This window comes from Artibeus jamaicensis, unplaced genomic scaffold (assembly GCF_021234435.1).
Source record: "Artibeus jamaicensis isolate MK-2021 breed Jamaican fruit bat unplaced genomic scaffold, CSHL_Jam_final contig_387, whole genome shotgun sequence".
Lineage (NCBI taxonomy): Eukaryota > Metazoa > Chordata > Mammalia > Chiroptera > Phyllostomidae > Artibeus > Artibeus jamaicensis.
In genome coordinates this window covers 25,773,634-25,917,812 of record NW_026521812.1, presented here as the reverse complement: position 1 = coordinate 25,917,812, position 144,179 = coordinate 25,773,634, and the positions used below count along the sequence as shown (strand labels likewise).

Genomic DNA, 144,179 nt, shown 5'->3' with positions numbered 1-144,179 from the left:
TTCAAAGTCACTCAAAGGCAAGGACCTATATCCAAGATTACTCTATCCAGCAAAGCTATCATTTAAAATGGAAGGGCAGATAAAGCGCTTCCCAGATAAGGTCAAGTTAAAGGAGTTCATCATCACCCAGCTCTTATATATGAAATGTTAAAGGGACTTACCTAAGAAAAAGAAGATAAAAAATATGAACAGTGAAATGACAACAAACTCATAGCTATTAACAACCAAACCTAAAACAAAAACAAACTAAGTGAACAACTAGAACAGGAACAGAATCACAGAAATGGAGATCACCTGGAGGGTTATCAGGGGGAGTGAGAGAGGAAGAGAGTGGGAAAAAAGTACTGAGAATAAGTAGCATAGATGGTAGATACAAAATAGATGGGGGGAGCATTAAGAATAGTATAGGAAATGTAGAAGCCAAAGAACTTATATGTATGATCCATGGACATGAACTAAAAAGGGGAAATGCAGGTGGGAGGGGATGTGCATGGTGGAGAGGAGTGAAGAGGGGGAAATGGCACAACTGTAATAGCATAATCAATAAACTATATTAAAAAAATAAAATCTGAACCCCCTAAAATTTTCTATCTACATGACAATTCAAAATATAAATACCTTGTGCAAATAATTACAATGATAATTATACATTAAACTATTAGTGTGCATTGATAGAAAGTTAAAGAGTTGGATAAAATACAGAGAATCAGAAAAGAAAATACTGTTTTCTTTCTGTTTTGTTGTGTGGATACAACCTTTTGTTGTATTTTCTTCTAAGCCATGATCTTTGGTTTTAAGCATCTTTTGGTCAAATGAAAATAAAATCAGGTGGAAGATACAAGCCCAGTTGACTATTTTAGTTCCTCTCTATAGCATCTTCCTGGAGGTGCTTCAAATTTAAAAATAGTATTTATGTCCAATGCATGACAGAGTGAAACTCAGAGGCCAAGACCATGAATTAGTCTGGAGAGCAAGGTGGAGTGTAACCACAGGGGTTTCAGAACTATGGGGTTTCAGGACCACGGACAGCAATGTGCCAGCGCACCTCCCTTATTATACCCACAGTGGACAGTTTCCTCCTACAGAAAGGCATCTGTTACTGTGTAGCGAGAGTGGCGCTAGAGTGAATACACAGACATGGTTCAGAGGCCAACAGCAGAGTCCAATCTAGCATGCTCAGGCAGAGGGATGGTAGACGTCTTCAAATCCAAACACAGATAACCAGGAATTGCTCTCAGAGGAAGGAAAAGTCAAATCTGAGGACAAAAGGGAAGGACTGACCTGAATAAAACAGACAACGAAAGACTTTCAGACATGAGAACCAGAAACAGCATTTTCACGTACAGAAGCAAGGCAAGCAGGTCCATACAACAGTGCAACTAGAGTAAGTTCTTCCTGCCCTTTTACCTGAATTCAGTTCAATTTGATTCAAATCCACAAGCACTTAAGGCATGCCAATAAAAGTGAGATAATAGTTTTAAGCAGTAACCCTGGTGTGGACAGATAAGAGCTAACAGATTTGCACTCCTCATAGGCATGAACAAGATTGAATGGTTGTTATTGATTACTACTGTGACCTAGGTAAGTCTTCCCAAGTCCTCATGGTCTTTACATTTGGAAGCAGATACCTTAATTCACTTACAATTATTTCGCACTAATGGAGGGAAGATAAAATAGAATGAAAGAAAAATGAGGTTGGGGAAGGGAAAGTTGATGAGTAGAGGCATGATTATTTCCACCCTCATTTTAGGTGCTTTATTTTAACATTATTTTAATCTCTCAAAAATTACTTTATATAGACCTCTTTTAGGAAGAAAACCACAAGGGTGTGTGTATGTAATACACATGTGCATATAAGTCATATAAGTTGAGGATAACTTTTGTCTTGGCTTTATTCAAAATAGATAAAAAGGTGTCAATACAATTAGGAGAAATCAACAAGTAAGCACAGTATATAAAGACAAGGTTTTTTTTTCTTTGATTCAAGAAGAAAACTGTCTCTTACTTAAAAGTAAAAGACTACTTACACTCTGTTTTTAACTATTTTAAATAAAGGACAGTTTCATTAGAGTAAACAAACCAAGAATACAATGTACAATGGGTAAGATTCTTAATGTCAGAAGCTTCTTTCTCAGAGATTGACGATGTTGCCAACTTAGTAGGAAAAAAAAACTGTGAGCAGAAGTTCAATAGTTTGGCAAATAAGCCAGGAAAAGTAGTAGAGGACGATGTGCCCACTTCATTTTGCTGCATCACTGTCGTAACTATTGTGGTGCAAATGTTGTCCAGCCCTAACGTAAGTCTCTTCACTAACCTCTGCAATGAGTGTGGTAGGATGTGACTGACTACACGCATGTCCTCTGTGTGCCCTTTTCCCAGATTTGTGCTTTTTTGGTTATGGGACACCTTCCTATACAAAACATTCATTCTCTGTTCAAAGATACAGAGGAAACTACAGGGTGGGAGCAAAAGTAGGTTTATAGATGTTCATTTGGAAAATAATACAATAATTAATAAACAACACAAGAATAAACTCTGTGTTTTGTGTATTCACAATTGTAAACTCACTCTTGCCCTACCCTGTATACTTCTGCTCAAATCATGTCCAGGTCTTGCCTAATATCTAGCAATATCAAGGGCCAAGCCTGGACCATAACAATTTTTCCTCAGCAAATGCTATGATTGGGGACTTTGAGTCGATTCCTAGAAGAGGGGTCAGCAATTTGTTTTCTGCAAAGGACCAGATTTTTAGGTCTTTGTGGGCCAGAAAATATTTACCATCACATATTTTTGTTTTTTTTTATTTTAAAGTAACGATTTAAAAATGTAAAAAAAAACATTCTTAGTTTAAACAAACCATGAGTCATACTTGACCCCTAAGATATAGTTTGCCAACTCCTTCAAGGAAAAGGTTGGAAAAAGATTAGAGTTGCTTGGCCTAAAGAAAGTAATGAAATGAGGGCACATCAATAAAATCAGGGAAATACACATATAAGTAACCTTTTAAAGGAGTAATAGTCTTTTTTCCCCAAAGGAATAATATGGCCATGCACTCTGTTTTGGGTTTTTTTTTGACAACTAAAATTAATTTGTCCCTTGGAAAAGGATATGAGTTATCCATTCCACATGAACAGTAATGTTTACAGGAGTAAACAGATGAGGAAGACTGTTTATACACTGAAGTGGGGTATTCACTACCATTCTTGATTTTTTCCACTAAATCAGAGCTGTTTAAACAAGTAGAGAGAAACTTTCCTTCTATATTGTGTGGAGGGAATCTGTATGTGTATGTCTCTGTATATTTGTACATAGGAAATAGACAAAATATATGTGTGTTTACATATGTGATAATGAATAATACATATGTTTTTTACATAAGGGAGCTAGTGGAGTATAATTGCATGAGTAGGAATGGTTATTACACAGCCAGCCTGTTAGCTAGCTTTGTTCAATCATGTCCTTCTACCCCCATAAGGTCCTGGACATACCCACTCATGGAGCAAAGAGGTCTCTAGCGTCACTTTGTAGAGCAGCCCTCGCGTCAGGAGTGAAGAGGGCCCTGTGCTGCCTGACGGTGACTCTGCCGAGGTACAGAAACCCACTTCCATTTAATCAGTTGGTTGCTCCTCTCAGGAGGAAGTTTTTCATAAACACATATATTTCTATTAAGCTTATTGTCAAGGAGGTGACAGAGCCTGCTACAAATGAATCCCGTATGTGCTAATTACCTTACAGAGCACAGAAGATATAGAGATTAGGGTAATGACTTGGATAGATGAACAAATAGGTCAACTAGAGATGAGTGAACTGATTTGTCTAATATTAGAACTGAGCCCTACAAACCCCCTGTCTGAACTAAATCATTCAATTGCTTCTGTAGCTTTAGAATTTGAAGTATGGTTTTAAGCCTTTACAGTTTTAAATTTTCATGTATTTGCTAGGTTTCTGCTTGTGGAAAATTATGAGTTTATAAAAACACACACTTTAACAAAACTAGTGCTTTATGATTTGTCAAAATATTCTCTACCATCCTGCAAAGCTCTCATAATTTACCTAATATCTGTGATAGAAAGGCTCTGAATGAGAAGATCCTCAGCACTGGGATGGGCTACAGTCATGCACATATATCAAAATGTAACATAAAGATATTCCTTCATAACATTTATCAGCAGATTGGACTTTAAAATTTGATTATTTAAAATAAGGTGATAAGTTAGGAAGCCAACACAGAGGCTTTGCTGATCCAGGAGTCACGAGACACAAACCCTTAGTTCATTCCTGCCTTTAGGGGGCTTTGTGAAGTTAAGATATTAAGCCTTCAGTGCCTTATTTTTCCTTTTTTTACAAAACTGATTTCACATGCAAGTGTCCATGCTTTGGTTAATGTTAAGGTTGTGAGGAAGACGGAGAAGGAAAGGTTACTTTATTTTGCACTTCTTCCTGCCTTTCAAATACATTCTTCTCAATGTTCATCCCACAAAAATAAAAACAGTAGATTCAGTGATATAGTAGATTCAGTAGAAGCATGAGAAGGATGCTTAGTCCAATTAAAAAAGAAAAGAAAAAAGGCTCAGCTATTGGGTAATGTGTTCTGATTTAACACTTATTTTAATTTCCTTAGGCATTCAAGAACTGTTTCTATATGTTCTAACCAGACATTTCATTTCTGTGATGACAACTCGGTCAGAGAGTTTAAATAACACCAGTTTTACCGCCATAGGAAAAACTGCAGATTACTCATGTGATTGGATGTAGTGAGCCCCTACTGAGTCAAAACCAGCATTTAGACATAACTAGACTGACTTCTAACTATTTTATCTTCCTTTCTCCCCTGCCATCTCCCACCCTTCACACCCTTCCCAACCACTTACCCGAGGCCAAAGATGGAAAAAAACAGTATGTTCTGTGGCTGAACTCCACTGATTCCTGTTGGGACCCTCTATAAAGAGAAGTTCCAAAATGAATTCCAAGGAACACTTTAAGTGGCTTTTGGAAGCTGAAGGGACACAGCTCGATGTAAATGAGAAAAAGGGGCATTCCCCATAGGTCTCATAGCACAGCATGACTTGGCATCACCAACAGTAGCTTCAGAAAATGCATTGCTGCTTCAGCACCTCCAGATTGGGCAACTTTGAAAGCCATAAAAAATGGTACCTTCAGCCCTGGCTGGTGTAGTTCAGTGGACTGAGCATTGGCTGCCAACCAAAGGGTCGCCGGTTCAATTCCCAGTCAGGGCACATGCCTGGATTGTTGGCCAGGTCCCCAGTGAGGGCCACATGAGAGGCAACCATACATTAATGTTTCTCTCCCTCTCTTTCTCCCTCCCTCCCCTCTCTCTAAAAATAAATAAAATCTTTAAAAAATACACATCTAAAAATAGTACCTTCAGTAGGTTCAGTCAGATGAGGACAGCAAAGGCAGCTACCATTTTCAGGGGCTTCCCTTCTCAGGCAGCACCTTAACTCAGTGACCAGATTTAGGAGCTCAAGAGGCCTTCCTTGCAAGACATGCCCTGGGAATTTAGAGGGAGATTGGAGGTCCTGTGATAGTAGATGAGGGCAGAGATATTAAAATTTGATTGCTCGCTTATTTAACTCCATTTGTATCCACAGACTGGTGAATACTGACAAATTCAGCTTATATGGAATTTCTGGTAAAATCCAGATTCCAAATATTCTCTCCACCATGTTCATAAACCATGGAAATGCATAAATTTGATTTTCAAACTATATGCCTGATTTGGGGCAGAAATATAGTTACCACATTCATGTATTATAATGAGAGAGTTGGTAGAAAGAAGCCTCACTAAGAGAAAAAAAGCATTTCTGCTGATTGCTGAAATTTCACCCAAAATAATGTATTCTTTTTTGTTGGGAAATGCTCTTTGAGATCTGTTCCTTTATCAGGTGAAAAGGGATGGAAAGGGGGTAGTAAAGAAGTGAAAATAAGAAACAATGGGGAAAAGGTCTCACAGTCTTAACTAATGTTGTTCCTTTGGCTGGAAGGCAGGAGGAGATGGTCCTTTCAGTCTCTGCTTCAGTCTCCCCCACCCCAGTGTCCCTCTGAGCAGTTTCTAGTTATACTGGTGTGTCAGGTGGCAGGATTTGGAGAAAGGATCACTGGATGTAGGAATAGGACACCTAGTTTTAGACCCATCTCTCTAACTAGCTAACAAAGGCTCTGGGCAGGGGGTAGGAAATGGCCATGATTTACATAGTATTTGCCAATTTCTGTGATGTAAATATTCGCATAATGACCAACTTCACACTACAAGCATGATGTCAGTGAATGTGGGATTCTAAAGAGATTCAAAATGGTACACTATTGTATAATATGGCCACCATATAAACACAAATAGATGTAAATAACCTCAAGGTCACAGATGATAATAAAATGTAGTAAAATAATTAGGAAATGAGTTCTATCTGACCTTTGTGTGTGTTTGTGTGTGTGTTTTAACAGCTAAATCTTATTTAATTATCACCGTGGGTCAGAATTTGCTTTTTTTTTCCAATTGAGGTAAAACTGACACACAATAAACAACACATATTTAAAGTGTACAACTTTTGACACATGTATTCACCCATGAAACCATCACTAAAATCACAAAGGTGAACCTATCCATCACTGCAGAAAGTTTCCCTATGCTCTTTTGTAATCCCCCCTCCTGCCCATCCACCCCCATCCTCATTCTGTCACCCAGGCAACTACTGATCTGCTTTCTGTCACTAGATTAATTTGGATTCTCTAGGACTTTGTATAAAGAGAATCATACTGTATGTATGCTTCTGTTATCTTACTTCTTTAACAGCCTATTATTTTGAGATTCATTCATGTTGTTGTATATATATGTCTATTCCTTTTTATTACTGAGTATATTCCATCTCATGAATATACCATAATTTGTTTATCCACTTGCCTATTAATTTATATTTGGATTATTTCTCAAAGTTTACTGATGCTCTTTTTACTTTTTGTTTTGTTTTGTTTTTTTAATTCTTTTTATTCTTTGGGTGTCACTGTACATAGTTTCTATTGCTATGTATTCATAAATTCACCAATCTGTTCTACTGCTATGTCTAGTTCTGTTGTTAATCCATTCTAGCATTTTTTCATCTCATTGTAGTTGTCATCTCTGGAAATTCTATATGGGTTTTTAAAACATCTTCCATGTTTCTGTTGTACGTAGATGTTGAACACATGGAATATAATTAACCAGTTTATTACTGTCTTTTTCTGCTAATTATAACTTCTGTATCTGTTCTAAGCTGGTTTTAATTTATTAATTTTTCTTCCTATAGTTCCTGTTTTCCTGCTTCTTTGCATTCTTGTTATCTTGGATTGGATATTGTGAATTTTACTTTGTTGAGTACTGCATATTTTTGTACTCCTATAAGTTTTCTTGGGCCTTTTCTGTGATGTAGTTAAATTACTTGAAAAGTTTGTTCCTTTTGGTTCTCATTTTTAAGAATATTTAAGGTCGACGCAAGCAATATTTAGTCCAGGCTAATTATTCCCCACTATTGAGGCGAGACCCTTCTCAGTATTTTACCCAAGTTGTATGTTTTTCCAGTTAGTGGGAACAGGCACTGTTTCAGATCACGTGTGAGCACAGAGTAGTATTTCCTCTAATCCTTTCAACAGTTCTTTTGCTGGTCTCAAGTGATTTCCTTACATGCACGTGCTGATCAGTACTTTGCAGAATACTCCAGGGAGACCCTATACAGAATTTTGAATTGTTTTATCTCTATAGCTCTCTCCTCTCTGGTACTTTGTCCTGAGAATGCTGGCTGCCTTTCTGGACTCTTACCACTATCTCCACATTTCAGGGAGTCCTTAGCTCTGCCTACATTCTCTCTGTTCAATGGCTAAGAGCTTTTCTCAAGGCAGTAAACTGGGGGCAACTACAGCGTCTCATCTCTCAGGGATCACTCTTTTGTTACCAAATGACCAGTGTCTAGAAAATTGTTGTTTAGTATACTTTACCTGAGTATTATAATGTTTTTCAGGTGGAAAAATAAATTCAGTCCCTCTTACTTTATCTTGGCTGGAAGGAGAATTACTTTTACTTTTAGCATAATTTATTTCATCATAAGTTTACATGATTAAATTCTTAACAATGGCTGCATAAATCAACTCACAAAATTCCTGAAAATTTTACAAGTAACACAAAAACCAGTAAAAGCTGCCTCTAGCACCCCTCTGCTTGAGCTTCATTTTCTGTATCTATTGAACAAAGAGACCCTTCAAAGCAATGTAAGATTACTCCCAGTTTATCAAGTCCAAATTCCATGGCTTTCGGAAGAACTGCTTTGACCAGATTTACTCAATAATTTCTAAAAATGAAGCAAATTAAACAAATAAATCCCTCAAGATTCAGACTCACAATTCAACCTATTGTACTACTCTCTCCTCTTTATTTAATAAAGTCTCCTGTCTCTGTGCAGGCCAGTGCAGGCCTTTGTTATCTCTAGACTAAGACATTACTGCCACTGGTATTTCTGCTTTTAGTCTTGCTCCTCTTCAAGTCTACTCTCCATGCATCAGGAGAACCATCTTCATAAAAACACAGATTTGATCAGCTATTTCCATTATCCGCAGGATAAAGTCTAAACTCCTTAGGATAATATATAAGGCCTTTGCAATAAGTGAAATAAATTATTCCCAGAATCTTGGTAGTAAGACATATCCACACCCATACTGTCACTCATGGAGTCACAGGATGCTTTCTCACCTTTTGACTTTCAACTTGGCCATCCCATTGGCCAACTTTGACCAATGGGATGTTAGGAATGTGACATTCCTAGACATTTCAACCCTAGAGGGTTGAAAGGAATGTGATTGGTTAGGCTTATACTTCTGCCATCACTAAGACCATACCCTGGTAGCCTAAGTCCTTATAGCCAAAACTCAAAATGAGCTATGTGGGTTTCACCCACAGCCTGAAACAAAGTTCCCTAGCCACCCCAGCCTAGACCAGCCCAACTGTAGTCTACCCGAGGACCAACAAGTATGAAAATAAATACTAGTTGTTGTAGGCCACAGAGATTTCTGTGGTTCTTTATTGGGCAGCAAAAGCTGATGGCTACAATTAACCTTTTACTTAAGCTTGCTTTCACAATAACCCACGAGATAGCTTTACTTGTATGGATGGCATAAATGATATTTAGTGAGCTTATGTTGCTTGCTTAAAGTTTACATAGTGTGTGTAGTGGATGTAATTTTTGAGTTCAGATTTTTTCTTCCCTTCTATATACCTTGCTTTCATATTGCTCCCTCAATTTCTCCTAGTTCTTGCTTTAGCAATAAGAGATCTAAAATACCATTCATATCTCTAGCCTTTGCACATACTGTACTGCACTAGGCGTATGATAGCTCTCCTATAGATATTTATTGAATGGTTAACAAATAAATGTCTACAGTGTCTTTCTTTTGTCACCTGGATAATTCATGAGTATTCTTCAAAACCTGGTTTAGAGATCACTCCTAAGTGAAGTTTTTCTTCCTCTCTCCAATAATTTTCTTTAAGTCTTTCAATCTCCCATAGTTCCAACATTACACCTATCATACTAAATTGCTATTATTTCATGATATATTTGTTTTTCTTACCTTAAAATTTCTCAATAATTCATTTTGTGTTCCTAGGATTAGTCTGGGAATACTAAATGCCTAATAAGTGTATGTTTTCATTTTAAGCATTTTTGTGATTACCAAAATTGTACTAGAGACCTAATTCCCAGGAAATCCCAATGCATGTATGTAATCGTCATTACAACTCAATGACATTATCCACACTTTAAGCAGACACTAAAGAAAAACTTAAAATTAGCAAGTTTTGCTCTGGCTAGTGTGGTTCAGTTGGTTGGAGCATAGTCTCATAACAGAAAGTTTGTGGGTTTCTCAGTCAGGGCACATGCCTAGGTTGTGGGTTAAATCCCCAGACTGAGCATGTATGATGCCCAGTCTGAGTGTATATGGTAGGCAACCAATCTATGTTTCTCGCATCAACATTTCTCCCTCTCCCCCCCCTTTCTGACTGCATTCCTTTCTCTCTCTCTAAAAGCAAAAAAAGAAATGTCCTTGGGTGAAGAAAGTATTTTTTTTAATTAGTAAGTTTCAAGGGAGTTAGGAAACTCCTTACCTGTACCCTAGGACCTCATACCCTTCTTCTGCACACCTCTGAAAATTATTACATATAGCAGGATGTTATGATGGGAAAGCACTGCGCTTATGACTGACATAATGGCAGAGAAAAGAGAATATCCTGGGTTTAATATCAAGGTTCAGAATGATTTTTATTAATCAAAGTAACAAATTTTTTCTCTTTTTAAAAAGATTTTATTTATTTATTTTTAGATGGTGGAAGGGAGGGAGAAAGATAGGGAAACATCGATGTGTGGTTGCCTCTCGTGTACCCCCTACTGGGCCCCTGGGCTGCAACCCAGCCATGTGCCCTAGACTGGGGATTGAACTGGTGACCCTTTGGTTCACAGGCCTTTACTCAATCCACTGAGCTACACCAGCCAGGGCCTAAAGTAACAGAGTTTGATAAGGAGAAATAAAATTACTCTAAATTTCAAAGTCAGTACTTTTTTGTAATTTAACCTTTATTGTATTTTTTTACATTACCTTTTAGTACCCTTATACCCCCTCCCCTCAGCAATCACCACACTGTGAAGTGAGTATTTTTTATATTTTTTACATTTTAAAAACTTTTATTTTATTGATTATATTATTACAGTTATCCTGATTTTTTCCCCTTTCCCCCCTTCATCCAGCACTCCCAATTCCTTCAGGCAATCCCCCACCATGGGTCATGTGTAAAGTTCATGTCTATGGGCCATGTGTATAAGTTCTTTGGCTACTCCATTTCTTATATGTAATTTACAGCCCCATGGCTATTCAGCAACTAACTATTGGTATTTCTTAATCCCCTTACCTTCTCATCCATTCCCCCACACTACCTTCCCATCTGGTAAACATCAAAACACTCTCTGTAGCCATGATTCTGTCTTTGTTCTTCTTATTTGCTTAGTTTGTTTTTCAGATTCAATTGTTGATAGATATGTATCTTTTGCCATTTTATTGTTCATAGTTTTATCTTCTTTTTCTTAAATAAGTCCATTTGACATTTCATATAACAATGGCTTAGTGATGACAAACTTCTTTAGTTTTTTTCCTGTCTGGGAAACTCTTTATCTGCCCTTTGATTCTGAGTGATACCTTTGCTGGATAAGGAGAGCTTGACTCTAAGTCCCTGCTCTTCATGACTTTGAATATTTCTTGCCAATTCCTGCTAGCCTGCAAAGTTTCTTTTGAGAAATCAGCTCATAGTCTTATGGGAACTCCCCTATAGGTAACTAACTTCTTTTCTTTTGCTGCTTTTAAGATTCTCTCTTTACCTTCAACCACTGACATTTTAATTATGATGTGTCTTGTAGTGGGCCTCTTTGTGTCCATCTTGTTTGGGACTCTCTCTGTTTCCTGGACTTGCATGTCTATTTCCTTCACTAAATTAGGGAAGTTTTCTTTCATTATTTTTTCAAACAGATTTCCAATTTCTTGCTCTTTCTCTTCTTCTGGCACCCTGATGATGCAGATGTTGGGCATCTTGAAGTTGTCCCACAGGCTGTTTATATTTCCCTTACATTTGGGGGTTCTTTTTTCTTCTTGTTGTTCTCATTAGTTGTTTTTTGGTTCATTTTCCAAATCATTGATTTGATCCTCAGCTTCATCCACTTTACTGTTGTTTCCCTGTAAATTGTTCTTTATATTAATTAGTGCATCCTTCATTTCTGACTAGATCTTTTGTATACTTTTGAGGTCTTCACTAAGTTCCTTGAGCATCCTTATAACCAGTGTTTCCAGCTCTGCATCTGATATATTGCTAAACTATTTTGTTTAGTTCTTTTGGGGGAGTTTTGATCTGTTCTTTCATTTGGGTCACATTTCTTTGTCTCCTCATTTTGGCAGTCTCCCTGTGTTTGTGTGTATTAGGTAGAACTGCTTTGACTCTGTGTCTTGGTAGTGTGGCCTAATGTCCCTTGGGGTCCAGTGGCACTGCCTCCCCTATCACCCAAGCTGGATACTTGAGATGTGCTCTCACAAGAGTACAGCCTCCTCTTGTAGTTGGGTCTTGGTTGCTGATGGCAGAACAATGGGATGGATTTACCCAGGCCAGTCAGCTGCAAGGATTGGCTTTGACCACTTTTCATCAACCTCCACCCTCCATGGAGGATTGCTGTGCATGGGTAGTGTGGTAGTGCTCTGATGTGGTCTGCAGCTGTCCACTGAGTCCACTAGGATTTCCCAGCTGGTACAAGTCCAGGTTAGCCCCAACCTGTGTTTTGCCTGGGGCCACCCTGCCTGAGCTATAAAGCAATCTGAGAGGGCTGCTACTTGTGCTGGGCTTGGAAGATTCCCAGGTGAAGCCAAGCTGTGAATCTAGGCTGGATGCTGCTAGTGCCATGTCTGGGGCTCACTGAGGCCAGCTACTGCTTGTTTGATAGGATTTAGTAAATTGTGAAGCATGAGTTAAGATTAGCCATTGACTTCCGCCAAGATGGAGGTATAGGTGGATGTGCCCTGCCTTCTCACACAACCAAGTTTAGGGACAACTAAATATTAGCAACACAAAACACAGCCAGAACACGAAAAATTGAACTTTTCGGAAGTCTGTTAACAACAAATTCTGCAGCCTGACCGGTAAGGGGCGAAACCAGTGCCTGGTGGAGTGGGATTGCACAGGAGGACTCGGTCAGACGGCCTCAGGCGCGGAATCCAGGCCCAGGGCTGGACCTAGTGAGCGACCGAGCGAGTGACCAGGCCAGCGACCGCGGAGGAGACAGCGGGGAAGCGGTGCTGCGTGTTGACTGGGGTCGCCTATTTGTGCGAGAGCGGACAGGCCAGGGAGTGGGCGGTTCGACCGGGGCAGCGTCCCCGAGGCAAGCAGCAGTAGAGGGCGCCGCCTTTTCCCGCTCTGACCACACCCCCACATACAGCGACCTGGGAGTCCAAGGCGCCGCTTCTCACACTTAAAGGGCCAGAACAGACCAAAAATGTCGCAAATTCTCAAAATCCCTGAGCCCATAGACCTAAGCGATGAAGAAATAGCAAAACTCTCAGACGCACAGTTTAAAACACTGGTCATCAGGATCCTCACAGAACTGGTTGATTATAGCCAAAAGTAAAGAAACACATGAAGGCGAAACTAATTGAAATGAACGGAACTGCACAGGACACCAATAGCGATGAAAAGGAAACTGGGACTCAAATCAATGGAGTGGACCAGAAGAACGCAAATAATGGCCAAACAGAAAAGAGCGAAGAAGCAAGAATTCAAAGAAATGAGGAGAGTCTTAGGAACCTCCAGGACATCTTTAAATGCTCCAATATCCGAATTATAGGGGTACCAGAAAGGGGAAAGGCACAGCCACCAGTGGAAAACTTATTTGCACAAATAATAAAGGAGAATTTCCCCAATTTGGCAAAGGAAATAGACTTCCAGGAAATCCAGGAAGCTCAGAGAGTACCAAAGAAGTTGGACCCAAGAAGGAACACACCAAGGCACATCATAATTACATTAGCCAAAATTAAAATGAAGGAGAGAATCCTAGAAGCAGCAAGAGCTAAGGGGACAGTCACCTACAAAGGAGTCCCCATCAGACTGTCAGCAGATTTCTCAAAAGAGACCTTACAGGCAAGAAGGGGCTGGAAAGAGGTATTCCAAGTCATGAAATCCAAAGACCTACAACCAAGATTGCTCTATCCAGCAAAGCTTTCATTTAGAATGGAAGGACAGATAAGGTGCTTCTCAGATAAGATCAAATTCAAGGAGTTCATCATCACCAAGCCCTTATTATATGAAATGTTAAAGGGACTTATCTAAGAAAAAGAAGTTAAAGAAACATGAACCGTGAAAGGACAACAAACTCACAGTTATTAACAACCACACCTAAAACAAAAGCAAACTAAAAGGACAGCTAGATCAGGAGTGGAAACATAGAAATGAAGATCTCAAGGAGGGTTAGCAACAGGGGAGTGGGAGGAGGAGAATGGGGGGAGAAGGTACAGAAAATAAGTAGCATAGACAGTAGAAAGAAAATAGATGGGGGGGGCAAGAATAGCATGGGAAATATAGAATCTAAAGGACTGGAGACACATGGTCATAAACTAAAGGGGGGGTAATGGTGGGGATGGGGGGGTAGGGTGGAGGGGAATGAAGGGGGGAATAGAACAACTGTAACAGCATAATCAATTAAAAAATAAAAATTTAAAAAAAAGAAGAAAAAAAAAAGATTAGCCATTCATATGGAAAAGTAGCTTGGGTGGGTCTGTAAACTGGGTGGAGAAGAGTCTTTGGGGATCTCCCTGTCTGATCAAATGGTGTTAGCTAGGTTGACGGAGTCTCAGACATGGCACCAACTTGCCAGCTCTCCTTTCTAAACCTTGGGAAGGTTTAGAAAGGGACAATGGCCTCTGCTCACCTTGATGCCAAACACTTCAGGTCCTCCCTGTATGCAACTAGTACCTTTCAAGCTGCTACCCTGGTGCTGGAACACAGAGGCAGTGAGTCTGAGAAGGTGAGATCATATGTGGGTTCTTTAAGAGGAACTCTTTGGGGCTCCACAAGTTTCTTCCTCCCACTTAATCCTCACTAAATTTTGCTGCCAAAAGTTTTGGGGGCTTATCTTCCTGGCACTGAAACCTGGGCTGGGGGGCTTGGTGTGGGTCTGGAACTCCTTGCTCCTGAGATATCCCACCCAAATTTTTATCCACCACAGGTAGGTGTGGGACCAGCCTGTTCTACATTTGTGCCTCTCCTTCCAGTCTGGATGAATGTGGTTTCTTTAATTCCATAGTTCTCAAACTTCCATTCAACTCGATTTCTGATGCTTCTGAGTTATGGTTGTTTTATATCTTAGTTGTAATTTTGATGTGGTTGTGCGAAGAGATGAGCCATGTTTGTGTATAGCCACCATCTTCACTGGAAATCTGAAGTAAGTACTTTTTAAACCTCAAAATGGAGCTCGCAGAAAAGACTACCTGGCTTAGTCTTTATCGAAGAACAGCAAGAGCCACTAGATGTCAGCACTTAATGAACTGTAGCTCTGATGTTGGTTTTCTTATTTTTAAGGTTATGATCTACAGCGAAACAAATTAGAAACCATATAAGATGTTTGCGTGAAATATATAAAATAATCTATCTAGAAAATAATAAACTGAACCATGGTGATGATTCTTGTAACAAGAATAAAAATCTCATTTTAAATGACCACTTTACAAGCCCTAGAGATCCATGAACTAGAATTTTGCCAAATCAGGACTAGGACAAAAATTTTACACGTATGGATTCTCCATGGGCAACACCCTATTATCTCGAGAACCAAATAAGCGGACTTTAAATTTATGTATTTGGGATTTTCTTCAGGTCACGAGAGCAAGATGTTCTTCACAAAAGAACCACACATTGTAGTTCTACACATGTGCCTTCCTATGTAGCTTCTTGCCATGTACCCAACTACTGTCTTCAATTTGTCCTTTTATATATATGCCATAAAATCACTAAATTCCCTACTGCTTCTCTTCTGAAGTATATTAAACAAAACAAATCAAAGTCAGTACACTAATAGGCTTCATAAAAATACAGAACTTTTTTTTCCTTTTCTTTTTCCTAGAACACAAAACTCCCTCTTGGGCTGCTTCTAAATAGCAACACAAAGATGCTCCAAGAGCAAGGAGCATGCCAAAGGTGTGTCCACTGGGCAGAATCTGTGAGCTTCTGAGAATAATGCAAGTCTAATTGGCTGCCTAATGAATCATTATTAAGCTCTCCGGAGTTGAAGGAGGAATGTACCCATTTGCCTCAGCTAACTGTCATCATTGGATCAGTCTGAAATAAAATAATAGAATTTATTAGGCCATTAGATAGATATTTTCATAGGTAGCCTCAGAGATCCCTTCCATATCTGAGGTTCTATAATGAAGCTAGTTAAATAGCCCTTATTTCTTGTACCACCAGGACTTAGTTTTAAGAAAATGCAAATGGTCTTTATTCTTTTTCAAAAATAAAAGCATAGTTAACTCACACCACAGAATTAACATTTCTATTGAGCATGGCATATGACAGAGAAGTAAGGCACAAATATTGCTTCCCATTTTCCTCAACTTTGAATTTTTGTTTGCATGCTCTGAGAATTTTGTCCCAAACTATTATAGTCAAATTATTATTATACACTAAGATTCTCTTTAAAGAAATGAGATTTATATTGTGCTCTCTAACCACAATTGCCAGTTATTTAATGTAATTTGTTTAAATTTGTTCACTGTGCATATGGCTCATCTTTCCTACATAATTTAATCGTTTATTTTTACTTATGTTTTTAAAATGAGAAAAAATTCTCTAAGTGCTTTTGTTTATTTGTTTTACTAAAGATTACATGGCGGGTTAAATGAAAAGTTTGGGTTACTTGACACTGTCTTTTTTTGTTTTATGGAGTTCATATTTTCTTTAATCTTGAGAATCAAAGCAATTATGTAAAATTTTGTTCTTCTGAAGTGTGTTCTTCATCTATAATTTACATTCTTTGTTCCATTTTGTTTTTGTTCCAGCATTTTTGTAGAAGTCCCATTTGGGTGTTTATTACAATTTGTCAAAAAAAATAGTGTGGTGGAATCAACCAATGCTTTATTCATTTGGGGAACATTTGAATCCTCACCTTAGAATATGGACTGGAGGTTTCATTTTAGTGTTTTTTATTCTATTGTATAGTAAGTCCTCTACTTGCCTAAGGGGAGGGACCAAACCCGTTGCCGTAGGTAGTAGCCACACTGTTAGGCTTTGTATTATCAAAGGCCCACCTCTGTCTAATTATGCAAAATTATGAAAAAATTGTTACTGTCCTATTCAGTGGGATGTCCTAAAGTGTTGCTTTATTCTTTAAAGTGAGTCCCACAATTTTGTGAAAAATCAGGTTACCGTGACACCCATAGTTTAACTGGTTTTTTTAAAAATTTTCTTTCCTTCCCTTCTTTTCTTCTTCCCTTCCTTCCTCCCTCCTTCCCTTCTTCCTTCCTCTCTCTTTCTGAGTGGGTCAACTTAACTATTTCCCTTTCTAGTCATCTTTGTTCCTCTGCTGAAAATTTGATTCTTAGCATAGATTCCCCATTCCCTTACCATCCAGAGCTCTCTCACCCTGATTAAGGAGCAAGAATAGAAAATTTCTTAATTGATAGCTGGTAGCCACAGGATCTACTATAGATGACCATGTACATTGGGGAAATGGGCTCCAGAACACTTGGTCTTTGCCTTTCTTGCTGCTTCTCCATTCTTTTAGCCTTGCATCTTCAAAATGGAAGTACAGTGGGCACTTGATTACCTTGACTTCCAATAACACTACAAATGACCTCTGGTAGGGGAAAGCTTTGGACAATCATATACCAAACTCTTAACTCTGAGAATTTGGCTTGTTACATTATGTATTCTATCATGTTTTAATTTTTTTCAGTAAGCTCATTTCATTTCAGTAATTTTTAAGAATAAAGTATTTAAAAATTGCTTTTTAATATTGTGGCAAATAAAATTTTAGTACACTGAAAATTTAAAAGTGGAATAATAAGAAAATCCTTTGTAGAAAAAAATGAATGCAATTTTAATTAAAGTTGCAGAAATGAAAATTTTTCTAAATAAATATGAATATACTAGTACAAGTACATAGACTGAGGAAGGGCATAATTATATTGAAATGCAATAAAAATTATATTCAATGTAATCTAAATATCAAATTGGAAAAAATTAGGAAAGAGGGTCTACAGCTTCTTATTGAATTTGCTGACCTCAGAAATGTTAACATACTTGATGATGCTAGAAGTGCTCTTGCTTTTATAGACAGGTTCTAACAGATTTTCCCAATTATCATGGAAACTATTCCAGTTCAGTAGACAAGAGGCAGTAGTCATAAGCCTTGGAAATAACCTCCCAGGTATTTCTATGAGATGGTGATTATATTATAGATGCTCTCATGCACACACATAGATACTATAACTTTAACCAAATAATTTCCTCATGATGAACTAATTGTTATTCAAACCTCTTCCAAGTCATCTGTTCAGCTAAGTAGGGGTGCCTGTGTTCCAAGTCCTTGAGGAACCCTGAAGAAAACTGAGTCTAAGAAATTGAAGCATCACACACCACTCTGAGTTAACTCTTTACGGCTGCCTCAAGTTTGTTCTTACAGATACAGCATCACTACAGCAAAATGTGTTGTTAGATAAATCAGTTCTATGAATCAATATCACAGACAATATTTTAGTCCCAATCTTGATTTTTATTGGTTATGTGAAACCCATCCCATTGTCTCATGTTCATGTATCCTGTTATTGTCCAAACAACCCCTGGGAATCATACCATTCCCTACCTCTATGTCCCATGTGGTTCTGTGAAATGAGACCTGGCTTGAGCCCCTGCTCACTGTCAGTACCAGGACTCCTGAGTCCATTCCCTTGGCTAGTTCATATGGCTCATGCTCTTCCCTGGCAAACATTGCAGGATTCTGTTCCTTGGCAATGCTTTCTGGGATGCTGCTTTCACTGTCGTTCTGTGCTGGTACATTTCTTTGCATCTGCAGCCACAATGTGTTTCTGGCCTTTGTTGTACTGACCCCACAGTGGAAGAGATAGATGTGATAAACTGTTATTTTTTAAATTCCCTTTTGGCCTCCGGTATAACAGTAGAAAATGATTTCTTATGCTACTGAAAAGTCCTCTTTTTGAGGGCAGGCACCACATGTATCTGGGAAATCCCACAATTGTTTTAGTATGGTGTTGTCAAATACACCAGGAATCTGCTGAGATGTCCCTGGCTCTGTTTTTCTAAAAACCTTAATTCAGAATCACAGAGGCCTGGCATTGAGGCCTGGACATCTGCATTTCTAACAGTTACTTTGTGACTTCTTGAACCATCTATTAATTCCCATCAGATAATTTAACACAATTAGAACACATAGTTAATCATGACTTATTGAATCTCTTCAAGCAAGGTGAACCTGGTAAGAATCTGCATGGCATCATTTTATTTATGTTAACTGTATATTATCACTGGGAAAGAAGGCATAGAATCACTTCGGGCAGTTGTCAGAAAGAAGTGCTTCTTCCACAATTATTCTACCAGGCCTAAAGCCTGGCTCCTGGGACTGAGGCTTACTAAATTTTACTTGGTCCCCATTTTGTAGACAGGCTCCTGCAGAAGTAAGGCCTGCTTGAGTGTGGTTGGTAGGGTAATAATAGGGTGTAATAATTTATAGTTTTAATTTAAACATTTCACCTAAAATGTCATATGGTATGCTTGAGTGTGATATTGTTGTGTTACAGAATAACATGCTTATGATTTTGTAATAAAAGATTTTGTAATAAAAATGAGGCGTTATTTGTGCCAGACCTGTAGTTATATACATACACAGATATTTAGTGTATATATATTCTAAACATGTCCCCATACATGTGTACCAATCCCTATACCCAAATTAAAACTATCTTCTATAAACATGGCTGGAAGCTACTACTTGGCTCTGTTACCACTCCCTGGGCTTGATGTTTGAAGCAGTGATTCCAGGTAAGTGGGTGAGTCCAAGGTTTAGATTTGGTAAGGAGTATTAGGAAGTTTGAGTGGTTGTTGATACATGCCCTACTCTTCAATCTAGCTTTCTTGCTTTAATATCCATCTGTCTTGCTTCTCTCTATATACCTTAGTTGGTTCAGAACTGGGAAAAGTAAAAGGGAGTATTATTCAGTGTCACATCAAGCCACCAGATATTAGTAACAACCCCAAGAAACAGCAAGAGAAGAAGAAAAATTGGTATATAATATGAAAGTAGAAAAGAGGCTAAAATAAAGAAACAAAATAAAAAGGATATATATTTAAAATAACTACAGTGATAAGAATGGCTTTAACAATTGCTTTTGGTTCTATTCTGAACAATTAATGAAGGAAGAAACTAGGTAGGTACTAAGGTATAGAATGTTGACCTCTTTCCTTAAGTGAAGAAGATGGGCACGAAGAAGACTAGCAAAGTGTTCTCTGTGCTCCCTAAATACCAATTCCCTACTCCCCAACTATGTGAATGACTCAGAACAAATTTGCCTGTCTTGGAAATTCTTTCCCAAGAGTCCTGGTTAGAAAGCAAAGTGAAAAATTATTTTAAAAAAAGTTCAGTCCAGGTACACACATAATTAGCTAAGTGGGTATGTACCTGTATATCTGTAGCACACTATCCCAGAAGAGGGATTACTGGCCATAGAGTATATTTATACTTTTAATGTTTCACCAAATTGCCCTCTCTAAACCTTGTGCTCCTTTTGTACCCCCAAAGGAATATATGAAAGTAGCAATTTACCCACAGCCTTGCCAACAGAATATGTCATCAAACTTTAGGATTTTTGCCAATTTCATAGGTGAGCACAAGTTTGTCATTTTTATGAATGTTAAACTTTCTACCCATTTTTCATTTTCCTCTTCTATATGTTAGAGAGAGTTCAACAGATAACTTATAATTTGGATGACAGGGCTTGCTTCATATTAATTTCAATAAGCATACAGTAGTCTAAAGCAAGCATTTGTGACTGGAGGTTTTTTTTTACTATAATAAATGGAAAAGAACACCTATATGGATCTATTCAGTTCTCTGCAATCACTTCATTTTTAAGTTCTAAACAACAGATTATGAGTTGAATTGTGCCCCTCCCAAGGATGTTAGAGTCCTAACCTCCAGTGAATGTGACCTTATTTGGAAATAGGGTCTTTATAGATGATCAAATTTATATGAAGTCTTTAGGGTGAACTTTAGAAAACAAATACTATTACTTCCTTATTTTAAACTCTTTTAAAAATGGTTTAATGTCAGGAGAATAAATGTAATATGTAAAGACTTTGTTTTTCAATATTATAACACTCAGTAATTCTAATTCATAAGTAAAATGACAGGATGTCTGGAATTTACTTTCATATACAAGGTCTGTCTGGGAAAAGTCCAGCCATTGTTAATGAGAACTGTTTGTGTTGCATTGATGTATCCTGGCAGTAAAGGAGAACAGACTGGAATGTGCATGTGTGAACAATGATGACTTCACTGTACTAGCCAGTGGGGGCAATAGACGCCATTGAGTGAGCATGTGTACTGTGTGGCCATCACATTCAAAATGACTGTGCAGGTATAGCAACAAATCTGCATCAAATTGCACATGAAGCTTGAACATTCATTCCTCCATAGGAACTATCTGGATGATTCAGAAGGGCACAGCTATGGGCAATTGATGATTGGCAGCTTCAACAGAACAACATGCCTGCTCATGTACCATGTCTCATGAGTTTTTTTGCAAAACATCAAATTACCCAGGTTGCTGAGATTCTCTCTGCAGCCCAGATTTGGCATGCTGTGAATTCTAGCTTTCCCCCAAACTCAAATCATCTTTGAAAGGGAAGAGATTTCAGACTGTCGATGAGATTCATGAAAATCTGATGGGGCAACTGATGGCAATTGGGAGAACTATCTGAGATCTCAAGATGCCTACTTTGAATGAGGACTGAGGAGTCACTGTCCTATGTACTATGTTTTTGTATCTTCTTCAATAAATGTTTCTATTTTTCATATTATATGTCTGGATACCTTCTGGACAGACATTGTACTTTGGTCAAAAAAGGGTGGGAGATAACACACTGCATGCTATATTTTCCAAATGTCTTGTTATTTACTTGCTTAAAAAAATAATCATGGTGCATTCTCATGCACTAATTAAAAGGCAAAATTTCTTTCACACACACTATGTGCCCAGCACTGTTATGGGAACTGGAGGCACTGAGAAGAACAAGATAGATCTTGTCTTTCAGGGAGTAATTATCAGACATAATCTTAAGAGTAAATTATCATCATGGTCCCAGATAGAAAGATACCTTTTTAGAAAGACATTGCTAAGAGCCATATATAAATGATAGATTCATTTGCCTTTAACTTTCTCTTGTGGCTTTTCATCCGCTTTTAATTATGCCAATTTTATTCTTTAGTAACTGCTTAGTCTATTAAGGTTCATTCTCTCCCCATCCTGGCACCTAATATAAAATAATACAGTAAATATTACAATACCCCGTTTTTCATTTTTCTGACAGCAGCATGATGCCATGATGATAATTAGTTTGAAATCAAAAAGAAAAATGACCTCTTGATTATTTGGGATACTAACTCTAGGTTATATTTTAATCTGTTTTAATTATTTTCTGTTTATAATACTAAAGGCTTTACACAAGTATTATATCAATATATCATAAGTCTTATAAAGTACCTAACATAGTTGTTAAAAAACCCACAAATTTCATTCTGTAAGACCATCGATTATAAACTCTACTCATAAATAAAATATTACTATCATGCTTTTAAGACAAAGCATATCATATTTCCGATGGTGATATATAATTAATTGCTGTTTTTCATTTCTTTTGATCAATGTCTGTATCCTTTTCCATTAAATTATATATGGTATCATAACATAAAGTATGTAGCATTATAACAAATCAATTGCAATTGATTGATACATTGGCTATAACCAAGAATTTCATTTGAACAAATTCTCTGTACTACTCAATGAGTAATATAAGGAATACTTTACCAATGAAAAGACATCTTTAAAGTCAGTCACACTCTACACAGGCTCAATGGGAAGTCCGGCAATCATCTAGAAATGGGCCAAAGGCAGCCAATGGGGAAAGTTCTTACCAGGTCATAGTGGGATTTTGCTTCTGATAAATTTGGCTCCACTCATCTCCCGCCCAGACCAGAAGTATTTTTTTCTAGACCATGGTTATCCCTAACAGATGAACTGGTTTCCTAATCTAATCTAGGAATTGGAAAGAAGCATATGGTCATCATCACACAGCAATGATTTAGAGATTTGTCTTTTAGTTAACTTATCCAGCTAACTGGCCTATATTAGTAATGTTCAAAGTTTTCCACTTTAATTTGTTGTTATACCATATATAAGGTGTATACATATATTAAACATATTTATTTTGAATATAACTGGTTTTTATTTTGCTGAAATATTTAATCCCTTAATCAGTTCCACCAAATAGTCCATATTTGTTTGATCAAATCATATCACAGATTACAAGGCTGTTTGATTTTGTTACTAGTCACACGATAGTTGACCAGGACTATTTGGTTATGAGTGAATAAAGAGAAACTTTGAGTGACAAGAATAAACTACAAAGGCATTAGGAGAGAAGGCAGTGACAATCTGGCAAGATATACTAAAACAAGAGAGTTAGGTATGCACATATCACAGTATTTTTGGCCACAGATATTTTGGCACTTTTGAGGGGTAATGTATGTGTTCATTTTGAGGTTGAGTATTTTATTGTTTAGGAAAGTACAACGTAGAATACAGCTGACAATAGTTCCCCAAATTTCTGATACTATCTACGATGCTCACCGTATTCTGAGATACATTACTAATTATAAATTTGAATTGAACAATTAGGAATTTACTATCCGTGGGTACCACTAGAGCGTTTATAGTTAATGCGAAAAAGAGCCAGTACCTTCTTACAGTTTAGCTCCTGCCTCCCTTAAGGTGCATCCCGGGGACCGCCAAATGAGATTTTTCCAGGATCCTGTGCTGCATGGGCGCTGCAGGACTAAGCAACAGGCCCTGACATTCGCAGCCTCCGCGAGAACAGCCCCATTCTGCGCGAGAACGCGCCTTCAGGTCAGAGGAAGGCAGCGCGCGTCCTGTCCCCAGAGCTGGCGGGGAAAGCTCCGCCACAGCCGTGCGCGTCCACAGAGCCCGAGAATGAATGGAAAGTTCAATCTCGCGCGCTCCGCTTGAGCAGCCAATAACTGGGCCCGGAGCGGCGGCGGGCAGGTGTGCGCGTGCCTGACGCAAGGCTCGAGTCGAGCAGCCTTGTGCCACCGCGGCTTCCCGAGGACCACTGCCGGCCTGGCCCGCTCCTCCCTATTCCCCGCCACCGGTCAGGCAGCTGCGGTGGAGCTGCGGCCACAGCGGATTCTGCGTCCTGCAGCGGAGCCCCGCCCTCCCTCCCCGACCCCTCCGCGCCGGGACCCCTTGCGGGCTCACGATGTGCTGACCCTCCCAGCCCCGCCGGGCGCACTTTGGGTCTCGCCGCTCCCTCAGGACGTGACAGACTTCAGGCCCTTTTCTCCGCCCGGTCCCCCGGACTGAACGCCACACGCGTAGTCACACGCTGTCCCCCGTCTTACACCCGGGCTGGCAACGCGACCATGAGGCCCCGGAGGTAAGCCGCGCGCTCCACGGCTGTGCGTGCGAGTGCGGCCAGGTGTGCGTGCTGGTGCGGACGCGTCTCGCTGCCCCTGTTCTGGCACGTGAGCAACGTCGAGCGCAGCTCGGTGCCAAGGGGCAGGAAGAAAGGAGGAGGTGCGAGCGCCGGTGAGGGAGAAGGACAGGGCAAGCTAGGGAAGTGACTTGTCTCGCAGCAAGTTGCCGTTGGGGAGCAGGACCCCGCGTCCTTCCTTCACCAACCCTTATTTAATGCCCTCTTGTTGTCAGTGAGATGCCGGCGGTCGATGTACTTCCGGGTTCACACCTTTCTCAACCCCGCTCCTAGCTGCTAGGTTGGCGCTCGTTGCAAGCGAGGTGTTGCTCGTTGCCCAGCTGCCCAGTGTCCCTGCTGCGGTCTCCGCTGGTCGCCGGATTGGGCTGTGAGCTGTAGTGCTGGGCGGGGAGGGGTGCAGGCTACTCGGGGCGCAATGGTGAGGCACAGGGTCTCGGCGGCGGGTCTGCACCGCCGGTGCGGGCGCCTAGCACAGGCGGGGCCGCGTCGCCAGGGGGCGTCCGCACCTGCCCTTCGCATATTCCGCAAACGGAGCTGCTTTGTAGCCTGCAGGCATCGGAGATCGTTTTTTTTTTTTTTGGCTTCGGTGCGGGTGATGTAAATTCATGTATTAAAGTTAAGGATTTGTGGAGGACGGAGAGAAATGCACTTGGATTTAGGTTGCTTTTGAAAACAACCAAAGAAGAAATGATACATTTGCAGAAGCATTAACTACTGACTGGAACACTGGATGCGGGTGCATTACGAGGATTTGTACTACAAAAACTTTTTTTTTCATTGCACGTTGGTAGACATTGAGTGTTTTCGAGTAACATCTTGCAGTATGTATATAATGTCCTCATTGCGGAAATTTCTTAAATGTAAGTAATAGTAAGTCCGCCATTTTGAATTGGTTCATGTAACACAGACTGGAAATCTTAGGTTCCTGTGTTTCCTGGAGTTCCTTTTTGTTCTCTTTGTAAATTTGTTTTCATCCATAGGTTTTTTAGGTTACCAGGTTTTGTTACTGTTCATAGAACTAAATTATCCAGTGACGATTATTATACCTACAATTGCTAATGCAAGGGAAAAATCAATTATGCTCGTGTTTATTGATTTTATTTCTTGGTCATAAATACTGCGAAAGTTAAAAGTACCCATAACTAATATTAGAAAATGTAAAACGCTTTACATTTCTAATGTAAATGTTTATAAAACATTGTTGGCAAAGTGTGACATTAAGTGATTTTTACCCTGATTAAAAAATTCTTGTGTCATTTTTGTGTAGGTTATTACTATATTTGGCCAGGTGGTAATACAAATGCATCTTTTGGTAAAGCAGATTTTTAAGTTCAAGAATCACTTAAAAGCATCACAATTTAATTTTATAAAGATTTCAGGCAAACTCTGACATTTAAAATTGAATTATTCAACATTTGAAAATATAAATCTGTTATGAATGACACGTTTTTCATGTAAATCTGTTATTTGACATATTTTTTCTGCTGTGGTTTTGTACAGTTTGATAGGAGTCATAAATTAACAACAGAATATGTAATAATCAGTGCTCGGTTTTGAATTATAATTAGACCCTTGGCCATATGGGGACAATTCTTGCTTCCTACACTCTTTATCTCTGAATGTATAAGATAGGACAATCCAGTGTGTCTAAATTTCCTAAAGAGCTTTAGCAATTAAACTGACACAGGCCTCTTTCTAGTGCTTGAAGGGGAGGTGAAGATACTTCAAAGAATAAAATACTTTATTTGACTTTGCCATTTTATAAATAGGATCAACTAATCATTGCTTGTTAATAAAATGTCAAATAAATGTTAATAAGAATTTAAGGATCTGAATCAATTTGTAATGCAAACTAATTATTAGAACTGTTTATAGGTACTTTGCTATAATAGATCTGGAGACAAATGATTCAAAGATAAATTCTCATCCTTGTTAAACTTTAGTGTCTTATTGTATGTCTGTGCCAAACTTCTTTCAGAAACAATGAAAAATTTGTTGTGAAATTAAATCGGGATTTAAATACATCCAGGTTATAGGGGGGAAAGACTGTCAACTACACTTCTTTGTAAGTGAAGGAAGTTGAATTTTAATATAGCAGTACTCAAAGTCAGTCCAGAATGACTTAAAGTGTGTTGCACATGTAAATTCTAAAAAAACACCAGAATTTTAGTGAACATAGTGGACTTAAGGGTTTTTTCCCCATTTACTCAGAAGAAAGAGAAGATTAAACAGATCTTACCTGCCATCGTTTGATAATGATTGATATCTGATCATGTCTCTTTTTTCAATATTTGTAACACTGATATAATTTATAAGCCATGATTAAGGGAAAAATAAGTTATTAAGTAAAACATGCATAGCAGCTGTTAGGTATAGCATCAATGTTTCTTTAAAATGATCAGTTATTCAGAAGTATCAAATTTGTGGACTGTAAATGATCTTTAAACATTTAAGCTATAGTTCAGTTGATTAAAAAATGGAAGCAGAGATTCATAGATGAATTAGTTTAGAAGTAATAAAGGCTATTGAGTATAAAAGGGACATTACAAATTTTGGGTGAGTTAAAGATTTTTCTTATTTGGCAATTTTTAGTAGAATCTGATTTTCTTTTAAAATTGTATAGCCCATAAGTGCCCATGTTTTTTATTTAAATGCTTGAGAACATGTGCCTGATTTTTTTTGCCTTTAAAGGGACATTTTCTTTACAAATAAGTACTGTTTTCTGTGACCCACAAGGTAAAGAAGAATTTCTAGCTTTCCAAGCAGAACAATGAAAATCTTTTTCATTAAAAAATTAAGATTGATTTACATAAACATATCTAGGGATATATGAAATGTAAAATTACATTGATTTGAGAAACTTGCTCACTGTATACATGTATACTGATTTGAATTTATCTGACAGTGACTCTGTGAAGTCGCTGACCATAGTGCTGAACCAGGACAGCCATATTGGTCATTGCTAAATCTGACTGAAAACCACACAGAAATTGCACAGAGGTTCAAGTAATATCCTCACTGTAAGAAAAATGCACATATATTTTATATATACCTTTTAATGTAATCTTTTTACCCAGCTTCATTGGAACCAACCAGAAATTGTCATAGAGAAATTTTACCATTTACTGTATAACATTAATTTTGAATAATGTCAGTATGATCAGTGAGATCAATGCTGGAGGTTTTCTCTTTCTTTGAAAGCTGCCACTTGCAAAGGAAGACAAGATTATAAAACCAATTTAAGCAACTAATGAGTTCTCAAAAAAGTACAATTTTTAGTTGATACTGCAGTAAAGTTGTGTATGAATTTGATACTTGGAATTTTTTATTCAAGTTTATAGTCTGGCACTATCCAAACCGTCATCAAAACGTGTTATCAAAATTAATCAATTTAGAAATAAGTCATGAAATAAATTCTACTTGGAAACAATAATATGTAAGCAAGTTTATAAATAGAAAAACATACATTTTTACATTATAATGGTCTTGAGTTAGTTCTTTGGGGAAATTTTCTATTGTTTGAACCAGGACAAACACTAGGCTGTCACTGCTTATGATATTACTGTGTTCTATATTGTATGAACTGAACACTGATATGAAATCCCTGTAGAAATTACTTGAAAAGGAGTGTGTAATGCATTTAATATTTCAGTAAAAAGTATTGTTTGTACTATTTTAGATATAGAACTTGACAATTTTTCTAAAAATAGAATGGGTTGATACACAGGATCATCAAATTAAGGGTCAGAGGTGACCAACCAGGACAAAGGGCATGCAGCTCATTTTCAAGCAATCAGTTTCCAGTTTTTTCATGGCTGAACAAAAGCTTAATTATATAGAAAAAAGGACATAGTGTTGTATGACCAGTTGTAATGGTGGAAAAACATGTTTTAAATTTTCTAAATACTTTCAAATATGTGTTTCTCTTACAAACTGCAAATGCAAGAGTTAAAATGGTACTTTTATATTTTTCAGATATTTCTTTTAGATAACATTTTTTCAGATTCTACAAAAATATTTCAACTAAAATATTCTATACTACATAGGTATAAAACAGACATACTTTTTTGTAGATTAAACATTTTAGAAAAACTAATTGTTTTATTTTTGTTTGCATTAATCTCTTGGTATAATCTCCTCTGCTGGTGAAATTCCTATTGTTTTTATTTAATATTATGCTTATTACATGATTAGATCACTGGCCATAGCATAAAGATGAGCAGCCTCTAAAACATCTTTTGAAGTTTATTATATTAAATAGAGGTATTCAGGTTTACATAAAATCTCTTGTTTTTGTTACCATACCAAGAAGCTGTGATAAAGTTTTTAGCTTAAAGTTGTGGAGGGTATTAAAAATATATGTGATTAGCTTTTTAAACAGGAATTTTGCCATTTTGATTCTCTAATTTAAAACCACTTTTTTTTCTTTAACTTTATGTGACCTTAACAATGAATCAGTTGTGGACTTTATTGTATAAAACTGTTGTTTTATATGGTAGGAAATACAAACCATTTGCATGAACAAAACCAATTGTGCTGTTTCTCAGTTGTGCTACAACTTTCACATTTAAGTTAAAGAATTGTGTTTACAGTTAAGAATTGTGCCATACTCAGTGCCTTCATCAGTCTAGACAGTATGTCAGTCGACTTAAATTAATATTCATTGAAGTTTATTTTCTAGAATAAATTATTTTTACTACGCCTTTTTGAAGAGAATGCTAGAGCTGCCTATATCTTATATGAAACCAGTAAAATTTCAATTTCACAGTGGTAGAGAAAGTTACCATCTCTGTGGTTTACTAGTACTAGAAATATTAGCCTCTAATTTAAAGTGTTTATATGGTATAAGTAGTGAAAAGTTAATGTATTAAAATGTAATTCATAAACATAAAAATGCAATATTTATGTAAATAATATAAATGTCTTTCTTCTCTCAAGAAAATGTTCAAAATATTTAACCAAATACAAAGTTTTCTGTCTTAACACTCCAGTACTTACTATTTTTCATCTGTATGAAGTTACAGTAAATACTTACTTTTAAAGATAGTTTTAAAAAAATTGAACCTGTATAAACTTGAGGGGACAGGATTTCCACTTATAAGGGGGAGACCCAAAAAACCCGGAATTTATTAATAAAAATTGTGCATTTATTCTTACACGTTTAAACTTCAGTCACCTTCAAAGTACTCTCCATTTGGTGCAATAGGCCTATCAAGACATTTTCCCCACTGCTCAAAACAGTTTCTGAGGGCATCAATTTTGATGCCTTTTAGTGCTTCTACCATTTTTTTGTTTTACCTCTTTCACATTGGCAAAATGTTTACCTTTGAGGGTGTTTTTCATTGCAGGGGTGTCACTTGGGGAGAGATTGGGTGAATAGGGAGGGTGAGGCATGGGGGGTCATGCGGTTTTTGTTCAAAAACTGCTAAACACTCAGTGCAGGGTGGGCAGGTGTGCTTTAAATCATCTATCATGAAATGGGCAAATGCACTAAAAAAGCTTTAAAAAAAAACTAAAGCCAAATGCATCCTCTCACAACAACTCCAGCTGGTATACTGATACAGATGGGTTCCTAGAACACTCACCTAGCAGGGAAAGCCTGTACTACAAGGGGCCTGCCCTCCAGAAGATAATTCTGGGGTTTGGGGGGTCCCCCTTCATATATCTGAAATTACAGGAGAATGTTCAGTTGAGTTGCAAAATAATTCATCCCAGTTTTGCTTCTGTAGCATTTGATTTGTGAATTGACTAATTTGCAAAAAATAATTACAGTGAAGGGCTCTTTTAAAAGATTTTATTTATTTATTTTTAGAAAGGGGGAAAAGAGAGAGAAACATCAATGTGTGATTGCCTCTTGCACACCCCCCACTGGGGACATGGCCCGCAACCCAGGCATGTGCCCTGACTGGGAACCAAACTGGCGATCCTTTGGTTCACAGGCCAGCACTCAATCTACTGATACATAGTAAATATGTCTTCAGAGGACAGTGTTAGAAAACATTCAATATTAAAAACTTCAACATTTAATATTTTATTTGATATATGTTTATGTTATATTTTGTATAGTAAATCTAAATAAGTATTATCGTTTAGGTTTTAGTCTGGTATTTGTGTAGGATGTTCACTAAATGATTTTAGGTGGTCATTTAAAAACTTTTCCCCAACTATTTTTCTAGTAAAGTCACATTGCTGTCTACCTCACTTATCAAAAAGAATATTTATTTCAATGATAGTTGAGTCATATTGTAAATAGACTATAATTTTTGTTATAAACCATAAAGTAAATATTTTTGTAAACTATAATGTTTTATACTTACATTATTTTTAGAGAATATTAGTAATAAGATACAAAAATTGTTTTCTTAAGTATTTTTTATATGTTGAGAAATTATAGAGATGAGAATAAATAATGAAATAATTTTCCTTTTATTTTGGCAAATATTCTTAATTGCTAAATCATTTTTGAGAACTAAAAGTAACTTGAAAAACAATAAACATTAAATCAATACAAATAAAATTCTTATGGCTTAAAAACGTAACTTGCATACTATTAATTTTAGGAGGGAAAACTAACATGATGCAAATTGAATTGAAATAAACTTCTGAGTGATATGTTACGGTAGTATTGTTATTACTCAACTTTCTGGGCTTAATAGCTTAATTGGCAATTTTTAAAAGTGAGTGTATAATGTGCAATAATAATAATTTTCCTTTACATTGCATAGTTACAATAGTGGATTAACACCAATATGTAAAGCACTTGAGAAGAATATTGTTGTATGTTTCAATAGGAGGAAGTATGAAGTCTAAGAGCATTTGTCGCAGGTAGTGTTTATAAGCTAGGTAATTTTTTAGCAGTAGGTACATGTGTTTTAGCTAAAACTCTTGGAATCATTTTGTATGCACATATTTTATATTTGCAATAGTCAAAGGACTAATTTTCTATCATACTCTCTTTATGAGAAGATGGTTGTTAAGGAAAATTTTTTAAAATATTTATTTATTTTAGAGAGAGAGGAAAGGAGAGACACTGATATGTTGTTCCACTTATTTATACACTCATTGATTGATTCTTGTGTGTTCCTGACCAGGGATCAAACCTGCATCCTGATGTGTCAGGATGATGCTCTAACTGACTGAGCTTCTCTGCCAGGGCTGAAGAAGATGTTGTATACAGATTCATGTAATTCATAAAAGCATTCTAGAGATGGTCAAGCTAGGTTGAGACATTCATTAAGTCGTTGATTTGTTTAAAAACTGTGTATTAAACACTAAAGAATACCAAGATTAAAATGATGAGCTGAGTGTATACAATTCCTGCCACCATGCAGCATAGAGTGAAGTTGGGAAAGAGAACATCATCTTGGGCTATTACAGTCAATTACAGTCCAGTGTCACCTGATGGAAGCATTGGTACTCAGTGGGCAAAAATAAGAAAAAGAGATCAAAGTGGAGATTTAAATGATGAACAGGTGTTATTCTAGTGAAGGATCAGAGAAGTATATTCTAGCATAATGCAATTTTAATTAGTTTTTAATATTTATCCCAAAGTATAGTATTAAATGAGCATGCCTGTGTATAAAATTACAAATAGCTGTTTTTTATTATTTATGCATTTAAGGAATAATATTAATTCCTTATTATTTCATTTCAAATAGTCACCTCTATTAAGAATATGAACATTTAATATTGTCAGTATTTTATACAGCATTTACCTACTTCATTCCTATATTTTTCTACATCTTTAGGATATGTTGGTTTGAACTTTTTTTGTAAATATAAGCAGAGAAGATTAAGCATGGGCTGTGGGCTATTAGAATAGTAAAATGAGCTAGGGTTTTGCTAAAATGTGTAATACTTAAATAAAGACTAACATAAACCAAATGTGCAAAATAAAACAATGTAGTCTTATTGTAAAGGAAAGCTCTATTTAATAAGTTTTAATAATGAATTTTGGTAACATTAGGATCTGTCATCATCTTGTCTTTTGGTGGTCAACACAGGATAACTGGAGAATTTAATGTACAGAGTTTCACATACCCTTTGTTCACATTCTTCCTCTAGTCTTTTCAAATGTTACTCAATGGGACTGTCATCCTTTATAAGAAGAATCTTGGGTCAACATTCATTAGAACTCTGCGCTTGGAAAACCATCTGTTTAGTTTTGAGAAGACAATTAGATTGCAACCTAAAGAATCTGCACATAATGGCTTATTTTGTGTGCGTTGATATAGTAGATATAGCGTGTAAAACTTAGTTAAGGAACAAAGGTAACCCTGGGTGGTAGTGTGACTGGATGTATGTTCAAACAAATTATTTTCCAAGCCTTAATAACTCTTACCTAAGGATAAAAATGATCATTCCATGGCCATCAGAAGTTTCTCTTCCAATTACTATACTTCACTACTGGGTGACCTCTTCATTACAAATTTTATTGTGTTGTGACATCTGCCAGCAGATCTATTAGAAAAGTCAGTGTTTACTTGTGTTGTAAACAAGAACTGTTTTTCCTTTTAAAAATCAGGGTTAATGCATAATAAGAACCTTTAATTAAATATACTTAATGATTAAATGACCATTAAATTTTTTTGCAAAGAGTATATGAATGTAACAGAGAGCTCTAATATTAATGATGTAAGTATCACAATTAGATTCTCATGATTTATCTTTTAAAATCTATTTGAAGAGAATAGTCCAGTAAGTTCATCAAGAACCACAATATTGTGGATTGATTCTTAACTGTGTTTTTAAAATAGAATGGAATTCTTGAATTACAGTATAATAAGTGTTTTTTTTATTTCATTGCTCATGAAATCAGGATCTTGGACTACATCGTAATGATCTTGTTTAAAAGGCTTTTTTAAATCAGTGTCCTTTAATAGGAATGAAAGACAAGTTTATGGCAATTGGTTATCTAATTTTGCTAGGTGAGTGTTAAATTTGACTTCACAGAGTCAAAACCTAGGTAGGCATTTTATTGCTTTCTAATGATCCACTAAGCTGAAGAAGAGGTAATTAAAAAGGCTATTAATGTAGTACTAACGTGAACTTTCTGGTTCTAGGTTCTTCAGAAGATGATGAGGTCATTCAACCAGGTTTCATCAGCCCCAGGTTAGTCTTTTTTTATACACTAAATATTTTACTTAATAAATGTCTGAACAGATCACTTTTCAAAGGAAAGTTGATCTTCCGTTTGAGGAAACTTGGCAGCCTTCAGGAATTCACTTTGGCAAGATGGGTACCGTATCCTATTGGATTCCAGATCATTCTGTCTATAAACTGCTCCCACCAGAATACGTAGATGAAATCTTCTAATTAACTCCTTTTCCTCCTAATTTTAGTAGTATTGGGGTTTTTATTCTTTTTCTGTAACTCAAGGAAAATATATGTATTTTCTTTTATGTAGATGTACTATAAAACCTAGATTTTTGATAAATATTTTCTTAAGTTACTGACATTCACTTAAAACTTACAACACTATTGTCAGTAGCAGTTTTATTTGTTGAATTTAATACGTTGGCTCTACTCTTGACTGATACTACTATGAAAACATTTAAAAGCTGTGATACCACAAGGTTTATGAACATTAAATACAAGTAAAAGATATTCTGTCATGAAGCTTATCAAATTTAGTATTATAGGTAGCAACATGAAAATAATAGGATTCAAAAAGTTGAATTAGGAAACCATTGATAGGCATTGCCATTTGACAAACACTTTCCTTTTTTCTAGAGTGAATCCTTTAACATGGAAATGATGCTCTAATAAGTATCATGAAAAAGAAGATACTGAAAAGATGCTACAGTATTTTAATTTACTAACTAGTTTTTGATTACTGTTAGATTGTGGTTTTTTTGTGGGGACAAACTAGAGACAGTCCAGATACCTTCTTCTTTTCTGTTGGGAAATAATGTTAACACCAATGTGTTAAGTGAGTGCAATAAAGTTTCATGTCTGTGTTTCCTTGTGATTAAAAAGGGGTTGTTCAGGAGAGGCTCCACTTTCACCAAAAAGAAATGTTATTTCCAGGGATTACATTTAAGCTGAAATACTTGAACTTCAACTGGTCCAGTCTCCTCCTTTATAGATGAGGTCACTATGGCCCAGGGAAGCTTAGTGATTAATAAGGTCAGCAAGCGGGACTAGAACTCTGCCTACTAGTTTCTAGCTGGATGCTCTTTCTTCACAAATTTGCTTCTCACACAGGCATCTTTAAAGCCTGAAGATTTCTTTCCACTTTCCCTCAGCTTTTACTTCCCCACTGTTCTTTTTCTTTCCATTTTCCATCCACCTGCCCCCTTCTCCCAAATAAACCCAAAGTGAAAATACTAAAATAAATACCTTGGAAACAGCCCACATTCTTATTTCATTTTGATGAGATTAAGTTATTAAGATTTCTTTTGATGAGATTAAGTTATAAAGAACCAGCTATCATTGCTTTGGAGGGGAATTACATGTTTTTTTGCTTTACAGTACCATTTCCATAGGTTTAACATTTACTACAAAAAGATCTTCAAATTGTGAAGCATACATATTTGACTCATGCAGGAGAAAAATACTCATTTTTCAAATAAAATGAAGTTTTGTGTAATTTTGGGCAAAATAATGTGCTTGTTAGAAAATTATTTTTCTAACCCATTTCTGTTCTGATTAAAATCATTTAAGGAAGTATTTGTTGAACACAGTTCAGAAGATACTTGGGAATTACAATAAAAATTTTTATTTTTCCTTTTCATTGGGGGAGCATGGTAATAAAACAGGATTTTTTTGTTATTTTAGTTTTTTAAAGAAACTTTCTACAAAATGGTGCTCCTAAAATAGTCTCTTTTCTGATTTAATTTTTGTTGCTCTAATTACTTTGCTGAAACAACTGATCCAAAAGAAGGAAATGTTTGCAAATCTTTGTTATTTTTTAAGTATGAAAGTAGTTTGGAAAATCTAAAATATATGCTAATCAGTTCCTGTATTTTCATAATTTAATTAAACCTGGGGAAATGTGTTAAGAAGATATTTAAGGAAAAAAATTTAAAGTGATTTACAAACGGTGTAAAGATTCTCAAATTGGAACAATTGTGTTAATCCAAAGCATTTTGTTTCTAGATAAGGAAATTAAATGAGAACGGAATTTTGCTTTTTTAAAACAAAAACAAAATGCCCCCGTATTCTCAAGTGCCTTTATTATAAGACCAAGACACCCAGCAGAGTACTCCTTTCATGTGATTCCGTATTGTAAGAATTTCAAGAAAGTTATTTGCCAAGTAGTTTGCTGAAACCGCAGTGGGGGGGATCGGGAACAGTTTTCCCGAGGTGCCGCTTTGGGGTTGGAAACTTCATTCAGGGAGGCCAGAGTGGGTTCCCTAAAATCCAGCCGCCCCCCATCCCTCCCCCTTTCCCTGAGGGGTGCTTTTTCTGACCCTCCGAAGGCGCACAGCGATGTTTTCGCGGCTGCCCTAAAGTGCCGGCGCCAGCGGTCTGAAGACCTCTCCATTTTAGGCAAGGCCTGGTGGGGGGAAGGGGGTAGTGGTCATTTTTTCCAGGTTCTCCCAATTCTTTCCCCCTTGACTTCACTTATCGTAGATTTCCAAGACTCTGACATCTCACAGATAAAGAGGTCAAATTATAAATGGTATGTCTGGAGATGCAGCAAAAGTAGTGGACCGCGCCAAGTGTTGTCTAACGTAGTGGTGAAGGAAAGGGTTTTTTCCTTTGTTTGGTTTTCTGGGGTGGGAGTGGTAGGGAGGACAAACGTAAAAATGCATTAATTAGTGAGAAATCACTAGCCGCCTTCGGAATGGCTCCACTTCTAGAGAGGAGGTGGTGATGTGCTGAATAAGGGAAAGGTGACTGGAGTAGGGAGAGGAAGTGCGGGGCTGGAGGTGGAGGGAAAGGGGAGATCCGCTGGCTGGGGGTCTCGGCGACCCTGGGGCTCGGACTGCGCGTGAAATTACAGGGCTGAGAAGGCAGCGCTGGGGCTGCAGACCCCGGCCTTATTTGCCAGGAGGAGAGCCCGGGTGGAGTCGCTGGCCGCAGTGGCTCAGCCCCTCCTCCTAGTTTTAAGAAGAACCAAAGCATTGTTTCTGCTTTGATAGAAGTCACTCATTGCTTATAGAAAAAGAAGGACGGTGGGCTCTGGCATCTCTTTCGGCTGCTTGCATTGTACTGTTGGAATTAAAAACAAATCGGCCGAGAGTCCGTGCACTTTGCTTCTTTTCATGGAGAAATCTTAGATTGTGATAACCAGTGGGCATATATGATCAGTTGTTTCCTTGATTTTTACCCCCAGTGCGTTAACGATCTTTGTAGCTACTTGAACTCATTTTATAGATATTTTGAAAGAACTATGATAAATTAACCTACTGAAATATTTGGCTTTCACAAGCATAAAACATGCGTTTTGAGTCAAGCACAGGTCTTTCTGGCACTAAAAACAAGTAGGAAATGAGAAAAAAATTAAAACCAGGAGACTTTGGGAAGGTGACAAATTGGAAAGCATTCTAGGAGATTCATAGGGCCATTTTATGTGAAAGAAGCACTCCGTGAGCTTAAAGAGATTATGTTCAGTTTTATAAAAGGGTTTTGGACTCAAAAGGTGGGGATTGGAGGACAGAAAAGATGAATCTACGTGAAAGACAGTGCCGTATCCCTAAAATGGTGATATTTTGTTTTTCATGTCTCCTTCCCTCACTTTTCTCCTCGATTTTCTTCCCTCCTCTTCCTTCTCTTGCCTTTTCTCCCCAGTTCTTTGACCTCCCCCCAGGTATGTGAATGCAGTTGCCTTAAATTCTTTGTGAATGAATGTTAGAGGATTGCTCAGAGTTCCCGGTTGGAAAAAGCCCTCTACACAACTTGAAAGGCTGATGTCCCCTCAGGAAATGAATGAGTCGATAACCTCTGACACCAGTGACCAGTCCAGTGAACCTTACCTTAATTCCACTAATACTGGAGGCCTCCAATCAGGCAAGACTGAATCTCATAACCATACCATTTTATGCAGTTCAGTTATGGCATTTCACAGCTTTAATCTGTGTTACAGGTTTGAATTTCATAAAATTCAACAATAAACAAGGAATCAGAATCTATCTGTATATTATTTCTGATTTTATTGTTAAACTATTTTGTAAGTAAAACAACTTACAGACAATATCATTCACTATAAATGTGTGTCACTGACAAAACTAAACTGGTCTGTGAATTTTATGACAGTTTTACACAAATAATAGCTTTCTCCTTCAATTTACATGAATACTTTCCTAGATTTTTCTGTTAACCACATGTTGAGGTTTAAAGTAATTCTTTCACTTAAAATATTTTAAGAAGTCACGTAACTTTAGTATTTTTCATTTTGTATTCTGTGAAAAGTTTAACATGGAATGCCATTGTTAATGTTACTTCATTATAGGTCAGTAATCAATTGATTTCTATTAAAATAATGCTTAGTAAATATTTTGTTAGCAAGTAATTTTTTTGAGAGGTTTGAGCTTGTGGGTACTCTTTCAAAATGATTTTGATTTTCAGTTTTTCTTTTCTCTCCAGCATGCTTATTCCCTCCAAACTAAATGAGAAAACTTTGCCCCCTTGCCTGAGAAACAACAAAATACAGACAAAAAAAATTTCTAAATTCATCAATTTTGTTTGAAGCCTTTTACCACAAGCAGCTGAAAGTAGCACATATTTATCTACATCCATTTATTTCAGATCTGAACCAAGTAGTATAAATTTATATTTAGTTGTTTAGTATGGGGAGAAGGTATACATAGGTGCTGTGTGTGGATGTTCAAAAGCTCTTGAATTCAGGATCCCTACATTTTAGTTTGTGTGCTAGTGTTAGGAGTGCTAAGAGTTAGTGTGGACCTGTTTGGAGACACCGGAGGGGATCGCGGGTTTGGTGGGGGAGGGTTCGCTCAACTCAGTAGCCCTGCCTAAGGGAAGTGGTATCTGTACAGTTTCCCAGTAAACTGCTTGTTTAAGAAAATGGGGGTGGGGTGGGGAGAGGAGTGGTGGTGCATTTATGTGTTCCCAAAACTGGTGATGTATTTTAAAGGAACTAAGGCATTTCTAGTTGATCTGTAATATTTAGTGTAGAATTCGATGAGGGTGGTGATATTGGCGTCTCTATCTAGTAGTCTGCAATCATTTGAACTGATCTGAAAGGTAAAGGGAAAGCATTTTAAAACAGGGTGGGTCAGGGACGGCGGTAGGAGCCTAATCCGTTAATAAATTTTCGTTTATTCTACTCTTCTACCCACTGGTAGTTGACTTTTAAAATGTAGGGGTCCAGTCGACATTATATGAATTCACCTTTTTCCCTCCCACTTGCTTCTCTTTCTTCACCCCTCCCCCCACCAGCGCCAGCTTTTTTCTCCCCCACCTCTTTCTCTGGCTCTGCAGCCGCCTCTGCTGGCGGCTCCTCTTCACCTCCCCTGCCCGGCGTACCCCTCCCCCTCCCTGCCCTACGTTGTCTTGCTCTTGGGGAACAATTGCCACTGATTGAGGTTCACTCTATGTTAGGCTGAAAAACTGGGCTGCTATTTAGGAAGTCATTAATCACATCTCCTCCCCCGGAAAAGAGGTGGTGGAGAAACCTGTGAAGTCCGGTTTCTTATCAACCTCTTCCAAAATGTTCCGAAATTATAATGCTAAATACAATTTGACTACATGAAGGTGATAGAGATTCTTTCCAGTAGGATTTATTTTAAATTTGAGAAATTTTAGGGTAGAATCAGGTAATCGTGTGCTTTCGTCTTACTGTAGGTGTATAACATTATCATTATCTAAACTTTCATGGAGATTTAATTAGGTTTAATTAGATATTCTGTAAATTATATATATTTTCCTCTTAAAACTGAATAAATATGACATTTGCGCCCAAAGCAGGTTTACTGCTATCGAGTAGATGAATTCTTACGGGAAAAAAACCATAACCTCAGTTGCTTTCTTTAAATAGCTTTTTTTCCCTAAATGAGATTATTTGGACTGGCTTGTGTGTAAGGCACCCGTGTGCACACTTATGACTGCCGTTTTTCTAAACGATTCACAAGAACCCTCCATTGTGTTTAAGTAAAAGCACAAAGTCAGCATTCTGATTTATCGTAAAGAAGCGTCCCAAATTGTCTTTAAGATAACATGTTTGAGTTTTTCGTGTTCATTCATAAATTATTTTGATGTCAGCCTAGATGAAATGGCGATTGGTTATCTCTTCCTCTTGCCGGCCCCTTAAGGATCCGAGGTGAAATTAGTAGCAAGAAAGCATGTAATTGACAAAGTCACGTGTGCTCAGGGAGCCAGAAACTGGAGAGAGAAGAGAAAAAAATCAAAAGAGGGAAAGCACATTAGACCATGCGAGCTAAATTTGTGATCGCACAAAATCAAGATGTTAGATTGATGCAGAAGATCACTCCGTTGCAAAGGGAAAGTTTTCATCTCACGAGTTTGGAGCAGAGAGCCCGTGGGGCAACATGGCCGAAGGTTAATTTTCTTTTCTATTGTTTTACTGTGATTTTCTCTCTTCCTTTCTCTTCCCCCTCCCCCTCTCCCACCCTTCTTTGCCGGTCCCCCCCTTCCTGGTTTTACCCCAATACTGGGCATTACCCGCACCCCCCATCGCACAAGGGGGCTTTCGGCAACCTATTGTTACAGATCTCCAAAAATGTTTTGTACCGCCCACACTGATTCACAACTTGAAAAGCTTTCAGGGGGCTATTGTTTGAATTGTTTGAGTGTGATTAAGCGCAGTTTCAGTTAGAGAACCCAAGAAAACTTTTATACACCTGCCCCCTCCCCCATCCCAACTTTAATCTAAAGTTATGGGGGGCGGGGAATGCACAGTGCAGACAACCCTGGGTTCGCTGCGGCATGTGCGTTAAAGTGGTTCTAACCTCCTTCGCGATTTCTTTCCTCCTCGTGCCTGCCAGAGAGAAGAGTTTTGAGGAAAAATTCTTTTTGTAAATGGGATCAGTGTTAAATCAGCAATATGCAAGTAAAGTATCTCATGCTGTACTGTAATGTGCGAGTGAAAATATGGAGTTAAATGAAAAGTACACGTGTATACGGAACCGTGGAAGTGGATGTGATCGATAGAACAGTGTGGCTCCCCTCCCCCTCTTTCCCTTTAACCCTTTCTATTTTAAATATTTTCTGTAGAAGAAAAGGACTCGACTGTTTAATCGCGTTTTAGTATTTCCTTCTCTCCCCGACTCCCCTACCCCCACTCCCACTCCCTCAGCTCTCAAGCAGTTTTTACCCCCTCTTCCCATGAACTGTATGGCAGTACAGACTAACTGACTTTTTTTTTTTTTTGTCCTTTTCTACTCAGGCGGGGCGAGCAAAGGTGGTGGAGAAGAGCCCGGGAAGCTGCCGGAACAGGCAGAGGAGGAATCCCAGGTTCTGCACGGAACTGGCCACTGTAAGTGGTTCAATGTGCGAATGGGATTCGGATTCATCTCCATGATAAACCGAGAGGGAAGCCCCTTGGATATTCCAGTCGATGTATTCGTACACCAAGTAAGCCAGACTTTTTCCGCCCTCTTCACTTTTTTCCATGTGGAGGAGTTGATCAGTAGTTTTGTCAATGACTGTAAAATAATGTGTCCTTAGGTATATTGAAAGACAGAAGTCTTTCTTATTTATAGTCAGGAGTTAAATCAGTTTTTAGGGTATGTGGGTGGGCCCCTTCCTGGGTATTTTTCTTAAATAGAAAATGAAAACTTTGAAATTTTACTGCTTTGGTGCTGGTTGGCGTTATTAGCAAGTTCCCTCCTTTCATTCCACAGCGAAATTGCAGTGGTGTAGCTTCCGGTGTTATCAGTTACAATGTATTCTGTCGCTGACGCCTAGTGAATGAGTAGATAAATGAATGAAGAAACGGTGATCGTTTTAGTTAAAAAAAAAAACGCAACACAACGGTTTGCTGTTAAATCTATAGATTCCTGTGTTTTAGCCATCTCTAGTCAGTAGCTTTCCCTGTTACTTCATCTCTGCCAGCCCAGTAGTCATTTGTAGATTTAAGTCAAAATAATTTGATTTTACAGTAAAATAAAGCAGAACTCTGTTGGCCTAGTATGGATTTGAAGAAATGCAAGAGTGGATGCTTAGTAATCAAACTTTTTAGAAATGTGCGTCCTGTAGGGCATACGTCCATGAATACTGTCTCTTTAAGAGACTGAACTCAAAAAAACATGTGGCCAGAGGCGGCTCTAGCTTGTATGTTTAAAATGTGCTAGTCTGCTACTTGGGGGTAAATTTCCACCATTGCTTATAGTGTGTTGTAATTTTTTAAGATGCTTAATACCAAACAGAATGTTATTGGTTCTCATTTTTAAAGTTTTACACAGAAATAAATTAATACTTCATCCCCTTTCAATCCACTCCTCTATTGCTTGATCTCTTTATAGTAAAAAAAGATATTTAGAGTTTGCAAGTTTGATCTTTTCATCAAAGAAGCTAAAGAACTATACATTCTCTGTAATTAACTCTGAGATAGAAGTAAAGGGATTTAAGAGTAAAGGGGTTTACTTTGTCCTGACATCTAAGTTAAAAAGAATTGAATGGCTATCAACGCTGCAGGTTGACTGACATGGATACATACAGGAAATACATAGCCTGTGTGAAAATTATGTCTTATATTTGATACGATGTTGCATGTTCCTGGTAATATTTACAACCTCCTTTTCCCCTAAGGAATATCATCTCCAAATTAACTATATAAACAATAGAAACATATGAAACCATTCTGTTTTGATCTGTTGTCCTGTGGTGCTTGGAAGCTTCCTGACCTTGCTGTGTGGTGTGTGTTTTCCTTTCCTAAAGGCCTGGCCATCATTATTGGCTGTTTATATGTGGAAGGATCAGTATAATCTGTGAATTGAAACAGTTTAAATATATAACTAGACATCGACAGACAGGCTACTGAATTTTATGCCTCCTACTTTATATTGCAAAATGAAGCCATATTTTCTCCTTTTTTTCTCCCTAGACTGAATGACTGAAATCATTGACAGATTCAGTCCTGTCAGGCTCTGGCTTTCCCCCCTTTGAACCTTCTTTGGGCTGTTAAATTGTCCTTTACGATCTCATAAATTTGTTTTATAGATGAATGAAAAAAATAGCTCTTTTCTCCTTTGATCACACCTTGTTATAATTTTGTTTTCTATTTTACCCTTAATATATTCAAATTTTAGACATCTTATTACTTAGTGTTTAAAACCACAAGATACTGCAAAATTAAGCTGTATAATGCTTATATGTTGATCATTCCTATATCTACTAAATTCAGAAATTATATTGCTGAAAAACTTTTATAGATAGCAGTTTCTAGTGTACAGTAATTGATTAAGACTTGCTTTAATCTTCTGTTACACATTATGTGTTTACTAAAGAACAATATTAAAATGACATGTGATAAAAATGCTCTTTAAATATGTGTATTTGTATTCTTCCTAGATACATTCTTAGGAAGAAGTATGTAAAAAGTCAATAAAACTTAAGTATTAGTATTTTGTGATGTAAAAAAACAGGCAGTGGTAATCTTTAACTTTAAAATTAGAAAGTGATATTTTAGGGGATTTTTTATGGTTACAGTATTTGTTTTTTTCAGTATATCTGTCTTTTTTTAGGGAAAAATCACTTAGGTATTATCACTCGCTTTATTTATTTATTTATTTGCTTCTTGACTTTGATACCTGAGTTTTTGTTATATTGGGGCTTAAGATAAATTATATGTAAATTATATGAGTGATTGTTTGGAAGGAGGCAGGAATCCTACTGATTTTAACCAAGCAACTACAAGTAACAGTCAGACGCTCATAAACAATGTGTGTAGGTATCATGTGAGCATCCTTTTTGCTTATACAATCAGGTTGCAGCTCAGGACAATTTTATAAATGCCTTATAAGTGTTCTTAATTATTTTTGGTACTATATTTACTGTCTGAGCACTTTTTAAAGCATATTAGGTTTTATGTATAATTATACATTAGATTTCCCCCCTCCATTATGTCTGTACTCTTTTGTTATAAAAACTGGGCATGGCTATTTAGGAATTTTATATGTTCTCCTGGACTAATATCTACCCATTATTTTAAATACATGGCATAAGTGTTTTCTGAGTATTCAGAAATATATGTGTCACTGGATTTTTTTAAGTATTCGGAAACATGTTTTTTATGGCATATAGTTGGGAAATAAAAATAAATTATTTTAGTTTCTTAAAAACAACATTTAAAAGTTTATGCCAAGTCACCCAGAATGTACTTTTTCTTTTGAAAATATTGATTGCAAAGAACTGTACCTCAAAACAAGTTCAGCTGATGGAAATTTATATGTATTTTTTAAAGTAGATATGTATATTGTTATATGAAACTATTTAAAATTTGTTGGCAATAAAAAATCAAACTTCTAGTTTTTCTAATGTCACCAGCTCATGAGAAAGAAATGCATGACTTAGGTGCTGTGCTTTACCTATCTTTAGACTGTTTGGTAAATGCAGTGAGATTCTGTTCTTTGAAGATAGTGTGTGACCAGTGGTGGTTTAAAATAACAGTCTCATTTGACCTGTGATTTAAATGATCTTATTTTTATGGACTCTTAATGAATATATATGTATTCTGAAACATGTCAATACTGAAACATTGATAGCGTTCAATAATGAATGTTTTATTTTTGCAAACTTAACAGAAATATAATTTGTTAATTTTGTCATAGTGCACAGTCTTAAAATATTTAATATTTGACAATTTTAATGATTAAGTTTGTCAGTGAGATAAATTTGTGGGAATTTCTTACCTAAGAATTCAGTGGGAAACATTTGTTTCAATTGCAGGACAGGTATACACGGTTAATACAGATTTGTAAGTCTAGGTTAGGTTCCTGCTAAGGTAATTTAATCAATTAGAATACAGTTATTTGTAAGTGCTAATAATACTCCTGTCAGTTTATTGTTACTAATAAATTTTTAAAAATTGTGCTCACAGTTAAATTGTGGGCTAACATGTTTAAATGACCTGGAAAGATCTCTGGCAACTTTCTGAAATATTATAAGGTTTCAATGGTACTTAAATATTTGATGGCATTTTAGATCAATTTCATGGTAATTAAATATGAGGTCTTTTCTGGAGAAGGGCATTATTCCTCAATAACTACCTGTTGATATTTGTTATCCTATAAGGTTTTCTTACATATATTTTGACAGTTATTTCCAGTCATTATCTCACCTCATAAGATGAAAGGGTCATTTGAAATTTATTTTGTTTAGGGGAGGAGTGGAATCCATTCTTCCTATTGCCTTCTCTTAAGCTTATTTGCATAGCAATATTTCTTCACTTGTTGGCTTATATTTGGAATTCTTGGATTTTTAACATACAGTACTTTTTTCACAATTTATGTAAGAATTTATTTCAAAGACAGAAAATTCATAATGATTGTAATTTAGCTACATTACTCAATAGACTTAAATGCATTTTTACTAATTAGGTTTTTGAACTCTTCATTTATCTTTATAGTACTGATGTTTTCTCTTTATGCTCTGTATTTCAGACTTGTAGTTTGATCTTTATGGAGGCTACAAATGTCCATATTATGAAAATTTTTATATATTTTATGTTCCTTCTTATTACTTTGCTTAGAAAACATCTCGAAGAGTAATGGAAATAGAAGAGATAATAATTATTGTAACTGAGATCAATTTAACGCATTTTATTGATAGTATAAGATATGAATATATTTGAAGATGACATATATGAAAGTTTTAAGTATTACACATACTTCAGTTGACATATCATAAAGTTCATATCAATATTTTAACATTAATTACACAATTTATGGAGACATTTAAAGATTTACTTAAGTTTATTCAAGTTTAAGGACTTTTCATAGTATCTCATCACTAATTTATTAGCTATATCTAATTTTGTCATAAACATTAGATATACACTTAATGTATATCTAATGAAAACATTTTCACATGCACAGTAGATGTGATTATTATTATTTAAACAAAGAAAAATCTTAGAAACTTTAAAATATAATCATATAATAGTTAAAGTTTATTTGTTAGTAAATTATACATTTTAATATTTTGAAAATAGTTCTTAAACCTACCAAGAATCCCTAATGAAATACCTTAAATTTAATCACACTTACAGGCATTTAAATAAAAGTTTTATACAACTTTGTTTTATAAAAGAGACTAGATGCCTTCCATCTGATTTTCAAATGCTGGTCTATTTACCCTTTTTGTGTACTTCTAAATAGATGTTGTTATTCTCACTCAATTTAAACATTAAATGGGAATTGGGTGCATATTTAAGACAGCCTTCCTCCTCCTGAAGATTATTGATATAACTCTTAAATACTTTCCTCTTTTTTATTTTTCAATATTTTTTATTCTTATGAGATCATTCACAGTAAATGAAGGCAATTCGGCGTAACATTTCTAAGGTTAAAGATGTATCTTTGGCTCATTTCAGAGTTCCTGTGTTTCATAAGGAGTTAAAAACTCTGTAACCTGCACTTAGTATGGTAGATTGAAAAGTGTGTCCTTCACTGTAAATTTTGTTACTTTGGTGTAGCATGGAACCCTTATTATATGAATGTGGTTGGATTCTTCTTGTTGATTAATTATGTAAAATTGAGGATAGTTTTGTGTGTTTTAACTGAGTAGTTCTTTTCATAGTGTGATTGATATAAAAGTTACTAGTTGAAAATACGGGGTATTGCATTTTTATTTCTGAAGGTATAACCTAAACAAAGTGATATTTGTAATTAATTAAACTGAAAATTTAGACTTGATATGTAGTTAAATGTGAAATAAGTTATTTTATTCCTCATACTTTGAGGTATTTCTGAATAAGTTTTAAGTGGTTAGGAGTTAGCTTGTTCAATATATAGTTGCTATAGGTTATAGCATTGTTAATGAGAAACTTAAATGATTTTTATCTTTCTCTAAAATAATTTGATTACTGTAACATCTTCTAATATCAGAAGAGTTGATAACAATAACATATTCAAGAAAATAAATTACAAAACAGTGGGATACATTTAGAAATGATCTTTTTAGTGAGCTGTCAAACAATACATCATGATTAATCTTATCTTTTATCTAGCAACAAATAGAAGATAATCTGATGATTGCTCCTCCACTTCAACCCTCAATATCTAAGTAATTTGGAAATGACATCTAAAATAAGATTTATAAATAACTGATAGATTTAGTCTATTTCTTTCTACAATCAGTTGTAAATAGGAGTAATCATACCTCACTTTTAAGTTTGTTGTAAAGATGTTACACAAACTGCCTAGCAAGTATGTGTTGGATAAATGAACTAAAATGTAAACTAGTCTTTGTCACAATAAAATCATGTTATCTTCAATATATTCATCATCAGAAATTAATTGGTATCTTTTATGTGCTCTCCTTAGAAAGAGCAAAATATGTTATATACTATTAATAGCTTAATTTCTATTTTGGTGAACTACAAAACTTTTTATTATGATTGTATGGTATTTGATATTGTTTAATGTATCAGAATATAAAATGAGGCTTAGAGATATTTTTAATAGTTTGCTGTACCATAAGATTTTACCTGTGTATTCAGGTGTACATGTCCAGTTTGTTTATTTTTCAGTATAAGTTAAGGAAATATTGTTTTAAATAGACCTGCTATGATAATTTAATGTCTATTCCTGAATTAATAATTAATTAATCCTAGTGAAATAATATATAATGGCATAGGATCTGGTCAAATAGATCAATATTCAAATCCTAGTTTATTATATGTCTGGAGGGGAAATAAGTTACTTTGTCGGTGTCTCAGCATGCTATATATGAAGGGACAAAAATGTTTCAAAGAGGGTTATTATGAGGATTAAATGTTATTACACACATAAAGCCTTCAACACAGAGCTTGGAAGATAGTAAAGGCACACTCATGTTGGACATAGTTGTTACAAAGCAGAGGTGGTGTGGTGGAGTGAAGAAAACAAAGATTGGAAATGAAGATTTGGGTTGGCTCTGGGGCTTGCTTGGTTCCTTACTATTGGCTGTTCACTTCCTCAGAATTTCACTGTGCTTATGGGTAAAATCTTGTCAATAATATTTTTCCTCCCTATTTTTACAGGTTAGGATATGGATCAATTGATGTAATATACATAAAAATAACTTTGAAATTATAATAACCCTGGGTTTTAGTTTTAATTTTATTTGGGGTGCTATATTTTTATTAATACTTTTATCATGTAAAAGTCATTGTCAGAATTTTTAAAAGGTACTAAATAAGCCCATGTCATTTATTTTCTTTTTTGCCTTAGCTTTATTGAGATATATTGATATATCTCAATATATATCTCAATATATAATCAAGATATAATGTTGAGATATATTAGTATAAAATTCACAAAACTTAAGTATTCAGTTAGGTGAGTTTGACATATTGTATAGCTATTACCATAATCATGATATAGAACATTAAGTCATCCCAGAAAGTTCTCATTTGTAGTCAGCTTTAAAGAGAAGAGGCTCAGTTGTCCTATACGATTATTGGTGTGATATATTACTGGTTAACTGACCTGGTTCCTTTGAACTTTGTCTTGTTAGATATAGGCTACAATCTAGTACCCTTTATCAAATGCAATTCACATTTATTTTCATGTGTTTTGCTGGTTTCTATTTAGTTACTTCTGCTTGGAAATCATCTTTACATGAGTAGTTTCTGTGTTTGTGAAAGTGAGATTAATTAGTATGGGTTTCACTAATCTTCAGTCTTAATTTCATTTATCCTTATGTTGCTCTCCATAGAGTATAAACTCACTGCTTACCTAAAGGGAGGATTTCAGTTTGCTTGTTTGTTTATTTCATCACTAGATGTTATGCTTACTGATTTTAGAGAGAGGGAAAGGTGGGAACAGAGAGAGAGAGAGAAAGAGAGAGAGAAACACTGATCAGTTGCCTCCCATATAAACATCTAGTTAGAGACTGAACCTGCAATCTAGGGGTATGCCCTCACCTGTAATCAAACCCAAGACTTTTCAGTCTACCAGGACGACTCTGACCAACTAAGCCACACCAGCCAGGGCAGATTTCGTTGTATTGATATTTATGTTTCTTTGGGGAAATATAATGACTTTCTGTCTTAAATAAATTTTTGTATAAACATTCTTAGAGGTATAAATCAACAAGATGGTTTATTGTCATATAAAAGTATTACCTTTTTATTTATTCAACTCCTTTTTATGAATCACATACTAAGTGTAAAATGTTATATGATAGATTTAAGAGTTCTGTTCTCCAGTTTGCTATATATTTCTGTTTTGTTCCTTATAGCAAACTTTTTAATAAAAATTTTCCAATTTTCATTCTTTTCACACAGGGTATAAAAGTACATTTTTCCCATGTACTATTTATTTCTTTTGAGAAAGTCTAATTATATAACCTCTATACATTTAGTTTGGGGATAACTATGAACTTTTTTAATGTTTTTAAAATTTGAGCTAAATATAGTGATTTCTCATCAGTCTTAACATAGTTTTCAGATTCTGTGCATAGAAACTATTATTACCAGTGCTTAGAATCATATCTTTTATTGTGTTATTAGTAAAATACTTAATTTTTACCAGCTGCTTTAACCTTTTGTTATGAGTCCACTTTTAAAAATCAAAACCCACTTATATTTATTACTTTTGTCAACCTTAAAGTTGGCCTCTATTTCAAAATCTTGTACGTTTAATTTGATGATAATTGTAATATTTCTGTTCAGTTTTATTGTGCTGTATTATTTAAAGACTATGTCAAATTTAAAATTACATTTATTTTGCCCATGTTTGTTCATGATTATTTCTTTCCTTAAGCTTTGCAAGCAATTCCCTAGGCCGTTACTGATATGGTCTCAGACATTAGAATGCCAGAAATTATTTTAACAGTTTTTCATTCAAAGGAATTATTTTTATCCTTAGTTGAGTCTGTAACAGAAGGCTGATAACACTCACAATATGTATCTCATAAATGCTTAATATATTATTGATGTCTTTTAAAGCTTGGAATGAATTCTATCTACTTTTTCCTGAAGGTTTGATTTTAATAATACATAATTTTCCTTACAGTATGGAGACACTGTGCTTGGAAACTAATTCCACTTTTTAACAACTCCTCTAAATAGATTAAATGATATTAGAGACACACACCTAACACAATTCAGTATGTTATATTTAAAAAGATAAATGAACAAATCTTTCTTAAATTTTACCAAGAAAAATAGCTTCCCTCTTTAGGATTGGTTAAACTATGAACCAGAAATTTAATCACAGTATTGACTTCATTTTATTTTTAGCTCTCCCAATTCAAATTTTTAGTTCGATGCTAAATCTAAGGACAGTTGGATTTGCATGTTTGCCCCTTTCACTGTTTCTTCCCCCATGCCATTGAGGATATTTGAATGGTGAGGAATTTGCGCCCTTTGGCTCAGGTTGCAGACCCACTTGATCAAGCCAGAGAAGCTGAGGTCAGAACTATTCATTGCTTATCTTTTCCTTGGGCCACTTGTAAATCCTGCCTTTCTGCTCTGGGAAAAAAAAACAAAACTCTTTATATTAGGTTTATATGTAATGAAGCCTGGAGTATTAAAAAAATGGTACTTGATTATGACTTCATATGGGTTAATTTCACTATTTTTAGATGTTTTTCATTGCATTGAGCTTATTTGATGTGTACAATTTTATTTCACTATATGTTATTTCATTAGATATTGTAAAAGAATCCTGTTAGTAATGAAAATATCTCAGATTGAGATTTTACATCTTTGAGATGCGGTGGTTACTTTAAGTAAATTGAATTAGTTAATTTGAATCAGGTCTATAAAAAAACCACAAAGTATTTTGTTTTGATGTGCTTAATTTCCAACATTTATGCTGACACTAAAAACTTGTCTGAATCAATTATAGCACAAGTTTACGAATTGTATCAATAATGGTATAAAGAGTTTAAATATAAACCCAGGTTTAAACAAACACAAAACACTTTGTTCTTATCGCAGCATCCTTTAAAAGTATACAGCTCCAGCTCTGGTTCAGGACCTCAGGACCACCCATCACCCTGGTCATTGGATACTATTTATTCAAGAAGCTTGTGAAGTGTCTGTGTGCCAGTGGGGGGATGGTGTGTGTATCTGTGTAGGATATCATAGTTAGGTGATTTTACCCCAACAAAAGCAGTAACATTGCTTATGAACTGAATTGTGGCCTAGTAGCATTTTCTAGTTCTAAAATCTAACTTCAATTAAATAGTTGTTACTTTTTGTAAGCACTGGTTGCAGTTTTCACATTTCTGATGCTTTCAGAAAACTAAAGTGGACCCCCATTAAGATTAACCTCAATCCATTACAGCTTTTGGCTTGCAGGCCCCACCCATTGGCCTTGGATAGCTAATACCGAGCTTTTGTTTCTTCCTGTAGAAAGGAAAGAAAACTGTTCTTTCTCTTTCATTGTGTTAGTCACGTGACTTCCCTTTTAGTTACAGATAGTGCTGAAATGAATCTCAAAATGAATAAGCTATCGAAGTTTTATTTTTATATGAAATATTTATTGAAATCTGCCTCAATTCATGCTTTTTTATGCATTAAAATAATTTGTTTTGAACCACTATGCCTTATTTTACATCCATACTGTTGTTTTTATAGGAAGCCAACAAAAGGTTACTTAAATAGGTTCTTTAAATAATACTGATCTTTTTATCTACATCACGAGAGTTTCTGAGTGTACTTATTTTTCTATCAGTTATCTTTTAGCATCATTCGAGGTTTCTGAATCACAGCTTATTTCTCAGAACTCTCAGTGTAAAGAAAGTAGGGGTAGAGGTTGGGATGATTTTAGCAAGAAAAATTGCTGGTAGGGAGAAAAGAAAAATGTTTTATAAAACTGCATACAAATATGGGAAGGAATTAATTGAATATATATGTCTTCTGCTCTTTTGTGTCACCTTTCTGTAATAAGCAGTGTAGCTAGTTACAAGGAAAAAACTGGTCTCCAGCTCTTAGTATATTTATATCAGACTAATAGTTTGTTATGATATTAGATACCATGAGGATAAATGATATTTAGTCCTAATTTGGTGATGTAAACATAATATAATTTACTGTCACATATTTAATCTTTAAACTTACTATACTTTTCGTTAGCTGTTTTTCTGAACATTTGAATTTTCTTTTAATTAACAGTATACCTATCCCCATATAATAAGTGAAATATTTGAAACAACAGTAGTTTTAAAAGACGTACTTTCTCAGTGATTTTTCTGTTTTTAGGAGGCACATTTTCATGCAAATACGTTTAAAAGACTTCTAAGAATAATACTACTTTTAAATTTAGTATGCATTTTTTTAGGGGAGAGCGTCAATACAGTATGCATTTTTATTTAAAATACTATATTTCAATAAAATGTCCCGGACAGCATAAAAAAGCTTTGTTCCTTACATTTCCATAGTCTTATAGATCTTAAAGGGCAATGATATTTAATCCTATGATTTTGCTTGTATCAATCCAAAATGGCTTGGTTAATTTGATTTGTAAATATAAAAATACTTATTGAGATATATAGAAAAGCTACTTAAGTTTCTGCTAATAACAGTGGGTTATCAGCTTTTCAATAATTAGGATTTGGTGATGAAACTTGTAATATAGTGGTTCATGTTTTCATTGACATTAAAATTTATAGTGAGTGATTTACTTTACATGTGCTTTACAGTTGAACATATCACCTTCAGTTTCATTAATGAATTAACTTAAATATTTAATTGACATTTTATTTAATGTTTATTTTTGTCACTAAAATTTTGCTCTGGGGAAAGGTTTAGGATACTAAACCTTTGAAATATGTGATACTCCATTTACCATTTGGACAGCAAGGTATTTAGTAATGACAATTATTGTTGAAATAATCCATTTAGAATCTTAGTGTTATTGTAAGTTTAAAATAAAAAGATTAAGAAACATAAACCTAATTTTTACAAATTGGTACCAGGTGTTTTTATGTATCACATCATTTTTCCTGTAAGAAAATTTGATATTAAAAATGAAGAGTTGAGATTTTTTCTTTTATAACTCTTCCTGCAAAGGATTTCTTTAATTTACATGCATAAAAGTAGTTTTTAAAATGAATTTATATGGCTTTAAGTATCTTCACATTTAGTCAAACATACAAGCCTCATTTGTGGGAGTAACACCATTTGGGATATTGCTACTTGTTTTCATGTGATTTATTTGTACGTATATAGTTAATGAATGGTTTGTTTTCTGGGTTTTCTTTCTCCTAAAATAAACTTCATAAAAATGGGAGATAAATTTTCAAGTCTTAGAAATAATGGAAGGGCCAAGTAAATGTGGATATTTATTTCAGTACATATTCTTTAGTTTCAGGTTGGGTGTTTATTTTTTTAAGATATCATGATATTAAAACATTTAACCAATGATGTTTGAGAAATTGTCTTATTGGGTACTGACCACAGTGCTCACTATTAAACCATTAATATTTCTGAAGATAGCCAGAATTTCCAATGAGATACAGTGTTCAACATACATTTCACTAGCCAAATTTTCAGAATTCAGTTTTTGGAAAAATCTCAGAAGACAAGGAATAATGTTGTCTGTGTGAGAGCTTAATAGAATGGAGTTCATTATTTCTGTTTATATTTTTCACTTTTTAACTGTAAATTGAAAAAAAGAAATTACCCAAGTTATTAAAGCTTTAAGCTGTTCCCAAATTATTCCCTGCCCTAATATTATTGTTTGATCTGCCACCAGGAATCATTAGGAACCCTAAGAGGTCTCTCTGTTTAGTCTCCTCCTCCCTGTCTTTCCCCCTCCCCCACCCCCATTCGGAAGGAAGCCTGAGGCCCTAGCTTCAGAGATACCGGGGAAAAAGCAGTCATTCAGCAGAAAGTGTCTGTCTTCAGCAGAAGTGAGTCATCCGTCAGAGAAGAATGTAGCTTAGAAGAGGTTAATATATATGAAGATATCAGAGTTTTTTTTCCAAATTTATTCTTAATTAATTTAGAATATTTTTGTAAACCTGGATATTGTTGTCATTGTGAAAAAAGAATTCTACTTTGTTTAGATGTTAGCAAAGTCAAATCCACTCTTTCACTTTTCTCTCTTAGCTTAGCTTTGGTTAAATCTTTCATACTTTTTCTAAAGGTTGTTGTCAGTGATTTTTCTACTACTGAAGAACAACAGAGTGTGTTCTGAACAAAAGTAATGGGACAAGTTAGGCAGTTTTAACATTTCTAAACAATGACTGATATTTGTAGTACTTACCTAAACTTCCAAAGAAAGTATATATGGAATATTTTACTCTACATCATTTGTCATTTTTATAAAGATAATCTTTTTGTATCTAACATTTTTGCATAGAGGCTTTTAAAACTGTAAACTGACTCATATAAAATAGGCTAACAGTAAAAATAAGTTGATATTGTTGGGTCCAAAAATGTTTTAATAATTTACTTCCTTAGAGAGACTGTCATGAAATCATTTTTATTTGTTTACTTGCTTGGTTGGTTTCAGGGTGAGTAAGAAAATGCAGATTCCTTAGAAAGATCATCATGAAATCATTTTCGATTGGTTGGTTGGTTGGTTGGTTGGTTTCAGGATGAGTAAGAACATGGGGCAAACACTATAAACTGAAGGACCCAAGTTACTTCCATTGTGCTCTGGCTATTTTTGGTAGCATTTCTTCTTCTTAAAGGGCAGTCTCTTCCCTTAGCTCCACATGCATTTGTCCAAGTCTCTTACATGGTTGACCCTAATTTGAAAAACTAGGATAGAATGGTCATGGAATCTTACAATTAGCTTTAAGAGGGTTTTAGAAGTCATAATTTATATCTGCAAAATAATAACATGAATATAATATAATCCTTATATTTTATGGATTGAACCAAAGATATTTTGAAATTTTTAATGTTACTTAAATAAAGGGCAAATATAAAAACGTAACAAGTATATTTAAGAGAATATAAGAATGGTAAGTGTAAGTAATCTTTTGATAGAATAGGTTTAAAAATAGTTATATCGTAATCACATACCCTATTTCTTTCTGTTGGTCCAGTGCCTCGCCAGATCAAGGAACATTTACATTTGTTTTAACTGCATACTGATACTTAGGTTGTCACTATTACCATTCCCTGGGTAGAGACCACGGTTTGCCACCATTTGATCCTATCTCCCAGTCACCTCAAGACTGTAGGGTAAACTCTTTTCTACCAAGCCTTCTTTCTGCACTCAAATTCACTTTCAGAAATCCTTGCCATCTTTCAGAATCTGTCCCTGAATTCAAGTCCTTCATTCCCTAAATCCTTTCCTCATTATTCTAGTTAGAATTGCTTAATTCCTTTTTATAAGCTCCCAAACTATAAATGGATCACTTGAGTTTTATATTCTCTGCAATATAGGCACAAGCTTTTCATATAATTTCTACTCAAAAACACTTTCAAAACAATGATACAAGTATAACACATTAGAACATTTTTTTCTATCTGCCGTTACATTAAACATATGGATTATAGGAAACTGGCCAGATTTATATTGTTGAAGAGAGCATTTGTGAACTCTTCTTGCTCTTGTTTATAAAACCCTAGTGTTCAACTTATATTTAGTTTCTTTTTAATATTACTATTATGTGTTCATTATGCATCAAGTATTATTCGATAGACTGTTTGTGGTCCCAGAACACTTTTAGGTTTCTGTAAGGGTTTTTTGTTATTTGTTTTTACAGCAGAAAAGATGTTGGATTCTGTACTATGTTTATTACCACAGTTTACTGTTAAGTCTAAAGTAAACTGCAGTTTATTAGAAGGGAAGGGCTTATCTCTCTAATTCTCTTTTAAGGACAGAGAACATTGACATGAATGTTCAATAAATGTTTTAAGTGGCAATATCATTAAGGATATGAGATGGCAGTAAATGTAACTAGTGGAGACTGTGGCGTGACATGGACCTGGGTTTGCATCTCAGCTCCACCGTTTGAATTTTGCCACATTACCTTAGGTAACAATACTGATTTTCTAAAGTTGTATTTGCATTACAACTCTAGTGCCTGAAAAGGGAATAAAGGGTACCCTTACTGTCATTTTCTGTTTGTTTTTTAAATTTTTTAAAAATGTAGATGTGCTACAGTTAGTATAATGCAGAGAAGGATATCTGGTATAAGGGTGACAGGGGTAAGATTTAGCAGATAAAGGGGACCCACCACACAATATGAAACTTAATGGGGAAAAAGGTAGATACGTGCATCTTAGTTAATTAACAAAAGTCAAGAGCATAATAGTTCCACAAGTATAGGATGAAGGTAGTCTTTCTTGCTGTCTGCTTGGGTGAAAAAGGTCTGAGGTTTTTGTAGTAGATACTGGTGGTTGCATACCCAGCATTCATTTCTTCCTTCCTTCTTATCAAAACCCCAGTTCTTCCCTTCATGTATCCGTCCACCTCTGTCTCCCTATGTCCCTGGGAAAGATGACTTTGTCTCTGACATAAGGAGTAGTTCCTCTCAGTCTAGGGCAGCGATTTCCAACCTTTTTCATCTCATGGCACACAAACTAATTACTAAAATTCTTCAAAACACGAAAAAATATATTTTTTTGCCAAAAAATAGGTATAGTTTTAATTCATTTACACTGGACAGCTATTGTGTTGGCTGTTTTCATTTTCTTTTTATCTGAAAATCTAAGGGGACAGAGGTCAGTGCTTCTGACTAAATAGTCAGGTACTGCGTGTTTTAAAAATCCTTGTGGCACGCCAGTGTACCTGCTGTGGCACAGCGGCTGAGAGTTGCTGGTCTGAGCACCTGGCATTATCTGTGCAACTATTATAAGTTGGGTATTGAGTCTTGAGGGAGCATTTATTTACATTTTAGTGTTAATAGACTCCCTGTTCTTCTGCATCTGTGATTCTTACCTTCTCTCTGCCTTTGTTTTTTTCCCCTTGTGTGGAACTTCCAGAAATAAGCATTCCTTTTTTATATGTTCTGATTTCCAGTTGGGAAGACCTGCCACTTACCTTTCCCATCTCAGGCTTTTTCTACTAAATTAGCTTACTCAGTGTCATTTCTGACTCATGGCTTGTCTCCATCCTTCATGTACAATCAATAATTAAGTTTATATATAACCTCAAAATGCCACATATATTCCTATCATCTGTATTTGAGATCTTAATGATCAGAACAGAGTCTTGATTGGCTCCCCTAGAGTCTCTACGTAGGCCAACTGGGACCTGAAATTTAGGCAATCAGATAAAAAAGCTTTGTAATTAAAGATCGGCATATGATAATAATTGATGTTAGGGCCTTCGAGGGGTGAGCTTCTGCAGACAGATCACCTTCTAAAGGGAATCTGGTGGTAGGCAGTCTCCATGGAGACTTAGCTCCATCAGTTTATTCAAATAATTAGATAATTATTGAACACCTAGCACATCAGATAATTATTGAACACCTAGTACATGAAATACAGCAGCGGGCAAAACAAAACGAATGAAAATACTTGCCCTCATGCACCAACTCCCACCTCTTCATCTCTTTTGTCTATCTTCTGTCTCCATTGTAAAAAAATGGGAACACAGACTAACAATATTCAGTGTAAAATAAAACATCTGTAATTTTTAAATCTCATGGGAATATTGGAACTCTTGAAATCAGTCTTAGAAGAATTTGAACATAAGCATAAAAGAAGATACTTTAATTGAGGGGAATGGGAAAAAGTAAAAATAATATTTATGAGATGATGACTCTAAGTCTCAATCCTAGAACATTTTAAAAATTATACTTTCAGGTACATGTAGCTAATAAGGACAAGAAGTCATTAATGAGCCACAGAATTTTGAACCTGAGCACTTTGGGTCAGGTTAGACTTTTTAGGCCAGACAATTCTTTGCCGTGAGGGATTATACTCTGCTCTGTGGAACGTGTAGCAATATTCCTCATCTCTGTCCCCCACGTTCCAGTAGCACACCTCCCCATCGTGACAGCCAGAACTGTCTCCCAGCAGTGCTGAATGTCCCCTCCAGGGACAGATGCCCCCATTTCAGAACCTTTTTTAATGACTCTGATGACTCTGGTAAGTGTCTACCAAATATGTAATACTTTATGGTTATTATTTATAATCCTTTGTTTAGACAGAAGTATAGTCTAACATTATTTTAGATGGCCTGAACATTTCAGATAAGAAATTACCAATTCATATTTTAAGTAACAATATGAACTGAAAGCTAAATGTGAAACATCTTAACATTTTTATTTTTAGAATCATATATTTTATTATTCAGATTGTAATACATGTTGCTTATAGGAAATGTAGACAAGGAAGAATGTAAAGACAGTAAGTAGTAAAAAGTCATCCATTATACCCCCTCCCAGAGATAACCACTGCTTACCTTTTAGAATATTTTCTTTATAACTTAAAAACAAAAGCTGTTTTTGAATCATTTAATTTTTATGCTGTTTGCCTAAATGTTTTCCACAAATGGGGAAAATAACTTTCAATTCAAATTATTGCCAATCATTAATTAGAGGAGTTTTAAATTAATTAAATTATAATAGGAGAAATAGCATTTTATAAGTTAATTTTGAAGTTGGGAAAAGAAAGTACATACATACTGTGCACTTGGGTGACAGATTTTAAATAATGTTTGTTAAAGTGTACATTTTTTGAAATAAGAATAAACCTAACATCCTGTATTATTTCTTATTTTAATCTCAATTTCACAAGTGTGAATATGTGACATATTTTTAAAATTTAAATCCTTTGGGAAATTTTGTCATCTAGGAAACTTGGAAGAAACCTAAATATATATGTCTTTATTTTCACATGCAAATATTAAAAAATTGCTATGTGTATTTGTTTTGTATAAAAATTTAGGAGGTCATTAAATCTTTAGCTGGCTCTTTAGTTTTATAGGCAAGTTAATTTTTTTTTTTGTTTAGCTGAAATGGAATTCAGTTCTAATTATATAGAGGTGACCTTCACTTCTAAAATATATTTAAATTCTGTAATACAGTTGTCTTCAAATCAAATGTCATGGAGTATTAAAGTTTATGAGTTTATACAAGTTTTGATGAATATATATAACTAAAGCATATTAAGTAACTTGTCAGTGTCATTTATAATTAACAGAAGGTGAATTTTTATTTCTTTGAGAAAGGAAGATCTTTGGCCACAGAGCAAAGAGGAAAAGCATTCTGAGCAGGGAAATGATACAGGTATTAAAAGGCAGAAATAGTACTTTGCACTTGAAAATTTTACGGACATTGGGAATTTCCAGGACTCCCTTTCAACTTTAAAGTCCCAAATTGTGTTCAGAGTTGCACAAATGTATATAATCCTTTTTATGTCCAGATCTTATTCTGACCTAAATTTAAGTGACATAATATACTTCAGGTTCTTTCTTACATTATAGCAATTAAAAATCTCTATTAAAGGAACAGCTCTTATTTAATATGAAAAGAAACTCTTTAAATGCCCCTATCTCAACAGTGATTAATTCATTACCTGCTCACCTAATGTTTATTAGTTGTCACCCAGGTATCGTCTCTATTCACTGAGATTCTGTCTGCACTCAGACTGAATTAACCTTTTCATACCATGTCCACTTAACATTGTTGGCTATCCTACTCATATACTCAACACAAAGAGGAGGGACAGCTTATCTCTAATCTGCTACTAATTTTATTCCTACCATACATTGAAAAGTATGCCTATTGCTATCATTTTCTGCTATATATTTCATGCTATAAGTTTTCTCTTGTCTCCTGATTGCCCAATTCTTAATATAATACTAACAAGAGCTGAGGTTGGAAACCACAATAGATTCTGGAACATCTTATTTAACTAGCAAAAATATAGCATCACAAAGGATGCAGGACATATCCTTCAACACTATAAAATCACCTTAGCCTTTGTTTCCTTTGTGCAGTTATCTTCCATATTTCTAAAACACTGCTATTTTAAAATTTTTACTCATTTTTCTCCCCTCACCACTTTGTGTATGTTTTTCTCCTCTTTCTCAGCTTCTACTCCCCACTCCCTCTTCCTGGTGTAAAGAGTTTCTGTAGGAAATTGATAATGGGTGTCTTTCTGCTTCAAAGTCTTTAACACATGGAGCTGGCTGCTAAGAGAAATTGACCAGGTTCCTGTGATCTTGTCAGTTTCTCTGATTAATCAATTTTCCTTTACTGGAGAAGCTGCTTTTAACAAAAGAAAACTAGCTTGAAATTTCAATCATTTACCCATTGCTGCCAAGCTTGTATCTGTTCTTCAGTTGCTATCACTTCACCTTTTTATGACAAACTTTTAATTCTTCACTTTCATTTATCTCATTTTGTACCATAGAGTGAAGAGCCAATTTAATGAACTTATATCTCCTCAATGATACCAGTTAATTCTAACACTTGTGCAATTTAATTTATAAATCTGCTTCCTATTCAGACGGCAAGGACTGCAGATCAAAATGAGTGCATTTCTTTCCTCATTCTTGTTGACTTTTCTATAAAAACCAAGGCAAAGCAATTACAAAGCCCTTAGGAGGAAATCATGCTGCCATAGAAACTAATGCAATGAGATCTGGAAAGACGAGGGAGAGTTACTGTATTGCTTTTTTTAAAAAATAGGGATATATCTTTAAACATGTCATCTACTGTTATGCTTAGATACAAAGTTAAAAGAATTTGTCTTTAGGTCATGGACAAGTTTGATCAGTCAAGTTAGTCCACAATAAGGGTGTAAGATCTGATGAGAAAATTTACAAAATGGCCAAAATGTGTTGGAATATACCTTAGGCATTAATACATAAAAGTGCTTGCACATGGAGATATTATATATAGACAGGATTATCATAGGAAGGAGTTAATTTGATGACCTTAGGCTCAGTAGTGAAACTGAATGATAGCTAATGCTTATAAGCATGTTTTGCCAACAGGTGCTACTCCTGACATATTAGTAAGTGTTCCTTGAGAGGAAAAAAGTCCCTTTTTTAATAAGTTTGAGAACTTCGTGATTATACAAAACTCAATCTGTTTCTTCATTTAGTATATGACTTCTCATTGCTATATTATACTGTAGTATGCTATCAGTCTCCATGACAGGGATATAGTATGTAGTATTTTCCATAAAGTACTGGCTCGTGGGACATAATTCCATGGTAGCAAGCACTGAGAAGTTCTTAGTTGATGGCCAGTAATCTGTGTATTAATCAATTTTAACGTCTTAACTCTTTAGCTCATAATTTATCATTAAGTTAAAGGTCTTTAATTTTTTTAACTTTAATTCAAAACATATTCTAAACATTTTTAGTAATATATTTTTATTTTACAAAGCCAGAGACACTAATGAACTTCAAGACATATAGAAAGGCCGGGAGCAGGGTTGTTCATCATATAAAATACCCTAACAGAAGAACTAAAATCATGTGAGTATTTAGAAAATATCAACCATGCACATGGGCATCCTAAAAGGAGATTAAGAGCCCAAGATTGGTAAATGGTGGTAGTGCTGGTGATGGTCGTGGTATAGTATAGGGAAGCTGAAATTTCCCCAGGGTAGTTTCTGTGTCAGGTTAAAAAAAAGGATAAATGATACACATTTGTCTTCACTAGCAGCTTCTGAGAATGGCCTATAGCTTGTAGCACCTGGCCGACTTTTTCCTTTACTTCCCCTTTCTTTTTCCCTTCCCCCTTCCCCCTTCCCCTTCCCCCTTCCCCCTTCCCCCTTCCCCCTTCCCCCTTCCCCCTCCATCTTTTTCTCTTTTCTCCCCTCCCCCTTCCTGCTTTCCTCTACCCTTCCCTTTCTGTAGGGAAATTTGCTTGAAGGCAGCTACCCCAGCTACTCAGCAGGACAATATGAGCCCAGCAAATTATGGTGTCCTGGAGCATTGATTCCAAGCACTTTTTTAATTTGTAAAATTTCTGATTTGTCACAGACGGAATATATTTGTACAGATGCTTTCCTCAGTTTATGTACGTGTCATGGTCCAGTAATGAGTAGCACTGGTTCTCAGACCAGCCAGCATTATTACTAGAGAAGGTATCACCACCTCTCTGCTGCTCCAAACTTGGAAATGTCTCATCACTTACAACTGTCCAGAATTCTTCTTACTGAGAACTAAACTTTTATTCCACAAGGAGAGAAAAATTATTTAAAGATATAAAAGCTGTATCACATTATAATTCTGGTAATTTGAAGATCAGTAAACATTTAAAAACTGGGATGATTTGGTAAATGCTTAATAATTGGCTATCTAAAAAGCAAGTGTGTTACAAATTTCACTTTTATAAAGAGCGTGGATCACAATCTACAAATAATAATACATATATAATACTCTACTATAAATTCCATGTAACAAATTGATTCCCACAGATTGTATTTGTTGGTTTTTTTCTGAGTTCTTATATCTGTAGCTAAACTGTGCTTGTAATTAATGAACAAGTGTAGTTCTTATGTGAATGTTAAATGATTCTTTAAATACTAATGAGTACCACAAAAGTAAAACAAGAAAGGCAAAGTTGTACATCTTTATTTTGACTTCCGTGCTGAATTGGATAATAGAATTTGAATTCTGTAAGACTATTTCCTCAATTTTTGTGCTATTTACAATGTAACAGCTACAGACAGGATGCACTGTTAAATTTATCCACGTTATTAACATTTTAACCATGACTTCCATCAGTGTCTAGGCACTCAACAAAAGAATAAATAAAGCCTTATAGCACTTGCCAGTTTCCTTGGGGTAGATACTTGGACTAGGGCCAGTTTCAAATGATCAGTGTCATAGAGGTGAGTGTGGATTTCAGGAGCAATAGACTGTGACATGCCATCATGTAGTCATTCCAATGTGTAGATTCAGCAGCTGTAACCTCAAGAACATAGGTAATAGTGAAATGTAGTAAAATAACTAAGAAGTAATGACTTGACTTATTTTTTTACCATTTTTTATTTTTCTGTATTTCTTTGTATCATTTTATAATTTAATTTTTAATCATAGCTGTGTTTAACAACTATCTCATGTATTACAATGATAAATTTAGAAGTCATCATATTTAGATATTAGTAGAAGTAAGGTAGAGAGCATCATAAAAAAAGAAAATGAGGAGTGGAAAGGATCCAGGAACAAAATTTTAGAAAGTACCCTCAACTGAAAGAGATTCATGATATACCTACAGCTGTCTTGTAGTGCTTTAAAGATATAAATATTTAGATCCACAAGAGCTTATTTTTTTAATGGGATTAACGAGCAAATGTATATGTGCTTGTAATAGAAAAAAAGAAGAACATGTAAGTAAATGCATGAATGTGATGTGAACAGTAAAAATACATACTGAAACTAAAAATAGCTTGGTTTTAGATAATAGAGACTTTTTAGATGTTTTGGACAAGATTAAAATAAATAAAAGTATTATATAAATATATGACATCTGTCCAAAAGGTATCCAGCCATGTAATGTGAAAAATAGAGACACTTACTGAAGAAGATACAAGAAACATTGTGTATAGGACAATGACACCTCAGTTGCCTTCAAAGTAGGCACCTTGGGACCTTACACAGTTCTCCCAGTCTCCATCAGCTGCCCTGTTGTGTTTTCCTGAATCTCATTGATCACCTGAAATCTATTCCTCTTCAAAGGTGATTTGAGTTTTGGAAAAAGCTGAAAGTCACAGGGTGCCAAATCTGGGCTTTAGAGGGACTGAGTCACCTGGGTGATTTGATGTTTTGCCAAAAAACTCTGCAGGAGATGTGATGCAAGAGCAGGTGTTTTCTGATGAAGCTGCCAATCACTAGTTGCCCATGGCTGCTGCCTTCTGAAATATCTGAATAGTCTAGGGATGAATGTTCAAGCTTAACACAAAATTTCATGCAGATTCATTGCTGTACTCACTCAATAATTTTGAGTGTATCAGCCACACAGTGGTTGGTCAGCCAAACACATATGGTCACTCAGTGGCATCTACTGCCTCCATTGACGAGTACAGTGAAGTTGTCATTGTTCTTTCATGTACATTCCAGTTCACTCTCCTTGGCTGCCAGCTTATATAGCTGTGTGCAAAACATTCTCATTATATTGACAATGGCTGGGTTTTTTCCGGACAGACCTTGTATATACTGTATATAGTGTGTGTATATGTAATACATGTATAAATAAATACCATCAGGAACACACCTGAATCAAACAAAATTGGATTTACTAATGTGTGACAGTGAGGCACAGGGCACATCATGTGGAACCTTCCAGTGTATCAGTGAGAGGGTGTTAAAAATTATTTATAGGATTTAGGTTGATGTTAGATAAACCTAACCTGTAAGGGGGAGATCAAAGAAGCAGGGTTTTTCCCTGGATTGGATGCTGTCAAGAAGGAATAATTCTGTGATTGGGTGTCTCCTGTGTAGAAGGCAGAAAGAACATAGTAGTGACAAACTGGAATTGGTAAGGAAGCACATGTATTAGCCAGAAAAGGGGAGTGTTTGGCCACTTTTTGGTTTGGACAATGTTCTTGTTTTTGTTTGTTAAGATACAGTCACACAGTGGGCCTTGTCTAATGTTGGTATTCTCTAAAATTGTTTATATTCAAAATAAAATGCTACGTTCTGAACACTCTGGCATAGCTCTGAGTGCCAAGTCTCACTGATTGTGACAAGCTAGACCCTGGCTGCAGTGGCCACCATTCTCTTCCTCTGTTTCTAACACTGATAGGGAAGAGGTTTGGCAGAGATGGCAGAAACGAGTGTTGAGTGTCCTTAGGAGGTGCTCTAGTATGTCTGTAGTTGGAATATAGTAATAAGAGTATTTAAAGGAGGTGGAAAGCTAAGTAGAGACCAGATGGTGAATGGTTTTAAATGATCATCTTTGAATATACTTCAGGTAGAGTCTGGGTTTTTTGTTATTTTTTACAATTGATTTGAGAGAGAGAGAGAGAGAAACATCAGTTTGTTATTCCATTTATTTATGTGTTGAATGGTTGCTTCTTGATTAGGTATGTCCTGACCAGAGATTGAACCCACAACCTTGGTGTATTGGAATGACCAAACTGAGCTACCCAGCCAGGGTCTCAGGTAGATTCTTGAACCAGTTTATGATATGGTAAAATTAGTGCTTGTGGATAATACAACTACCTTTTTAAAATTATTAAAATATAAAACTGATTTTAATGAGCATTACCTTGCCTATAACTCAAAATAACTATTTTTCTTAATGTATTTGTTCACATATTTTTTTCATTATTATTTTATATTTTGAACTTCAAAAATTTTTGCTTAATGTGTACCATACACTTTGTTCTGTGTTTTTACCTTGTTTTAAGAGGATCATTCTGATTTTCTCAGGAAGAAAAAAGCATTAAAGGCAGTAATATAAAGGAAATGGGAAACTTGGAGGAGGAAGAATTTACAAGTCTCTACTAGTTGTAAGATGGTATCAAGGGCATGGCTGGGTAGCTCAGTTAGTGAAAGCATCGTCCTGATGCACCACATTGTGGGTTTGATCTCTCTGGTCCAGGCCCATACAAGAATCAACCAATGAGTGAACCAACCAATAAATAAGTGAAGCAACAAGTCAATGTTTCTCTCTCTTTCATAATCAAGAAATTAAAACTTAATAAATTTATTTAATCAATAAATTAAAATGACAATGGTAGAAAATAATGATGAGAGTAGAATTTTCTAGGGCTAAGAAGCTTAGATTCATATTGAAATCAGAATTTATAATTTGCATTTGGCTGAGTTCACAACTCAAAAAAATTATTTTGAGAGCATTAGTGAAGGCTGACACTTTAACATGCCTAATTACTGGCATAATTTTAAGTATTAAATGTTACAAAATTCCATAAGGAAAAAACTAGAACTGGTTCAAGGTCATTGCAATAGAATTTAACTATCATATAATTGAAGTCCTGAGTCTATATTTCATTCATAAAGCATAAAGTTCAACTAAAAAGATGTAAAATTTATTAATATTTTATGATTTCATTTAGATTTTGTAGTATTTAACAGGGAGCATATTTAACAATGACCATACCCCTACATAATTCAGGATTAGATGATTTACTTCATCTAACTTTTTACTCTTAGTGCAGTGGTTTAATTTATTGGTTAAATATAGACAATAGTGATGAAATTATTATTTGTGATTTAAATTTTTTGACCTTCACCATTTATATTTAACTGCCGTTTTTATCCCCAGATGCCAGCTATGTCATGTTACACCAGCACATATAAAAAATTAATTTCTTCTTGCTAATGCATTTCCTCTTAGAATTTAACATCATTAATCATTCACTAATGTTGACATTTAAAGTCAATTTTATATTTAGATAACCTATTGTTTACAAAAGTAAAGATGGCTGTTCAATGACCAAAATTTTTTATTTCAGATATAGCTTAGTTTCATAAAGTAGGGTTTTCTTTATACATTGAAGTCTTGTACATGTAAGCAAAGTGAGTAAATTATGTATAAAATAAATGTGTATGTATCTGTAAAAGAGTAAACCAGAATTTTTAATATTGTGTATGAACATGGATCTTTTACCTGTTTACTATATTTTTATTATTAATTGGATATAAATAGCTTATAGAAACTTTGTAGGAATTTGAAAGGCAAAATTTAAAGAAAATTGTTTATAACACATACAAAAGGGTTAATATCCTTTCAGTGTAAAGCAGTCTTGTGAATTAGTAAGAAAAAAGTAGAGACTTCCGCCAAGATGGAGACGTAGGTGGAACCACCTTGCCTCTGTGCACAACCGAATCTAAGAACAACTATTTTTAACAACAATAAACACAACCAAGCCACACAAAAAATCGACAATACGGAGTCCAAAGGACAACTAAATGCTCAGCTAAACCGGTAAGAGGAGCAAAGCCAGCAGCGGAGCAGGTTGGCAAGAAAAAATCCCCGAACGGGTGGTGCGGCGCAGATCTTGGGCTAGCTATGGGAGCACACAGGGAAGAGACAGGGCTGGCTGTCTGCCGGTCAGTCACGCATCTGCCTGCGGATAAACCAGTGAGGAGGGAAGCCTGTGCGGGGCAGCAGGCTCTCACAATTCCAATCGGATAAACAGGCCCGGGGCGAGTGGTGTGACTGGACGGACTGGGCTAGTGGAGAGGACCGCCATTGCTCCCTCTCTGACCACGCCCCCACATACAGTGTCACAAACCAGCGACCTGGGTCGCCCCGTCCTGGTAAACAACTAAGGCTTCGCTCTGCTTACTTAACGGCCCGAATTGACCAAAAATGGCTCTAGGACAACTCAGAGCCCCAGAACCGATAGATCTAAGCGATGAAGAAATAGCCAGTCTTTCAGATGCACAGTTCAAAACACTGGTTATCAGGATCCTTATAGAACTGGTTGATTTTAGTCACAAATTAGAGAAACATATGGAAGCTAAACTAATTGAAATGAATGGTAATACAAAGGAAACCAAAAGTAATGGAAAGGAGATTAGGACTCAAATCAAGGGAGTGGACCAGAAGGAAGAAAAAAATGATCAAACAGAAAAGAATGAAGAAATAAGAATTCAGAAAAATGAGGAGAAGATTAGGAACCTCCAGGACATCTTTAAACGTTCCAACATCCGAATTATAGGGGTACCAGAAGGGGAAGACTCACGAGTGGAAACCATATTTGAACAAATAATAACAGAGAACTTCCCCATTCTGGCAGAGGAAATAGACTTCCAGGAAATCCAGGAAGCTCAGAGAGTCCCAAAGAAGTTGGACCCAAGAAGGAACACACCAAGACACATCATCATTATATTAGCCAAGATTAAAATGAAGGAGAGAATCCTAGAAGCAGCAAGAGCTAAGGGGACAGTCACCTACAAAGGAGTTCCCATCAGACTGTCAGCTGATTTCTCAAAAGAGACCTTACAGGCAAAAAGGGGCTGGAAAGAGGTATTCCAAGTCATGAAATCCAAAGACCTACAACCAAGATTGCTCTACCCAGCAAAGTTTTCATTTAGAATGGAAGGACAGATAAAGTGCTTCTCAGATAAGACCAAATTCAAGGAGTTCATCCTCACCAAGCCCTTATTATATGAAATGTTAAAGGGACTTACCTAAGAAAAAGAAGATAAAAAAGGTGAACAGTGAAAGGACAGCAAACTCACAGTAACAGCCACACCTAAAACAAAAGCAAACTAAGAGGACAGCTAGATCACGAGCAGAACCATAGAAATGAAGATCACATGGAGGGTTAGCAGCAGGGGAGTGGGAGGAGGAGAAGGGGGGAGATGGTACAGAAAATAAGTAGCATAGACAGTAGATAGAAAATAGATAGGGGGGAGGGTAAGAATAGTAGGGGAAATACAGAATCTAAAGAATTTGAGACACGTGTTCATGAACTAAAGGGGGAAATGATGGGGGAGGGGTATGTAGGGTGGAGGGGAATGGAGGGGGGGAATAGAACAAATGTAATGGCATAATCAATAAAAAATATAAATAAATAAAAATAAATAAAATTAAAATAAAAAAGAAAAAAGAAAACAGCCTTGTAGAAAATGGGCAAAGGGCAAGAACATAGAAATTCACAAAAGTGTAAATATAGAAACAAAAGAAATGTAAGTTAAAACAGCATTTAAGAGATGAGAGTTTGGCAAAGTTACTATTATCATTTTAATGATAATGTTGCTGAAGTTGCAGAGAAATGGGCAGTCTCATATAGGTACCTTTGGCAGAGATATATTCTTATACAGGTTTCTTTCTACAGTATAATTTGGCAATGTATATGAAAGCCTGTAAATAAGATAAATGTACACAAAGATTTTTGTCATAGCATTTTTTATTTTATCTTTTTATTGTTGTTCAAGTACAGTTGTCTTCCTTTTCCCCAAACCATCTCCCCACTGCCACCATCCCATCCCTGCCTCCCACCCTGATTCTACCCCCTTTGGCTTTGTCCATGTGTCCTTTATATATGTTCTTTGACAAGACTTCCCCTTTCACCCACCTTGTTATCCCCTTCCTACTTCCCTCTGGTTACTGTCAATTTGTTCTTTATTTCAATGTCTCTGGTTATATTTTGCTTGCTTGTTTGTTATGTTGATTAGGTCCCACCTATAGGTGAGATCATTTTTATAATAACAAATGTCATCACTAGGTTATTATTAGATAAATTATAGACATCCATGTAATGTAATACCATGTAGCCAATTTTTTAAATGATATTTTCCAATTTAGGTTATTAAACTATATTCCGAAGTGACCTTGATTTCCTTAGAAGTACTTTGAGAAGCGTTGGAGAGGGGATGGCTGAGCAAAACTCTGACTGCTTCAACCAGAGCAGCTTTATCTCTAGAGTAGGTCCTCACTTAATGTCATCGTAGTTTCTTGGAAACTATGACTTAAAGTGAAATGATGTATAATGAAACCAACTTTACTATAGGCTAATTGATATAAACAAGAATTCAATTTCTCTGGCATATTTTTAATCATGACAACATCACCAACTTCTAAATAAGGCCCAAAACACTTCAAAAAATACATTGAAATAAATGTGAGCTGTACATACATTTTAAAAAGACTAATGAAAACAAGTAAGATGATTATTTTCCAACTCATTTATTTCAGTTCAGCCTCATGGGTGGCGAGAGCCAGTCCTGGCAGCTCAGGGCACAAGATGGGACCCAGTCCTGGACAGGACTCCCTTCCTTCACAGAGCCACTCACCCACACCCACACTCAGACTGGGCAGTGTAGACACACCGGTTCACCTCATATGCACATCTTTGGGATGTGGGAGGAAACCAGAGGATCTGGAGAAAACCCTTGCAGATGTGGGGTAGATGTGCAGACATTCCATACAGACAGTGGCCCTAGCCAGGAATTGATTTTTTGTTTCTTCATACTGATGTTATAATGGAATGATCTTATTCAAGGATCTACTGTATTTGGCTTTTATACAGAAGTTTCCAGTAAGAGTTTGCCTGGAAAAAGGGTAGGAGACAGATACATAAGGCTGCTCAGAATGTGTCCTTAAAGAGTGGTCAGTACAATGGAAAGATATTTGTGTTACTATGCTAAATGAAAAATATGGAGTATAAAACATTGGTAGATCTCAATAGTAGGATCTTAATGTTTAAATTGATTTTTTAAAAGTTTTATATACATCTGTCTATATGCATATAAAAAATGAGTGTTATGGATAGTGGTAAAAAAATTGTAACAGGAGTGTAATCACGCGATGGAATTTCACGTGATTTTTACCCGATGTTTTTTTTACCAGGTGTTTAATAAAATAAACAGGTACTATTTGTGATAAGGAAAAAAAGCAATAGCAATCACTTATAGATACTTTAAAAAGGTTACCACATTTACATGATGGTGATGGTGCCCTTTTAATGTTGGTGTGGTCTAAGTATAGAATTTACTGTATGCCACTTGACATACTCAACTAATTCTTATAACAACCCTACATAGTTAATCTTATAATGGACCCTTGAACAACACAAATTTGAACTGTGTGGGTACGTTTTTTCAATAAATACTGAAATGTATTTTTCTTAGGATTTTCTTAACATTTTCTTTAGTCTAGCTTACTCTGTTGTAAGAATGCACTATATAATTCATATAACATACAAAATGTGTTAGTCAAATATTTATGATAAGGCTTCTGGTCAACAGTAGGCAATTACATTTTGGAGAGTTAAAAATTATATGTGGATTTTCGACTGCAAGGAGTTGGTCCCCCTAGCTCCCAGTTTCTTCAAGGGTCAACTGTATTACATACAAAGAGTTTAAATAACATAGCCAAGGTCACATGGCGGATTAAAACTACGTTGATACATTGCCTTGTTTTCAAAAAATTCCATCTCCTTGAACCCCAATTCATATTACTAATTCCCTTAAATATCAGAAGTACTTTACAAAATGGTAGATGTGAAAACATACAAGTGGTATGACATGTTTGTGTATGTTTTATGTTTTGTTTGTATTTTTGGTTTTTATTTGATTCTGCTAGGTAGACATTTTGGACATGCTGCTACTATTGTTTCACTCATTGCCACTGTCATATGCAGATAAGAAGAGCATCTTCTTGCCCATTCTTATTAAAACACTGCAGAAAACTGTATGTGGTAGCCCTGGCCCTGTGTTACCATGTTAGTTTTTAAGCAAGGTGAGCACCACCTAGATATGCACGGTGGTCTACATGCCATGCCTCTGGAACACGTGTAAATCATTTGTCCTGGGAACATATGCAATCATGGTTTCTTTATTCTGAAAGATAGCGTTTCTTTTGATCTTGTTTCCTGATCCAGACTTCCCATTGTCAGGAAGATTTATGCTTGACTTATTGCTCAGCACATTGTGTTGAGATGCTCCCATACTCTGTTATCTGTGGCTCTATGGGCCTTCTCAGAGCTAGGTGAAAAGGCTAGGAGAGGTGTGAGTGCATTTAGAAACCATGTATGTGTGTATGTGCCTTGTTTCAGTGTTCAATTACAGTTGCCCCAATTCTGCCCCCATTGCTTTCCCCTACCCTGCCCACTCCCACAGTCAATCCCCCCATTGACCATGTCCATGCATCCTTTATACATGTTCCTTGACTAGACCTTTCCTCTTCTTTCCCCCAGTTGCTCCCTCCCCCCTTGCCTCTGGCACTGTCATGTTCCTTGTTTCCATGCCTCCGGCTCTGTTTTGCTCTTTTGTTTATTTTTTCAACAGAAGATAGTTTATTTCCAAAATATTGTTTAGAGTTGATGAGTGTCAGAAAAATTGTTAGGACTCTAAGGAAAAAGGTACAAGTATAAGAAAAAGGAAGAATTATTAACAAGGGTAATGAGATGTGCTCAGTGAATGGATGGAAAAGTCAGGAAGAAAATAAGTGTTTAAGAACTGTGCTAATGAAAATATCACAGGCATTGAAACAGCATTACTGAAAGATGATGAGCTAATTAAGAAAATATTATAATATCACTATGAATAAAATTAGCCCTTTCCAAGTTTTTTCTTGATATTAAAAATTCATATCCCTAGCTGAAAGTTATTTTCCTTAGCAAGTACTTAAATATTAGAGAAAGGGGAGAAGAGTTAAAATGTATAACACAGTCATAAGTTAATGAAAATCTTGATTAATATTACATCTATTTCTTTTCTGTTTGGTTATTTGGAACAATTTATAATAACGTAAAAATTGTAATGTGGCATAGCTGGCACATTGCCTTACATATATGTCCAGTGGAAGAATTAGAGCAGAGTTGTATAACTTTTTTTCATGCCTGGAAAGATCCCCTGGGGCTTTGTGATCCTTCTGTGATCACTGGAGCAGGCCAGGCACTTAAAGAAATCCTCTGATTTTTTAGGAGGTGTGTTTTTTTCATTTCTTTGCCCAGCATAGCACCAGCCATAAAGATTTTCTTCCATGTTGCTTTCTTCCTGTTTTCTGGTACATAGATTTGAGGATGAAGATGGTCAGGTAGTCATGCAGTTAATATTAAAAACATTTCAAAATGGTCTGATATCTCATAGTTATTACCTATGTTAATTCATTTACATTAGTAGGACTGAGCCATATAGAAATATGATCTGCTTTTAAAACTTCTTTGCAAAGTACCTCTGAGATCTTTATGTCATAACTCTAAGTCTGCACTGTCCAAAATACTAGTCATTAGCCTGTGTGGTAATTTAAATTTAAGTTAATTAAAAATTTGGTTCTTCAGTTGCACTAACATATTTGTAGGGCTCAGTAGCCACACATGGTCAGTTAGTAGCTACCATGTTAGCACAAATACAGAACATTTCTGTCATTCATCACATTCTTTTGGTAAACACTCATGTAGAGTATATATCTTTTGAGGAGCTCATGATGCTGTCTTATCTATGGCTTTCAAAATGTAAGTTTATCGAAGAGAAACCATCATGTTTTTCAAATTGTGCAGATGCTGTTCCTGTACTTTGACAGTACTTTACAACGACAGATTTGCCTGTTAACTTTTTGAGGAAAGTTGCATTCAAGTTCATCAGTAATAGAGATTTACTATGTTAAACTGTAAAATACTATAAAGTTGGGCTTGTAGGAAACAGGTACTAAAAAAGAACATTAACTTAGAAGACAGGAAACTTGATCTCATCCCAACTTTGCCATTAACTAGTGATAAGACTTTGAGCATTTGCTTTCCTAAAGTTAATTTGGAATTTATTCAGTTTCTTCATCTCTAAATTGTAGGTTTAAAATGAAAAAATTTTAGACATTTCTTATTATAATAGTTAATTGGGGAAGTTTTGTTCCTTTAGATACAACTTTTATAAAAGAGCTGTAGTTTGGAGTGGAGGAGGTAATCCAAAGAGAAAAGGAGGTATTGATGAAGTCGATAAGAGAACCCTGCCTTTATTCATGGTTATTTTAAGACAGATCAGTTAGCTGTGCAAACCACTAACCCACTGCCCAGGAATATGAGAAGGACTCTGTTCATCTAAAGTTGTAGCAGCTTATCATAAATATTGCTTTCATCATGTTCAGTCCTTCTGCATAAAAACCTTCATTAGCATTGGAGTCAGGAAAATCTGGAATAGATAGCATTTCCTCAAATCACTAGTTGTGTAACCTTGATTAAGTTACATGGCCTATCTTGCTGCAGTTTCCTGTTGAAAGGATGGAGTGAAGTGATATATCCTGGAGTTTGTAGCCACTTCAGAAAGACATTATTATAATAATAGGTAGGACCAACTGTCATAGAGGTGTATCAGGTATCACAAAAACAGAAAGGAAGGCTTCTTAACTGATTCTAGCCAAAGCAGAGAGGGAGTAGTGGTATTCTGGGCAGGGTGAGAAGCATGTGCAGACACCGGCATGCAAGGTATGTAGCTAAAGCACAGAGAAGGAATGGAAGAGTTAAGGATAGAAATATTAGCAGAGACTAGGAAGTATGCACTACAAAGTTCAAACTTCACGTTTCAGTGTGCCGTGGGAACACGTCGAAAACTGAGCAGATTTGTACCTTAGTATGTTCACTCTAGTAGCAATGTGGAGAATGGATTAAAAGCAGAGACCTGTAGGAAGCTGTTGTTTCAGTTTAACTGAGAAACGAAGATTTGTATTAGGAAGATGGAATAAAGGGAGCAGATTTTACACATGTTAAGGAAGTAAAATCAGTATTAACTGAACTTGGTGACTAGTTGAAATGGGGTTGAGGGAGAAGAAGGTTTCTGTCTGACATCAGGTTGATGACTTTTCACTGGGTCAGGAGCACATTTAGAAGTGACTAGTGAGTTAATAGTGTGATGTGTAAGGGGGTATATTTTGAAGCCAGGCTGCACTGCCTGGTTTAAACCCCTGGCTTTGCCATTTATTAGCCTTGTGACCCTGGACATGTTACTTAGTCTTTTCATGCTTTGATTTCTTTCATTAGCTTAATTTACATATGAGTTGATATATATAAAATGCTTAGAATAGTTCCTTGTAAGTAAGTACTATATGTGTTAATTATTAGTATAGATATGAGTTACATTTTAGATGTCATAAGGGAGAATTGTGTTAGATGAGGCTGGAGCATACATGTAGAAAAGTCTGCACTGGAGATACTATAATGGAAGTTATTGTACAAGTAGTAGTTGAAACTAAGGGAACACAGCAGATACCCCAGGGAAAGCAGCGATAGTGAGAAGGCCAAGCCAGAATACTAGGAAAGAATGATAATTTAAAAGTCAAGGAAGATGAACTTATGGGTGACCAGAGGCATAAGGAAGTGACCACCAGCGTAAAGGAAGAAAATTAGGCCCTTGGGTTCCAGATACCAGGGGCAGTGAGGGAGTGGTTAATGTCAAATGCTATAAGGCTGACAGATATGATAAAGACTGACTAGTCCACTGCATCTGCATGTAAAAGGTCACAGGGTGACCTAAGAACATTTCCTTAGAGTTTAGACAGAGGTCACTTTACCAAGGACTGAGGAATAAATGATTGAGGAAGCAGTGGAGATGGTGAGTTTAGATCTCTTTCTGTCTCTGATTTTGTTTTTTAAGTTTAATTTGACCAAATTACTAGTTATAGTTAAAAAACCAAATAAGTTCTATAAGGCTTAGAAAGGAAAAAGGAAAATTAATTCTATGGTCCTTTTCTCCCCATAATATTTCTTTTAATGCAGGAAACCAAATTAAAATTATCTAGCTGTTTCTTCTGCTATTTGCTGATGTGTTTTATATGGCTATTTCTTTTTCTCTCCAGGTATTATCTATAGACTTTCTACAACAAAAGATAAAGGCTTGGTTCTTTACCCCTTCACTTATTATTTTTAAAAAAATTAGCACATTTTGACTAAATCAAATCACAGTACACAGTGATTGCTTTTCTTTTTCTTTTTTAACAGCTTTTAGAGTTGTTTTTTGAAAGACATTTATCTGACATATTGTAGTGTGAATGCTTTTTTTTTCTTTAAAAACAGATGTTATTTATATTTAGTGAGAGGGGCATGGGGCGAGGGAAAAAGAAAGAGAGGAAGAGAAACATCTGTGTTAGAGAGAAACTTTGATTAGTTGGCTCTAGTGTGTGCCCCAACCAGGGACTAAACCCACAACTGAGGCATGTGCCCTGTCTGGGAATCAAACTGGTGACATTTATCTTTCCTGGACAATAACCAAGCAACTGGGCCACATTGGTCAGGGCTAGAGTTAGGATTTTTTTCTTCTTAATTTTCTAGATTTGTATCATTAATATGTTTCCAAAATATTCAGCAGAACTGGAAACTTACTCAGTGCTTTCAAACGTCTCACATCATCTGCCAGTTATTTTCTCCCTTGGACTCTTGCTCCAATCTAAACTTTATTCTAGGCCCGGCCAGTGTGGCATAGTCCTGCAAACTGGAAAGTCAAAGGTTTGATTCTGGTCAGGGTGTATGCCTGGGTTATGGATTTGGTTTCTAATTGATGCAAGTGCAAACAATTGATGTTTTTCTTTTGCATTGATGTTTCTCTCCTCTCTTTCTCCCTCCCTTCCCATTTCTCTAGAATCAATAAAAGAAAAAAGTAAACGAACTTCTCTGTGGGCCAGCTGGGTAGTTATTGTCCAGTGCTTTCCTTTACTCCTCTTGGGAATTTCCTTTACCTCTTTACTATTTCTGGATCTCATGTCTTCATCTTTCTTGGTTTTTCTCCCCTGTTTTGATGGAATACATCCTTAAATTGCTTTCTGAGAAGGAATACAAAGGAGGTAAAGTTTTCAAGGCTATATATCTAGTAGTTTGGCTGGGTATAGAATTCATGTGGCAATAACTTATCTCCCAGAATTTTGAAAACATTTATTATCTTCTAGTGTCTATAGTTGCTGTTGAGAAGTCAGGTACCATTTTGTTTCTTATTCCTTTTTATAATACCCCACCTTTGTTTTTCTTTCTTCTGAGAAGCTTTTACATCCTTCCCCTGAGCCCCCAAGCCCAACCTGGGTTGTGATGTGTGCAGGATTTTTAATTATGTTTTTTTAATGACTTGAATCCTTTTAATGGGGAAACACATTTTTTGTACTTGAAACTATCCTCAATAAAGTCCTCTCCTCCTTCCTTAGTTCCTTCTTTTTGCTACTTTTTTAGGTAGATGGTATATTTTATTTTAAGCTTTTCACTCTCATTATTTTTTTCCTTGTGCTGTTTTTGGACTATCTAATCAGTTTTACAATGCTTCTGTTGAGTTTTTAGTTTCTTTAATAATGTATGCAATGTCCAAGAGATCTTTTTTTGTTTTCAGGAGTGTCCCAAATTTGTTTTATAAGTACAATGTAATCTTCTCTGTTTGAGGATGTTTATTGTGAATTTTTAAGGTACCTTTCCCAACATTGCCTTGTACCCACCAGGTTTTTATTTGTTTGTTTATTTGTTTTGCTTTATTTTACATTCTTTTCCAAGAATGTAGTCATTCTTGGCTGTACATTTTTATGGGTGACAAGGACATTTTGTTTTGTTTTGGTTTGTTTTTAAGATTTTATTTATTTTTCTCTAGAGAGAGGGGAAGGGAAGGAGAAAGAGAGGGAGAGACACATCAATGTGTGGTTGCCCCTGATGTGCCCCCAACTGGGGACCTGGCCTGCAACCCAGGCATGTGCCCTCACTGGGAATCGAACTGGCACCCCTTTGGTTTGCAGGCCTGCACTCAATCCACTGAGTCACACCAGCCGGGGTGGACATTTTGTTATATGACAGGTTTACACAAGCTTTGACACCAAAAATCTGCAATGGTATGGATTGCCATCCAGTATAATTTTCTTTCCTCCTACTTGCCAACTTATAATGCCAAAATTGTAGGTTTTTGTTATGACCACAACTCACTTCTAGATTCCCATTTTGGTACAACTCAGGACAGCCTGGGTTATGTTTTGCTAACAAACAAGCTCACGTTTTCAGTGGCTACACAGTGACAGTCTGTCCCTCTGACACTGCTTGTACAGTGTGGTCTGCAGTCCAGCAGAGGCTCCATCATGCAACACTCTTCCGTGGTTGCTGAGAGGAGGATAAGGCAGATTGTGTAGTGGGTCTGAAAGCTTCGATTCCAAAATATCCAAGCCACTTTCACTCATATTTCATTGTCGAAAGCAAGTCATGTGGGCATGCCTAATTTAAAAGGCAATAGTGAAGCACAACTTGCTATTTGCCCCGAAGAAGAGGGTAACCAGAATATCTGTAATAGTCATAATGGCTACCAATGGCATTCCACTTATGCGTGTTCTGTGATTTCTTTATGCTTTTGCTCTCTTAATGGATTTTACAACATATGTGTCTTCTAAGGGTGAGATGTCTAAGCTCCCTCCCAGCTTCAACTTCTGTGATTATATGATTTGAAAACTGCCACTCACCCTTGACAACTTGTTCAAAATTTCTATGTACAGTAAATGTAGTGAAAATAGACATTAATATTCCATAAAATATAGGAGCTATTAATCTCAATAGCAGTCTCATTATAAAAGAAAAGACAGATTCAGAAGCTTGAAAGAATTGTAGTACATTTTTGATTCTATGTTGAATAACTGACAATATTTAACAATTGCTTGTTCTCTTGAATTATAAATGCCCAATTTTGAGGTCTTAAATGACCAGATTCCTGAGCTGACTTAAATATTCTTTCTTGGTAGAAAATAAACATGTGTATTTTATTTTATTTTTTACACTTTTTATTGTTGTTCAAGTACAGTTGTCTCCATTTCTCCCTCACTACTCCCCCCCCACCCCAGCCATCCCCACCTCCCACCCTCAATCTTACACCCCCTTTGGTTTTGTCTGTGTGTCCTTTGTAGTTGTTCCTGAAAACCTTTCCCCATTCCTTCCCTCCCACCTCCCCTCTGGTTACTGTCAGTTTGTTCTTAATTTCAGTGTCTCTGGTTATATTTTTCTTGCTTGTTTATTTTGTTGGTTAGGTTCCACTTATAGGTGAGATTATATGGTAAAAATAAACATGTATATTTTAAAATATTTTTAATCATGTAATTCTATGCTGTCATTTAAAAAATGTCAAGACCTTTCTGTCATAAAGTTTTATTTCTATTTTATATTAGCTCTAGTTACAAATTTTTAGTTCAAAGTTTTATATTCAAACTTTGTTTTAATTTTATCATTGACATCACATAAGCTTAGTTACATTGTAACACTACACTGCTAAATTAGTACGCTTTTCCTCTGCCAATGTGTTTTTCCCTCATTTTCAATTTAGTAGGTTATTTTTAATGATATAATTTTCAGTTTGTTTTGCCATTCACTAATTTGGTCACTTTACACTAAAAATAAATTAACAGACTTATTTTCATTCTGTATTTGAAAATGACACTGTCTCTTAACAGCAACCATACATTTTCCTGAATTTCATTATTTGAAGCTCATATATGTTGGACAATTTTTATTTTCCACAAGGAATACCGCAACATCAAATAATGTCATAATACTTGCTTGCCTTTGAATAATGATTTCATTGAAAGTTTTGGTCACTATTTGCATAGTGGATACAGTGGAAGAATTTGCTATTGTTAGTATAATGTAACTTGTTCTGTCTTCACGCTAACAACTTGACACATTTTCTTTTATGCTCTGCTTTTAATAAAGAAATAGAAAACTTCTTCTGGTTTTTAAAGGTAGTTATTTTCATTTCACACACACTGATATTCAGGTAAGAAGAACTCTCAAGTTATGATGATAAAGCATGTTATATGTTCACTTGTTAATAAACAATTACATTATGTGTTTAAATCTTGCCATTTTGTGTATATCACATGTGCTCTAGTAGTAATTACACTCTTTTTAAAATTTGTTATTTTTTAGTGAGAGGGGCAGGGGGAAGAGAGAGAAACATCAGTGTGAAAGAGAAACTTTGATTGGTTGCCTTTAGTATGCACCCCATCCAGGGACTCAACCTGTAACTTACACATGTGCCCTGATTGGGAATCGAACCAGTGACTTTTCATTTTTCACGATGACACCCAACCAACTGAGCCACGCTGGTCAGGGGGTAACTGCACTCCTTTGACTTTTTGTGAGTGGCGGTGAACAAGCCAGAAATTTTAATGAAAGCAATACAGAGCTGTATGTAGTATTACAAACCAAAAGCACGACTTTTAATACATGCATTGAAAGATACTAATACAAATTATTGTGAGATCTGCAAACAAACAAAATATGTGCAACCCTAGTGGTACCAAGTAATATGTTAGGGATTAAACTGATGTAAGTTAGAGTGTAATATAACTGCTCTGTGTTACAGATTTTAAGATGTAAAAACATTTAAAAATAGAAATTCAAATCAATTATTGTAGATCACTGAAGCATTTCTCTGAACTTCAGAGTTTTAAAAATAGCACAGTTTAAAAATCACTCTTTGAAAGGGCTTCAGATGGGAGTGAGGAGGGGAGACTGTGAAAAGCTGAGGTTTTGTTTGTTGGTATACAGCCAAAAAGATAAGTGTGGAATTTTTGTCATTACTTGTGCAGCTTGAGAAGTTCCTCCTTTTCCCCTCAGCTTTAAAGGGAAAGTGGACACACTTCTCATTGATTCATCTTTCCTATTACCTATCCCCATCAATGATCATTATAACATGGATGAATGTCATACTGTTCTCAAAGCCAAATCCGCTTCACACGTAGGGCAGAAACTGCATTGTAGGAAAGGATCAAGTGTAACTCCTCTCAGAAAATGTGCTGTAAAGAATAGGATCTCTGGATCTCTGTTCTCTTTCGTTTCTTGATCTATGCTCCCATGTGTTCTCTCAATCATCTTCCTGCTGCCATTCAAACTCAGGCATCAGCCCGGCAGCTGAGAGTGGACAGTCTGAAAACAATCCTACAAATTCACTCCAAAGTGCTTCTGTTCACTTATCCTCAGTTTCATGTATGTCATTGTGCGTTACTTCTTTTTTAAAATCTGTTTTTCAATTACAGTTGACATACAATATTTTAGTTACAGGTGTACGACAATAGTGATTAGACATTTATATACCTTACAAACTGAATACCTCATCTGACATCATACATTATTTTTTTAAATTGCCAATTTATACTACTTAATACCTTTCACCTTTTCACCCATTCTCCCAAAGCCCCTCCCATCTGGCAACCATCAATTTTTTCTTTGTATCTGTGAGTGTGTTTCTGTTTTGTTAGTTCTTTTATTTTGTTCTTCACATTCCACATGTAAGTGAAATTTTATGGTATTTGTCTTTCTCCAATACATGTCACCACATAATACCTTCTTGGTTCATCCATGTTGTAGCAGATGGCAAGATTTCATTACTTTCTTATGGCTGAGTAATAGCCCATTGTAGTACTTCTTAGTCACACACCTCTGTCTCTCCCTCTCCTGCCTGTCCCCCATTCACCTTCTCTGCTTTTTCAGTTATACAGGAAACATATGATGTCAGATTGTAAGTCACTAGAATACGATTTTCTAAACTTTGCTGCTAATGTCCAATATAGTGCCATGTACACACTGGTCTTACTAAATATTTTATAAATATAATAATGATAATAATTTTAATACCAAGTTATTGCTTTTTTAAAATTTAAATTTAAGCGTACCAAGATATATCTCACCCAGAAAGTATCTCCACATCAAAGATATATTTTCCAGTATTTTGAAATGAAAAATTTAAAACAAAGAATTTGAATTTTAGCAATAAATACCATTATACCCAACATCTAAACTATAGAATTAATGTTTTCCTATATGTGTTTTCTCATATAACTCTACATCTGTTACCCCTCTATGGGCCCATTAATCTGTCTTTTTGATGCATTTCAGAAGTTGTAGACATCAGTACAGTCTCCCCCAAATCTTTTAGCATGAATATCAGTAACTTGAATATCTTTTTTAAGTAAAATTGATACACAGTGAAATGCACAAATTGTTAAAAGTGTGCATTCAAGAACTTTGACAAATGTGTATACTTTCTCCCCTGAACTCCTCCCAATAACATAGAACATTATCTCCACTTCAGAAAGATCCCTCATGTCCCTCCTCGGTCAGTCCACACAGGCACTCACCCATAGGCAACAGCTATTCTAGTTTTTTCCTGTCCTAGATTAGTTTTGTCTGATCTAAAAGTTCAAGTAAATGGAATCACACAGTATGTGCTCAATTTTGTGTAAAGCCACTTTCACATAATATTGTTGGGTCTCTCGCTCAGCTTGCTGCATGTCTTATGATTGAGGTGCTGATCTCCTCTGTTCTACACTGTTTTGGAACACTGTGTTTTCCTTTCAGAGTAAAAGGCAAGCATGCCTGGTCTTATGTATCTGTCTTTCCTATTTGTTTTCATAACCATGTCTTTGATGTGAAGATGTTAATTTTGATGAAGGTTGATTATGTTACTGCTTCTTGTGACCTGAGAAACCTTTGCTTCTCCTCAAGTCTCAAAGCTATTTTACTAAATTTTCTGCTAAAAGCTTTATGGTTTTCATTTTTTGACTAGATATGTGATCCGTGTAAAATTAATTTCTCTTCTTGGGATGGGATAGGGATTGAAGTTCATTTTTGAATAAAGATTTCAAATAGCTTGAGTACCATTTTATTGAAAAGACATTTTTTTCTTTCCTTGGCTTGCTTTGGTACTTTTGTCAGAGGTCAGATGACTACATAAGCATGAGTCTACTTCTGGGCTCTGTTCTGTTACTTTGATGTATTCATTGATTCATTCACCAGACTTTTTCTTGCTTGCAGTAGCTGTATGCTAAATTTTGTAGTGAGATCGTGTAAGTCCTAGAGCTTAGTTTTTCCTTTGTAGTATTGTTTTGTATACTACAGAACCTCTTAATTTCTATATAAATTCTGGAATCAACTTCTCATTTTGTACAAAAAACATGATGGAATTATGGTTGGGATTTTGTTGAATTTATAAATCAAACTGGGGAGAATTTGTACCTTAATATTATACCAGCCAATCCATGAACATGGTATATTATCCTATGTATTTAACTCTTTCAATTCCTCTCAATGATGTTTTGTAGTTTTCATTATAGATCTCTTTTATTTAATAACTTTTTGCGTAAGTGGTGTTTTTAAGTTTTTACATGAAACTGAGTTCACTTACAGTTCCCATGGTTGCATTTAAGTTTCTTTAAGTTATTCTATCTGCATAACCATTCATGTTATCTATAGAGACAGGTTTACTTCTTTTTTAATATTTCTGCCTCTCAGCACCCTCTCCTCCTTTTTTGCTGTGTCTAGAATCTCTGGCACATTGTTGAATAGGGATGATGAGACTGAGCATTCTTGCCTTATTTCCAACCTGAGGAGTGTTCAGTATTTCATCAAGTTTGATTTAGCTTTAGGATTTTCACATATGACATTTAGTGGACTGAGTGTTTGCTTCTATTCCTGGTTTGCTGAAAGTTTTAGTTGACCTTTATTTTTTCTTCAGTTGTTCTGTGTCTCATCTTATGCTGTTTTGGTCTTAACTTTTCAAAGGATTGTCCTTTTCTTCTAAGTTGTTATTTTTTCGCAATCTTTTATTAGTAGTCCTTTATTATCCTTTTAAGATCTGTAGGATTGGTAGTAATAGGCCCTATTTCATTCCTGATTTTGATAACCTGTGGTTTTTTAAATTTTAAAAAATTATTACAGTTGTTCCAATCTTTCTGCCTTTGCCCTCTTCCACTTATCCCACCTCCCTCCCCACCCCCCCCAACTTGTGTCTTTTTTTCTTTTGTTTGACTACCTAGGAGTTTATCAATTTTGTTGAAAGCACTGACTTTCTGCTTTCTTAGTTCTCTCTCTCTCTCTCTCTGTCTCTTGATTATTTTTTTATTTATTCTCTTATTCTTTTTTCCCATTCACTAACTTCAGGTTTGTTTTGCTTTTTTTTTTCTAGCTTCATATGGTATTGACATATGACTTGTTTTTTTTTTAATATAACTATTTAAACATGCAAATTTTTCTTTATGGATGGTTTTAGCCACATATAACAAGTTTTGATATGCTCTATTTTTCATCATCAATCAAAACATTTTTTAAAATTCCCCATGATTTCTTCTTTATCAGGTTAATCAAAGTACATTTTTAAATTATAAATATTTGTAATAATTTACCTACTTATCTTACTGGTATTAGTTTCTATTTTAATTCTGTTTGATCAAATACCATATTTTGTCAAATCTTCTGAAATGTATTGACACTTTCTTTTATAGCCCAGCTTATAGTTTATTTTGGTGAATAAACCATGTAGAATTGCAAAGAGTTGTATTTTACAGTTGTTGGGCATTTAATATGTATGTAAATTAGAGCAAAGTGTTTGATAGAATTTTTAAAGATCTTATGTCCTGTGTGATTTTTTTCTAGTGTTATCAACTGCTGAGGGTGGTATATAAAAAATCTTCCCAACTATTTCAGCTGTGATTAGGATTTATCAACTTTTCTCATATATTATTCTGTCAATTGTTGACTTAGGCATCTCAAAACTATGTTACTAGACACATACACATTTATGAATACTGTGTCTTAATGAGGTTTTAAATTTTATTCTGAAATGCTCTTCTTTATTTCTAATAATACTTTGTTTTGAAGTCTGTTTTTACTAAATCTTGTCAATATAACTGTAGCCTTTTTCTTGCTTATTTTAATGGTAATACATCTTATTTTTAATCTCTGTATCTTTATAGTTAAAAGGGCTCTCTTATAAACTTCACATGATCAGATCTTGCATTTTATTTGTAATGTTTATTTGTTTATGCTTAATGTATTTACATGGTTTGATTTACCACTTTGCTATTTTTTGTCTGTGCCATTTGGGTTCTTTCATTGTTCCTCTTTTCTTCCATTTTTACCATGTTAATATATTTTTGAAATTTCATTTTAATTCATCCACTGGTTTTTAATTTGAAAAAAATTTTGTTTGCTGTACCCTAGGTCACTTAGATTTTTTTAAATGTTATCTTCTAGGAGCTTTATAGTTTTGCATTATAAAATTAGGTCTGTGATTCATTCTGAGTTAATATTTGTAAAAAGTGGAAGGACTGTGGCTACCATTTGGCCACACTGAGATGTTGTTACAGCACCATTGAGATGTTGAGGTGTATTTTATAAGATCTACTTTAAATATCTTTCAGTTTCATGAAACATGAATATCTCAGAAGCTTTGATTTGATAGGGATTTAGTTTTTTAAAATTCAGCCATTATCTATTAAATGTTTTTTTTATTTTCATAAAGAGCCAATAAAATAAGATGTTCTACCATTAAAGGATTGACTTCCTAAAGGTCAATGTATCATCTAAAAATCTTTACAGAAAAAAATTTAAAAAGTTAAGGGATAAAAGATGAGCATCAATTGAATCAGAAAGTCTACTGGAGGCCTGTAGCTTGAAAATTGTAAAGCTTAACATCGTGATTATGGTGTTGAGGGACAATTGATATCTCCTGGAGAACATTATACTCAGCATCATGGTATATATACAAAGGCTTTTGGTGAGAAGGATCTGCTTTGATTCCTGGCTGTACTATTTATTCATCAGGAATGACCTTGGGTCTCTGCATTTTCTTGTCTAACAGAAAGCAACAACTACAGTTTTCCTTGATCTCCACCACCCTGATTCTCCCCCTCTGCCTCAAAATGATATTGAGCACCCTGCTGTGTTTCAAAGATGAATTTAAGGCATGGGGATATATATATATAATTAAGATATTCTCTTTTCAGGAAGTTTGTAGCCTTATAGGAAATACATGTTATAATGCAATATGGTAAGTGTTGTAATGGTCCTGCTTGCCATGTATAATGGGAACTCTGGAAAAGGAGTACCTTTATTTGCTCTAGAATGTCATGAAAGGCTTTGAAAATGAGATAATGTTTAAATTGAAACTCAGTAATGGCAGACAGGGGTAGAGATAAGTGTAGTGAAAGCAGTCAGCATGGTGCCTGTTGATGAATAGGTTCCTGATACCTGCTTGTTTTCTCCTACCAGTCCCACACTTATGTCAACAGGGAGAGGAGCAGGCTGGATACTTATAAAAAATAGTATTAACTATTTATTGACTTACTATTCAGTGTGCTAAACACTGTTCTTGGCATTTTACATCAATTATTTGGAATCTAACAGTTACTATACTTTGATATTTTTTTAATTCCTAGAAGATATTATTGCCAGTTGATAGATAAGAAGAGTTAAAGGTTTTTTTAACATGTCTGTCATCATTCAGTTTGAGGTTTTAAGTAGTAGGATCAGGATTCAAACATAGGATTCAAATTCAGCTTTAAACTTTGTGTGCTTTCACATTATGCCTTTAAAAATGCCTTTCTAGTACTTTTGCCCATTTTAGTTTGTTCTTCCCAATTTTGAAGTACAGGACAGATGGAAGGACTTATTTAAAGGGTTTCTTTAATTTCAAGGAAAATATTTCAAGATAGGTAAAAAAAAAAATCATTGTTTTTGACCCTATTCATATGGAATTTAATGATTTGACAGGGGTTAAACTGGATCGTAGCTATCTAAGTAAAACTTTATAAACATTGACTTCTACAATGCCAGCACATTTTTTAGCTTCTGTTTTCTTAAAGGATTTGAGTTAAGAACTAAAATGTTGCTTTTCTTCAGTAAATTGGGAAATATTAAAAATGTGTAAAGTGAAATCCCCTTACACTTTAGCATTGACAAAAAAAAAAAAACCAGTGCTATCCATTTATTTCCATCTAGGTCCACATACACAGGTCAAAATAGGTCAAAAGCTATCCTGACTGCTGTGGCTCAGTTGGTTGAGCACCATCCCACAAAGCAAAAGGTCACCAGTTTGATTCTTGGTCAGGTCACATGCCTGGATTGTGGGTTTGGTCCCTGGCCAGTCAGGTTGCAGCTGATCCTTGTTTCTTTCCCTCTCTTTCTACCTTCCTTCCCCTTTCTCTGTAAAATTAAATAAATAAAATCTTTTTTTTTAAAGCATATATTCCTTAAGAGTGTTAACCATTACTCATGCATATGTGATATCTCTACTATTGCATATTGTGTAATAATTAACTCCCCTTCATTAATTATAGATTTGTCACTGATACCTTAGAAAAAATTAGTCTTTGCCTCATAAAAACATTGAAAAGAAATAAAATATATTTGAGTTTTCATTAAGTTTTTTCAGCTTCTCTGCCTATTAAAATTATCTGTTATTCCAGAAATATGTTTTTTCTAACATGTCACCTAGCTTTCTTGGACTGAAATTCTAATGCAATTTACTTTTAAATTATATTTTCAGTATACTTTCTAGTAATGGAGAGAAACACTAAAATTTATTGTTGTTACCATTAGAGAAAGTCAACTATCAAGATATTAACTTGTTCAAGAAGTGGTGGTAAAAAAAAAAGCCAAATTTGAGTTTTAGAGTTAGTTGTCTTCCAGCTGACTGAGTGAGGTGGTCCTTCTGTGCTGAAGCTCTTGGAGTAGTCTTACAAAGATGTATTTGTGTTACTCTGACACAACTATTCGTTTTAACAATAAATTGTTACATGGGGTGTTGGGGCATTGATGACACAGGCTGTGGAAGAATTTACAGAGGGAAGAAAATGCAGACAGCAAAGTTTCATTTTACTTTCCCAAGGGAGGGAAAAGGGGTGGGTGCGGAGATATGCACCAGCCCTGGGGGGCTTTGAGGTTTTATGAGGTGACTGGGGTGGTTGTAGAGCAGGATGTTTCAGCGGGTCTTGTACAGGCTGCAGCTTGTCTCATGTTATCTTTGGGAGCAGGGTCCTGTTGCTGTGGTCTGGTCTGTCCTCTTTCGTAAGTCACTGTGCTCTGGTATGTCCTGTTTAGTAAACCACTGTGGTCTGGTATGTCCTGTTTCGTAAGTAGGCTCCTGGAGCCTCTGAGCCTTCAGGGCGCTTCCAGTAATTCTCCAGTCCTGAGGATAAGGACTCATAAAACAATTAGGGTCAGTCATGCTTTATGGGGTTTGGCTAGCTCTGGCAAGGAGGGCCTGAAAAGAGGACTTTTGTCCTATTAAGGGGCAAGTAATAATTTACAGCAAGTGGTATGTATGACTCCTAAAGTGTTTTGCAAAACCAATTCCTCCTTTTGTTTTTTTTAGTGTAGTTTTAACGATCTTGCTAAGACTATGACAGCACCTTTAACAAGTATGCCCACATACATTCCTTTCCACACAGACACACATTATTGCCAAAGAAACTATATTTTTAAAACACAGATTTGATCTTGCTACTTCTAAAAGTGTCGCAGGTGGGCACAGGTAACCAGGTTCTTAGTGATCTCAGAGAAAGAATTGAACTGAACACAGAGAATTTATAGCAGAAAGAGAGACCAGATTTATTAAGCAGTAGTACACTCCACAGAACATGGGAGTGGGCCAATTCTGAGCAGAGATTGACCCTCAGTGGCCAGAGGGAATCTGTTTGTATAGGGTGGCTATTTCCTGGCTAGTTTTGGTGGGCTTTTATTGTGTGCATGTGCAAGCAGCTATATTACTTTTAAGCTGCTGCACATGGGGTCTGCCATGATTTTCCTTGATTGGCCCCCAGGGCAGGAGGATCCCACGATGCTAATTTATTATAATGCTGTTATAACGAAGCAGGGGTCATGTAGCGTCTTCTGCACGGGTATGGTCATGATTCACTGTGATTCGGTGCTTTTCCAGAAGTGGAACAACCAGTCTTAGAACAGGATCTCTGCCCTGTGTGGACGTCCTTGGTCTTAGCCCTGAGGCACCTTAGGAGTTTCTTCCTTCTTGAGGAAAGGGTCTTAGAACACAGTTTCTGTTTTGTACTGATATCTTTTGTCTTAGTCCTGGGACTCCTCTGGAGTTTACTCCCTTGTGACTATCTCCTGCCTCAACAGCAAAAAAAAGTATCATTAGGTCTTCATTTTAGACAGAATAAAACTATGATGTCGGTCAACTTTATTTTAGACAGAGTAAAATTAAGATGCCAGTCAACATTTTCTATCATTAGGCTCTAACTTACATTTTCCAGCCTCATTTTTGGTTACCCGATCACAGTAATACACTTGACTAAACTACTCGCTATCCTCAAACATCCAGCTGCACAAGCATATGGTTACACCAGTAGCTCAGTATGTATTACTACCTTCAGTCTCCATTCAAGTCCTGTCCTGTCTTCATGAGAAAATATACCTCATGTGTGACAGCCTCTGTCCTGCCTTCTGCCCGGGCTAGGCCTCTCCTTGGTACTACTCCCTTTAGCTCTGGGAAATTTTCGTACAGTAGTCACTCAGTAATTTTTCTTCATGTTCTTTTCTGTGTTCTCTCTTCCAGGAATGCTAGTTAAAGTTGGATATTTATTCTTTTGTATTCATCCTCCACTCCTTACCTTTTCTGTCTATGTAACATATATTACTTTGGTTGGGGTGGAGGATCTGTTCTCTATGTCCTGAGAGATTTTCTAACCTTTTACTTCCAACCCACTTAATTTTAACAATCATTTTTAACTTTCTAAGAGTGTTTTTTTAAATTCTTTGGTTGTTTTTGTTCTTGTTTTTATTGATGTCATATTTGTCTCATCTATCTCTGAAGATACTAATTGGATGGTATATAAAATTTCTTTTGTTCCTGCATTTATCTTGGTCTTTCTTCATTATGCTGCAAGTTTTGTGAATCTTAGTTGACCCTTCGGATGTATGAATAAGGGGTAGGAATGATTTAAGATTGATTGGTAAGGAGCCAGCTCTTGGGCCAGCAGCCTCCTAATTGTTAGAATTGTTTGTGTGTCGGATCCAATATTTCACCAGTCGCCCAGTTATTTCAGATCTGAGAGAAGGAAGGGCTCCACATTATTTGCCTTAGGCTATGAGTGGTCTCACCTACAACCTACAGAAAGGTATTGTAGATTTTTGAGACAGGGAAGTGACTGGATAAGATTAACTTGGAGAGAATATGCAGGTGTGGAAGACTCTAGAATAGGGAGGAGACTTAAAATGTTAATGAAGAAACTATCACACTTACCCAAGACGGAGAGAGTTAGAACTTGAAGTGGGGCATTAATAACCCAATGAAATAGTTGGGGTGAATGAAAGAAATGAAGATAATAGAATGTACAAGGTTCAATACATGGTTTGTGTAAAATTAAGGATTGGACCCATTGTGACAAAAAAATGGAGTTACCTTTAATAAAAATTGTCAAGTCAAGGAAAGAAGTTGATTTTTGTGAAGAAATATAATAAGCCCTAGCCAAGTAGCTCAGTTAGAGCATGGTCCTGATACAAGGTTGTGGGTTGGATCCCTGGTCAGGGCACAAACAAGAATCAACCAATGAATGTATAAATAGATGGAACAACAGATTGGTGTTTCTCTCTCTTTCCCTTTCTTTCTCTGTCTAAAATCCAACAGTAAAAAAATTTAAAGAAATATAATGAGCTAATTCCTTCCCATCTTTCAACAGATCTTTCCCACCTATGTAGCAGCAATTTTGGATGTAATAGAATATTCTGTGTGAATCATCTTTTTCTTGCAGTGCCATTATATATCGTCATTCACAAACCATGCAGCATAATGAATAGCTAGGAAATCATATATTTTTGTGTGAAGTATTATACATTTAAATTACCTTATATAGTAATTTGGGGAAGGACAAGTGTATGATAGAATTTTAAAAGTATTCTTTCAGAATATCACAAGAATATATAGAATTTAGTGATGCATAAGCAGTGGAAATGTACAGGGTCCGGCAGAAGTAAGGCCTGCTTGAGTGTAGTTGGTAGGTTAATAATATCTGTGTAATAATTTATAGTTTTAATTTGAACATTTCACCTAAAATGTCATATGGTATGCTTAAATGTGGTATTATTATGTTACAGGATTACATGCTTATTATTTTGTAATAAGGCAGGTGCACTATTTGTGCTGGACCCTGTGCTTTAGATTTGAAAGATCCTATCTAAATGATCAATTATAAGTTTACTTATAAATGATACCTATCAAAAATTGTAATAATGGAAAATGAAATCAAATTAAGTTGGTAATAATGCCTCTGGACACTAGAAATGAGGAGGAACTAAGTGAGTGATGGAGTTTTTACTGCAGAAATGAAATATATGAACATATGATAACTCTAAGTAAACCTGTTCCATTCTCTTAATTGCAGTAGTTGACCTATGCTCCACTTCATCTGATTTGCTAATCTGCACTATCTTGAGTGGGGAGTGAGAGACGAATCAAAACAAAGTCCTTACAGTTAGTAAGGAGAAAGCTTGGGGGGAAAAATGGAAGATTTGGAAATGTTTTTAAAAACGTTTAAAATAATAGTTGTTCTTATTTTAAATAGTTGTTATTTAAAACAATAGTCATTCTTATTTTAAAGCATGTAGGCAGTTGTGGCTTGTGTTTTCTTCTGGTTTCTTCATAGCATCAGACAGCAGAAATGGTACTGCCAGTTGCAGACTTCCACATGAAGGATTTCGCAGTGTCAGATAACCTGCACTAAACAGGTTGAAAACCCTGTTTTCATGTATCATATTACCTTCACAATGACTAGTCTCCTTTTGCATTGAATCTTGAAGTGTTGTTTTTATTTGTTCCAAGGAATTATTTGGTTATATGTAATTATTTAACTGCCTTTTGAACCATAGACTTGGGAAAGGTGTGGATTTTCTGGTTGAGTATTTCTTTAAATAGACCAGTCATCTGTGCTTATAAAGAAAGGACTCTGGCATCAGTTATATTGGGAAATTGCTAGGTTAAACACAGTTAAATAAGATTTTTATTTCAGTGGTGGTGGGGAAGGGTAGGGCATCTCAGAAACTTTAATAGGACAACCAAGAGAAAACAATACATTGTATAGTATTTCACAAACTTAAAAGGGGGGTGACCCCCCAAAAAAAAACAGAATTATCTTCTGGAGGGCCAGCACCTTGTAATATAGGCTTCCATTGCTATGTGAGTGTTCTAGGAACCCATCTGTATCACTGTACCAGCTGGTGGTGGTGTGAGAGGCTGAGTTCAGCTTCACTGAATTTTTTTTGAAGACTCTTTCAATGCGTTTGCCCATTTCATGGTGGATGATTTACAATCAGACCTGCCCCACACTCCCTATATACCAGATCTCGCACTGAGTGACTTTTTGTTATTGTTTACCCGGATGAAAAAAGTCCTCAAAGGGAAACTTTTTGCCAGTGTGGAAGCAGTAAAACCAAAAATGGCAGAAGCACTGAAAGGCATCAAAATCAGCAAGTTCAAAAACTGTTCTGAGTAGTGGAAAAAATTTCTCAATTGGTGTATTGCGTCAAATGGAGATTACTTTGAAGATGACTGAAGTTTAAACATGTAAGAATAAATACACATTTTTTTATAAATAAGTTTCAGGTTTCTTTGGTCCCTGTTCATGTTTGACTACAGAATGCTTTCTTTGTGGAGCCTTTTTTTGCAATCACTGTTCCTCAGAACACACGTGGGGAAATTCAAGTCCCTTAAATTGACAGATAAGTGGAAAAGAGACCAAATGACTCATTCAAAGCTGCATACCCATTTACTTAGAGAACTGGACTTGAGCCAAGTTTTTCTACCATATTTCATTTTGCTTCCTTTGTCTCTGATTTCAAAAAAACTCTCTTAACACTACATGATATTCCAAATTAAATTTGTAAAATATACACAAGGGGCTTGGGAAAATAAACTAATGATTTTTAATTATTTTTAGTATATTTTTAATTGGCACATTTACTCTGACAAAAAGAGTAAAATCCAAAGAGGCAGCTCATATTCATAACCACAAGGTTACACTTTGGTAATCAGGAAACTTTTGCAAAAATCAACCATCTTTCATAGAGAGGGAAGGAAAGCTACTAGGGTGAGTGGTAAGGGGTGGAGGGATTGAGCAAAAAGGAAAAAGCACTCACGGATGTGGACAACAGTGTGGCGGTGATTGCTGAGGAAAGGAGGGTATGAGGGGACTAAATAGTAATGGAAAAAATACAATAAAGATTAAATTTAAAAAGTAAAAAGAAAATGTATGCCTACCCCAAAATCAACTGTCTTTCAAGTTATAAAAATCTATTTCCTTTCAAATTATAAAAAGCTCACACAGTACAATCATGTGTATTGAGTACAATCATGTGAAAATGGGAAGGAAAAGCCTTCCCACTTTCCCATAAAATGGCTGTTTATGATTTGTTGTCTGTTCTTCTAGACCCCGTCTCTACATAACAAACATGTAACTTTAAGAACTTCTTGACATAAATGACATTATGGTAAATATACTCTTCTTTAACCTTAATTTTTAAAATCACAAGGTTATATGTTTATCTTCCCAGATCTACATGTAGATCTTCTTTTAATAGCTTGACAGTGTTATATTCTGTAGCTCTGCCATAATTTATTTAGTTTACCAATGATGGACATTAGAGTAATTATAATCTTTTTTTATAAGAAAGTGCTGTGGTAAATTTTGATATAGGGTTTTTAGAACCTTTGTGTATATCTGTGACAGAGTCATTGAAGTGGAATTGCTGTGTCAAAGAATATGAACATTTAAATTTTTGTAAGCATTGCCAAATTGTCTTTAAAAAATAGTATTAGTTTACAATGACAGCATTGTAACAGGAAACTTTAAAATGGTATAACCTTCATTGAACTTAAACAAAAAAGGACCTTATACTTAGTAATGGATAACAAAGAATATCTTCTATGTTAATCTTTAAATGACAGAATTAATTTATAAAGCATTGATAATCATGATGTCTCTTTCTCTTCCCTTCTCTTCCCTGCTCTTTACAGAGCAAATTATTCATGGAAGGATTTAGAAGCCTAAAAGAAGGAGAACCGGTGGAATTCACATTTAAAAAATCTTCCAAAGGCCTTGAATCAATACGGGTAACAGGACCTGGTGGGACCCCCTGTTTAGGAAGTGAAAGAAGACCCAAAGGGAAGACACTACAAAAAAGAAAACCAAAGGGAGATAGGTAGGTAATCACTTTAAGTTTTTAGTTTGTGAGTTTATTGCATTTGGGAAAGACTTTTGAAAATTTATATTATTATGTTATCAGACCTTATATAGTCTAGCAAAATTAAAATGCTACCACTCTGTAGCTGAATAGAATTCATCAGCAATATAGGCTGTCTGGCAGTTTGAACTATGCAGAAACACTGAACTGAGCACTCAGCGTTGAGCACTGAATGGGCATTGCCCACCAGCATTTTCATTAGACTGTTGTGAGACCACAGGTAAGGTTGGAGTTTTCAACAGACAGCAGTGCCTTTCTGTACATCCCCATACCTCACCTGATTTTTCAAATGAAAACACGCTTTTTAATAGATAACTCATATAGAAAATTCAAATAATATAAATAAACTAAAGAAATATAAACAAACTAAAGAATTTAGGAAAAACCCACTTGAAATCCTAACAAGAGGTGGGTATCAAAAATTTTATGCAATTTTTTTGAAACTTGCATTTCTTTTTTACTTAACAATATATCATGGAACATTTCATGTCAATTGTTAGCACCTGCATAGACTCCCACAGTGGGAATGCTCTTAATTTAAACATGGTTATGTTTATGGATACTTAGGCTATTTCTGGTCTTTTGAATTTTATCAGTAACACCACAGTGAATCTTTATACATACATTTTTGGAAAATGGGTCATTTTAGGTCTGGTTTATTTTGTTACTGGTTTGTATGATTTCCTTATATACAGGATCTTGCAGAAGTAATGCCTACTTGAGTGTGGTTAGTAGGGTAGTGATATGGGTATAGCAATTTATTGTTTTAATTTGAACATTTCACCTAAAATGTCATATGGCGTGCTATTGTTATGTTACAGTGTGATATTGTTATGTTACAGAACTACATGCTTGTAATATTGTTATGAAAAAGCTTGTAATAAAAAAAGAGGCATTATCTGTGCCAGACCCTGTATGTATTGGGTCCTAACCCCTTATCAGATATATGATTTCAAATCAATTTGTTAATGGTTTACTTTGCTGTGCCAAAAGCTTTATAGTTTGATATATTTCACTTGGGTTTTTTGTTTGTTTGTTTGCTTTGATGTGTTTGCTTTTGTGGTCAAATAAAAAAATCAATGCCAAAGCTGTGTCAAGAAGTTTACCCCTTATGTTTTCTTCTTGGAGTTTTATGGTTTTGGGTCTTAAATTTAAGTCTTTAATCCATTTTGAGCTGGTATTTGTGTATAGTGTAAAATAGTGGCTCAATTTCATTCTTTTGCTTGTGGCTGTCTAGTTTTCCAGCAGATTTATTGAAGAGACCAGCTGCTTTTTAGTAAGTTAATTGACCATAGGTGTATTTTTTATCTCTTTACTGTTCCACTGATCCGTGTGTCTGTTTTTATGCCAGTACCATACTGTTTTAATTAGTATAGTTCTGTAATACAATTTGAAATCAGGAAGCATGATGCCTCTAACTTTGCTTTCATCAAACTGCTTTGGATACTTGAAGTCTTTTGTGGTTCCATAAAAAAATTAGGATACTATTTTTGTGGAAAACGCCATTGGAATTTTGATAGTAACTGCGTTGCATCCGTAGATCACTTTTGTGGTATGGACATTTTAATAATGTTAATTCTTCCAATTCATGAGCATGAAATACTTTTCCATTTATTTGTATTTTCTTCAAGTTTGTTCATCAGTGTCTCGGTGTCTCATTTTTTTCACCTTTTTTTTTAAACAGTTGCTTTTTTCAGTTACACCTTTTTTAAAAATAGATTTTATTTACTTATTTTTAGAGAGGGGATGGGAGAAAGGGAAACATAAGTGTGGGGTTGTCTCTCAAGTGCCCCCTACTTGGAACCTGGCCCGCAACCCAGGCATGTGCTCTAGACTGAGAATGGAACCCTCAATCTTTTGGTTCCCAGGCCGGCACTTAGTCCCCTGAGCCACACCAGCCGGGGCTCAGTTTTTCATCCTTTTTTGTTAAATTTATTCCTAGGTATTGTATTGTTTTTTATGCATTTGTAATGAGATTTTCTTAATTTCTCTTTCTGTTGGTTTTTGTTTATGTATAGAAATCAACTGATTTTTGAGTATTAATTTTTATATCCTCCAAATTTACTGAATTCATTTATTAGTTCTAACAGTTTTTGCTGAGTCTTTGGAGGCTTCTGTATATAATATCATGTCATCTGCAAATAGAGACAATTTTACTTCTTCCTTTCCAGTTTGTTAACTTTTATTTCTTTTTCCTACATAACTGTCCTAGCTAGGACTTCTAGTACTATGTTGAATAAAAGTGGTGAGAGTGGGCCTCTTTGTCTTGTTTCTGATCTCAGAGGAAAAGCTAAAGTCTCTTGTGTGAAGTGAGCTGTGGGCTTGTCATATGTGACTCTCAGGTTGAGGCACATTCCCTCTGTACCCACTTCATTGAGAATTCTTATCATAAATGGATGTTAATTGTCAGAAGTATTTTTTGCATCTGAAATGATATGATTTTATCCTTCATTTTGTTAATGTTAATTAATTGACTTGCAGATGTTGAACCATCCTTTTATCTCTGAAATAAATCCCACTTGATCATGGTGTATGATCCTTTTATTGTATTGTTGAATTTGGTTTGCCAGTATTTTGTTGGGAACGTTGCATTCCAGTTCATCAGGGATATTGATCTTTAATTTTTGTTCTTGTTATGTTCTTGCTGGTTTTGCTGTCAGGGTAGTATGGGCCTCATAAAGTGAATTTGGAAATGTTGCCTCCACTTCTGTTTCTTGGAAGACTTTGAGAGTATTGGTATTAATTTTTCAAAGTTTTGGTAGAATGCGCCAATGAAAGCATGTGGTGCTGGACTTTGTTGAGACGTTTTTGATTACCAATTCAATCTGACTAGTAAGTAATTGGTGTGCTCAGATTTTCTATTTATGATAGGTTGATAGGTTGTATGTTTTTAGGAACTTACCCATTTATTTTAGGTTGTCCAACTTGTTGGTATATAATTTTTCATAGTGGTTATTATAATTCGCTATTTCCATTGCGTCAGTTTCCTTACTGTGTAATTTCCTTATTGTGTAATGTTTCCTTTAATTTCTAATTTTATTTATTCAAGTCCTTTCTTTTTCTTAGTAAGTCTAGTTAAAAGTTTATCTACTTTGTTTATCTTTTTACAGTAGTAGTTTTTAGTTTCTTCGGTCTTTTCTATTTTTTTAGTCCATTTCACTTCTTTCACTCTCATCTTTGTTATTTCCTTCCTTCTAGTAACTTTGGGCTTAGTATGTAGCCATTTGAAAATGGCTTTCTTCACTCAGCATAATGGCTTTGAAATTCATCAAAGCTTTTGAGTGTATTAGTAGTTTATTCCTTTTTAATTGCTTAGTAGTATTCTGTTATTTGAATATAACACTGCTTATCCATTTATCTATTAAAGGGCAGGCATTTGGGCATTTACAGTTTGGCAATTATAAATAGAGCTAGCACAAACACTTAGGTGCCACTTTTCGTGTAATATAAGTCTTCATCTCAGAGTAGGATTGATGGATAATATGGTCATGGGTATATATTTCACTTAATGAGAAGCTGCCAGCATTTTTTCCAGAGTGATTATATTGTTTCAAAGTCCCACCAACAATATATGAGATCTCTAGCTGCTATACATCATTGACAGCATTTGGTATTGACAGTATTTTTTTTATTTTAACTATTCTAATAGGTAGATTGATGCGGACATGGGCCCACAGTGTCCATGTCATTATGGATAAAATGAGACATTCACACGGACTACCGAGTCTGGTAGAGGAAAAGGGAAAACATGGCTTTTCTCTCAAGGGGAGCAAAAGCCTTGGCTCTTGCAGTGATCGGCCTTTATTGGGTTTCTCAGCACATTAGAACATGGTGGTCCTCATTGACTATGCATAGGTTCACTTTAGGTGGTTACCTTTTACAGAAAACAGAGGAGCCAGTGATGCTAATCACATCACAGAAGGATATTTACAAATGAAAAGGTAAAAGTGCTTGAACTGGTTACACTTGTCCTTGGAAGGTTTAGCATGGATTTTAGGAAGTTATTTTGCAGTTAATGTTTGCCACAAATCCAGGTGAGGGAGTTTTTAGCAAAAAGCAAGATTCAAAGTGGCCTAGGCACATTGCAGGCCTGATTCCCCATGGGAGAACCTATCCATGGGCTCGGGTCCTGTGCATCTCCGAGTGGGAGCTGGGCCCACGCCACGCAGAATGGTCTCCTACAGTAGATATCTTATCATGGCTTTAATTTTTATTTCCCTAATAGCTATCAATCTTGAGCTTCTTTTTATGTTTTTGTGTCATCTTTTTACTTTCTTTGGTGAAATGTCTATTCATACTTTTTGCCCATTACCAGATTATTTGTTTTCTTATTACTGCATTTTGAGAGCTCTCTATATAATTACAGGTAGAAGTCCTTTGTCAGGTATATGATTTGCAGGGTTTTTTTTTAATTTGTGGCTTGCCTTTGCAATCTCTGAAGCATCTCTCACAGAAGAGAAGTTTTAAATTTTGATATAGACATTTATAAATATTTTATATATGTGTGTTACTTTGTTTAAGAAATCTTTGCTTAACCCTAGATCACTGAGATTTTTCTCCCCATGTTTTCTTCTTGTAGTTTTATAGTTTTACATTTTACCTCTACATCTACAATCTAGTTAGAGTTTGCTTTTGTATATGAGGTGTAAAGTTTTAGGTTGAAGTTCACTTTACTTTTGCCTGTGAATAATGTGAATTGTTCAAATGCTCTCTGTTGAAAAGAGTATCTTTTCTCTGGAAGTGTTTTTAAATGAGAAAGTTTAATCTGATTTCTGGTATTTTTAAGTTCAAAAATTAAATATTTAAGTTTTTATTTTATGCAACTAAAATATTTTATAAATTCAAAGTTTGGTTCTGTTACTCAAGAGAACTTACTTGTTTAATTCTACTATACATGCAATTCTAATGCTTATATAATAGAACACATTTTGTGAAGATTTATGTCTTTGTGGCAAAAAATATAAAATAATTTTAAAGACTTTACCTTAATCTTACATAAACTGTTTACAAAAGTAAGTGGGATTATTTTTAATCTTATCTCAAAATGGTACTGAATTTAGTGTCCAGTTGTTGCTCAATATCACTTGTCATCTTGTTTTATTTTAAATCTTCAGCATTTCGTCCTGACCAGTGTGGTTCAGTTGGTTGGGCATCATCCCACAAAGTGGAAGGTTGCCAGTTGGTCTCCTGGTCAGGGCACATGCCAAGGCTGCAGGTTCCTCCCAGGCTGCATGTGCAGGAGAGACAACTGCTTGGCAACCCGATCAGTGTTTCTCTCTCTCATTGATGTTTCTCTCTCTTTCTCCCTCTCCTCCCGTCTCTCTAAAAAAAACCAAGTAAGCTAAAAAAAATTAAATCCTCCACATTTAAAATATTTTCTTAAAATTTCAGAGGAGCCCTGACTGATATGGCTCAGTGGTGGGCATCATACTGTTACAGAACAAGAGGTCCGAGGGGGGGCAATATCTGGCCCACCTAAGGATGCCAAAAACTGCTAAAGAACGGAGGGCCCCTCTCAAGGACGGTATACTAATATCTACTGGGCTGTTCTGTCTGCCGCCAATTGGAAAGACATCTCTCAATGCCATAGGTTTTGTGAAAAGGAAACAAAATGTTTATTTAATGCTATTTAGGCTTAATGCCTCCACTAAAATATCAAAGTCCTTTAGGGTACACACCTATACCCACACAGCGCTCACTTCTCCCACTGTCCCAACTCCAGGTACCATAAATCAGGAAAAGAGTACACTTCTGTGTTTGAGGCCACTGGCACCGTCAGCAGTGTCACCATGCAGGCAGGATCTCTCTCAAGTTAATCCAAAGTACTGTGGTACCCTCTCATGGTCCACTGGCAAGAGTTCTTTGTACCCAGTTCCAGCCAAAGTCTCTCTTGCTTTCCAGGCAACATGGCCAAAGGGGGCACTCCAAAGCTGCGTGGGCCTCTTCTACCAAAGCTGCAGGGGTTCGCACTCCACCAAAACCACATGGCTCCCTCTTTCACCTCACCAAGAGGGGACCCTTACTTTGCTGAAATGGCGTGGCTCTCTCTTTCATCCGACTGCAGGGATCTCCATTCTGTCCCAAACCGCATGGCCCTCTCCTCACCTGGGCAGTTATCCCCTCATGTCCCGAAGCCAATCTTTTTCCAAGCTCTCATGCAGGTACTCCACTCAGGAACGCAGCCCCTAGTTACATCCTGGGTCCGAGCCACTCCCTTCTCCCTGGCTAAAAACTTGGCCACAGCTATTTAACATATCTATGAAACCAGTTAAAGGTTATAGATATGTTAAATGACCATTCCAGAGGTTAGCTGCAAAACTGTTGCTATGCAAAACAGCTCTCAATGGCCCTGCTCCATTCGTTCCTTCCCCCTTGGGGGGGGGGTGAGGACATCTTATATGTCTCTTCAATATTCCTATACACTTTGAATTCTGGACACCATTCCAAATCTTTTTTTTGCCCCCCCCCCCCCCCCCCCCGCCCAGCTGTACTCGGTATCAGTATCACAAACCAAAAGGTCGCTGGTTGGATTTCTGGTCTGGGCACATGCCTGGGTTGTGTGCCAGGTTTCTGATTGGGAGCAAGCTAGAGGCAACTGATTAATGTTTCTAATGCTCATTGATGTCTCTCTCTTTTTCCGTCCCTTCCCCTCTCTGTAAAAATAAATAAAATCTTACAAAAAAATTTTTTAAATGAGCCTGGCCTGTGTGGCTCAGTGGATTGATCATTGTCCTGCAAACAGAAAAGTTGCGGTTCGATCCCTGGTCAGGGCACATGCCTTCTTGATGAGTTTGGTCCCCCATTGGAGCACATGTAGGAGATGACCGATTGATGTTTCTCTCTCTCTGTCCCTCCCTTCCCCTTTTCCTGGAATCAATTTTTTTTAAAAATTTAAACAATTTCAAATGAACTAATTTTAGATTTATTTTTGTTGTTTAGTTTTTTCTTATGTTATCAAAGACTAAAGAGATTGAGTGACACCTATAAAGCTCTCTTTATAGTAAAAGATGTTAATAAAAAGACTGAACGTTTTTTTCTCAAAAACTCGCCTACAGTTTTTATTCTTATATTTTTATCCTTTAATAAACCAAAATTTACTATGAGGAAAAAGAAATATTTTTTAACATAGGAACATTGTGGAGGAAGATAGTAGAATGATTATTTATTTACCACTGTTAATTTTTAGTATTTATATAAAAATAATTACCCTGGCTGGTGTAGCTCAGTGGGTTGAGCACTGGCCTGTGAACCAGACAATCACGGTTCGATTCCCAGTCAGGGCACATGCTTGGGTTGCAGGCCAGTTCCCTGCAGACCAGTTCCCAGCAGGGGACGCACAAAAGGTAACCATACATTGATGTTTCTCTCCCTCTCTCCTTCCCTTCCCCTCTAAAGATAAATAAAATCTTAAAAAATAATAATTATATAACACATTAAATATTTTATATAATGAGATTTTAGTTTATGTAAACAAATATGTATATTTATAATAAGGCAGTATGCTAAAACAAATCATTTGGAAATCTCTGTGTAAGTTAAATTATTTTAATTCTTAATAAGGAATAAAAATGTAATTTTTAAAATCATGTGACATACATGAATAATGTTAGTTGTATATATTTGCTGTATACATATAGCTTCATATTTTAAGTTGTTTATGGTTTCTTTCTTTACCTCCTTTTTTATTCTAATTTTTTTCTTGGGTAGTGACTATCTTGTTTGTTCTCTGTCCTTCCACATCTTTTTGATCCAGCTACACAGTCCAAGTGCTATTCATAATAATGCAAGGTTACTTTCAACAGTGTGGAGTTGAGATTTTTAAAAAAATAATTTAGAATATGATACCATCGTGCTTTCATTCCATTTCAGTCAGTATTTTATTTGCATCGCCGCATTAGCACATGAGTGAACTTTTGGATTTTCTACGTGAGTTGATGTTTTAATGTATTTTGATTAGAAAAAAGAGGTAATTGTTATTTAGTTCAGTATTAGTGCTTTTGGCTTGGAAGTCTAGGAAATTCATTTGATCATATTAGAAAGTCTTGTTCATTTATCATTTTTTAGATGATATTCATTTAAATGTAAAATTGATTATGAAATTTGACATTCCTTTTAGTCCAATATTAAAATGATATGACAGTGAAAAAATATGATATACTTAGCAGTTTATGGTCAGAAAGACCAAGGTGAACATGAACAGAAGCTTAGTATGTATATCTAATTTATTCTCAGTGCAGAAGAGCTAACTTGCCCTTTTAAAAATGGAAGTAAAAATAGTCAAGTTATTTTTACAGGATAGTGATTTGTGGTTTCACATTCTTTAATTTGAAAAATGGTTTGGAAGCCACAAGTTACTGTTCTTTATTAAAGTACTATATATTTTCATTTGTTTATTTTAAAATGTTTATTGAGTGCCCTCATTTACCTAAAGTGAGCTCAAAACTTGTGGTTACCCTCCTCCACCCACTCCCCACCCGCCTCTACAGCAGTGTAACCGTTTCCACTCATTATCTCTGTGGTATAATTGGAAGTTTTTCAGATTCTTTATTGTTGGGAATTATAGTTCTTTTGTATGTGTATGTGTGTATAAAATCTACAGAGTTTCTTAAAATAATAAGTCAATACTTAGGCTTAAGATATGATTATATTAAGGGTATCTATTTCACATTAAAAGTTCTTTCAATTGTTTTATTTTCATATTTATTATATACTAAAACCTGCTACCAAAAGAAAAATGCTGTTTAAGTGGTAGAGATATTTGAAAATGTAAATAAACAAATTCCAATAAATAACTGTTTCACCCTGATACTTGTGTGATTAGATTTAAGAATTTGCTGTTTAGTAGGTTGCTATTGTGGAAGAGAAATCTCTCAGGCATGAATTGATAGTCCAGATCCTTTGAGGTCTGTCTGTTCTGACCTATGACCCCTATTCTTACAAGGTCAACATCTGAGGGCAGGAGATTAAGGCAGTTTAAAGACCGGAATGGTAAATGGAATGGAAAAATTAGCCAGCACATTTTGGGTGCAAAACATCAAAGTCATCAAATAGTTTGCTTATTTTAAACCTGGCTTATGGGTATAACAAGCTAATTTTACTGCGTTTGTTGGAATCAAAAAAATTTAGTAATCATAATTCACTTTAAGAACTTATATAAATAATACATTTTAACTGTATAATATGAATTAAGTTCATAAAGTTTAACTTCACAGTATCCAGAAATGCAAAATTAATTTGTCACAGTGTCACACACAGTGTGTACTGTGTGTATCCTTAATTTAAATTTAAATTAGGAAAACATTTACCTTAGCTTTTACTATGAAATATTTTAATTTATCAGCAATGTTAAATAATAATGTATGTACCTATATCAGCTGATAATTTCAGGTGACTAAGGATTTAGTTGTAATTCTATGTGTTTGACCTTTCAGAAAAATATATTTTTTAAAGTTAGAGGTAGAAAGTAGAAGAAAGTAAATCGATTAGGCAGGGACATTTTGTTCTTTTTTTTTACATTGTTTTTCTGAGACTTTGCTCTTTTAATTTTACTTATTTACCTATAAAAATGTTCCTTATGTCTTTAATTATCTGCTTTTCATTGTAATTTTACCATATAGACCAGTAGGTATCTCTTCTTAGTTCCTATTTTTGATCCCTTCTAAGCAATTCCCTCCCCAGCACCCTTTATTTTGCATTTGTTTGTATCCTGGACAGCTGTGAATTTGCATCTTCTGCTTCTTACTAATGACTGGCAAGGGCTGGAGTTGAATAACTCAACTGTTGCATCCAAGCCTCCATTCATCCATACAGTGACTAAGGAAATTAGTAAAACCAATAGAATTCCCAAGTCTCCTTAATTCATTCTTCTGCATTTTTTAATCTACTTCAATTTTACTTTATTATAGATTTAATTTTAGGGTGGTTTTCTAAGTCCTTTCTTCTTGTGATTATTTGTCCAGAGACCTCTTAATGAGGCAATTATAGTTGTTTCCTTCATTCACATTATCTTAGCAGATGCTCTCCCTGCTGTGACCTCTGTTCATACTGGACAGACAATGTGCCATTCTCACCACCCTCTGCAGGACACTGTGTGGGGCTGAGCTTCATTCAGCGCTGCATAGGTCTCCCAAGCTGCCTGATGGGAATGGTCAGAAGCCAAGGGCAAATAATCAAAATTTTAGGTTGATTTTCTGCTTGCTATCTTATTCTGAGCATAATAAATAGTCAAATAATGCCTGCAGAAAAAAATACATATTTTCCAGAGAAAACTGTACAGTATTTCAAGTAGAAATTGTGTGTTTAAAAGTAACTTTCCATAGCTTTCTTTCTTTTAGACTCTGGTCTTGGTGAAAATGAGATAAAATATTTATTGGATGGTTTTCATGCAAGGGATTATGAGAACTGGATAACATTTAGAAATTTTGAGTTGCTTTTAATAAAGGAAATGAATTTAGCCTTTAATATTAAGTATGTATGTTTTTAATGAATATATGACATTGTTTGGCATATCACTTTTAAACTTTCAAAACAAATTCTTATGTTTATATCCCTTGTGATGTCCAATCTGTTCCTATGTGAAGAGAATAAGGGCTGATCAAAATGAAAAGGGCTAATCAACAGAAAATTTCCATATTTACACTGTTAAAACCCTCCACTAAATTATGAGTCTTATGCCCCAAGCCCACTTAGTAACCCAGGGAATCACAAAGTTGTTAGCTTCCAGCTAGCCTTTTCTATGCTCCACTAATTAAAAAGTACAAGTCAGTTCTATCCTGAGGAATCTGAAGAGCCTATGTAGAGGATCTTATAAATTTACACTGAAATTTTAGTTTTTTGAAATTTGGTGAAAATAAACAGACTAAGAGCTGGAACTTGAGGTATTCTCATAAAAAGATTGTTTTTGCCTAAATAAGATTGCCATACTTATGATTTATAATATATATATAAATTATAATCTGTTTGCACTTACCAGTAAGAAGTAGTAATTTAAAAGTAGATTTTATTTTTGTATAATCAGATTCATAATAAGTTTCTCTGTAAAGTAATATTGTTAACATACACATTTTCAAATAATGAAGAGCTGTTTTTAAAGTATAGGTCCTTTGGATATAATCAGAGAAGAGATTTTAAATTAGAAAATATTTATTAAAGGGAAAAATACTTTTGTGATCATCTGTAAAGAAAAGCTAGAGCAAGTCAAGCAAGAATTCAAGAATTTTGGTCTCTGAAAGTTTGCTTTAAATTTTGTCTTATCTATTGCAGATCATTTTAAATACAGAAATTAATAAGGAACAAAGTCAAATGTTTCCCTTCTTTTTGAGAGGAGGAGTTATTGTATATATGTGGTTCAGTGGCTATAGAAAATGTTCAGAATCTCTAGAAATGCTAAAATGTACTTAAGTCCTTCCGTGAAGGCTAGAAATGGTAGCTATCCCTTTTATAATTATTTTTTTTTAATTTAATTATTTTTCAAGTACAGTTTTCTGTCTATTTCTCCCATCCCAGCCCACCCCGTCCCATGCTCCCCACCTCCCTCCCATTTTCACCCCCCTTAGTTATTGTCCCTGTGTCCTTGATGCTTGTTCCTCCAAATCCCTCCCCTTTTTTTCCCCTTAAATTCCCTCCCCTCTGCCCTCTGGTCACTGTCCCCCTTTTATAATTATTTTTAAATTTCTCAGTTTTCAAGAATCTTATACTAAGGACAACTGGATTTCATAACTGTCCTCATTAATTGGGAAAGCAAGATATGATCATAGTTAGACATCTTAATTGCCTTGTGCTAAATTTAGACCAAGGGCTCTTTATACTTAGCCTGCCTCTTCCCTGGCCATTCTATATGGTTACAAATAAAACCAATCCTACCTTCTTAGTAACCATTCTACACTGTCACAAATAAAAGCCAGGGGGAGGGTAGCAATTTTTTTAAACAGGTTCATTGTGTAGAACTGCTAAGTCAGTTCCTGCTTTTTCCTACCTTGCTGACTCCAGACTCTGTTTTCTGATTTAAGTATTTGCTCTTAGTGCCCTCAGTTTTATTAGTACATTTAGAGAGTTCCCTTTTGGGCTTATTACTGATAGCACTGGAGGTACTACCAATGCAATAAGAAAAGAAAATATCTAAGGATTAGAAAAAAATAAACAAAATGCTTTGTTATTCACAGCAATATGATTTTATATCATTGTTATCTACAGGTAAATTAATAGAATTTGGAATAAGAGAATTTAACAAGATTGCTGGTTATAGGCTTACTACACAGAAATTGAACTAAGGACTATTAAATATCAGGAATGTAAGGACAATCATATACCACAGGATCACAGTTAGAAACTGTATTTCAAAGGAAGGTTCACTTTACATTTGGAACATAAATCATAATGTATTGTACCTAGGAATAAATCTAACAAACTATGAAAGAGTTTTATGGATAGATAAGTGTATCTATCAATACTTGTACTGATAGATATAAAAGCAGACCTGAATGAATGGTGAAAGATATTTTGTCAATGAATGCCAAGACTCAATATTTTAAAGAAGGTAATTCCCCATATAGTAATCTACAAATTCAGTGTAATTCTATTCAGAATTCTCATAAAATTAATTCTGAAATTGATTTGGAAGTTCATAGGGCCAATAATCACACAGTTTTGTAGATGAAAACCAGTGTGGGGGCTCTTAAGGCCAGATATCAATATTTATTATATAACTATGTAAGTATATGTAATTAAGTGAGATGATTAAGATTGTGTCATTAAAGATTCTAAAAAGTATAATTAAGACTGCAAATGATCCTGGAAATATGTCTACCCATAGAGAAAAAGTAAAAATGAAATCTTACCATATTTAAAGACCTAAAAGTATAAAGCAAAACTTTACAGCTCTATTAGAACATCATTGTGAGCTTAAGTCTGGAAAAGATTTTTTTTAAAGAAGACACAAAAAGCACAACCAATTGATTAAATTGACTACTTTAGCATTTAAAACTTCAGTCAAGAAAATAGACCTACTCTAAGTATCATGAGTATTCAGTATTTAGATCTTACACAAATGTAGAAATTGCTGGGGAAGGGAAGAGTCAGTGGATAAGAAAAGTGCTTAATAACCAGTCTTCAGAAGCTCTGGACTAGATACACAAACTGGAGCTTACAGGGAATTCTAAAAAGACAGTCCCATCTGGATATTGCAGGGGACCTGGGGAGAGGAAGCCCCTGAGGAGGTCTGTGAAAACTGCTGCTTCTCTGTAGCCACAGCCTCCATGGGTGTGCATCCTGGCGCTGGTGGCACAGTGCTGCTGGGTGGCAGGGCGGTAGCTGGGCACAGCTGTGCTCCAGAGAAAAAAAAAACAAGCTGGGACTGCTGGGCAAGTTGTGCTTGTCTGTCACTGTGTCTGACCAGAGTGACTCTCCCAGAATAATGGCTTCTGCTTCATTTTTGCCTTCCAAATCATATACGAGTTTGTCTTTTGACTGACTAACCCAAGTCATTCAGAGAAAGGGATTCTGAGGAGCAGAGTTACCAGCCATGACCAAAGAAACATAAAACTAACATCACTAACAACATAAACAAAGTAAGAAAATAAGATATAGAGTGGGAAAAAAATATTTGCAGTGCATATAGTTGATAAAGAATTAATACCCAAAATATGTAAAGGTCTACAAATCAGAAAGAAGTAAAAACCCAATAGAAATGCTAGCAAATATGGAACACTTTATAAAAGAGAAAAATAAATATTCAGTAAACCAAAAGATGCATAGCATTACTAATTCAGATGAGATACCATTTCACTTGCATTGAATTAGCAGACATTTCAAAGTCTGACCATTACCAAGTGTTGTGAAGAATGTCACACAATTGTGATGGAATTCTTAATTGACACAAAACTTTAGTGAATAATCTGGCAATCCCTGGTGGTAGAATCAGGATGTTCATGTGTTTTGATATGAACATGTGGAACAAATGGTCCACTTCTAGGTGGATTTCCCAGAGCAGTGTTATTCTGACTATGGGTTGGCCCACGCTAGTGGCTTCTAATACTGATTTGTGGGTTATGACCAATATTATTGTTGTTTTTTTAAATAAGTAAAATACAATAAAAGGCATCAGTTCATCTGAAATAAGAGTAACTATTGTTTCATAACCTTTTGCATTGTGCTGTGTTTGTGCATGTGAGTGCTAAATCATAATAAAAATGTTTTCTCAGCATGGCTCACAGTCACATTTACACAAAGACAATTGTGCAAAAAATGGTTATTGTAGCATTGTTTGTAATAGCAAAAAAATGGAAACAACCTCAATGTTTATTAATAAGAGAATGATTATGGAGTGAAAATGAACAGATTATAGTTATCAATCTCGATAATTTTTAAAAAGATTTTACTTATTTATTTCTAGGGAGAGGGGAAGGGGAAGGAGAGAGAGAGTTAGAGAGACATCAATGTGTGGTTGCCCTCACATGGCCCCCACTGGGGACCTGGTCTGCAACTCAGGCATGTGCCCTGACTGGGAATCCAACTGGTGACCCTTTGGTTTGCAGCCCATGCTCAATCCACTGAGCTACACCAGCCAGGGCTAGGTAATTTTTTTAAACATTGTATTTATTTATTTTTAGAGAAGGAGAAAGAGTGGGAGAGAAACATTAATGTGTGATTGCCTCTCGTGCACCCCTTATTAGGGACCTGGCCTGCAATCCAGGCATGTGCCCTGACTGGGAATTGAACTGGCAACCCTTCGGTTTGCAGGTCAGTGCTCAGTCCACTGAGCCACATCAGCCAGAGCTCAATGTAGATAATTTTTAAAGCCCTCTGTAATATTGAATAATAAAGTAATTTGCAAATGATCTATGTAATGTTATTCCATCTTTATAAATTTTTAAAAACCATCAAAAATATTATGTATTGTCTGTGGATACTTACATGTGTAATAAAAATAAAAATACATGATAAACTATGAAATTATCACATCATTTACTCTGGAGAGGCAGAAAGGACATTGGAGGAGTATATGGACAATGTTGACCCATTTTTTTCGAGTTAGCTTGTGTCCTTCAATGAGATATTTACATAGATTCCATACCTTTCTTATGATGTTTATTCTTAGGTGTTACAACTTTTGATGCTATTGGGAATGACTTTTTATCCTTTTGTTTTAACTGCTTGTTGATATCACAGAGAAAAGTGGTGGCTTGGGCGATAATTTTTGTGTCTTCTCCAATAGTAATACCTGTTACTTCGTTTTCATTTCTTATGCAGTGGACTTGAATTTTCTAAACAATGTTAAATAATGCTTGTGACAGCAAGCATCTTGTCATCCTATTTAATGAAAGTATCCTAAATATTTCTAATTTAATCTATTTGCTATTGTTTTTTCAGTGTATAGTAATCATGTTTAATTGTTTCCTTTCTCTTTTGCTCAGTTTTATTGTGGATGGCTGCTGGATTTTACCAAAAGTCTTCAGCATCTGTTAAAATAATTATGTAGTTTTCTACTTCTGTTTATTGATAAAATGAATTATAACTATAGATTTTCTGAGGTTGAACTACTCTTACATTTTTGGGGGAAAACCCTTCTTAGTCATGATATGTTCATGATATATCCAGGTTTATATTTACTGGTCACATGAACTTGGACTTCTTTATGTTTTACTCATGTTTTATTACGGTTATTTTAGCTTCATATATTAAGGAGTTCTCTGTCTCTGTGTTGGAAAATAATTTAAAACAGATGAGAATTAAAATATTGGTCTCTGAAGTGGAAGGTCTACTCCAGAGGATAGATAATAGATTCATTTACCTCATACATGGAGGGGGGGATTACAATTTGTGTTTTCATTTTACATACTTTATGCTTTTTGTTTTATAATGTATAATAGTGTGTATCTAGTTTATAAATACAGACAAAAAACATATTGGGATGGATGTTCATAAGTATTTTACTAATAAGCATGCATGACCAAGTATATGCTCACAGCTTAAAAGTTGATAGAACTGTTACAGAACATCTAAGCCCTTTCTTTGTCTTTTGTAGTTTAAAATATTACATTTCTAGAGCATTCTCTTATCAGTTTTTTTGCTTCCATTGCAGTCAAATTTGGTATATTTTGCTGGGAAATTCTCTTCCTTTAGATTTCTAATTTGTAACAATAAGATTTCCTTATTTGGGTTTTAATAATGTCCAGCATTTTACATTTTTATTTTCTATCTTTCTATTTAGGCTTCTCATTGATTTATCTTTTCAAATAATTAGTTTTTATCTACATTTCCTGGTGTTTTTCTTGATTTCCTACTTCTTTACTTTCAGATCTTACCTGTATAAAGTCTTCTGCTTTTGTTAATTTTATTAGATTTTTTCGGTTTTCTAAAATTGAATACTTAGCTTATTATCAGTCTTTATTTTTGTAAATAATGATTTCAGATCATAGATAGTCCTTTAAGGAAGGCTTAACCTTATTAAACAAGTTTTGGTATGAATTGCTAATTATTTTAATTATTTCTAGGTAATTTAAAATTGTAATTTTCAGTTTGCTTCAAGGTGTCATCCAATTGGAAATACAGCGTTCACTAATCTTTCAGGTGTAAGTAATATAAGCCAATTCATAGTGGCTTGAAGCTGTTTATTCTCAAGCATGGTCACTAAACTAGTATCAGCATCACCTGGGATCTTTCCAAAAATAAAAATTCTCAGGCTTTAGCCAGACATACCCCAGGGTGTGGATCCCAACAGTCTGTTCTTTTTTTCTTTCTTAAACAGTCTACAGGTACTTTTGATGCACTCTGAAGTTCGAGAACCACTAGCTTTAGGAAAAAAAGAAAACTTATTGACACACATAATTTATAACTCCAGAATTAGAATAGTTTCAGATACATCTGGATTTGAGTGCTCAATTCAAGTGTCAAGAAGGCCAGAATTGCTAGCAGTTGTAACAAAAATCTAGAATTGATTTTACGGGTCTAACCTATAATGTGACATTCTGATTTCATTGACTTGACTCATTTGCCCACCCACTGCTTGAGACAATGATGTGAGGTAAGCCCCATTCGAACCCCAAGGATTAAAAGTAGGAGAAGGAGGACTCTCCCTAAAGAAAATCAAGGTGCTATTATGAAAAGAGATACTGAATGAAGTAAGGCAGTGATAACTGATGTTCATAAAACAGTGCTGTTCACAATAGCCAGTCTGCAAACTGTTTCCGCTTTCCAACAACACAAGGAGCTTGTGTGATAAGGTAAATCAACATGCTACTTCCTTTGTCCAGAAAGTCTTGTTACAAAATAATGTCACCACTTCTAAATATTCATTTCTTCATGCATTTACACATTTTCTTTTGTTATTTGTTTACGTGTTTTTAAGTTTCTTTTTCTCCTCCTCAAACTCCTGTTAGTCAACTATTAATGCTTCTAAATTTGTCTTTAAAGTTTCATAGCTTTTATCTCAGCATTTTCATCCTGTCTTGCTTTTTGCTGCAAAATTGTTCTTGAATTTACAGAATATTGAGTAAGTGTGACTCTCTGTTATTACTATTTTTTCAATTTAATTTTAAAATTTGAAATCATGTTTTTAGTTCCAGAGAGCCTTTTTTCCTAAAGAGTTTGTTAAAATGCTCTTCAGAAAATTTCAGTGGGAGCCATGCTTTTTAAGTGTGTCTTTCTTCCTTACATTGTCCCTTTAAGTTACTGGGGTTTTTTTCTTTCTTCAAAATCTCCCACTTGTGGGTTTTCTTCCCTTAACAAGAGTATTGAGCTGCCTTTTAGCATTTCTGGAGCAGAGGCAAATCCCTGAGCTTTGGAAGCCATAGTTTCTGCCCTTCTGATCTGGCAGTAAACAAACTATCAAACCATGACCCTTCTGCTAGGGGAGATAGCAGGGTGAAGGATGGATGGCTGAGGAAAGAACCTCTCTGTATCTCTCTCTGCTCACTGAAGAATACAGTCCATTTACCAAAGGAAAAAGAAAGACACAAGACTTAGGAGAATAAAGCTTAGTAAGAAATATGCAGAACCTAAATAGAGAAAATTAAAACTATACATTATTAGCATGAAATAAAAGTTTAATAAATATAAACACATGTAAAGTCTATCCTGGAATGTAGTGTGTCTCTTATTTTTATAATCTTCTTTTCCTAAATAGGGTTGATCTTGTATAAATTTTTAACCAATCACCTTACTAACTTCTATTGATTTAATAAATTTTCAGTGCATTTATGGTTTTTAAGTTTTAAAATATTTTTACCTACAAATAATAATTTTGCCTCATCCATAGTAATTTTTGGCATTCCGAATTTTTGTTGCCATTTTATTTGACAAGTTCTTTCATTGTGTTTCTGTGTTACCCATCTGATGATCAGATAAATTTTTCTGGTTCATTTCTTTAAACTCTGAAGTCCATCTAAAATTTAATTTGTAACTTTATATAATATGAAACTTTATTCTGAATTTCTCCATACTCAGCATCTCTTGTTTGAATTCTTTTCATTGATTTGTGAAGCCTCTTTTATATAATGATTTCTTCTCTATGATTGCTTCTAGTATTCATGTTCCAGGCCTCTCTAATTTTGCATTGTTTGCCCTGACTTTTCTTCTACCAATAGTTTTAATTTACCAATAGTATATTTGTAATATAGTACCAACAAAGCAAATCTTCTTTTATTACTATTGTAAATTATTCTTGTAGCTATTTTCACTAATTTTTCTGGATGAACTTTAAAATCACCTTTTGAAATCTTCCTGTCATTAGCAAGAAAATTCCATTGATATTTTTAAAAGAATACAAGTTATTTTTGAAATTCCTATGGCACAGGAATTCCAGTTTTATGATTAGACTAATCTAATCATAGCTATAAACTTAAGTTGTTTCCCTATCTTGGCTACCATAAATTAATGCTGCAATTAATACTGGGCCACATCTGTCTTTATGAATAAATGTTTTCAAAATTTTCAGGTAGGTACCAAGGAGAAGGATTACATGGTAGCTCCAGTCTTAATTTTTAGAGGAAACGTTACACTGTTTTCTGTAGTTTCTGTAGGAACCATTTATGTTCCCACCAGTAGTGCATGAGGATTCCTTCTTCTCAGTATCCTCTCCAACACTTGTTTTGTTTTGGGTTGGTTTTTTTTTTTTTTGACAATAGTCATTCTGACAGGTATGAGGCAGTCGCATTGTGGTTTTTATTTGCATTTCCCTAATAGTGAAGTTGAGCACCCTTTCATGTATCCGTTGACCGTTTGTACGTCTTCTTGGGAACAGAGTCTGCTGAGGTGCTCTGCCCATGTCAAAAGACTTTTTTTAAAGTTTCAAAAGGGGTTGTATAATAAAGCAGTAGGCCACGAGACCTACTGAGTTCTTTTAATGTGTATAGTCAGTCTCTGAGGACAGGGTCTGATTTCCTCATTCATTATTGTATATCTAGTTCCATTTATCCAGTATGGTATGTAGTAAGTCCTCAGTAAAGATTTCTTTACTGAGAAATGAAGTAGCTCTGACCTTGAGCAATTAACTGTCTATGCCTCTCAGTTACCTCATGTATAAAATCATTCATCCCACCAACTTTTGTTACCTACCTCCTGTGTGCCAGGCACTGTTGTAGGCACTGAGCATGTACCCAAAATGGGATATATAAGGGTTTTGCCATTCTGGAGCAAACATTTTAATGCCAGGACGAGAAACAAAAACACAAACAAACGCATAATGTAAAGTCAGGTGGTAGTAACTGCTGTTAAGAAAAATACAACAGCGCAAGGAGCCAGCGGGTAATAGTGGGGCGGTTTTAGGTCTGATGGTCAGGATATACCTGAGGAGATGAGATCTGGGCAGAGATCTGAATGAAGAGATGGAACGAGCCTTGTGCAACTCTTGGGGGAGTGATATTCAGAAAACAAGTGCTATGCAAAGACTCTGAGGCAATAATGAATTTAGCTTGTTTGAGGGGCTCCAAGCTGGTCAGGATGACAAGAGTGACTGAGGGAAGAGGGTGCCAGTTGAAGGCAGAGAAATTGGCAGGGCCCTGTTTGTAGAGCACCATGTAGGTGATAATTATTTATGAAGTTTGATATCATTCCTAGTGAAATGGATAGCACATGAAGGGTTTTGAGGAAAGGAGTGACATGAGTTATTTTTTGTTTTGCAAAAGTCACCCTATTTTTTGTTCTGCAGAAGGCACATTCTGGCTGCTGTGTGGAAAATAGACTTTGGTGAGGAAGAACAGAAGCAGAAAGACCAGTTTGGAGGCTGTTACTATAATGCAGGTAGATGAAAGGTGATGCTGGCCTGGACAGAGACATGGATGAGGAAAGATGTTGTCAGATTCTGGATGTGATTTGAATATGACAAGAATTGCTGGTAGACTGGCTATGGAGTATAAGGAAAAGAGGAATTAGGACTAATTTCAGGTGTGAGCAGTTGGGTGAAGGGTGATGATACAGTTCAGTAAGTTGAGAGCAGCCAGAGTTGGAGAATCAAGAGTACTGTGTTGGATATATTAATTAATTTTGAGTTGCCTGTAGAGCAAAGATGTAAGGTATTTAGTTCAAGGTAGAGGTGGGGCCCAGTAACATGCCGATGGATTGAATGCCCTGGGGATGGATTAGAGCCCTTTGAGGACTGAGAAAAATTTATAGGTGGAGGTCACAAGGTACAGCTAAAGAAAGAGTGGGCAGAGAAGAAAAATGAAGAGAGTTGTTCCTCATTAGCCGTGTCTCAAATAGAGAAAGATCTCAAAGAGAGTGAGTGGTGAACTGTGTTCCTAGGCTGATAAGAAGCAGCCATCCAGTTTGGCAGGATGGAGGTCACTCACGGGTGTATCTTGTTTTTACAGGTGAGAGAGTTAGTCAACAGCTACTTTCTTATTTAGCAGAAAAATCATGTTAATACTCATTTTTATAATCCTGCTAGGTAGTCTTTTGTTCTTAACTTGGGAAAAAAAGAGGGATTGAAGTCAAAGCAAGTATTATCATTTAAAAGGTCACTCACTGGGTTAGATGATTTTTCCAGATCCTCCATTCTTCAGATTTTTGGTGTTAATATTTAAAGTTTCTGAAATCATATATGTAATATACATAACATTTCATTTTTAAAATAGCAGCTCTACTTTACACAGCCACAATAATTAGACAGCACATGGTCCTGTTTTTTAAGCAGAGGTCCTTTCTCCCAGTCTGTTTTCATCCCTCCAGCAGTTGACCACTGTTCTTAGTTTCTCATTTATGTTGTAGAGATTTAAAAATATACATGCAATTAATTGTAATTTTTATTCTTCTTTCCATGAAGGACAGCACACTATAACATACACTTTTGCCCTTCTTTTACTGTTTATTTTTAAATAAACTTAGAGAGGCAGTACATGACCATTTTATAAAACTTTAAAATACACACAAGCCAAAAAAGAAAAGGGTATACTTAACCAGAGTACCAACAAGAAAACGTTAGTATATAGTTTTCTATCCCAGTGTGTGTGCGTGGGGGGGTATGTGGAGGGTGTTTGTATGTTTATGTATCTGTGCATTTGCCAAAATGTACAGCTTTTTTAAAAAAATGTTTTTCTTTAATTGTTTAATTTTTATTGTTCAAGTACAGTTTGCATTCAATACTATTTTGTATCAGTTCTGTATTTTGTATTAGGCAGTTTTGTTAGTTCTACCCTAACAAAAAACTGGAGCCCGGTCCCCTAGGTTGACTGAAGATGCGTAATTAATTCTCTTCCCCAACAACCCCTGACTCCTGTTTCTTAGGGGAACACTATTTACCTCCCTCTACCCTTCCACTCTCCAAGTCAGTATTTCTCCAGATGTGGTCCCCCGCCCACCCACGTGACAAGCAGCTAGGGTGCTTGTTAAAAACGCAGATTCTCGGACTCCTCAGACCGAATCTGACCCTCTAGGGTGCGGCTCCAGAACCTGCAACAAGATCACCAGGTGATCCGACAGCTTTTGTTACCTGCAAATTTTTTAGCCAGTAATCTCCTTTCTATTGTTATGTTGTTATCTTTTCTCAAACCCATACTATATTCAGACTTCCCCTAAATAATCCAAAATGTTCTCCACAGCTGGTTTGCTCAACTCAGCATCCAAAAGTGGTCGACTTGCCAATTTCTCCCTCCAGATATGTCCATTTTTCTCTCTATGTGTATGAATGAATTGAACTATTTCTCATTACTCAGCATCTTTCTCTATCCCTGAGAATGCAGATTGTGGCAAAAGTAGATTTACAGTTGTTTGAAATGAATAATAAAATAAGAAATAATAATACAACAATAAACTCTGTTTTGCTTACTCACAGCTATAAACCTACTTTGGCCTTGCCCTGTATATTTTTGTCTCAAAATGTATTTTCTCTATATTATTAATAAAAGCAACTTTCTTTCGGTTAATGTTCGGCTGATGTCTTAGGGCTGCCACAACCAAATACTACAGACTGGGTGGCTTAAACAATTTATTTTCCCAGAGTTGTGGAAGCTGAAAGTCCAAGATCGAGGGGTCGGCAGGTTTGGTTTCTCCTGTGGCCTTTCTCCTTGGCTTGCAGACTGTGCCTTCTTGCTCTACCCTCACATGGCCTTGACTCCATCCTCTTCTAAGGACACCAGTCATACTGAATTAGGATCCCACCCTTATGACTCATTTAACCTTAGCTACTTCTTTGAAGGCATTATCTTGAAATACAGTAATGAGTAGGGCTTCAGCGTATGATGCAGGTGGGGACACGGGTTCAGTTGCTGCTGGCCCATGACTCAGTCTGTTCACTTCTTAGACCACTAATACCATTAGCCCTCAGGGCAGTCATGCCTTTAGTACTTGCTTATAGCTCACTGCTTCTTGCTGTAACTCTGCTTCCAAATTTATTTGAGGGGTGCCATTTCCCTTATTTTCTGAAAGCCTTGTAGTGTATAAAAAATGTAGTTTTTTCCAAGTGTTCTGCACATAGTTGTCATACTGCTGGAAGCAGAAGTTCTTAACATCCTCTTCATCTGTTTTTGATCCTGTTGCTTTTTAAGTCATCCATTGAGCTTTTAAGTTTCAATTACTTGTTTTTTTTTCTGTTTCTAGGTATTCTGTCTATTTTTTCAATTTGCTTGGTGGTATCTTAGAGTCTTTTGCTCCTGGCCATATTTTCAGTTCCTTCTTATTTATTTAACTTAATAGTTCTTAACCAAGGTGGTACTATTACACAGGTGTTTGGAAATTTGTGGGAGGAATTTTGGTCCTTCATTTTCCATACGAATGATGGCATCTAGTGGGTGGAGGTTAGGGATACTGCTGAAAGTCTTATAAGGCAGGGGACAACTCCCCACAGAATTATCTGTCATAAAATGTCAAGTGTATTTGTCAGGTTTTTCCTACATTGTATTTTTTCAAGGAATGTGTCCCTCTTACCTAATTTGTGGAATGTTTTTGACATAAACTTATTCACAATACTCTTATATCCTTTCAATGTCTGTAAGATATGTAGCAATATCCCATCCCCTCTTTTATTGCTGATATTGGTCATTTCTTTCTCCTGGGGTTTTTTTTTTACATTCAATATTACTTTTATTAGTTTCAAGTGTACAGCTTAGTGGTTAAATGATCAGACTTTACAAAGTATTTCCCCTTGATATTTTTCAGTGCCCACCTAGCCTAATAACTAGTTATTATAATATTAGTGATTATACTCCCCATGCTATCAAAAAGTTGAAAATGGAACTGCCTTATGATCCACTGATTCCACTTCTGGGTATATATTTGAGGAAACACAAAACACTAATTCAAAAGAATGTATGCTCCTCTGTGTTCATTGCAGTGTTATTTACAATAGCCAGCTACGGAAGCAACCCATTGCCCACCAATAGAAGAGTGGATTACAAAGTGGTGGTACATATACGCAATGGAATATTACTCTGCTATAAAATAGAATGAAATCTTGCTATTTGTAATAGTATGGATGGACCTAGAAGCAGGGGTGTCTAACCTTTTGACATGTCTGGGCCACACTGGAAGGAAAAAAGTTGTCTTGAGCTACACATTAAATACACAAACACAAATGAAAACTGATGAGCAAAAAAAAACGTTTTAAGTAGGTGTATGATTTTGTATTGGGCCTCATTCATAGCCATCCTGGGCTGCGTGCAGCCCACAGGCAATGGGTCGGACACTCCTGAAGGGTGTTAAGCTAAGTGAAGTAAATCAAAGAAAGACAAATACCATTTGATCTTATACAGAGAATCTAAAGAACAAAATAAACAGACAAAACTGAAACAGAGTCATAGGTACAGAGAACAGACAGATAGTTGCCAGAGGGGAGGGGTGTTGGGGGACTGGTGAATAAAGTGAAGGGAAGAAGAAGTACAAATTGGTAGTAACAGAATAGTCACGGATGTGAAGTACAGCACAGGGAACATACCAGTAGTCTTTCTCCTGTCTCATTTCTTTATCAGTCTTACTGAGAGTTTATTAATTTTAACAATGTTTTCAAACCAGTTTTGGGCTTTGTTGACTTTCTCAATTGTTTGCTTTCTATCTCTTTGATATCTACTCTTAATTATTTACTTCGGATAACTTACTTTGGGTTTGTTTTGCTCTTTTTCTAGCTTCTTAGGGTAAATAAAGACTTAGACCACTGATTTTTTAAACATTTTGTTTCTAATATAAACATTTAAAGCTTTAAGTTTCTCCTGAGTATTTCTCTTGCTGCATCCCACAAATTTTTAACATTTTTTGTTTTCATTTTTATTACTCTTGTGATTTCTTTGATCTAAGTGTTATTTTAAAGTGTATTACGCAATTCCTAAAATATTTTAGGTTTTCTGTATGTCATGTATTTCTAAACTTGATTCCACTGTAATCAGAAAACATACTATACAATTCAACTTTTTGAAATTTCTTTAGACTTATGCTCCCAGGTATGTTCTATCCTGAACAATGTTTCATGTTCACTTCAGAGGAATACATATTTGCAGATACTGAGTATATTGTTCTACTGGATTGGCCAAAAAGTAAATTTACATTTTTCTGTAAAAGACACTTTCCATTTTCACCAATAACCTTATTGATTTGTATATTTTGAGTATGTCAGCTTTCTCCTGTGTGATACACCACTGATCTCAGTTAATGTCTTTATTTGATCACTATCAACTTTAACTGGTTTGGAGCATTGTCCAGTGAGAAAACTCCATCACAAAACTTTACAAACAACTTTTGACACATTCCAGCAGTCACAGAACCTTCTCCATACACTACACAAATCTTTTTTTGCATTTCAGTTGTGTTTTTAACTTTCTTGAAATAATAAAGCTTAATATGCCAAAAATGTTGCTTATTTTCTTCCATCTTCAATATTAAAATGGCTACACAAAAATTCACTAATTTTGATGTTTATTTTTTATTTTTATTTTTTTAAGATTTTATTTATTTATTTTTAGAGAGGGGGAAAGGAAGGAGAAAGACAAAGAGAGAAACATCAATGTGTGATTGCCTCTCACATGCCCCTCCTCCCCACCAGGGACCTGGCCTGCAACCCTTTGGTTCACAGGCCCACACTCAGTCCAGGGCTACACCAGCCAGGGCTGATAAGTTTTATTTTTTAAATATAGGCTGATATGACAGCTGTCACATACAATCTAACAAAATTGTTTTGAAGGAAGTTACAGACGACTAAGCACTACTAGAGCGATCTAATGGGAAAAAAACAAACTTTTTGGCCAACCCATATAGTGTCTGTTAGATAATTGTGGTTGATAGTGTAGCTCACATATTTTATATTATGTTTGTGTGTGCCTGTTTTATTGATTACTGAGAGTGTTAAAATCCAGCCATGATTCTGGATCTATTTTTTCTTTGACTTCTGACAGTATTTGTTTTCCTGCTTTTTGAAACTCAGTTAATAGCAGGTTCATTTCATTCATACTTGTATTTGGGACTATTATGTTCTCTAATGGACCGACCCTCTGTGTTTCTGAAATTTCCCACATCTTTTGTAATATATTTCATTTTGAAGTATTGTTTGCCTGATACTAATATAGCCACACCAAGTTTTTTATGATTATTGTCTCCATGATTTATTTTTTATTTCCTTTTAACATCTCTATGACTACATTTAAAATGTGTCTCATGTAGTCAAAATATAATTAGGTTTTAATTTTTAAATGAAATCTGACAGTCCCTGCCCTTTGATTGGAGCATTGAGACCATTTCTATTTCATTATCAATATAGTTAGACACAAGTCTTCCATTTTGCTATTTGTTTTCTGTTTTTCTCATTTGTTTTTTGTTTGTTTCTTTTTTCTTTATTTTCTGATTTCTTTTTGGTTAATATTGTTTCAATGTGCTAAAAAATGTAAGAATCTTAATTAAAAGTATAATTTATATTAATTCCTAATGTTATCTTTTGTACTATTGTACTATATATTTACTATATTATACATCCATAATTCATTGTTATTACTTTTGCTTTAAATTAGCATTTACCTCAGAACTAAGACTAGAAAATAGTGTTTTATGTTTTTAAGTACACATCGCATTTCCAGCTCTCTTCATTCCCTTGTATACATCTAATTTCCATGCAGTGACAGTTCCCTTTAACTTAAAGAACCTTTTTTCTTCAGCATTTCTGTTTGTGAAAGTGTGCGGTTCATATTTTTTTCAGCGAGTTTTTTGTTTGTTTGTTTGTTTGTTTTTAATACTTTGAAGGTGTTCTGTTTTCGCCTGACCTTTATTATTTCTGAGAAGACATTAAGTGTCATTCATTTCTTTGTTTCATAGTATGTCTTTTTTCCCCTTGCTTATTTACTTGGGCTTTTAGTATTTTATTTATAATGAGTCATAGCATAATTTTCTTTGATTTTATCATGCTTGGGGTTCTATAAGCTTTCTCTGTCTGTTGATACAGGATCTTCCCATAAAACTTAGATAATTTTTGGCCTTTTTTCAAGCTTTTTTCTGCACCATTTTCTCTCCTCCTGCGACTCCAACTTCACATACACATCGCACTATTTTACGCTGTCCTGCATGTCCTAGAGGCTGTGTTCGTATTTGTCAGTCTTTTGTTAAAGGCCCAATTATCCTGTAATCTGTCCTTAAATTCGCTGCCTGTTTTCTCTGTGGTTTCTGATGTGCTGTTATCCAATCAATAACTCTTCATTTTAGATATTACAACTTCTCGGTTGTAGAATTTTTAGATTATTTGTTTTTTATTGTTTATATTTGTTCAGCAAACATTCCCAACTGTTCATTGTGTTCTTTATGTTGTTGAACATTTTTATTATTGCTGTCTTGAGTCTTCTATTTTAGACATTTTGGGTCTCTTCAAGGTCTTTTCTATTTATTGCTTTTTTTCCCTTAAATATGGGTTGGTTTTTCCTGCTTTTTTACATATCTACTAATATTTTTAAGTGTATGCAGAATGTGTGGCTGATAAGTTGTAGTTAGTCTGGCTTTGTATCTTCTTTACAAGATGTTGAGTCTCGTTCTGACTGGCAGTTGAACAACTGGGAGACTTTTATTCTGCCAGCCTTGTTTTAGTTTAGTGTAGTTCTGTTTTGGTTTTATGTTTAGTCCTGGAGTGTGACCCTTCCTCTAGGGTATGGTTCTTCCTTATTCACAAGGTATTCACAAGCTTACTAAGATTTCGACCGAATGCCCAAAGTGCTGGATTTGGAATCCATTGTGGTCTCTCCACTCTGGCTGATACCTCCCAGCACGGCGCGCCCTTGGATACTTGTTTACTTCTGCACCAAACAAGTCTCTCTTCTGTTTTCTACTTTCACTCTGTGTATCAGTATGGACAGTTCTCTTTTGCACAGATCTCTTCTCTCCAGTAGTCTGTCCCACAAATTGCCTCATGAACCCTGAACTCAAATCTGTACCTCTTTGGCTCTCTGACACCACTGTACTGTGCTTGGTTTCCAACTTCTTGAGCCTTACTTAGTCCCTGAAGTCTACTCAGGCAGAAAGTCAGGTCAAACCTGGTGCTTACTTTAAACATTCCCCCCCATAAATTACTACAGCTTTCCACTGCCTATTGTTCCACTCAGTGTCTGTAAACAGTTCATTCATATATGTTTTCCAGTTCTGTAGTTGTTTACTAAAGAAGAGGAAGTCTAATAACAGTAAGTCTGTCATGGTCAGAAGTCTACTGAACCTATGTATTTTTAATTTTTTTTTGTAACACAGAGATAGAGAATCTATATGGTAAAGAATGACATGAAGAAATAATTTATTTTGGGATTGCAAGGTATTTTTCAGCCTTACTATAGTAGTTTCTAAAAGCGCTTCCTTTTTAACCTTTTTTATAATTATTTTTCATTTTTCTTCTTTTTAAAAAAATGTATTTATTTATCTTTACAGGAGAAGGGAAGGAGAGAGGGAGAGAAATACAATGTATGGTTGCCTCTCATGCGTCCCCTGCTGGGAACTGGCCTGTAACCCAGGCAAGTGCCCTGACTGGGAATCAAACTGCGATCCTTTGGTTTGCAGACTGTGCTCAATCCACTGAGCTACACCAGCCAGGGCTTATTTTTTTGTTTTTCAATCCATCATATATTTCCCATCAGCTATTAAATAATAGTGGTTTCCAAGGTCTTTTTGTGTGCTTCACACTGAATTTATGTCTCAGTATGTGGTGGAGTTAAAAGATGCCTGGTATGTTTCCTCATTACTTCATCACTATTGTCTACCACACTGGATACTGCACTTTTGAAATAGGTCTAGCTCATTTGAGGAGTATTATATATTTTTATTTTTTAATATTGTTTTAAAATTTGTCTTGACATGCTATGCTCCTTCAGTTAAGGTGACTTTCCTTTCACTTGTTGTATATAGATAGGTACATTCATACTGATTATCCCCGTATTCTCCTGTACCCCTGTTATTTTCTTCTACTTGGTATGAAATGGCTTCTGTGAAATCCAAATGTATTTATCATAAACAAGTACAAGCACTGACAATTTCATTATGTCTTCTAGTGTGGTTTTGTTACTGCATTTTTTATTGAAATATGTATTTCCCCTGCTCCTGCCATATATTATCATTAAGATTATGTATATGTGTAATATATGCACACAGATGGGCAGAAGTAGGTTTATAGCTGTTCTTATGGAAAAAGGCATGCAGGTTATGAATATTACAATAGTTTTATTAACTCAGAAGAATGTCACAAAGGCAAAAAAACCCTATTTTTGCCCACTGCTGTGTGTGTGTATATATATGTATCTGTACATATAAAATTTCTTTCAGGATAGGAATAGGGGCATTATGAAAATATTTATTATAAAAAGTAGGAATTGGCCTGATAATGTTAAGAACTGTTGCTTTAAACATATCAGCATTTACTTTTTCTATAGTCTGTGTCTGGTTAAAGACCCAAGGTCTTTGGGTCTGATTCTTCTGGCTGTAGTTTATGGTATCCTATTTTCTTATGTCTTTCATGATTTTTTTTAACCAATCTATTGGGATTCTTTGACTCCTGGCTTGATTGAAAAGTACATTTTTTCCCAAGGACTTTTATGTGTGTGGGTGTGTTTGTTTTGTCATGTGCCTGGAAGCACTTGTGCCCCGTGGGAGACATTAATAATAACCTCAGCTCATGCCACATCCACACTTGAGCTGCGTCAGCACACCAGGCACAGTCTGGGTTGTGGTTATAAGTTCTAAGGGGAGATTTGTTTTCTCTTCTTCCCATGTCGGGGCTAGAAAAGATTTTCCCTTTCTTCAGGCAAGTGTTTTTTCCTGTTTATCTTTACATTTTGAGTGCAGTTTGGGAGGAGGGTTTGTAGCTCTACAGGCAGGGTGTCTTCCTAGACTCCCAACTTCCAGACGGGGTCGAGGCTTTGTTTCCTCCATCGTCCCTTTTACAACATCAGAACGTAAAGGCATTATTGGGCACTGTCTTACAGGCGTCTGTAGATACCTCCAGGGAAGAGTTTGTTTCAGGGCCCTACTTTTACCACTCGAGTTTTTGGCTTTCATTTTATTTTTCATTTCTAAGCATTCCTTACATGCTTGCCTGATGAAAAGGTGCATTTTCAGAAGATGTTTTTAAAATATTTTTTCCTGAAAAAATATTTTTCATTGTTTTTTTAGTGGTACGATAAGAGTATTTTCATATGCTACTTTCATGAGAATACAATTCATTCATTTTTTTTGGTATGACTAATTTTTTAAAGCTTTTCATTTTTGTGGTGGTACTGGACTTCCGCCAAGATGGAAGCATAGGTAGAGATGCCGTGCCTTCTCTCACAACCAAGTTTAGAGATAACTAAATATTAGCAACAGAAAACACAGCCAGAACACAGAAAATTGAACTTTTCGGAAGTCTGGTAACAACAAATTCTTTAGCCTGACCGGTAAGAGTGGTGAAACCAGCAGCTGTCGGAGCGGGGTTGCACAGAAAACCTCGGTCAGACGGACTTGGGCACACGGAACCCAGGCGCAGGGTTGGACCTAGTAAGCGACTCAGCGAGCGACCGCGGGGAAACAGCGAGGGAGCAGGGCTTCGGGTTGACTGTGGTCGCGCTTTCTGCGCAGATAGACAAGCGAGGGAGTGGGGGGTGAGACTACAGGACTGAGCAGGCCCCCCCCCCCCGGCAGCACAGGGCGCCGTCATTTCCCCGCTCTCCACATACAGCGTCATAACCCAGCAACTTGAGTGGCCCCACCCTGGTGAACCACCTAAGGCTCTGCTCTTCAACTAGCAGCGAGAAACAGCAGAGGGGGTCGCCATTTCCCCGCTCTGACCACGCCCCCATATATAGTGTCACAACCCAACGACCTGAGAGTCCAAGGCTCCGCTACTCATACTTAACAGGCGAGAACAGACCAAAAATGGCTCAAGAAGATCTCAAAGCCCCAGAGTCTATAAATCTAAGCAATGAAGAAATAGCAAAACTCTCAGACGCACAGTTTAAAACACTGGTGATCAGGATCCTCACAGAACTGGTTGATTATAGCCACAAATTAGACAAACATATGAAGGCGAAACTAATTGAAATGAATGGAATTGCACAGGAAACCAACAGCGATGAAAAGGAAACTGGGACTCAAATCAATGGAGTGGACCAGAAGAAAGCAAATAATGGCCAAACAGAAAAGGATGAAGAAAAAAGAATTCAAAAAAAATGAGGAGAGTCTTAGGATCCTCCAGGACATCTTTAAACGCCCCAACATCCAAATTATAGGGGAACCAGAAGGGGGAAAGGAACAGCCACCAGTGGAAAACTTATTTGAACAAATAATAAAGGAGAATTTCCCCAATCTGGCAAAGGAAATAGACTTCCAGGAAATCCAGGAAGCTCAGAGAGTCCCAAAGAAGTTGGACCCAAGGAGGAACATACCAAGGCACATCATAATTATATTAGCCAAGATTAAAATGAAGGAGAGAATCCTAGAAGCAGCAAGAGCTAAGGGGACAGTCACCTACAAAGGAGTCCCCATCAGACTGTCAGCTGATTTCTCAAAAGAGACCTTACAGGCAAGAAGGGGCTGGAAAGAGGTATTTCAAGTCATGAACTCCAAAGACCTACAACCAAGATTGCTCTATCCAGCAAAGCTTTCATTTAGAATGGAAGGACAGATAAAGTGCTTCTCAGATAAGATCAAATTCAAGGAGTTCATCATCACCAAGCTCTTATTATATGAAATGTTAAAGGGACTTATCTAAGAAAAAGAAGTTAAAGAAACATGAACAGTGAAAGGACAGCAAATTCACAGTTATTAACAACCACACCTAAAACAAAAGCAAACTAAAAGGACAGCTAGATCAGGAGCAGAAATATAGAAATGAAGATCTCAAGGAGAGTTAGCAATAGGGAGTGGGAGGAGGAGAAGGGGGGAGAAGGTACAGAAAATAAGTAGCATAGACAGTAGATAGAAAGAGAGAAGGTACAGAAAATAAGTAGCATAAATAGTAGATAGAAAATTGATGGGGGGCAAGAATAGTATGGGAAATATAGAATCTAAAGAACTTGAGACACATGGTCATAAACTAAAGGGGGGTAATGGTCGGGACGGGGGGGTAGGGTGGAGAGGAATGAAGGGGGGGAATAGAACAACTAATGGCATAATCAATAAAAAATAAATTAAAACAAAAACAAAAAAATAAAAGCTTTTCATTTTTGTTAATATGAGTATTTAGAGTACTTGGTCACTTCTTCAGCCTATAATAGCAAAATATTTTTATTTCTAAACATTGACTAGGTTGGTTAATTCAATGAGCTTGTTCATTTCTCTGCTACTTACCTCCTTTCAGTCAGTTCCTTTAGTGTTTGCCCACCTATTAAACTATATCAGGTGAAAGTACTGTTACATTGCCCTTTTAGCAAAAATTTATTCTAAAAGAAAAAAAAAGGACTTCTGGGCAAAATGGAAGCATAGATAGACACACTGTGCCTCCTCGCACAACCAAAAGAAGGACAACAACATATTTAAAAACAAACAAAAAACCCCCAGAACTGACAGAAACTCAAATTGTATGGTAAAGTCAAACAACCAATGAGTTAAAAGAAGAAACATTCATCCAGACCTGTAGGAGAGGACTCACAGCAAAGAGGCAGCTGGCGGACTGGGTGGTCCCACATTCATGTGCAGATAAACCAGGAAGAACAACCGGGAGACAGACCGCACAACCCAGGACCCCAGCACGGGGAAATAAAGCCTCAAACCTCTGACTGAAAACACCTGTGAGCATTGCAGCCGCAGTAGGAGAGACTCCCAGCCTTACAGGAGAGTTCATTGGAGAGACCCACAGGGTCCTATGAGGTACACAAACCCACCCACCTGGGAATCAGCACCAGAAGGGCCCAATTTGCTTGTGGGAAGCAGGGGAAGAGACTGAGATTCAGCAGAGAGCCCAGCAAGTGGCACTGTTCCCTCTCGGACCCCTCCCCCACATATAGTGTCACAACTCAGTGACATAGGTTGCTCCGCCCTGATGAACACCAAAGGTTTTGCCTCATACTACGTAACAGGCATGCTGAGACAAAAACGAAAAAATGGCCCAAATGAAAGAACAGATCAAAGCTCTAGGAAAAAAATGCAACCAAGCAATGAAGAGATAGCCAACCTATCAGACGCACAGTTCAAAACTCTGGTAATCAGGATGATCACAGAAGTGGTTGAATATGTTCGCAAATTAGAGGAAAAATGAAGGCTATGAAAAGTGAAATAAAAGCAAATGTACAGGGAACCAACAATGACAATAACAAAATCGGGACTCAAATCAGAGCAGCTTTCTGCTCTGGTTTAGAGCAGAAAGAAAGGAACATTCAACCACAACAGAGTGAAGAAACAAGAATTCAAAAAAAATGAGGAGAGGCTTAGGAACCTACAGGACATCTTTAAGCATTCCAACAACTGAATCGTAGGGGTGCCAGAAGAAGAAGAGGAAGACCAAGAAATTGAAGACTTATTTGAAAAAATAATGAAGGACAACTTCCCCAAATGGCAAAGGAAATAGTCTTCCAGGAAGTCCAGGAAGCTCTGAGAGTCCCAAAGAACTTGGACCCAAGAAGGAACACACCAAGGTACATCATAATTACATTATCCAAGATTACAGATAAAGAGAGAATCTTAAAAACAGCCAGAGAAAAGGACACAGTTACCTACAAAGGATTTCCCATAATACTGTCAGCTGATTTCTCAAAAGAAACCTTGCAGACAAGAAGAGGCTAGAAAGAAGTATTCAAAGTCATTAAAGGCAAGGACCTATATCCAAGATTGCTCTATCCAGCAAAGCTTTCATTTACACTGGAACGGTAGATAAAGTGTTTTCTAGGTAAGGTCAAGTTAAAGGAGTTCATCATCAACAAGCCCTTATTATATGAAATGTTAAAGGGATTTATCGAAGAAAAATAAGATAAAATATGAACAGTAAAATGACAATAAACTCACAGCTATTAACAACTGAACCTAAAAACAAAAACAAAACAAACTAAGTAAACAACTACAACAGGAGCAGAATCACAGAAATGGAGATTACATGGAGGGTTATGAGGAGAGAAGTGGGAGGGGAAAAAGTACAGAGAATAAGTAGCGTAAATAGTAGGTAGAAAATACACTGGACTGGGGGGGCATTAAGAATAGTATAGGAAATGTAGAAGCCAAAGAACTTACGTGTATGATCCATGGACATAAACTAAAGGGGGGAAATTTGGGTGGGAAGGAGTGTGCAGGGTAGAGGGGAATAAACGGGGCAAATGGGATGGGGGGGGAAATGGGACAACTGTAATAGCATAATCAATAAAATATATTTTAAAAAATTTCTTTAAAATATTGTATGATGCCATCTACCCCAACTGGATAACAAATTTCCTTCTTGTCTTAGAAATATATTGTTCACTCTTTGATTCCTGAGTTTGAGGAAAATATGCATGTATCTCAGATACTACCTTATGTAAAGACTCATGACCTGAATTACAGCTTATCCAGTTAATTTCACCATCATGGTTAAGAGTCTGAGGTGCTGTTGTCTGTCTTTGTATTTGTATTCTTATTCTTCTAACAATTGTGAAACATCTTCTGGAAATTTTCTTCTATTTGCCATTAAGGACAGAAAATGAAAAATTCTGAATTCTCAACTGTGTTCAATGAAAAATTAAAAAGAAAAAAGACTACAAAGAAGTGCTGTTTCCTGAAGTCTTTCATATCTTCTGGGAAAAGCAGACAATACTTGGGGCAATGCAGTATGGAAACTGATGTCGAAATAGTATTATCCAAATAACTTTTCCTGTTTTCAGCATACCTGCCAGGATATTTTTCAAGATTTGTTAGAAAAAAATAGAAGAATTATTCAGTGGCTCTGTTTCTTTTGTCTTACTGAGAGAATAAACCAGATTCTTCATGTAAATTTCTACCAGTCAAAAATCAAAGGGTGATCAAAGTTTTCATAGAGGAGGAAACTCTATGGTTGAAATACTCAAGGAACTGGCTTTAAGACAAGCTAGTTTGGGCGTATACCATATGGACATAAATTTGTATGATGTGTAGAATCCAGTCCTAATGGGTAACATTAAGGTATTTGGACGTGTGTAAACAGTCCTGTCTCCATCCAAGGACCTATCTGCTCTTCTCATACCTCCACCTTCAGTTTTTACCTCCATCCTTGGTTGACAGCTGTCTCTTTTTATATAAGTGGCCATGTGTTCACACTTAAAATGTTCAAATGGGGAAATAAGACTTCCTTAAAGGAGCAATGATCAGAGAAAAGGTCTGCTGGATTCCTTAGCAGGGTGACCATCAAGCTTTAGTCATATAAAAGGCTGGATGACATGAAGGACAACTGCAGACAGTAAGGAGTTGGGGAGAAATAGCCCCAAGGCCAAGAACACCTTACATGACTTAACCTTAAGCTTCAGTTTTCAAAATCAGACCTGCAGAGAGGAGGTAATATCACAGTTTATGGAGGTTATTCATAGTAGCAATGTTCCTTGTTCAGTTGTCACCTACCTACCTACATGACGAACAGTTTAAGAACTGCTGATTCTTGGTAAAGGGCAGCATAAAGTGAGTCACAGAAAGACCAGTTGGGCGGGGGGGAGTGCACAGAGGTCATTTACTTCTCATCTGTACTTCATCATTTTCTTCCGCAGCAGCTGGTGCTGGAATAGATCAGATTTATCGATCATTAGAGCCTTTCCTTGGTGATTTCAGCACATTAGTTTTAACTCCTTATAATCCCTGAGTAAGTATAGAGAAGGTTTGGCACAAACTCCTTTTGCCTTTTGCACGTGAATTAATCCTGAGGGTCTGTTTTAGAAAGATCCTGCAAAATAGTGTGCCCTAAGACAATGGGTCCCTTATAGAAAATTTCATGCTATTAATGAAATTGTTTGTTTAGGTGGAAAGTGTGCACATAGTTCTCACTAATTCAGTAATACAGCAACAATTCAGTAGTAATATTAATTTAGTAGTACAACAGTTAAGGAGGTTTTTTAACACTCGATGTTCATAGAAACTCACACTACCAACATTATTACTTTCATCAAATACAACTCAGTCATGGTAACTTCCTTCAAAGCTTTTAATTACCCATTTGACTAAATAATAATAATAATAACTCATTTGGGTAAAATTAAGGTAGCATCCATCATCTTTTAAACTGCCCTCTTTTGCCTCCAGCTTGCAAACAGTTGGTTTGCACACCTAGAACTGCTGCCTAATCTTCTGCACAGTTCCTCTGACAGGCCACTGAAATTGATCCTTGACCTGTGTACAAGTTCTTCGAAATTTCTCATATTGGCTCTTCTTTCTGCATTCCAACAGAGGAGGATGTTAGAGGAGTATGTCTAACAGAGGAGTATGTTCATGATAAAACATGAACTGGTCACATTTTTATTTTGCAGTTATTATCTGTATTCCTAAGGGTTTTTAAAAATATTTATTTATTTATTTATTTAAGAATGTTACTTGTGCAAGTCATAATCTGATACCAATTAAATGCTGACAGCTTTGCCAATAAACAAGAATATGCTCTTCCAGACTTCCACCAAGATGGAGGTGTAGGTGGAAGCACTCTGCCTCCTCACACAACCAAGTCTAAAAACAACAAAGTTTTAGCAACAAAAACACAGCCAAAACCACAGAAAATTGAACTATATGGAAGTCTGACAATAACGAACCCTTCAGCCAAACCGGTAAGAGGGGCAGAACCAGCAGCAGAGCAGGGTCGGGCACTAAAGAGCCACCCGACCGACCCAGGTGCGAGACCCAGGTGAACCAGCAGCCGTAGGTGGATCCCAGGTGTGGAGTAGCGGGGGGACCCACTGAGGGCTGATCGTGGTCACACATTCACACACAGATAAACTGGTGAAGGAGCGAGTGGTGAGACAGACCGTGCAGGCCCCAGTGACGGGAAGCGGCAGAGGGGACTGGTATTGTCCCTCTCTGACCTGCCCCCACATACAGTGTCACAAACCAGTGACCTGGATGGCCCCGCCCTGGTCAACATCTAAGGCTCTGCTTCTAATACCTAACAGGCACGAACAGATCAAAACATGGCTCAAGAACAACTTAGAGCCTCAGAGCCGATAAATCTAAGCAATGAAGAAATAGCCAAACTCTCAGATGCACTGTTCAAAACACTAGTGATCAGGATGCTCACAGAACTGGTTGATTTTAGTCACAAATGAGAGGAACATATGAAGGCTAAACTAATTGAAATGAATGGAAATGCACAGGAAACCAATAGTAATGAAAAGGAAACTGGGACTCAGAACAAGGGAGCGGACCAGAAGGAAGGAAGGAAGAAAATGACCAAACAGAAAAGGATGAAGAAACAAGAATTCAAAAAAAATGAGGAGAGGCTTAGGAACCTCCAGGACATCTTTAAATGTTCCAACATCCGAATTTTAGGGGTACTAGAAGGGGAAGAGGAACAGCCACCAGTGGAAAACTTATTTGAACAAATAATAAAGAAGAACTTCCCCAATCTGGCAAAGGAAATAGACTTCCAGGAAATCCAGGAAGCTCAGAGAGTCCCAAAGAAGTTGGACCCAAGGAGGAACACACCAAGGCACATTATAATTATATTAACGAAGATTAAAATGAAGGAGAGAATTCTAGAAGCAGCAAGAGCTAAGGGGACAGTCACCTACAAAGGAGTCCCCATCAGACTGTCAGCTGATTTCTCAAAAGAGACCTTACAGGCAAGAAGGGGCTGGAAAGAAGTATTTCAAGTCATGAAATCCAAAGACCTACATCCAAGATTGCTCTATCCAGCAAAGCTTTCATTTAGAATGGAAGGACAGATAAAGTGCTTCTCAGATAAGATCAAATTCAAGGAGTTCATCATCACCAAGCCCTTATTATATGAAATGTTAAAGGGACTTACCTAAGAAAAAGAAGATAAAAAAGATGAACAGTGAAAGGACAGCAAATTCACAGTTATTAACAACCACACCTAAAGCAAAAGCAAACTAAGAGGACAGCTAGATCAGGAGCAGAACCATAGAAATGAAGATTACATGGAGGGTTAGCAACAGGGGAGAAGGAGAAGGGGGGAGAAGGTACAGAGAATAAGTAGCATAGATGGTAGGTAGAAAATAGATGGGGGGAGGACAGGAATAGTACGGGAAATATAGAATCTAAAGAACTTGAGACACATGGTCATAAACTAAAGGGGGGAATGATGGGGGAGGGGTGTGCAGGGTGGAGGGGAATGAAGGGGGGAATAGAACAACGGTAATGGCATAATCAATAAAATATATTTTTAAAAAAGAATATGCTCTTCCATGGCTAGGAAGGCTAAGGTTTTTTTAATATCTAAGTAATTTTATTTATTATGTATTTGAATTCTTTCATATACTGTTTGGATATTTACATTCAGTTCTCCAGATAACAAACTATTGCTTTACATATAAAGTAATCATGACAAAATTTCTGTTTTAAAATTTCCTTTGCTTCTGGCCAAATGTTTATTAGTAGTAAAAAAAATTTCAATGTGGCATCAAGAAAAACATACCATCTTAGAATGACTTGCGAAATCATGCCAACCATAAAAATCATTGCCCCCATTTCTCCGACGATCTATGGTCCCTTCCATGTCCTCTTTTTAAACTGCTGTGTGTTCAATCCTGACTTCTCTTGGTACCCTGCATGCCACTCATCATATATCCATTGCCCACATTTTCCATCTTACCTTGTTTTTATGAGATGATGAAAGGTTTGTGAATAGAGCTTTTTTAGCTGATTTTCAAGATATGTATTTTAGCTGGTTTTCAAAATATTCGTTGCCTTTTTAGCTGGCATTACAATGTAGATGACAGTCTATGGCATTAATCAGAAAGTTATCCAAGAACTAATAAACATAAGACAGTCCAAAAAGCAGTCAGAAGACATGATCAGACAAGGTAAAATATGTGTAACTATGTGTCTTACCATTCAGCTAATAATGATTCACATACAGTTCATTAGGATCTAGTACAAAGTTGTACATATGGTAGATATTAAGTGCCTGTATTTTTCTGCCTTTCATTTGAATTTATTGAATTTATCAGTATTTTAAGTAGTTGAATCCACTAACACATAAGGTACTGAGATGATTTCTCATCATGGAATCATATAATGAGGTTTGAACAGTAGTTAGTAAGTTAAAACACACATACACACACACACACTCTCTCTCTTTGAACAGAATATAGATCCCAGATAACTGCAGTAAATGATCTGAAAACTGAAGTTTGGAGGAGACAGACTATTCATTTCTACTGCCAGAAGTTCTAGAGTTGGAATGCACATTAGCTTCATGCCAGAATAGATTGGCCCTTGCTTACTATGAGCAGAACTAGGCGATACAGAATCATCCAAACATCTCTCATTTACTGTGCAACAGAAAGAACAGAATGTCAATTACAGTGACTAAATGTTGCTTTTTAAATATAACATTGCCAACTTACCCTGCAGGATGTAGACCACCTAGTATGGACTTGCTTATGCTCTAAGCATAGAAGACAGAGTGAGAAGTAGTTACTTTATCAGTGGCACTCTTTTAGACAATATGTGATTTTAGTATTAAGCTTTTTAAAATCCCATGGCTAGTAGATTTTATTAAAAGCAGAGATGTTATTATGGTATCTACATATATAAGAAAGTAATTTTCTACTTCAAAGCCAACAGAATTTGGCTGTTAGGAGAAATGATTATTAAATAAGTATATCCATACTAAACAAGTGTAAATGATTTTGAAAACTTTTATATGGAAGCAACGGAAGGTGGAGAATTAAAAGAGTTGTTATGGGAAATCAATAAAAGTTATTTGGTAATGATGGTTGAAGTTTAGAGAAAGCATCAATAGATTCAAGAGCTATAAATTATCACCCATTCTGATGACATGGGCGACTACACATTGAACCCGTCTTTGATTGATGAACTAAGAACTGAATAATGGCCTCAGAAAAAGAAATCACTTCTGAAGTCAAACTCAGTAGATTTGCAGTGTTTTCCTTCCAGAAATAAGCAAGGATTGGTGATAGTAAAAGGTTGTGGGCTTTTGTGTGACCACAGTCAGAAATTTTAGGGAGTCATTTTTCGTTCCCAGTAAGGAAATGAAACATGCATACATACCTTCCCTCTTTCCTTTCTTTCTGCCTTTTTCCTCCTTTCCTTCCTGCCCTGTTCCCTCCCGCTCTTCTTTCTTTCTTTTCTTTTTCCTTTTTGAGGCATCACTGATCTGTTGAAACAGTATTTTGGGAGATGTATTTACTGGTTTGTACCACATCCTTCATGGCTGAGATTATACAGTAATCCCTTGGTAAGGTTGTTGGTGCAGAACCTGGGTTTGTACACAGCTGTGGTTCTCAAGGCACTTCACACTTTAGTCTCTTGGGAAGCTTTGTTCAAGCAAAAAAGAAAAAGGACAGAAAAGGAAAAGGACCTACAGACATGGACAGCAGTGTGGTGGTTGTGGGGGGTGGTTGTGGGGAGAGGCGTGGGGAGAGGTGGAAGAGGGCGTAAGGGGTATAAATAAATGGTAATGGAAAAATACAATAAAAAATAAACTATTTTTTAAAAAGTACTGATGCCTAGAACTCTGCCTTGGAGATTCTGATTTAATTGGTCTGGAGTAAGACCCAGGCATTAGTATTTTTTAAAAGCTTTAAGATGATTCTAGAACTATTTGGTATACAAGTTCATTGTCAGATAACTAACAGTAATAATGAACTTCATATTAAAAAATGGAAGTGAAGATTTATAATTGCTCCTTTTTCTTTTTAATTACACAAATAATATATAGTTATTACTTAAAAAGGAAATCATTAAAATTTATGAAGTAAAAATGAAATTCCCCTTTACCTTATTTAACTCTATTCTCTTCACCAGATGTGACCACCATTAATTTATAGTTTATCTTTCCAGTGGTTTTTCTGTGCATTTAAAAATGCATACAACTACTTTTATATAGTGTTTTTTGCAACAGATAAGATTATATTACATCTATATATTATTCTGTCATTTGTGGGGGGGGGTTACTTTCTAGGAGATCTTTCCAAGTTAATACAAATAGATCCACCTCATTGTTAAAATATTCTTTTACTTCACTCCTTTTAATGCCTGCAGTGTTTCTTGGTACAAATGTACTTTAATTTATTTTTTGTTTCCATATACTTACATCTTAGTGGTAAGGAATATGGACTCTGGTCCTGGCTGATGTAGCTCAGTGAATTAAGCACAGGCCTGCAAACCAGAGGGTCACAAGTTCGATTCTCTCGAACTTGTCAGGGCAGGTGCCTGGGTTATAGGCCAGGTCCCCAGTGGGGGGTACATGAGAGGCAACCACACACTGATGTTTCTCTCCCACTCTTTCTCCTTTCATTCCCCTCTCTCTAAAAATAAATAAATAAAATCTTTTAAAAAAAGAATATGGACTCTGTAGCCAGACTACTGTGTTTGATTATAAGCATTTATGATTATTGTTAACATTATCATTTAATTTTTCTATTTTTTGCCAATATGGACAACACTGTAGTTAATATCTTAGTACCAAAATCATTGTGCTTACTAGTGATTATTCCCATAGGGCTAATTGCTGGAGGTAGAGTTGCTAGGTCAGATGGTATGTGTATAAATATTTTGAAATATGTCATATTGCCCTCCAAGAGAAGCAGTCTTAATATGCATTTGCTCCAATAATAGAAAATCCAAATGCAATATTTATTTCAAGGCCTAACAAGACCATCTGCACACAGTGTGACTTTATGGGCTGACCAAAGTGTCAAGTTGCTTTATTTTGCCTGGGATTTCATTGAGTCAGTTGGATAGCTCTGACTATAGCATGACAACCTGATATTCTGCTTTACAGTCATAAACAGATGACTAAAGGGAATGGAAAGTTGATCACTAACTTTTTAGACAAAATATTTTGACATAGAAAGTACAAGAAGGGTATAAGAAATAAAACTGGGCAGTGATAGTGAAAAGTCTGGACCAGACTAGTTTCAACCTTTAATCACACAGAAAGAAGCTCACCTCCCCACAATGTGGTAATGGAGCAGAAACCCAAATCTGAAGAAAGAGCTACTTCAAATCTGTGTGCATGTGTTGGCCTCTTAAATTCAGGGCCCTATATATTTTTAGGCTTAAGTATAGTAAATTTACATCAATGTTGTTAGGTGTGATGTTTTTACATAATTAAAATACAAGTAAAATTTATTATTTTCCATTAAAATTTCCTTCTATAGAAACTGAGTCTCAATATTTTCATCAGTACAAGTAGATATTGTAATACTTCAGAGGATTTGGGGGAGGACTAATTCTATAACACATTCAAAACCTTTTACATAGTGTCTGGAGCATAGTAAAGTCTCAATAAATTAAACCTATTATCATTTTAATTCCATTAACATGTTCAGCCGTGTTGTGTATAGATCATTTTATTTTTAGCATTAAAGTAATTGAGGGGGATATGGACTTCTGTATTTCAAAAGATAAAAATAAATAATTTTTCTGTTATGTATGTAGTTGTTCCATAAGAACCTTTTTAAAAGGCCATAGAATCACCACTAATATTTTTGAAAACTGAATACTATTTTTACCACTGTACTTAGGAAGAATCTGTAACAATTTACTTAAGTGTTTTAGTATTTAATTGGCTTTTATGGTCTTAGGAGTTTGGATGTAAGAAGGAGGAAATGAAAAAAAGCATAAATTCACATAAAGAATAGGTTGCTTTGATAGAGGTCAGAAAACATGTGCACTGTCTTGAAAGGCATTTCCAGCTCTGTGATTCATCAAAGTTTTCTAACTCTCCTCTTGATGTGTTGGAGCAGATTGTGTACTGTGAGCAAACTACACCTAAGTATAAATTTAGATTGTTTGGGAGATATCAGAACAAAATGGGGCATTCATCTGGAAGCCTGGTCTTAGAATCTTTCTTACCCTCAGGAAATACAGATTGGGCAGGTTGCTTATAGAAGAAGCTAAACTCTGGATCTTTCCTTTTCCCGATCTGTCTCGGGTTCTCTGATGGCATTTCTGCCCATCCACCTCCCACCACCACCATGAGGCTTGGATCCAACACTTTGGTTGATTGACACACGAATTAGATAACAAGTGTTCAGACACATTATGATTGAAAACTATAGACTTGATGAAAGTTATTAGTATTATTAGTTCTGGATTTTAGTGGGACTGTATCAAGATTAAAATGATAAACAATCTCTTTAGAGTCAGTTATCTTTGTCCCAAAGTAGTTTCTGAAATGCTTTCCAATCTGGCTTTTCTTTAGCTCCTCTGGCCTCCCATTGGGAAACTGCATTGATTTTTTTTTCTCTCACTTTTCCAGAGATTTTTATGTGCTCCTTTCTAATATTCACTTCTTCCCATCCTGTATCTTGCAATTTTTATCCATTCCATGCTCTCTCCCTGATATTGCTTTACTTACTGTTCTTTTAATATATCTTTTCTCTTGAAAAGCTTACAAATTGTTGCATTTTTATTCTTAATGGCTCCACCAAACCCCCAAAAATACAAATTTAAGTTTCCAGGTTCTTATTAAACTAATACTTTACAAATACTTAGATGCACCTCAGTTACGTTTTTCTCCACTACATTTGTAGACAGGCAAATCTGGCTCTCTATCTGTGCTGTTACCCCTCTGCCCAATTTTTAAAAATCACTTGTGGGATCCAGGGGAAATACACAGTCAACGAATTGTTTCATTTAAGCTACTGAAGTATTTAAAAATCCGTGTGTCTGTATGTCTGTATAATCTAGTGATCTTTAATTGAGCTCAGTTCCATTATTGCTGATACAATTTACTTATCTGGTGTTCTAGACTCCCAAAATAATAAGTTCTTCAAGGACTTCAGGAGATCTGAATTCTGATTTCCTAATCAGAGTTTCAATTTTTACTACGGAATCCTGAACACTTTGGATATATTTTGGTTAGCCTATTAATTAATGTACATATTTGGGCTTAGTTTATAAAACTCATAATTACTTATTTCAAGGTGTAATTAAATATTCCTGAAGATGTAAGTCTAAAAGATTTGTTTTTATTTATTTTGCAATTTTAGGTGCTAATATAACAATTGTTCGCTTTCTTCTTTCTTTTAAAAATTTTGATATTCTTTTTAAAAAGTGGCTCCAATATGGTTGTTTCCCATGTTAAACATCCTATAAAAAGTAATATGTAATTAGAATCCTATATTTCTCTATTTAGAATTAAAGAGAGTAATAATTCTCGGAGAATTTGATAACCTTTGAAGATAATTTGAACATTTTATTTTTATCTTTATATTCAATATATGAGAAAATATCCGTTGTGCCACTGGTTCATCATTTTGTAAACTACTTCACATTAGTTGGGTTATCAGAATGCATACAGAGTATGGTTGGTTTACTTGTCTATAGTATTTTGCTTGTCACTGCCCTTATACAGGGATGGGCAAAAGTAGGTTTACATTTGTAATACAAATAAATAGTGCAATAAATGATAACACAAGAATAAACGTTTTGTGTATGTATACATGCTTTCTACCACCCCCGTATTTTTTAAGCTTATAGCTGTACACGTGCACACATGCCATTTTTATGTTCACACCACAGTGTGGTTCATTCAAACTAACAAAAGCAGCCGTGTTTGGAGAGGTGTGGAGGGTGAGCCTGGGAGACCAGTGCCAGGTACAGCGTGTGTGGAGCATGTGGCCTGGTAGCCTGTGTGAGCTGAAAGGTAACTGAACATTTCCATTTTGGTGTCAGTCCTTTGGGAAGGAAGGGGTTTCATAATGGTTTGTGATCTGTACTCTTAGTAAGAGTGATTGACATTGAATGATTAAATAGAAGAGAATAAATACCACTCTTCCTCTTTAAAGGCTGAGCATATGTATACCACTGAATGCAAATCTTTTCAGAGTGGAAGGCAGTCGGCCTAATGATAGCATATATCTGAAAAGATGGGAGGGGGAGGGGTGAATTAACTATCCAAGTCAAAATGCAGGGAAACCAAAATTATATAGTATCCTTAAAATAACTTTTAAAACCCAAATGTAATGGTAAATGCCCATATAGAATATGATGGAAGACCCCATTTGTGAAAGTGGAATCCTGACATCAGGCCCGTGGTAAATGAGTGGGCAGAATGGTTCCCTAAATTGGACAACGTGTGTGTACCAGTGGCTGCGGAAATTGATGTGGCCGCGGGAGAGCCTGCTCTATTACTGCAGGCTTTAACCCATTTTCCCTTTCTTTGAAAATGAGCTCCTAAGTGGATGTTATCCTCAAGAAAGTGAATTTAAGTCAAAGGAGATACTTTAGAGATGGGCTAATTTAAGAATTCACTTACCTGTTACAGAAGAGAGCTATATGGGAAAACATTATTATAAGAAATATGGTTACTTTTGAAAGATGGTATTTGCGAAAGATGCCCTTTTTTAAGTATTATTTTGGAGACCTGAATTTTCAGCATTAGTGATTTTTATTCTTTAATTTTGCATTATCTTTTAAAACACAGCTGAAATGATCGTGAATCTCCATTGTAGTTTTAATTACAAAGTTTTATTTATTATATTAAGGCATGTAATTACACAATTTAATAATTGAACTAGAAAAAGTACTACCTTGGTTTTTCCCTTTAATTTTTGATAATATGGTATATTTTTCCCCTAGGTAAGTATCTGTTAATATTGCAAAGAATAAAAGCCCATCTTGTGAATTCATCATTCTAGAGTCTGTTAGGTACCACTGATAACTGGGGAGGCAGGCTATAGTTTTCCCAGTTTTTGCCAAATAAAAATTTCACTCTTTATAACTTATCCTAGAAAATAAGATACCAAGTATCCTACATATACTGCTCAGTAGGTTAGTATTAGCTTACTAGTTTGTCTTTAAAATATATGGTAATGTAAGTTATTAAGCTTGTTACTCTCATACAAATCTAATTATAATTATTTTGTTGTCATAATAGTTTTAAGCTGACTCTCACAGTTACCACTTATTTTGCCCTTTTTTAAAAACTTTGTGACCTATTGTTTATGCTTCATAATGAGAATTATGACATGTCATCAATGTATTTGAAAATAAATTTAAAATAGAAAGTCCGTAAGATATTTCATAAGTAGATTAAAAACATTTGTGATTATAAAATTTTATTTTCTCCATTTTATGCCGTTTTGTTGTTTTTAATATAAAATTTTAGAAGAGAATCTGACTGAAATTGAGCATGTATCTTCCAAATAATTTAACTTGTTCAGATTTTAGAAGCAGAGTCAAATTTTCAAACATCTAATACAAAGCTATGCACCCAGTGTGTGCTTAAATACTGACTAAGGAGGGCTTTATGTTTATCTCAATTTAGAATAATTACCCTAGGAGAAAACAATTTCTTACAGAAGGTGAAGAAAGTAAATTCTTTCCATCAGTGAACTATCCTAACCTTTTTAAATTCAACCTAAGTAGTTAGAAGCTTTCTTTTATAGCATTCTTCTGCTTCAGATACTTACCATATTGCTCCAAAATTACTTGGTAATTTACCAGATATCGTTCACCATAGACATCTGATTTCCGTATATATCAAATTTCACTGCATTACTTAATTTGTACAAAGGAAAAAAACTCTTCCACTCAACTGGTTTCCATAGTCAATATAATTAATACCCAAAGATATGTTAAACTGATAACATTTAAGTTGCTCTGTAAGTTTTCCAATTGCTAAGCGCATTGCCTTATTTTGTCAAGTTGTATTTTTTAACTATCTTTTAAAGCTGTGGGGGGGGGGGTGTTGTGGTTGTAGTCGAGCATTGGCTGCCCTCTAGTGGGCTAAACTGTTTTGTTACAATAACCTGTCAGGTCTTTAAAAGGGGTCATTTCTAGATGGAAGTCATTCATTAGCTTCCATGTGTTACATTGACTGGTGTGTTGAGTGCAACTAGCTCTGTCACTCTGCCGGTGCATTTTGGTGATGATGGCCTTTGAAGCAGCTGGCATGGTGAATGCATTGTGTACTTATTAAGAAGGTACATTAAAATAAGGTGATCTCATTGACAGTGTGTGCCTCTTGGTATCTTTTTACATACACAAAATAACGTTTGACACGGACTCCCTACCTCTAAGCTGTTTTTGTTATTCTTCTTGCAGATGCTACAACTGTGGTGGCCTTGATCATCATGCTAAGGAATGTAGTCTACCTCCTCAGCCAAAGAAGTGCCATTACTGTCAGAGCATCACGCACATGGTGGCAAACTGCCCACATAAAACTGTTGTGCAGCCGCCCGTCAGTTCTCAGGGAAGACAGGAAGCGGATTCGCAGCCATGCACGTCGGCGCTCCCGCGGGAGGTGGTGGGAGGGCACGGCTGTGCATCACCCCCATTTCCTCAGGAGGCCAGGTCCGAGGTCTCAGAACGGCCCGGCAGGTCACCTCAAGAAGCTTCCTCCATGAAGTCGTCTGCAGCACCCGAAGAACAAAGCAAAAAGGGGCCTTCTGTTCAAAAAAGGAAAAAAACATAACCCTTCTTCTTAATGTATTGTTTTCTTTCCCCGGTTGGGAAGTCTACCTCATGCCAATACAGGGGAACAGTATTTCACAGACAGCAACTGACCTGGGGTTTTTAACTACTGTTGAGGAACTGTGAATTTTTTTTAAACAGACAAATCACTCTAAGCAAATTACATTTGAGCAGGGTGTCATGTTTTATGTAATTCAGAGAATGAGATACTATGTATATCTATTTGTGCATGTGTGAGAGGGAGAGAGCCTGAGTCCGGTGTGTGTGTAGAAGGATTGATATAGGGATGTAGACACACATATGTAAAGAGAGTTTGTCTTCACATATGTGTGTATAGAGATACAAGCACACACCCTCCCTCCCAGAATTTGACATCCCCGAGAACTAAACACTTGTGTGAAGCCTTTTAGATGGTTTTAAAAACAACCCCTGGAGTTTTTCTTGAAATATCACTCCCTTTATATTACACAAAAATAAAAACATGACTGTTACCTTTTGTGTGAACCAAAGGACACTCAGATCTCAGCTGCCAATCACATGGTACTAAAGGTTTTTAAATAATTAGTTCCCCCAAGTTTGGGATTGCCTTTTTTCTTGTCACTGTCCAGTGCCCGCGCCCCCTTTGAAGGCAGTACCTTAACTCTGTCTGCCTCTGACTGCCACGAGCTTTTCTGAATCCAGGAAGCATAACTCCAGAAAAGACAATGAATGTGTAACTTCTGTGCCGATATTTCAATGTCCTTATTTCATATGTTGTAAATTAGATGCCTATTAAGAGAAAGGAAGGGGAGAGGGCAATGTAAAAATGTAGTGACTTAATTGTTTCCAGTGGTATTTTGTGACTGGCTCATTATCTTTTACATGTTGTGAGGTTTCCTAGGGGACTGTGGCAACAGCAGCTCCCTTGGCCAAATCAGTCCCTTTAACCATCACTTTGAGCAAGGGCTCTCCTTGTTTACTACTGAAGACCTTGGAGGAAAACTCCAGTTGTTTGGTATATATTTTGGTGGCTATTTTTATTCCCCCTGGAGAGTTATCTGACTTGTTTCCAAAACAAACAAACAAAACGTCAGAGATATGAATATAATGCCAGGGTTAAGGGTAAACTAAGTGGGTGCTCAGAATTGCCCGATATGTTTGATCTTGAATATATTGGTGAGTGTTTGGTGAGAGGCAACTAGAGTGATGAGCCTGAGACAGAGGTACCAGACCTCTCCTACCAGAGAACTAGAAGGATTTTACACAATAAAATTGATCTCACACGAGTTCCCTTCATTACTCAGCTGAAGTAACCTATATGGCGGATCCGGGACAAACGTGCCACGGTCCTCAGTTCTGTCAATGAACTGGTTAGGGAGCAGTCATAGTATTTCAGGTTTCAGTCATGGAAATTCATTTTGGTGTCATCCTGGTTATAGATGTTATGGGTATATTTCTGAAACATCTCTAAGAAGGTACCAATTCCTTGTAATGCTTAACATTGACAAATACAGTTTGGTGTAAGCTCAGATAATCAAAGAAAGAAAGAAAAAGAAGAAAATAGCACGGCTCAACTGAGACCTATTCTAGTGAACAGTCTCAGCCCCCTCCCCCCACTTGTCCTGCTGTAGGAGACGTGGACAGCTGCTGCTGCAGCGGCAGGCCGGGCAGAAGGACTCATGACCGGGGCTGGGCCACCAGTCCTGTACAGCTCAGCTGGAGTTCCACCAGAGTTTGCGAGCATCTCCGTGGCACGCACACTGAAGGACCAGTGTGTAGTGGTGCAACGCTTACCTTTGACGATATTGAATGTGATGTAGCTGTAGAGAAGTCCTTCCTTGCCTTACGTGAGGATTGTAAGCATATTTAAATTATGTAGACAAATCAAAGTGGCATTGCTTAAGTTTTAGCAGGTATAATAAGCAGGTTAACAGTAAAAATGCAAAATATAACAAGTCACTTTGAAAGTTCAAACCAAAGTTCCTTGACCTTACAGAAATAAGTTATGGACTTGAGAATTGGACATGCCCTGTTTCCATGTTTAAAAGTTCAGAGCCGAGGTCATTTCTTTTTTTAAAGACATTTTATAACTGTGGACCTATGGGTGCAATTTAAAATCATTTTAAGCATCTAACCAGACTGAACTAAAACCACATACCAAACCTATCTTATGATTAAAAAGTTAGGGTTTATTTTTTATATAAAATATTATCACTATTACATAACGTACTCAGGACAAAGAACTTTGCTCAGGGAACATACCATATAATGATGATGTTGTTTCTTTACAGAATAGTCTACAGTCCTGCTTACTCAAAACAAACCAAATAACTGACCTTTATGTAAGTATTATATGCTGGTGTTAGTAGACTACCTCTGTTTGACATAGATCAGAATTTCTGAATTTCAGATAACAGTTCTCCTATTTTTATTTCATGTGAAAAGTACTCTAACGCAGAATTCCTGAACTCCTTGTATATGTGAATATCACTGATGTGAGCACAGTGTTCATTTACATGGGTGAAATATAACTCTGTTTACAACAAAAGGCTACCTCGTAGTTGATGCATAGCACACCTTTATGCTGCTCCAGCCTCACAGTGGCTGATAATTCTCTGGTACAGAACCTTTTATACTATAGATAGCAATTCACAGCTGCATGTTTTTGACAAAAGCTCGTGAATAATGAAGCATCTCATTTAGTTAGCAAAGTCTCCAAGTATTTCCTTAAACCTATCATGTACTTAGTTGAAAGAATTATGGGCACTCTTACACTTAAGCAAAGCAGAACACAGAAGCAATCTTGGGAATAGCTGCTTTGCCCAGAGGTCAATGTAGGAAGGGGTAGCAGGAGGAGAGGTGAGTGCGAGTTTATTCATGCTGGGCAAACAGTATAAAAAACGCCAATCTCCCTCGTGTTTCTGTGCCGCCCTGAATCCAAGCATATTGAAACATTATTGCCCTAGGCACACAACTTACTAGCACTGGCTTGCCAAGGAGTGGACGTGGGTAGATGTGCAATGCCATTTCTAGATACTAAGGGGAAAGGTCTGTGTGAAGCATCAGTTTACAGGGGTTACTCATGGGTTGGGCAGGAGGTCTGTGAATTAGTTGCCCCCTGACCTCACCCCCGTGTCAACACAAATGTAATTCCTAAGAAAGATGCTCTACTGGTCTCCGCCCTGTGAGCTTTTCATTTGCTACATGGCTGATTATAGTGAAAACATTTTTATACTTGCATTTCTAGTCTTTACTAGAAGACTTCGGGTGTATTTTTACAATTGAAAGATAGATTTTTACCTGCTTATGACTTGGAAGTTTGGCGTGCAATGTAGGGGAAAAGATCAGGAAACATCATGTTATTAGCATCAGTCCACCTACAAAACAGGATGTTTTTATCACCGATTTTTTAAATTCTCTTGCACCAATGTGGCCCCAAGTTACTGCTAGTTGTGTTTAGTTTGTGAATAGAAGCCCATAAGTGTTAATAGACTTTGTAACATTTATACAGGACATGGGAAATCTCATTAAGTCTTAAAGTTAATTTAAATTAATTTATCTGTTTTCTGTAAGAAATGTTTATCATAAAATATATATTGTGTATCTCCCCTTTGGTTGGTTATAAAATTTGGGAAGGGATGTACAAGTGCACCTGCACTGACTTTAATTTTCTAGATGTCTTAATGAGATCTGTTTGTTTTAGGGAAGAACAACTTGTTAAAAGCATCAAAGTCTGTCTTGCATAGCCGTCATCAGCCTCTTTAAGATGTGGTGGTTGTGTGATCTGTGTCATAGTTCAGTTAGAGTGAGAAGTTCACCTATGAATTGTTTTTAAATTTTATGTGTGGAACGAAGCTGCAAAGTTATGGCAAAGTACTGTACTGTGAGAAACTATTACGATATTAAATACATCTGTGGCTTAACACTTGTGAGAGTTACCAGCTTGAAAATGATTGTGTTGACTACCTCTTGAGTTACTTACATCTGTCAACCACTGGCACCAACCACCAAGCTGGCTTTAATAAGTATGTGTTGTGGGTTTGGGGGTTATTTTTTGTTTGTTTGGGTGTTCGGGGGTTTTTTTTGGTATTCACAACCCTAACCATACTAGAGACCAAAGTGAAC

The 144,179-nt window shown here is 35.9% G+C and overlaps 1 protein-coding gene and 1 non-coding gene across 4 annotated transcripts; one reads left to right on the top strand and one right to left on the bottom strand.

The window, feature by feature from the left end:
• The first annotated feature begins 24,262 nt into the window (after positions 1 to 24,262).
• LIN28B (lin-28 homolog B) lies at positions 24,263 to 140,167 on the top strand. Of its 3 annotated transcripts, XM_053664920.1 has the most exons (5): positions 24,263 to 24,298; positions 33,418 to 33,466; positions 40,668 to 40,855; positions 92,464 to 92,648; positions 139,707 to 140,167. In XM_053664920.1, exons 2-5 carry the CDS (start codon positions 33,430 to 33,432, stop codon positions 140,074 to 140,076), a joined length of 780 nt encoding a protein of 259 aa, XP_053520895.1. In that variant the 5' UTR covers positions 24,263 to 24,298; positions 33,418 to 33,429; the 3' UTR covers positions 140,077 to 140,167. The 3 variants fall into 3 exon arrangements, with proteins under 3 accessions (XP_053520895.1, XP_037014870.2, XP_053520896.1); XM_037158975.2 differs by lacking the exons at positions 24,263 to 24,298; positions 33,418 to 33,466 and adding an exon at positions 39,756 to 39,820; XM_053664921.1 differs by lacking the exons at positions 24,263 to 24,298; positions 33,418 to 33,466 and adding an exon at positions 40,301 to 40,331.
• On the bottom strand, positions 129,036 to 129,134 carry LOC119059443 (small nucleolar RNA SNORA24). Its single transcript, XR_005084409.2, has one exon. It is a non-coding gene; the product is annotated as a small nucleolar RNA SNORA24 (small nucleolar RNA).
• Positions 140,168 to 144,179: the final 4,012 nt, after the last annotated feature.

Bases quoted from the DNA above. Each gene is read 5' to 3' on its own strand.
- LIN28B (XM_053664920.1), top strand. From the start codon at position 33,430: ATGATGAGGTCATTCAACCAGGTTTCATCAGCCCCAG. The intron at 40,856-92,463 runs GTAAGCCAGACT...TGCTCTTTACAG, and splicing joins TCGATGTATTCGTACACCAA to AGCAAATTATTCATGGAAGG. The intron at 92,649-139,706 runs GTAGGTAATCAC...TTCTTCTTGCAG, and splicing joins AGAAAACCAAAGGGAGATAG to ATGCTACAACTGTGGTGGCC.